The 144,179-nt window shown below is 36.7% G+C and overlaps 6 protein-coding genes, 7 long non-coding RNA genes and 1 pseudogene across 14 annotated transcripts; 12 read left to right on the top strand and 2 right to left on the bottom strand.

Annotated features, from left to right (window-relative positions):
• Nucleotides 1-3,237: 3,237 nt before the first annotated feature.
• LOC110900671 lies at nt 3,238-100,472 on the bottom strand (annotated as a pseudogene).
• Nucleotides 5,861-6,822, top strand: LOC118485559 (putative disease resistance protein RGA1). The gene is made up of 2 exons (XM_035981758.1): nt 5,861-6,660; nt 6,752-6,822. Exon 1 carries the CDS (start codon nt 5,911-5,913, stop codon nt 6,640-6,642), a length of 732 nt encoding a protein of 243 aa, XP_035837651.1. The 5' UTR covers nt 5,861-5,910; the 3' UTR covers nt 6,643-6,660; nt 6,752-6,822.
• On the top strand, nt 15,709-20,319 carry LOC118479387 (putative disease resistance RPP13-like protein 1). Its single transcript, XM_035981788.1, has 2 exons — nt 15,709-19,970; nt 20,283-20,319. The coding sequence occupies exons 1-2, from the start codon at nt 15,793-15,795 to the stop codon at nt 20,317-20,319; spliced, it is 4,215 nt and encodes a 1,404-aa protein (XP_035837681.1). The 5' UTR covers nt 15,709-15,792.
• Nucleotides 20,602-22,093, top strand: LOC110897639. The gene is made up of 3 exons (XR_004876642.1): nt 20,602-20,796; nt 20,883-20,985; nt 21,304-22,093. It is a non-coding gene; the product is annotated as an uncharacterized LOC110897639 (long non-coding RNA).
• Nucleotides 22,716-23,560, top strand: LOC110897655. Its single transcript, XR_002568842.2, has 2 exons — nt 22,716-22,745; nt 23,285-23,560. It is a non-coding gene; the product is annotated as an uncharacterized LOC110897655 (long non-coding RNA).
• LOC118479386 (putative disease resistance RPP13-like protein 1) lies at nt 28,975-33,373 on the top strand. Its single transcript, XM_035981789.1, has 2 exons — nt 28,975-33,047; nt 33,337-33,373. Exons 1-2 carry the CDS (start codon nt 29,056-29,058, stop codon nt 33,371-33,373), a joined length of 4,029 nt encoding a protein of 1,342 aa, XP_035837682.1. The 5' UTR covers nt 28,975-29,055.
• On the top strand, nt 33,713-35,838 carry LOC110897641. Its single transcript, XR_002568829.2, has 5 exons — nt 33,713-33,910; nt 33,997-34,099; nt 34,418-34,655; nt 34,829-34,965; nt 35,121-35,838. It is a non-coding gene; the product is annotated as an uncharacterized LOC110897641 (long non-coding RNA).
• On the bottom strand, nt 40,440-50,764 carry LOC110897644 (polygalacturonate 4-alpha-galacturonosyltransferase). Its single transcript, XM_022144402.2, has 10 exons — nt 50,698-50,764; nt 48,154-48,315; nt 47,642-47,676; nt 47,052-47,111; nt 46,820-46,957; nt 46,625-46,726; nt 45,661-45,995; nt 43,896-44,253; nt 41,936-42,514; nt 40,440-40,949 (listed from the first exon to the last, which is right to left on the bottom strand). Exons 2-10 carry the CDS (start codon nt 48,308-48,310, stop codon nt 40,674-40,676), a joined length of 2,040 nt encoding a protein of 679 aa, XP_022000094.2. The 5' UTR covers nt 48,311-48,315; nt 50,698-50,764; the 3' UTR covers nt 40,440-40,673.
• LOC110897647 lies at nt 58,214-59,896 on the top strand. 2 transcript variants are annotated; one of them, XR_002568833.2, is made up of 3 exons: nt 58,214-58,579; nt 58,645-58,826; nt 59,519-59,896. It is a non-coding gene; the product is annotated as an uncharacterized LOC110897647 (long non-coding RNA). The 2 variants fall into 2 exon arrangements; XR_002568832.2 differs by having other exon boundaries at nt 58,218-58,579; nt 59,534-59,568.
• Nucleotides 67,169-70,128, top strand: LOC110897654. Its single transcript, XR_002568841.2, has 3 exons — nt 67,169-67,361; nt 68,113-68,198; nt 69,774-70,128. It is a non-coding gene; the product is annotated as an uncharacterized LOC110897654 (long non-coding RNA).
• On the top strand, nt 95,217-97,733 carry LOC110935883 (putative disease resistance protein At3g14460). Its single transcript, XM_022178230.2, has one exon. It carries the CDS (start codon nt 95,217-95,219, stop codon nt 97,725-97,727), a length of 2,511 nt encoding a protein of 836 aa, XP_022033922.2. The 3' UTR covers nt 97,728-97,733.
• Nucleotides 100,473-125,485: 25,013 nt separating the features above from the next.
• On the top strand, nt 125,486-128,465 carry LOC110900668 (putative disease resistance RPP13-like protein 1). Its single transcript, XM_022147547.2, has one exon. The coding sequence runs from the start codon at nt 125,494-125,496 to the stop codon at nt 128,095-128,097; it is 2,604 nt and encodes an 867-aa protein (XP_022003239.2). The 5' UTR covers nt 125,486-125,493; the 3' UTR covers nt 128,098-128,465.
• A 1,783-nt stretch (nt 128,466-130,248) lies between these two features.
• On the top strand, nt 130,249-131,150 carry LOC110897651. Its single transcript, XR_002568838.2, has 3 exons — nt 130,249-130,336; nt 130,454-130,593; nt 131,084-131,150. It is a non-coding gene; the product is annotated as an uncharacterized LOC110897651 (long non-coding RNA).
• A 1,401-nt stretch (nt 131,151-132,551) lies between these two features.
• On the top strand, nt 132,552-133,173 carry LOC110897652. Its single transcript, XR_002568839.1, has 2 exons — nt 132,552-132,605; nt 132,756-133,173. It is a non-coding gene; the product is annotated as an uncharacterized LOC110897652 (long non-coding RNA).
• The last annotated feature ends 11,006 nt before the right edge of the window (nt 133,174-144,179 follow it).

Raw genomic sequence — 144,179 nt, forward strand, 5'->3', positions numbered from 1 at the left:
ACTAAGTTGATCTAGGGCCCCGCATTGGAACGAACTTGTCAAACGTAGAATAATAGACGTGTAACGAAACGTAAAACGAAAAACTTGCAAAAGGTGAAAAGTATAGAGAAACAAAGTTGAAAATAGAAAATGTAAAGGTTAAATTGAAAAAGATAAAAAGTTTTATGTTAAAAGTGAAAAACTCAAAAGGGTTTTAATGTAAAAAAGGGTTTTAATGTAAACCGGAGCCCAACTCGAGACCTGAACAGCCGGAACCAAGCCGTCGCCGCCGCGAATGGCGTCGCCCCTTCTCTTGCCACGTCTCCGATTCTCTCTCTCATATCTGAACTGCCGTGCGCCACCACCGATCTGTGGTGGCCGGCCGTTTTATTTCCGCAAAGGGGAGTGAGGTGCCGGTGTGGTAGTTTATGGTAGTTTAAGGCGGAGAGGGAAGGTGAGGGGTGTTGTGGATGTTAGCCGAATTAGATGTCGGAATGTCGGCCGGGACCGACTTTGATCACCAGAGAAGAGAGGGGAAATGGGGTGTTTGGCTGTGGATGTTGTGGTCTTTGTCATTGTAAAGATGAAGTCTCTGATTTCATTTTTGTGGGTAATATAGTCATTTCATACATAGTTAACTGACAAATTTAATTGAGGTTAGGGCTGGGGACCAACCGAGTGCATTTTTGACAAGTTTTGGGACCACACGTGTAATTAGTAAACCACTAGGACCAAGTCTGCAATTTTTGCAAACCACAGGGACCAACCAAGCATTTAACTCATAGATTAAATATTCATTGGGAATAGCCCAATAGTGTTAATGAGTTAGTTAAGATATAGAATAGTAGGAGGTAATGGGTTCAATATCCATAGTATATAAGTTTAGCCATTAAAAAAAAGATTAAATAGATATGTAAATGGAACGGCTAAAACTAATCGAGGGCTAAAAAGAATGGAAGACGTGCCACAAAATTTTATAATATATCTTTATAATTGAGTAAGTATCGTTATGTAAGTTTTAAACATTTAAAAAATTAATTAAAATTTATAGCAAGGTCTTATCCAAAATCTTTAAAAATTTCAAATGAATATTACGTAACCAAGTCTTAATCAAATATTTGTATGGATTATATGCGTATCAATTATTTATGTATCACACTAAAAATAAGATTTTTTGTTCGGATGAAATTTGACAACTTTAAAACTATTATTTTTAGTAAGGAGGTATGAAAAGTAAAAATAGGAGTGCATTTAGGAGTTTTTTCCCATAATGGTGTTGGTGGGTAAATTATTTACCAAAATGGTGTTGGTCGAAAAGTATTTACCAAAATAGTGTTTTTAATAGATTCTTTTGTTTCTCATTCCTAATCTCATTGGATAATTCTAATAATTTGAATACCTATTATTTAATCATGGTATTGTATCTTTCACTTAACTTATGTTTATTAAATCTTAAAAAAAGCTTTTTTTTTTAATCAAGCCTACTTATATAAAAAAAACCTTCGTGTGATCTCATGAACTTTATTTATACACATATACTCGCATAACTATATAATTAATAAAAAACTGAATATTATATTAAAACTCTAGATGATAGGACTTGTTAAAAAGCAATTTAACTCATTTCAGAATATTATTCGTGCTTTTTTTTCTTCTACACAACCTATTGATTTTATTGCATTATTTTTTGTCAAGTTACGATATTACAGGTATCCACATACATATTAGTGGGATAGTTAGCATATCGACTTGATAAAATAACTGTTTCATTGTAAAAAAAAGGGGGTGGCGGCGCAACTTGTTGCCCGACTACCTGCCATTGCTTTGTAATTGCCCTTTCTCGTGTGGAATAATATTATATTTCTCAAAAAAAAAAAAAAAAAAAAAAACTGTTTCATTGTAAAAAAAAATAAATAAAGAAAAACATTTTTTTTACCTTAAAATGTAAATTTTATTTATCTTATTTTAATAGAGGGAATAAATGTCGTGTAACTCAGACATTAAAACTTGATTTAAAAAAAAGTTAACAACAAAACGAGTGACTAAAAAATCTGAACTTGATTTATAAAAAAAGAAAAAAGGCTTTTTTTAAGATTTTTAAAGAAAATAAGTTAGGTGAGAGACATAATACCATGATTAAATTAATAGTTATTCAAAGAATTTGAATTATCCAATAAGGTTAGGAGTGATAAATAAATAAATCTTCAAAAACACTATTTTAGTAAATATTTTTGTAACAATACCATTTTGGTAAATATTTTATCCACAAACACCATTATGGGAAAAAACTCGTGCATTTAGCTAACCCCAGAGAGATTTTAGCAGTGTAAGTTCCTTTCAGTCAACAACATATGACTACTGCATAATACAATGACCTGGTTTTGACTATTCGCATTCATGATATAACACAGGGTTTATTCATGTTGGATTTCATTTTTAAAGTTGCTTTGGGAATTGATATTGACAGCATGCGTGTTTAACTTAAGGAGGCCAAAATTGAAAGAAAGGTGTGGAGGAAGAGGCTCCCACTACTGACCACTTAGACTAAGGGGTATGGAGAGCCTCATCCTCAAGGGATGGGCTGCCACGTCGGCGCCACGTAGGAGTGGTTTGGAGAGGATGGACCTAGAGGGTGGGGGATGAACCCCTTTGTGTATATATATGTATGTATGTATAGGTATATATGAGAGAAGGAAGGAGGGAGGACCGGCTACCCCGGCTGTGGGGTGCCGGTTGTGCCGAGCCGAGCCCCAGGGGGCGGTGTAGAGGACCGACGCCGGTCCTAGCCGGGCCTCAGCCGACCCCCATACCCTTTAGTCTTATCTCTCATGTCCCCGGCATATAATACGATTAGAGGTACATGTTTATTAAATAGCAATTGTTTCTTACATGTTTATTATTGCTAGTGATTGTTTCAAATAAATAACCCTTACATTCTTCTTGTTTCCTCTATAGTCATTGAAAAGCATTTCCTGCCCTGAATACCTTGTCATTGGAAAAACGACATCAAACAATCCAACGTCACAACATTGTGTTCTATTAATTTGAATACCATGAAATGATGCAAAAGTCCAACCAAATGAATTTTGCTCTATTAGTCACGAATCCAACAATAATACTACAACAATAAATTACATTCGCGCTAGTTAACAAGAACACAAAGTTCTCAAATGAAGACCACGATGGACCACAAAAAAACTTGTTCATCATGTGAGATCCCTCTTTCCTCCTTACTTGATGCAGATCATATACCAACAATTGAAAAAAAGATAACTTGTTTTCATAAAGTGCAAGATTAACAAATCAATCATGCGAATATATCAAAACGAACAAGAATTCAAGAACATGTTTACCTCTTTTTGCATCAACGTGTTGCCCCCTGCCTCAATGATCACTCTTTTTCTTCGAACCATAATACTTCTCGTACCATCTAACAAACTCCTTCAACCCTGTTTGAAGATTCCTCATCGGTTTATACCCAAACTCCCTTTGCACCAAACTAATATTCGCATGAGTAAAAGGGACATCACCATTTCTAGGCAACTTCATCACACGTTGTTTCGCTTTCACTTTCAACAACTTAACCAAAATAGTAACAAGATCCGCAACAGGCACAGGCGCGAGTATTCCCTAAATTAATAATTCTAACCTATGCAATCCCTTTTTTCTTCCCACCACTTCCTGTACTCTTTTCAGCAGTGTCCAATGCACCTAAACAACCCTTTACAATATCATCGATATATGTAAAATCACGCGTAACGGTCCCATGATTACTCGACTCAAAAAATGAGAATCGGTTTTCGTTTCAAGATATCGTTAGTGAAGAAAAAATAAGCCATATCCGGTCTACCCCATGGTCCATAAACCGTAAAGAAACGGCTATCTGGGTCACTCGTTCAGGTATATGAAATTTATACATATAAATGTATGATTCTAGGTTTATATCAACATCCATATAACCTGCTATTTACAAACTTTTTTTCATTGAATCAATTAAATTGAAAACCTCGACTTTTAGAAAATCGCATGTTACATAAAAAAACTACAAATCGCATGTTAAAAAAAATACAAATCGCCTGTACATAAAAAAAACTACAAATCACATGTATATAAAAAGATGAAAGTAGCATGTTATAAACCAAATTCGCATGTTGATACTAAATCGCGTACGCAGCGTACGTCTATGTTGTCAAAGACGCAAGGCGCAGGCGAGGCTCATCGGCCTCGCCCGGAGCCTAGGCGCAAGGCACAAAAAAAAGCGTGGGCTTTTTTAAGAAAAGCGCACATAATGAAAAAAAATATAAAAAATATGTTATGCTTTGAAAATAAATAAGATCCCACGTATGAAATAAAAAAAACTGTTATATATGACAGTTAAGATCATGTAGCTAATAGTTAGTAGCACAAGTTTAGGACTTATATATTGGAAGTTTTGGGTGTGTGAATGAAAGTCTCAAAAGGTGGTAAATACTTTGTCCCACATTGGTGTGGGAACAAAGTGAGTGATTGTTTATAAGGTAAAACCTTTACTACTCTATTTTAGCTTTATGAACCCACGCAAAAATCAAAAGATACATAGCTTAATATGATGACAAGTGTCCTCTAAATGGTTTCTTTTTATTATATAGTGTAGATAGATATAGATTAAAAAATAATGTCATATTAAATTTGAATGAATGTAAAAAAATATAAATACAGAATGGTGGACATATGGAAGCTAGTAATCCTTCAATTTCCGTTTTAATTATACAGAATGGTGAGTTGGAAGGCCTACAGACTCTCACCAAGATCATCATTGAAGAAGGTGTTGGCTTTGCAATAAATGAGCTCAAGGGATTAACAAATCTCCGCGGGGAAGTTTCCGTTGAGGGACTGCACAAAGTGCAAAGCGCAAAGCATGCACGGGAGGCGAACTTATCTCTAAAAAAGATTACTCGATTAAAGCTGCAATGGGTTGATGTGTTTGATGGCTCACGAATGGATAAACTTGAAGAGGAAGTTCTCAATGAGCTGAAACCTAATAGTGATACGTTGAAAACGCTTTCAGTCATGTCATACGGGGGAACACAAATTTCAAATTGGGTTGGTGATCGCTCTTTTCATGAGTTGGTTAATGTGTCAATACGTGGTTGTAAAAAATGCACATCTCTACCCCCATTTGGGTTGCTCCCTTCACTTAAGAGGTTGCAGATTCAAGGCATGGATGAGGTTAAAATCATAGGTTTGGAGCTAACCGGAAATGATGTTAACGCCTTCCGTTCACTTGAAGTTCTAACATTTGAAGATATGTCTGGATGGGAGGGATGGTCAACTATAAATGAGAGTTCAGCAGCAGTGTTTCCATGCCTTAAAGAGCTTTCTATAGTCAATTGTCCCCAATTGATTAATGTCTCACTTCAAGCACTACCTTCAGTCAAGGTTCTTGAAATTCACAGATGTGGTGATGGTGTGTTGAGAAGTCTGGTTCAGGTAGCTTCTTCAATCACTGAGTTGAGCATAAGTTCTATCTCAGGGCTTATATATGAGGTGTGGAGAGGAGTTATAAGGTATCTTAAGGAAGTTGAAGGATTAAGGATCTGGGGATGTAATGAAATAAAATACTTGTGGGAATCAGAAACAGATGCAAGTAAGCTTCTTGTGAGATTAAAGGAATTGAGTTTATGGGAATGTTCAGGTTTGGTAAGTTTAGAAGAGAAAGAGGAGGATGACAATTTTGGGAGCAGCACCATGTTATCTCTTAGAAGGTTGTATGTAAAGTATTGTAGTAGCATAAAACGTTTATGTTGTCCAAATAGCATTGAGAGTTTGGATATTGAAGCTTGTTCAGTTATTACAGATGTCTACCTCCCAAAAGGAGGGAATAAGCTCAAATCACTTCGTATAAAAAGATGTGATAAACTTGAGGGAAAAATCAACAACACAAGCATTCCAATGCTTGAAACCTTGTATATTAATGAATGGGAAAATCTAAGATCAATCAGTGAATTGAGTAACTCCACTCACCTCACCAGCCTGGATATAATACGATGCCCACATATTGTGTCACTTCCAGGGCTTCAGCTATCAAACCTCACCCGTTTGGAAATTTTTAAATGTGAAAGTCTGGAGTCATTACCTGAGCTATCGAATCTCACCAGTTTGTCAGTTAGTGATTGTGACAGTCTGGAGTCATTACCTGAGCTAAAGAATCTCTCCTTGTTAAAAGAGCTGGAAATCAGAAGGTGTCCAGGCATTGATGTTTCCATTCATTGTGTGCATTGGCCTCCCAAATTGTGTTCCCTTGAACTAGAAGGGTTGAAGAAGCCCATATCAGAGTGGGGGGATCTGAATTTTCCAACTTCCCTTGTTGACCTAACGTTATATGGTGAACCCCATATGAGGAATTTTAGTCAGTTGTCCCACCTTTTCCCTTCTTCTCTTACATCTCTGGAGATAAACAAATTTGATAATCTGGAATCACTTTCAACCGGACTCCAACACCTCACATCCCTTCAACATCTGGCCATTTTCAGCTGCCCAAAGGTGAACGATCTACCAGAGACGCTGTTACCTTCACTTTTGAGTTTGAGAATACTGGAATGCCCAAAATTGAAAGAAAGGTGTGAAGGAAGAGGCTCCCATTACTGGCCCCTCATCTCTCATATCCCCTGCATCGACAATTGAAGACTAATTGAAAGAAAGGTACATACATGTTAATTAAATATCAGTTAATAATTATTGCTAGACGTTGTTTTAAATAAATAACCCTTACCTTCTTCTTCTTTCTCTGTAGTCACTGAAAAAAGATTTCCTGTCGTGAATACCAAATCACCGGAGACATCGTACCACCATCTTCACACATCATAACCACGCATCAAAACAGATCAACAAGCTGAAATTAGGGATTTGGTTGGTGGATGTGTGTGAAATTGCTCGTAAATGGTGGTGAATGGTGGCTGTTGACGGTGTGAAATAGTGAGGAAGAAAACCGGTGTTGGTGGGTGAGTTTGTTTGAGATCTGAGAGAGAGGGGGGGGGGGGGGAGGGAGAAAAGGAAGGTAGGGTTAGGTCCCACATATTTTTTTTATTTCTTTTAATGTTTTATTTATTATTTTTTAATATAATGGGTAGTTTAGTCATTTCATAGCAACTTAACTAGAAAACTTAACGGACATCTTGATGTCGAAATGGTAATGTTGGGTCAAAACGGTTTGGTTCGAAATGGTTCAAGTCAAAACGGTTCAGGTCAAATGGTACAGGTCATGATAGTTTGGTTCCAAACATTTCCCGTCAAAACGGTTCAGTTCAAAACAGCTCGGTTCCAAACGGTTCTCGTCAAAACGGTTCGAGTAGAAACGGTTCGGGTGGAAACGGTACGGGTCAAAGCGATTCGATTCGAAACGGTTCAGGTCAAAACGGCTCGGTTCCAAACGGTTCGCGTCTAAACAGTTGGAGTCGAAATGGTACGGGTAGAAACCGTTTGGGTTTAAACGGTGCGGGTCGAAATGATTGAAGATTTCAATGAATTTACTTTAATTCCTTCACATATAGGAAGGGTTTTGAATTCCTTTAGTTAAAGAAATTTGAATGAATTCATGCTGAATTCCAATTCCAATTCCCTTGTCAACCAAACACGTGAAGATTGGAATTGAAATTTCAATTACAACAAATTGTGTGAACAAAACATCTTAAGAGATGAAAATTAGATTCCAATTCTCTTAAATTCTATTGAATTCCTGCGAACCAAGCGCACCCTAAATGGATGGATCGTGAGGGAGTTGCTACAAGTCTGTTGGTTGTTGGTAAAACAATAATGTTATCAATAACTCGTATGATGATCGGCTATTTTTCTTGAAGAGTGATCCCTTAAAACCAATTATTTATGGCAATACTTGATTATAAATTAAAGAATAGTGTTTTTGTTTGTCATATTGTGTAATTCTGTGTACGCCTTTGCTTATCACGTTGTTTGTATAGTTTTGTGTAATCTGACGCTCTATTTTATTTCTTTGTGTTCATATTTTCATTCATATTATTACTATATAATACATCAACGAAACCTGTCCACCGGATGAGCATTAAACTAGTTCCTTTTAAAGATTTTTAATGTCAAACAAACTAAAATTGATTACCATTCTTCAATATTATAAGAAGCCTTCATTAAGTTGTTATTTTTGCAACATTCTTGTTGATCTGGATTTGTAAAGCATTGAGCTTGATCACAATACCCTTGTTTTTTTTTTAAATTGCAGTTGAAGAAAGAGGATTGTCTATTAAGATTTCTGCAAATCAACAACACGGGGTCCAAAATACTTGGAGAGATGTAATGCAAATTCAGTTTATCTCAAGCCAGATTTTGACTTTTATGATTATCCTCAAATTTAGTTACTTTGGTTGATTTTGTTTCCATTTCGTTCCCAACATTCATCATAAGCAATGTTGAGAGTTTGCCACAAGAATATTTTCATTCATCCTGTCTTCATAATTTTTACATGCTATTTCTCATTCTCATGTATAGTAAATACACTTCATTTAGCCTTACAGTAACAACTTTCCTATTAATTTCACTCTGTTACAAATTCTTATATTGTTATAAAATTAAAAGTTTGTATGTAAGTTTTTTTTTTTTTTTTTTTTTAAAGAAGTGGATTAACCGAACTTAATTATCCCTTACTTTATTTTTATTTTAATAACTCTATTATCAAATGACCTTTTATGAATGTTACAAGTAATATTAATAAGTTGGGCTAGTTTAAGATATCAAATGACCCTTTTATAATGATACAAGTAATATTAAGTTGGGCTTGTTTAAGAAGGTGGACTGGGCCCAATTAACTTAATCAGCAATATAGCAGCCTATGTGACTCAAAACGTGAATCATTTATCTTCCAATTGCTTTCATTCACCATCACAACACACTTCTTCCCTTCCGGCCACCACAGCAAATAATACTTCCGACGACGTCAAAACGGCGTCGGAGAAGAATATTATTACAGTTTCCATTCACTTCTTCAGCAGAGTTTCACTTCAAATCTGATTTTCATGGGTTCAATGTAAATTCGCTTAATTAAATGTCATTCTGTATTTTTTTTTCTCATCAAGTGTGTTTTACTTTGTGATTTTAGTCAATTATGATGAATATACAATATGTATTTGAACTGCTTAATAATTTAACCTAAATAAATACTACTGTCTGTCCGTGTTACTACAGGTTTGTTGGATTCAAAGTAGAATAGAATGTCTGTTTCTTTTTCACATGAATTTGTAATTCTAATTGCAGCTTCAAGGTCTTCTCTTCTCTTCACTGACACACACTGAGGTGTATGTATGTATCTGTGTGTCTCTGTTTTGATTTTTGAACCTTAGAAGTGATTATTAAATTAAAATTTCAAATTTAGTGACATTATATGACTGGGTTGTTAAATTAATGTTCATTCTTATGCTGTCAGTTTACTGTTTCGTTGTTTCTGATGTTCTATCAAACTCTGCATTCATCACCTTTTTTGAGCTAATTGATTTGGCTGTGTAGGAGGATTCTTGAACTCTGTTATGCATTTTGATCTAGCTCATTGTATGGTTTTGTATAAGATGGACACGCTTGTGTATCCGTTACGTGTATCCATGAGCGGGCCCACCTTATCAAGACTGTGTCACATGCCACTTGTACTTTTTTTTTGTGTTAAAAATGTACGTATATGACATTCGAGTGACAGTGTATAGTTTCAGCAGATTCTAGAGCTTACGGTTTTTAGACGTGCCAAAATGGGTTGGTAGACTGGGTTGAAACTGGAATAACAGGTCAAAATGAGTAAACTTTGTAATGGTCAAACATGTCGTGTATTGGGTTGACCCAAAAGTACTTTATGTCAAACATTTTAAATCTGTTTATATAAAGGATGAGTGTTTTCAAGAATCATATCTGATTACAAAAACTATATTAGTTCGATATTGAACTATTTTTGGAGGTTTAACTCGTAAAGACTACAGTTGACGACTTTAATTTCAAAGTGTTTCATTATGAGTTTCATTTTCGTGATTCAAAATGTAATTGGGACCACAAATTTGAGGTGAGCAATTGTACAAAATACATCTACATCCAAGCCATCATAGATCACTTTTGACCCGTTCAAGCCATTTTCAGTTTAATTACCCATTTGACGTTTGAGAAAATAAAACATAGCCCCAATGTATACCGGTTCTTAAGTAGTGGATTGAAATTGTCATCAAATTCAAATTTTGGTTTGTACCCGCCTTTTCTACAGTATCAAAAGATTCCCATATAAATCAAACCATTTTCGATGGTTCCAACAAACATGGATCCAGGCTCCCGAATTACCTGTTGCAACACAAGCTGGATCCAGGTTTCATGTGGTGACAGCTTCGGTGTCGCATCGAAAGGCCAGTTCACCAAAGAAGATGTTCTTACCAGAGCCTAGAAAAGACGCAATATCTTCATGCAGCTTTAAATGAACAGTTCCAACGGTATGCAATCTCAGATATAGCAATCTCTCATACTTTGTCTTAACCAGGCCTTTGACTAATCAAGATGGTTACTTATTAGAGGTTTAAATTGGAACGGATTGAGTCGATCAAAGCTTCTTTTTTTTTGTCTAAAAAGTTTAGAAAAAATAAAGATTTGGTGGGTCAACAAAAGTTGCATTATTTCATTGATATTCTAATTTATTTTTACTGAAATGATTAGGTTAATACATTTAGCACCCCTAGTCAAATGGATGGATGTCTCATGGAGTAAAAACAGCAATCTTCATCAACATTACAGGAAACAGCAATCTTCATCAACATTGTTGTTTTGCTATTAAGACGCAGGAATATAGATGCTCATTATAAGACCCGCTTCACTAATAAATTGTAAACTTTAAAGCCATATGCCCCCTATATATGTCTGATCAGTTTGAGATAGAAAAGGTGAAAAACAAACCAAATCGACTCATCTTGACATTCATAAGTAAATGGGTTGAAACTGCCCTCCGTCATTCTCACAGTTATTGACAAAATTTTGTGTACAACATAATATAATATGGTATCAAGGCAACAAGCTTTATATGCAGTTTTTGTTCTCTTAGTTTCAATTCTACCTGAAATTCTTTGTTGTATGACTAAACTGCCCTGCTGCTTGTTTTGTATGGTTAGTTGGGCAAAATGCTAAAAATCCTACCTTTTTCATGTTGTAAGGGCAAAATCTGGTAAGAAGCAATCATTAGAAGATATGCTGGTGGCAAAATTGCACATTCTGCAGGAGCTTCAATGAGCTTGCCTTAAATAAGGTGTGTTTTAACATACATACATACATATTCAGTTTTTCTTAGAAAATTTTAAAGTATTCATGTCGGTTCTTATTTTGGAAAATTGCTGTTACTTTTGACCTTTATAGTCAAAGTAGGACAGGTAAAAGAGCAAAGATCACTCAATGGCTAACACTTACGAACCCAGACAGGGTGACATATGCGAGAGATCAGGTGGAGCGATTACTGAATTGAAACCGCATGAATTATGAATCGTTGCTGCCTCACCAGACGAAACAGAAACGATCATTGGTTGTTCTTTTCTCAATCAGTATGTTTTAATATTTGATTTGCGTTTATTTGCTTTTTTTTTCCCAAAATAAAACTGTTTTCTTTTAAGTTCAACTGAATTTTAGTTTTTCAATTAAAATGAATGACTTCTTGTTTCAGGTGCCGTAACGAGTGCGGAATCCCCGTCGCAACATAAACCGAGCGAGAGAGCAAACACACAAACAAAGATTCAACGTTTAAAGCTTAAATGTGTATAGATCTGGAAGAGTTTGGTTACAAGAATGATACAAGAAATAATGCTCTCAAACTCTCAGATATGTGCTCTCTGTGTTCTCTTTACTTCTGTGACAGCAGGCTGTTTAAATAGACAATGCACAACAACAACCACAAACAGTGATATTGGCCACGATTCACGAACCCTCAAGAAAGCCCACGAAGAGTCACTCTTTGTGGCTTGACTCTTCGTGACTCTTCGTCCACCATAAGAAAGAAGCCTTCGTCGCAGGGAGAAGGACGAACCCTTTGAGGGTTCGTCGATTAAACCCTTCGTGAGGAATGATAAAGGTTCGCGATGCATAGAGTGTTCGTCCAATACACTCTTCGTCAACATAAAGTCTTTTATCCAAGATGAGTGTTCGTCCAAGGCATGAAGTCTTCATCACATGAATGAATCAGGCCCAACAGAAACAAATGGCCCAAAATTGTATTAGATATACGTTGTCAATTGTCATGCAAGGCAAATTCAAATTCTTTTACTTTGCATGCACTTGATAAATTATTCACATTACATCATCATGACATGATGATGTCATGGTGGTGATGATGGTTCGTGGTTCTTCGTACTTCGTGTGTCAATCTCTGGGGCGCACGAGGGAGGAATGTCGCAACGACGGGCTTGAGCCGAAACGACCCAAGTCTAACCGAACCTAGTCGCATCCACATAATATGCATCAACACACTTTCAAAATATATTAAAAAAATATAGGAGGTGAACAGTGTCTTCCAAATATACAGATGAACAGTAACATTTTCTCTCTCCTCCACTCATAACCACTCTTTATACTCTTTATATTATAAAAACTCCACACAAAGAATTTAATGGAATGGATGTGAATGCTCTAAAGTGGTGAGCAAATGCCAAGAACCGACCCGATTAGGAAGCGAACCGACCCGATACCCGAAAACAATATAAACTGATACCCGAAAACAATACCCTATCTAATACCTCGGTTCCGTTTCTCCATCAGTTTGGTTCCATGGTTCTCGGGTAGGAGAACCAAACCTGAATTGATGTTTATATCTTTCTCTGTTTCTCAAACCTACAATCACATCATTAATGTTTCATTCGATCAGCTGTAGTTAGATTTCTGCAGTGAATCAAGATGTGCTCCATTGACATTCCACTCTAAAATACGGCTTCACATTGGATGTTAGAAATAAAGGTACGTCATGTGAATCAAGAATGTTTAATTGTTTTCGATTCTTTGTGTTGTGTATAAATTTGGTTACGTTTCTTGATTAATAGGTAGTGTATGATTATTATGAACTGGATGGGTTATGCTTGATTATAATGGTTAGTGTAATATATGATGTCGAAAAGTTTGCACACCAAGTGTTCGATTAAATGTCCAAGTGAAAAGTATTGTAAGAAAAGATTAAAGTTTAATATGAAAAGTATAAGAGCTAAACAAAAACTGAAATTAACGGTATCCAAAAAACAATTCAATGCTTCATGAATAAAAAATCCAAAACATATCCAATAACTAAAACACAAAACCAAACAAATGTAATAATCCAAACGAAACGCGATAAATTCAACAAAGAAACTTAAATCAAAATTAATCTACTTTCTTTCGTCTATTCAATAATCGTATTCAGCTATTGCTTAATCGACCTCAATATTCATGTGATCCGGTTCCACCCGAACTGAAACATTATGAATCCTAAGAACCGATTTCAGAACCTACCAGATACGGTTCGGGTCGGGTCGGGTTGGGTCGGTCTGAGTCTTTTTTCGGTTCAGTTCTCGGGTAATTTCGGTCCGAATCCAATTATGCTCAGCCCTAAGCTCAACTAGGAACATGTATTTAGGAGGTATGGTATAACTATGCAACCGTGTTCGTTTACGCTAAATCAAGTCAAATAATGAATGCCATTTATGTCTTTTGAATTACAGTTGTTATTAAAAACTGAATGAAAATTAAAACAATGTCTAGTTTGTAGTCATTCAAGCACAATAAAACAATTTCTTTTAATCGGACTATGGGTGACACAACAATAAACAACTTTTCTAAGTGTTGATAACTTGACATGAATAATAATAGTCCCTAAAATATTATAAAAAATAAAAAGTACTAACCAAGTTGTTATGTGGCTAACAGCTATAGAGTGTGGTACGGTAAAAAAAGGGGAAAATGGGTACCGGTACTGAATATACCGGTACGGGTACCGGTACTGAATATACCGGTACGGTACCTATTTTGGTTGATTTACCAGTAAATATCGTTATCGGTACCGAAAAATGGAAAAAATGGGTACCGGTACTGAACTTAACGATACGGTACCGGTTCCTAGTATCAAATGCTCATCCCTGGCTATATATACCTACTCCTTACAAAAGAATTGTTAAAATATGTTGACCAAGAGGACCAAGAACATGGAGAGAGAGGTAACCTGAATTAAGTTGCAGAAATCAAAACAAGTCTTCAACAAACGGAAGATTTCAAAGTTTTTTATGCGGATATTGTTTACATTAATGGATTTGCTTCTATTGCTTTGATTATTTTCTTTTCTCTTTTCACCGAGACGTGACAAAAATGTAAAGTGATTATGACTCGACTTCACATAAGAAAAAAAATGTCGGCATGGTTGGTGAAGTAGATTGTTAATGCGCACTTACCAAGTGGTTGATGATGTGGAATACGACACTAAAAAAACTGACGAGTTAGATTGTGGAATAAAAAAATAAAAGAGTAAACTGTCATTTTGGTCCCTGTGGTTTGGTCACTTTTGCCACTTTAGTCCAAAACTCAAACCTTTTGCATCTGGTCCCTGTGGTTTCAGTTTTATAGCATTTTGGTCCAAAAATGAAATCAGATCATATTTTTCTTATAAAATCCTGCTATTTTGTCCTTTTCCTTAGGGCCGAAATGGTCATTTCTTTTTTTTAAATAAATACCAGATTTTATAAGACAAATATGACCTGCTTCGCCCCTGAGGAAAAGGACAAAATTGCATGATTTTATAAGACAAATATGACCTGATTTCATTTTTGGACCAAAATGGCAATAAAACTGAAACCACAGGGACCCAGATGCAAAAGGTTTGAGTTTTGGACTAAAGTGACCAAACCACAGGGACCAAAATGGCAGTTTACTCAAAATAAAAACTAACGTGAATTGTTAAATAAGTATATTGCAAATAAGTAACTTATATTTTGCTAAAACTAACTTTCAATCTTATTAATGTGATAGAAAATGTTTGATTTCTATCATTAGGAAATGCAAGTTTTATGTACCATGTTTTATATTTGCCCTTTGTTTTTATTGTAGCGTTCCATATTAAAAAAAAAAAAAAAAAATCAATTGCAAAGTCTCATATTTGCTCATTAAAAATTGCTGATATTCTTGTAAAAACTTAGAGAAATATTACAATAAATCAGTTTATTACAACAACTTCTTAATTATATGCCAATCAAATCTATTTATTTTTATAATTAAACATTTGAAAACGTATTATTGTGTTTTCTAGTAACAATCATCATGTAAATGTCAAATTAATCTCTGACTTGAAACTAAGGGCTTTCTTTGGGTTTTGGATAAAAAAAAAAAACAGTCAGTTAAGAAAAACTTAACGAACAACCATAAACAGATTATATAACACAACTTTTTGCTCATTTTTCTCGAATCATATATCTTCATTGCAGCTTGAATTTAAGTCGGTTACACCCTCAAGACCACCAATCTCTCCAAAGATGGATGTAACATCATCCGACAACGATCCCTGTTGCCTCTCTCTGTCATGATATTATAAATGTGATGATGCTATTCATAATTGTATCCACAATGCATTGTGAAGGCTCGCTCATGTGCAAGTCAAAGAAATTGGTAAAACTGAATGTCCGCAACTGTACATCATAGAACTTAAAATAATTGCCCACTATGCAAAAGCATCCTTCTTTTCAAAAAGCAAAACAATTAAAAGCAATTAATATAAAGTGATACACGTTCATATGAATAATAATAATCAATTTCTCCATTATGAAAAGTAAGGAATATTAACAATTAAAAGCAATTGGTTGAATGACTAAAAAGAATGCTCTTTCTTATCTCCACTCATTCTTGTCTCCAATCAGACCACTCCCATCTTCTCTCCACTCATCTTATTTACCTACATTCATTCATACCATACAAACCAAACCAAACCAAACCAAACCAAAAACTACTCTCATTCCAATTTCCAGTTTACATCTTCACTCTTACTTAACAATGGCTGAAGCCGCTGCTGCTGCCCTCGTCAAAGTCATTTTTGAGAAGCTAGCCGATGAAGCCTTCAAGAAATATGCTCGCTCTCAGAATATCCACTCAGAGCTCAAGCAATTGGGGAGCACGTTGTCCCAGATCCAAGCTCTGCTTAACGATGCTTCACACAAGGAAATAACTGATGAATCTGTCAGACTATGGCTCACTAGTCTCCAACATCTGGCTTACGATATCGATGACGTACTTGACGAAGTGGCTACTGAAGCTATGCGTCGTGAGCTGACCCCGGAATCAGAAGCAAGCACCAGCATGGTAAGAAAACTCATACCAATTTGCTGCACAAAGTTCTCACTAAGTCATAGGCTGAGTCCCAAGTTAGACAGGATTACCAACCGGTTACAACATCTAGAAAAACAAAATCCTGGTTTGACTGTGAAAGGTGAAAAGCCAAAAATTAATACTAATAGAAGAAACGAAACATCTTTGCCAGAACGTGATGTTGTTGGAAGAGAAGTTGAGACAAAGAAATTGCTCAACCAGTTGTTAGTAGGTGAATCATCTAAGGAAAAGTTTAGTATCTTACCCATAGTTGGTTTGGGTGGAGTGGGAAAGACCACTCTGGCTAGAATATTGTATAACGATACGCGGGTGAAGGATCACTTTGAACTCATGGCTTGGGTTTGTGTTTCCGATGAGTGTGATGTATTCAAAATAAGTGAAACCATCTTTGAATGTGTGGCTACAGAAAACAAACAGTTTAAAGATGTAAATCAGCTTCAAATTGCTCTTAGAGAGCAATTTAAGGACAAACGATTTCTACTAGTACTTGATGATGTGTGGAATCAAAACTATGATGATTGGGAAATACTAGTGCGTCCATTTCATTCTGGGGCTGCTGGAAGTAGGGTAATCATGACAACTCGCCAGCAGGATTTGCTTAAAAAGATAGGTTTTAATCATGTAGACAATCTCGAGAGTTTGTCGCATGAAGATGCTTTGTCTTTGTTAGCTCTACATGCATTAGATGTAGATAACTTTGATTCTCATGAAACACTTAAACCACAAGCTAAAGGTATCGTGAAAAAGTGTGGTGGTTTGCCTTTAGCTTTAAAGGCAATTGGAAGATTACTCAGAACAAAAACCGAGGGAGAAGAATGGGATGACGTGTTGAAAAGTAAGATATGGGATTTAGAAAATGCTGATGCAATTGTTCCAGCCCTAAGGCTAAGCTACCATGATCTTCCTGCTGATTTGAAGCGCTTGTTTGCATACTGCTCTTTGTTCCCAAAGGACTTTATGTTTGACAAGGAGGAGTTGATATTATTATGGATAGCTGAAGGGTATCTGAACGAGTCAACTGCAGACAAATCACCAGAACGGTTGGGCCATGAATATTTTGAGAAATTGCTATCAAGGTCCTTTTTTCAACCCGCACCTAATGGTGAATCGTTTTTTGTGATGCATGATCTCATGAACGATTTGGCCGCATTTGTTGCTGGAGAATATTTTTTAAGGTTTGAAAATCAGACCGAGATGGCAATGGAAGCTTTAGCCAAGTACCGACATATGTCATTTATGCGTGAGCGCTATGTAGGTTTCCAGAAGTTTGAGGCATTTCAAAGAGCAAGAAGTTTGAGAACCCTGTTAGCTGTATATGTTGGGGTAGAACAAAGCTGGAACACGTTTTACATATCCAATAAAATTTTGGTTGACTTACTTCCTCAACTACCACTGTTACGGGTTCTTTCTTTGAGGCGTTTTAACATAAGTGAGGTACCGGATGCCATCTGTAGTTTGAACCACTTGAGGTATCTTAATTTGTCTGAAACAAGAATCTCAAAGTTACCGGAGAATGTTGGTAATCTTTATAATTTACAAACATTGATCGTTTTTGGTTGTAATTGCTTAACTACATTGCCTAAAAGCTTCTTAAAGCTCAAAAAGTTGAGGCATTTTGACATCGGGGAAACTCCGTGTTTGAAGAAGTTGCCCTTGGGAATTGGTGAGTTAAAAAACCTACAAACTCTCCCCAAGGTCATCGTTGGAGGAGACAATGACTTTGCAATAACCAAGCTTAAGGGATTAGAGAATTTACATGGGGAACTTTCAATTGAAGGGTTGCACAAAGTGCAAATTCCAATGCATGCAAGGGAGGCGAACCTATCTCAAAAAAGGCTTACTAAGTTAAAGCTGAAATGGGGTGATGATTCACAGAGAGGATCACTTGAGAAGGAGGTTCTTGCTGAGCTCAAGCCACACACTGATACGTTGAAACATTTTGAAGTTGAGTATTACGGGGGAGTAGAGTTTCCATGTTGGGTCGGGGATCCCACTTTTCATCAATTGGTTCATGTGTCGCTATGGGGTTGTAGAAAATGTACATCTCTACCGCCACTTGGACAGTTACCTTCACTTAAGGAGTTGTTGATTCAAGGAATGGATGATGTTAAAGTCATCAGTTTGGAGTTAAGTAGGACTACTGATGTTACCTTCCCTTCACTTGAAATTCTAAGGTTTGAAGATATGTCTAGTTGGAAGGTATGGTCAACCAATAGCGAGGTAATGTTTCCATGCCTTCGAGAGCTTCAAATAATCGAATGTCCCGATTTGATTGATGTCTCACTAGAAGCATTACCTTCACTAAGAGTTTTAAGGATAGAGGGATGTTGCGAAAGTGTGCTGAGAAGTCTGGTTAAAGCAGCTTCATCTACCACTAAACTGGAAATAAAATCAATTTTAGGGCTTACGGATGAGGTGTGGAGATCTGTCATAGTGAATTTCTGGGCGGTTGAAGAGCTATGCATACGAAAATGTGATGAGATAAGATACCTATGGGAATCAGATGCAGAGGCAAGTAAAGTTCTTGTAAATTTAAAGGAATTGGTTGTATCTGAATGTAAAAAATTGGTGAGTTTAGGAGAGAAAGAGGAGGATGAGGATAACACTGGGAGCGATCTCTTATCATCTCTTAGGATGTTGTATATAGAGTCATGTGAAAGTATGGAGCGTTTGTGTTGTCCAAATAGCATTGAGAGTTTAGCTATCGAATGGTGTAGTTCAGTTAGAGATGTCTCCTTCCCAAGAGCAACAACAACAACAGGTGGAGGAGGGCAGAATCTCAAGTCACTTCATATATCTGATTGTGGGAATCTAAAATCAATAAATCAACTGAGTAACTCCACTCACCTCACCTCTTTGTCAATAAGTGGATGTAGAAACATGGAGTTATTTTCTGATCTTCATCAGCTATCAAATCTCACCTCGTTGTACATACAACGTTGTAAAAGCATAGAGTCATTTTCTGACCTTGAGCTATCAAACCTCACCAGGTTGACAATAGAAGGTTGTCAAAGCATAGAGTCATTTCCTAACCTCCATCTGCCAAATCTCACAGAACTGAGCATAAGATATTGCAACAACATGAAGGCATTTGGTGACCTGCTGCTACCAAATCTAATCAGTTGGTGGTTAAGAGATTGTGAAAAGCTGGAGTCATTTCCTGACCTTCAGCTATCCAATCTCACCATGTTAAAAGATATGACTATTAGAAACTGTCCAATGATTGATGCTTCCTTTCCTCGTGGGCTTTGGCCTCCCAATTTGGTTAGGCTTACAACAGGGGGGTTGAAAAAGCCCATCTCAGAATGGGGCAATCAGAATTTCCCAGCTTCCCTTGTTCACCTAACATTATATAATGAACCTGATGTGAGGAATTTTAGTCAATTGTCCCACCTTTTCCCTTCTACTCTTACATCTCTGGACATAACTGGATTTGATAATCTGGAATCCCTTTCAACCGGACTCCAACACCTCACATCTCTTCAACATCTCTGGATTACGTTTTGCCTTAAGGTGAACGATCTACCAGAGACGCTGTTACCTTCACTTTTGAGTTTGAGAGCATGGGGTTGCCCAAAATTGAAAGAAAGGTGTGAAGGAAGAGGCTCCCACTACTGGCCACTCATCTCTCATATCCCCAAAATCCAAATAGACCACAGGTACTTGTTTATTAATTCATACCCTCTGATTTCCATATGATAAACTGGTATTCTCAGACATCATGTGCGTGTTTTTTTTTTGTTGGAATAGGATTTGTTGCTCAAAACCTAAAATTGAATTTTAATGATGACATTAATTTATATGTTGAAATCAGTTTTCATGAGTTTAAACTATTATGTAGCTGCATCCTACGTTGGAACTCATTTCACCATGTGTAGGTACTAATTTGACTTTCGTGAGTTAAACTTGCCAACTAACTATTATTATTGTTATTGTTTTATTTATGATTTTTGTTGATCTTGCTTTTGTAGGTTGATAGGGTGCGATTTTAAGTTGTTAATCAGTTGATTTGTGTGATTGTACTGTTAATTTTGTTTTTTGGTTGCTAGTTTATCCGATCGATGTGAGTTGACTTTTGTTGACTTCGATTCTCGATTACAAAGTTGAATCTGATTCAGAAGTTGAAGATACAAATTAGGGTTTAGATCTGCATTTGGTTTGATTAATTTAGGCATTTTGTTTACTGTGGAGTTATGATAAAGAAAACAAACATAGCTAATTTGATTAATTGTATTAATACTTGATATGAAGTCTGTGAATAACTTATATATTACAACTAAACTTTTGCAGTGACATATTCTAAAGGATCTTCTGGGTGAATGTTCGGGTGATGGAACATTCACAGTTGACCAGGTCAAATTCAAGAACAGAGAAAAGTCTCAAGGTGTGAAATTTCAGGGAAAATATCCTGAGTAAAGTGCAGTAAAACTCGCACATATAATTACTGAATCAACTAATAACAGACAAAGTGTCGATGCCATAAGTGTAAGTTCCTTTTAAGTCAACAACATTTGACTACACCATAATATAACAAACTGGTTTTGATTAATAGTATTCATGATATAACACAGGATTTATTCATGAAAATCAGTTGGATTCAATATTCAAAGTGAAGGTCTTAAGAAATTGTCAAATATCAGACCAGAGGCTTGATGATGGACAAGATCATTTCTGGTAAGCGTATACTTTTTTCCCATAAAAATGATGGGTGGGTTGGATAACGAGTTAAAACACATTTGGGTTAATAATATTGTTGACTTTTTACTAGGGTTGAACTGAGGCGGGTTGGAGTGTTGGACTCTGGTACAAACATTTTAATTCTCTTTTGACCTTACGGCCAATTAATGTTTTAACTATGATTACAGACCGACTCTTGAGGTCAAACAAATTAAAATTGACTTCAAAATTGATTACTATGATGTTTTGAGAATAGTTTTTTTGGCCATTAATATCAAAGTGTATTGTTTGACCCTTGAAGTTTTTTAATTGCAGTTGAAGAAAGAAGATATTCTGCAAATCAACAACACACATCCAAAATACTTCATAATTGGTGGAAAGGAGGCTGGCTACATCTATTTCCATTATTTGGTTCATTTACATGCTCTGCAAACATCCTGAGATTCAAGATATGGTTGAATAAGAAATCAAAGAAGCAACAAACATGATAAACAAATTCATGTAACTTGGAACAAAACTCTCGTGAGTCTATCCTGCATCTCAGTGGTATGCAACTCAAATATTTAGCAATTTCTCATTCTTTAAATTAACCAAGCCTTTGACTAATCAACACGGTTACTAGTAGTTGTTGGAGTCGTTCAAAATGGATCGGATTGGATCAATCCAAAGAACTTTTTGTGTAACTTTATATAAAAACAATAATTATTATTATTATTAAGTGATAGGGATACGGAGCTAATCCATGATCTAGCAGACTGCAGACTCGGATTTGGTGCAACTAGACAAATTGAAGTTATACGAGGATAAGTAATGGACAAATGTCTCAACAAGCCACACGTGTGGACAAATGCTATAGGTGAGTTTTCCCAACTCTCAGGGACCCAATTTCGTCATCTAGAGCTCCGATTTTGAAGTCAATGTTTTCCCCAATTAAGCATTTTTAATTAATTTCGCTTGGTTGTAAAAAACGGCTGGATTTTTTTAACTAGATATTTATTCGTTGTTTTTTAGGCTGTCAATTTCAAGGCATATTTCAAGGCTGTCAATGTCTGGTATAGAGCAAGTAGTGGTTTGCAAAAAAAAAGAAAAAAAAAAGAAAAAGAAACTGAAATCATTCCCGGTCTTCATAAAATGTCTAAGGTTTGCATCATAGCTTTATTTTTAACACAATGATACAATAAGATATCATAGAACCATCTGAAGATGGTGCTATGTTAGCAAAAAGAAAATCTAAATTTATTAGTGGTTAGTTTCCAAAATGTGACAGCAGAAACTATGTCATTAAACAGTCTGGAAGGTTTTAAGCATTTTTAATAAACATTAAGCAACACTCTACCTGTTTCATTATATACCCTGATGACTACTTTTTTTAACAAAGGGAAAAAGACAGTGAATGAGAAAGGGAATCCAAAATCGGAAAAGCAGAAGATAAGTGATGATGACCTTAGAACAGCAATCTGTGAGATCCTTAAGGAAGTTGACTTCAATACGGTGAGAATCTGTTACCGATAATTTTCAATCATTGCACGAAAACAAGAATAATCACATAGTTTTTTCCCTTGGCATCGAATGATTTCTCAGTTCATACCAATCACCACTTTTTTCTGAGAATTAACTTTGAAAGAAAATTAAAACGTTCATTATATTAGGGTTTGAGTTTGATACATTATGCATAAGATCTGGCATTTTATTTCTTACAAGTTTTGCATTGTTTCTGTTTTGCAGGTAACATTTTACCAATATTCTGAAGCATCTTGGTAAGCATCCTCCATTCCTCCTTAGTTGTCAGTTTATACCAAGTTACCAACTTGTAAAGTTTTTAAAACTGGTTAACAGTAAACAGTTCAAAAGATGCGCAAAGTAATACATGAACCTTCTATATCATTTTATTCAAAAAACTTATATTGTCATTTAAAAATCAGACCCCGGCTGATGGGTAATCCAAGTGAGGCATTGGCTTTGGGCCACGCTTTACAAAGGGCTAGGTAACTACTTGAATTGAAGATCTTTATTCGTATAAGAGAACTATAAAAGTAGACATTTTAATACATGTTACCCACCCAACCTGTCCGGTTTATTTGGTCAGTTATACTGACTTTAGTTTATTATGTTTTTACAAAAAAAGCCCCAACTCTTGAATTTGCTTTAAAGGGTTGAGCCGACTCTGTTAAAAATTATGTTGTCCTTCGATTGATACAGTACACATTTTTACCCACTACTTGAGCTGCCCAGTCATTAGCATTTTTACTTACTTGGGTGTCCAACAGTCTTTCTTTCTGATTATTTTTTTTTTCAGCTAAGCGATTCAATACGGATCTGACATCAAGAAAGGCATCCATAAAGTTCATGATCCAGGAAGAGCTGACTAAGCTAGCTGACAAGGCTGAGGAAGAGGATGAAGAGGAACCAGAGAAGACTGGAAAACAAGCATCCGGGCAAAGGGTCAAGGCTTGGCGGTCTTGCTTTGATTCGAAAAAAAGAACCATTTCTTATGTAGTTTTTGTTTTCTGTTGTTGGTTCTTGTACAAGCATGTAACTTAATGTTAGTTATTTCGTTAAGGTGCCCACTGTAGAGGTAGAAGAAGAGTAGAAGTGCAGTGGTAAATGGTAATGCTACTTGTTATGCATAAAACATGACGTGAGTATAAAGTATAGGAAAATTTGTGTCTGAGCTCATAATTTGACCCATAGATGGTTTCAATATTTAGACTCAGATGCTTGTGCTGTTTTGTGTTCTTGTACAACAGCCAATAAGGCTTACTTTTCATGCAGGGTTGTGTTAATGCTAAAACTGCGTGTTATGGTAAGGGTAATATGAAAGGTGAAAGTGAAAAAAATGTTGCAACGTAGGAGTGGTTTTACCTTTCACTCAAGTATGTATTTTGTTAATTGTTTTTAATAATTAACTAGTATTAAACACCCCGCGTTGCGGCGGAGGCGAGCACTAATGCCACACTATTGTCAGCGACCACCGACACTGAAGTTGCGGTGTTAATGCGAAGAAATTAAACCGAAACATCGAAACGTAAAACATAGAATAAAATAACTAAGTTGATCTAGGACTCGCGCGTTACGATGAACCCGCGTCATTTTTTTCTCGTTTGACAGGTTCATCGTAATCTATATATAATATATATCATTACCACTATACAAACAATAATGCAATACATTACAAAAACCATTGCATCAATATGTTGCAAATTATATTTATACAAGATTTTGGCTAAATTAATTAGATTATTATAAATAATAATAATTTACAAATAAAACAACACAACTTTGCGTGGATCAAACCGAATGAATATGGTAAGATAATGAAACCATTATTTGATTAGGATACAACCATTTAAGTACAATTTACAACCATACATGCATACAGACGGATTGAATTTGGTAACGTAATGAAACCGTTATTATTTGATTAAGATACAACCACTTAAGCACAACTTACAACCTGTATTTGATCAAGATACAACTATTTAAACATAACTTACCACCAAATATGCACTCAAATATTTAAAATTAATAGTATATAAATAAACCAAATTGGCTTAAAATACAACCCACAAATGCATTAATAGATAACAAAGCATAGTGTACAACTATGATTGCACAAATATTTTCTAAATTGATAGTATATAAATTTAAGTTTTTCTAAACAAATATTTATCATTCAAATATATCGATCCAAATACGTGTCAAAACTGCTAATAAGTCCAATAATACATTTCATTCAACAACTACTTACAAGGCCAATAAAACTGTTTTTTGAAGAAGAAAAAGACAATTGTGTACTTGTTTTTTTTTTTAAATTACGGAACACAAGTTTTTTTTTATTGAAAAGTAACAAAAAAAGGCATGGGATATTGGGACTGGTCAAATTGACGAGTGATTTGGTGAATTGGTCAGGGCTACATGACCTCACGCCCACAAAGAAAGCCACAAAAAAGGTACTGCCCCTCTTATGCCCCAAGTTGGCAGTGTTCCGCACCCACAGGTCAAATGTGCCCCTCCACGCTCCATAACACATAACCTAATAAAAGTTTTTACGTTATGCTTGTATTGAAGACCACAAAGTGTGGTGATATAGAGCTCTTGCTTGGGTGTTTCATTTCTCTATAAAAGACGTGGATATAGATATTGATAATTTTTTTTTCCAAAAGTACAAGTCTTTTTATCAATGGTACCATTTAGATGTTAAACAAGAAGGTAGCGAAGGCTTGAAATTTGAATGTTGAGATGACAGTTATATGAGTTTAACGTTTAAGAGGCACAATTATGACCTTTTTGGATTGGCTGCTAAGGTTATCAAGTAGTTTTCCCGACCTTTGACTAACTAAATTCACAAAGTTCAAATTCACTGTCTCACAAACTTAAACTGCGTAAAAACACATATACCGGTGTGGCAACACAAGGATGTGTTTTCTTTTAGCATTAGCCGGGTTTTGAACTTTCAACCAACTTGACACAAAAACAGATATGGTATTTACTTATTAGTTACCTTGTCCACAACATTTTGACAACTTACATGCGCCGCAAGATTAAAAAAATTCTCAAAATTTCAAAAGTAATCATAAATCAACAAAATTAAAAAGAAAATTACATACTAACAATTTAGGACCAGTTGCTGATGAGTGCGGCCCATGTCTGGGCAGGACTAGGTGAGCCGACCACTACCGAGGTGGACACATTTCCTGGGTTTATGAATAGAGATTGTGATGTATGATGTTGGTGACTTAACACACACCACAAATCCCAATAACAACTACGGGACGCCAAAACAGACACATCCGCGGCAACGCACGGGTATTCCCACTAGTATCTATAATAACATGCATTATACATATGCAGGTCTACTTGTCATTGTACACAGCCATTGCGTCTATGGCAGATCAGGTTATTAGTGGTAGGGCCGTTCAAACCGCTCGGCGCTCGACACTCGTTCGGAAATTGCTCGGAAAACGCTCGTTCGATTTGACGCTCGGTTGTAAATGAGCCGCTCTGCTCGGTTCGGTTTGTAAACGAGCCAAGCATGAGCAAAGGTCCGCTCGGCTCGGTTCGGCTCGAATTATTATTATTAGTTAGTATATATATATATACATAAACACATACATATATAAACATGTATATACACACATATAAATTATACATATACACACACCTATATTTATACACACATACATATACTTAAATATAAATTAAATTTATAGTTTTATATATATACTTCTCTATTAGATTTTGGTCAACTACATACAAATTTAGAACTATATCTATACATACTAACCGATCACGCCAATAAAAAAAAAATTAATATCAAATCTAAAAGTTAACCCTAAACAGATAAACGACAGTCTGCTCATGACCTCAATGTTTCATGTCGTTACCCTAAATCAATCGTCTCTTGCTCTCAACGTCATTGATCGTACAATATGATCATCGCCTCGTCGGCCACAACATTGTTATTTATAAGAAAAATATTATGCCATGAAATGTGTTTGTTTATTAAGATTTAAAAACTTGAGACCCTACATTGTCGTGCAATTACCCTTTTTTTAGACCCTACATTGTCACTATCTCTCTGAGCACATTTAAATCGGGTGACACGGTTGTCCAAATCGCTCGAACTTCGCTCGCCGCTCGCTCGAAATATTTCCTGCTCGGAAAATGTTCGCTTGATTTGTGGCTCGGTTTTAAATGAGCCGCTCCGCTCAGTTCGATTTGTAAACGAGCCAAGCACGAGCAAAGGTCCGCTCGGTTCGACTCGGCTCGTGAACAGCCCTAATTAGTGGTACGGCGACTATAAGCGTCCTCAATATCTCCACAGTTTAGAGGCAACATTGACTATAAGCGTCCTCAATTTCTCCACAGTTTAGAGGCAACATTTATTTTCCTTGATCTCTCTTTTGTAAAATTTTAAATTTGAGAACACAATTTAGAGCCATTGCGTCAACACACTTTATTTTAAACGCAACTTCACTAGCTTACAACGAAGCTCTACTAAAGGGACGACTCTCGAGTTCAAGAGGTAGCATTGTTCGGTTGACATTTTTAGTGGTAGTGGTCAGTGACTTTCTATAAAATGTGCTTTTAATAAAGCATTTGTATTGTTTTATGTAATAGTAACTAAAATTATGAAAAATATAACGACATTTTATGAAATTAAGTTTTTAATAAGACTTGTTACAATACAAGCTAATGTATTACATAGCAAAAAAACAATCTTCATCATAGAATACATGTTAATATGGTGTTTGGATTTGCATTTTGATATATTTGGGGTTCTCTTTCTTTTCATCAACAACATTTTATTTTATTCCGGCCTTTTGTCTTAGCTAAACTCCAGTTATCTGCACCGGAAGGATAGCGCGATGTTGTTTGTGCATGGTGGTGGTGAGGGCATGGTTAATGTGATTTTTTTGGTCCGAGTAGACTTTAAATTTAATGACCAAACTCCATCTCACATTAGGAACACATACATGTTCGTTAGTGCTAGAAGAATTTTTAAACACAGTTTCCAACAACCAAGCCAAAAACTTCGTGCCCAAAAAAAACTAAAAAATCCGCAGCAACGCGTGGGCATTCCCACTAGTAATACTATAAAGACTATTTGTATAGTTTACTCGTTTTAATATTCTTTTTATTTACAAAAATAGTAATCTGCTTTCTAACAGCAACACAAGCAATCTGTATATGTATATGATAAAAAGAAAAGGGAATGAACAGTGATTTATTATTATTAAATTAAAATTAGAAATAGAATTATTTAGAATTAACAGTGATTTATTATTAAATTAAAATTAGATGGTATCGAGTATAGGTACCGGTCTCAAATTTACCAAACCGGTGTATTTTTGGTACCGGTTCTGCACAGGTATTCACTCACTGGTTTTTACCCTCAAATACCAGTGATGTACTAGTACCGACTGGTATCGAACCGTACCATACTAGGTATATTCGGTACCGGTACCCACTTTTGGGGATTTCGGTAACGGTATTTTCGGTACCGATTAGTACCGAGCTCATCAAATCCTGTAGTAACGTAGCAATGCAAGTAATTGCACCGTTTAGATTACTTTTCATACACACAGTAAATAAACTGTATTTCGTTTGAATGAGGTTTTATATACACAACAACTTATTTTGCTTTCTTTTTTGTCTTTTTTCTGTAATGAATGAATTGTAGCACGTAAAATTAACTTAGATATTTAGAATATTGATGAGCAAATCGTATCAAATCCTGTAAACGAACCGGTATCGTATCGGTACCAAATTTACTATACCAAATCATTTTCGGTACCAATTTGGTACCCACCTTTTGGGTTTTCAAAATTGTTACTTTCGGTTCGACACTTAAAAAAAAAAACAAGCCGGTCTAGCACCATACCTGTATTTATTGATTTTTACCTTCAAATACCATACCGTATTGTACCGTGCATTTTCGGTGCCGGTACCTAATTTCGATGATTTTCCAGATCGGTACTTTCGCTGGCGTTACCGGTACCGAGCTCATCCATATTTTAACGTGTTAGCACCGTAATAACTGAACTGAAAACAACTGAAATTCCAACGTGTAGGACGTGTGGGTCCTATTATTATATATTAGGTTATTTAAAATTGTTTTTTTATGACGGAGTGACTATATTTACCAAGTCATTTTATTTATGTTTTGATATTCGGTATCTGTTTGCCGTTGCTGACACGCCTTTTGTAGTCATTGGGTACCACCGCAACGCACAGGAAGAAAATAACTAGTAAAAATGAAGCATCTCAAAATATAATTAATAAATCATAACAAAAATGTTCAGGCTCAATAAATAGTGGGAGCTACTCCTTACACAATATATTAAAAAAAAAAAAAAAAAAACTGTTGACCAAGACAATTGGCTCAAATGTTGATAAACGTATCCTTCTTTCTATCCACTCATTTCTTATCTCCACTCAGACCACTCCTATCTTGTCTCCACTCACTCATGATCTCTCATTTACATTCATCGCACATACAGATTACACTACACACCAACTACTCTCATTCCAATTTCCAGCTTACCTCTTCACTGTCTGTTAACAATGGCTGAAGCCGCTGCTGCTGCCCTCGTCAATGTCATTTTTGAGAAGCTAGCCGATGAAGCTTTCAAAAAATATGCTCGTTCCCAGAATATCCACTCAGAACTCAAGCAATTGGAGAGCACGTTGTCCCAGATCCAAGCTCTGCTTAATGATGCCTCTCACAAGGAAATAACTGATGAATCTGTTAGACTATGGCTCAATAGTCTCCAACATCTGGCTTACGATATCGATGACGTACTTGACGAGGTGGCTACTGAAGCTATGCATCGTGAGCTGACTCCAGAATCAGAAGCAAGCACCAGCATGGTAAGAAAACTCATACCAACTTGCTGCACAAAGTTCTCACTAAGTCATAGGCTGAGTCCCAAGTTAGACAGGATTACCACCCGGTTACAACATCTAGAAAAACAAAATCCTGGTTTGAATGTGAAAGGTGAAAAGCCAAAAATTAATACTAATAGAAGAAACGAAACTTCTTTGCCAGAACGTGATGTTGTTGGAAGAGAAGTTGAGAAAAAGAAATTGCTCAACCAGCTGTTAGTAGGTGAATCGTCTAAGGAAAACTTTAGTATCTTACCTATAGTTGGTTTGGGTGGAGTGGGAAAGACCACTCTGGCTAGAATATTGTATAACGATACACGGGTGAAAGATCACTTTGAACTCATGGCTTGGGTTTGTGTTTCCGATGAGTGTGATGTATTCAAAATAAGTGAAACCATCTTTGAATGTGTGGCTACAGAAAACAAACAGTTTAAAGATGTAAATCAGCTTCAAATTGCTCTTAGAGAGCAATTTAAGGACAAACGATTTCTACTAGTACTTGATGATGTGTGGAATCAAAACTATGATGATTGGGAAATACTAGTGCGTCCATTTCATTCTGGGGCTGCTGGAAGTAGGATAATCATGACAACTCGCCAGCAGGATCTGCTTAAAAAGATAGGTTTTAATCATGTAGACAATCTCGAGAGTTTGTCGCATGAAGATGCTTTGTCTTTGTTAGCTCTACATGCATTAGATGTAGATAACTTTGATTCTCATGAAACACTTAAACCACAAGCTAAAGGTATCGTGAAAAAGTGTGGTGGTTTGCCTTTAGCTTTAAAGGCAATTGGAAGATTACTCAGAACAAAAACCGAGGGAGAAGAATGGGATGACGTGTTGAAAAGTAAGATATGGGATTTAGAAAATGCTGATGCAATTGTTCCAGCCCTAAGGCTAAGCTACCATGATCTTCCTGCTGATTTGAAGCGCTTGTTTGCATACTGCTCTTTGTTCCCAAAGGACTTTATGTTTGACAAGGAGGAGTTGATATTATTATGGATAGCTGAAGGGTATCTGAACGAGTCAACTGCAGACAAATCACCAGAACGGTTGGGCCATGAATATTTTGAGAAATTGCTATCAAGGTCCTTTTTTCAACCCGCACCTAATGGTGAATCGTTTTTTGTGATGCATGATCTCATGAACGATTTGGCCGCATTTGTTGCTGGAGAATATTTTTTAAGGTTTGAAAATCAGACCGAGATGGCAATGGAAGCTTTAGCCAAGTACCGACATATGTCATTTATGCGTGAGCGCTATGTAGGTTTCCAGAAGTTTGAGGCATTTCAAAGAGCAAGAAGTTTGAGAACCCTGTTAGCTGTATATGTTGGGGTAGAACAAAGCTGGAACACGTTTTACATATCCAATAAAATTTTGGTTGACTTACTTCCTCAACTACCACTGTTACGGGTTCTTTCTTTGAGGCGTTTTAACATAAGTGAGGTACCGGATGCCATCTGTAGTTTGAACCACTTGAGGTATCTTAATTTGTCTGAAGCAAGAATCTCAAAGTTACCGGAGAATGTTGGTAATCTTTATAATTTACAAACATTGATCGTTTTTGGTTGTAATTGCTTAACTACATTGCCTAAAAGCTTCTTAAAGCTCAAAAAGTTGAGGCATTTTGACATCGGGGAAACTCCGTGTTTGAAGAAGTTGCCCTTGGGAATTGGTGAGTTAAAAAACCTACAAACTCTCCCCAAGGTCATCGTTGGAGGAGACAATGACTTTGCAATAACCAAGCTTAAGGGATTAGAGAATTTACATGGGGAACTTTCAATTGAAGGATTGCACAAAGTGCAAATTCCAATGCATGCAAGGGAGGCGAACCTATCTCAAAAAAGGCTTACTAAGTTAAAGCTGAAATGGGGTGATGATTCACAGAGAGGATCACTTGAGAAGGAGGTTCTTGCTGAGCTCAAGCCACACACTGATACGTTGAAACATTTTGAAGTTGAGTATTACGGGGGAGTAGAGTTTCCATGTTGGGTCGGGGATCCCACTTTTCATCAATTGGTTCATGTGTCGCTATGGGGTTGTAGAAAATGTACATCTCTACCGCCACTTGGACAGTTACCTTCACTTAAGGAGTTGTTGATTCAAGGAATGGATGATGTTAAAGTCATCAGTTTGGAGTTAAGTAGGACTACTGATGTTACCTTCCCTTCACTTGAAATTCTAAGGTTTGAAGATATGTCTAGTTGGAAGGTATGGTCAACCAATAGCGAGGTAATGTTTCCATGCCTTCGAGAGCTTCAAATAATCGAATGTCCCGATTTGATTGATGTCTCACTAGAAGCATTACCTTCACTAAGAGTTTTAAGGATAGAGGGATGTTGCGAAAGTGTGCTGAGAAGTCTGGTTAAAGCAGCTTCATCTACCACTAAACTGGAAATAAAATCAATTTTAGGGCTTACGGATGAGGTGTGGAGATCTGTCATAGTGAATTTCTGGGCGGTTGAAGAGCTATGCATACGAAAATGTGATGAGATAAGATACCTATGGGAATCAGATGCAGAGGCAAGTAAAGTTCTTGTAAATTTAAAGGAATTGGTTGTATCTGAATGTAAAAAATTGGTGAGTTTAGGAGAGAAAGAGGAGGATGAGGATAACACTGGGAGCGATCTCTTATCATCTCTTAGGATGTTGTATATAGAGTCATGTGAAAGTATGGAGCGTTTGTGTTGTCCAAATAGCATTGAGAGTTTAGCTATCGAATGGTGTAGTTCAGTTAGAGATGTCTCCTTCCCAAGAGCAACAACAACAACAGGTGGAGGAGGGCAGAATCTCAAGTCACTTCATATATCTGATTGTGGGAATCTAAAATCAATAAATCAACTGAGTAACTCCACTCACCTCACCTCTTTGTCAATAAGTGGATGTAGAAACATGGAGTTATTTTCTGATCTTCATCAGCTATCAAATCTCACCTCGTTGTACATACAACGTTGTAAAAGCATAGAGTCATTTTCTGACCTTGAGCTATCAAACCTCACCAGGTTGACAATAGAAGGTTGTCAAAGCATAGAGTCATTTCCTAACCTCCATCTGCCAAATCTCACAGAACTGAGCATAAGATATTGCAACAACATGAAGGCATTTGGTGACCTGCTGCTACCAAATCTAATCAGTTGGTGGTTAAGAGATTGTGAAAAGCTGGAGTCATTTCCTGACCTTCAGCTATCCAATCTCACCATGTTAAAAGATATGACTATTAGAAACTGTCCAATGATTGATGCTTCCTTTCCTCGTGGGCTTTGGCCTCCCAATTTGGTTAGGCTTACAACAGGGGGGTTGAAAAAGCCCATCTCAGAATGGGGCAATCAGAATTTCCCAGCTTCCCTTGTTCACCTAACATTATATAATGAACCTGATGTGAGGAATTTTAGTCAATTGTCCCACCTTTTCCCTTCTACTCTTACATCTCTGGACATAACTGGATTTGATAATCTGGAATCCCTTTCAACCGGACTCCAACACCTCACATCTCTTCAACATCTCTGGATTACGTTTTGCCTTAAGGTGAACGATCTACCAGAGACGCTGTTACCTTCACTTTTGAGTTTGAGAGCATGGGGTTGCCCAAAATTGAAAGAAAGGTGTGAAGGAAGAGGCTCCCACTACTGGCCACTCATCTCTCATATCCCCAAAATCCAAATAGACCACAGGTACTTGTTTATTAATTCATACCCTCTGATTTCCATATGATAAACTGGTATTCTCAGACATCATGTGCGTGTTTTTTTTTTGTTGGAATAGGATTTGTTGCTCAAAACCTAAAATTCAATTTTAATGATGACATTAATTTATATGTTGAAATCACTTTTCATGAGTTTAAACTATTATGTAGCTGCCAATGTGTACTAATTTTGACTTTCGTGAGTTAAATTTGCCAATGAATTATTATTATTGTTATTCTTGTTTTGTTTGTGATTTTTGTTGATCTTACTTTTGTAGGTTGATAGGGTGCGATTTTAAGTTGTTAATCAGTTGATTTGTGTGATTGTACGGTTAATTTTGTTTTTTGGTTGCTACTTTATCCGATGGATGTGAGTTGACTTTAGTTAGGGTTTGTGGAATTATTGAAGTATTATAGTAATAGATAATGAAATTTGATTGAAGTTACTTCGAGTCTCGATTACAAAGTTGAATCTTATTCACAAGTTGAAGATACAAATTAGGGTTTAGATCTGCATTTGGTTTGATTAATTAATTAAGCATTTTGTTTACTGTGGAGTTATGATAAAGAAAACATACATAGCTAATTTGATTAATTGTATTAATACTTGATATGAAGTCTGTGAATAACTTATATATTACAACTAAACTTTTGCAGTGACATATTCTAAAGGATCTTCTGGGTGAATGTTCGGGTGATGGAACATTCACAGTTGACCAGGTCAAATTCAAGAACAGAGAAAAGTCTCAAGGTGTGAAATTTCAGGGAAAATATCCTGAGTAAAGTGCAGTAAAACTCGCACATATAATTACTGAATCAACTAATAACAGACAAAGTGTCGATGCCATAAGTGTAAGTTCCTTTTAAGTCAACAACATTTGACTACACCATAATATAACAAACTGGTTTTGATTAATAGTATTCATGATATAACACAGGATTTATTCATGAAAATCAGTTGGATTCAATATTCAAAGTGAAGGTCTTAAGAAATTGTCAAATATCAGACCAGAGGCTTGATGATGGACAAGATCATTTCTGGTAAGCGTATACTTTTTTCCCATGAAAATGATGGGTGGGTTGGATAACGAGTTAAAACACATTTGGGTTAATAATATTGTTGACTTTTTACTAGGGTTGAACTGAGGCGGGTTGGAGTGTTGGACTCTGGTACAAACATTTTAATTCTCTTTTGACCTTACGGCCAATTAATGTTTTAACTATGATTACAGACCGACTCTTGAGGTCAAACAAATTAAAATTGACTTCAAAATTGATTACTATGATGTTTTGAGAATAGTTTTTTTGGCCATTAATATCAAAGTGTATTGTTTGACCCTTGAAGTTTTTTAATTGCAGTTGAAGAAAGAAGATATTCTGCAAATCAACAACACACATCCAAAATACTTCATAATTGGTGGAAAGGAGGCTGGCTACATCTATTGCCATAATTTGGTTCATTTACATGCTCTGCAAACATCCTCATATTCAAGATAAGGTTGAATAAGAAATCAAAGAAGCAACAAACATGAGAAATGATAAGTAGCTTCATGTAACTTGGAACAAAACTCTCACGACTCTATCCTGCATCTCAGTGGTATGCAACTCAAATATTTAGCAATTTGTCATTCTTTAACTTAACCAAGCCTTTGACTAATCAAGACGGTTACTAGTAGTCGTTGGAGTCGTTCAAAATGGATCGGATTGGATCAATCCAAAGAACTTTTTGTCTAAATTTATATAAAAATAATAATTATTATTATTATTAAGTGATAGGGATACGGAGCTAATCCATGATCTAGCAGACTGCAGACTCGTATTTGGTGCAACTAGACAAATTGAAGTTATACGAGGATAAGTAATGGACAAATGTCTCAACAAGCCACACGCGTGGACAAATGCTATAGGTGAGTTTTCCCAACTCTCAGGGACCCAATTTCGTCATCTAGAGCTCCGATTTTGAAGTCAATGTTTTCCCCAATTAAGCATTTTTAATTAATTTCGCTTGGTTGTAAAAAACGGCTGGATTTTTTTAACTAGATATTTATTCGTTGTTTTTTAGGCTGTCAATTTCAAGGCATCTTGGTGGTGGGATAAGACTTTGGGACCAATAGGTCTTGGGTTCGATTCCCACAAAGGGGGTTTTCTCATATTTATTGGGTTTCCTCCTGAATTGGTGTATAGGCATTATGCCTAGTGGAGATGGATATGATCGGGTGGTTCCGCTGGTGGCACGATGATACTCCAGTGGTCCGTCAGTGATCCAAATTTGCCGTTCAAAAAAAAAAATTCAAGGAACTTATAATTGATGAAGAATTACTGGAGATTACCTCTGACGGCAAGTTACCACTAATGAGGATTATGGAACTAGCCTATGATGTCAATTGTCAAGTTACCATCTGATGAAGATTAAGGGAACTTACCACTGAAGTGAGTTACCTCTAGTGAAGATTGATGAAGTCTCGCTAATGAAGAAGAGATGCCACTTGTTAGCCTATCATTTGACGAAGACAATCTGTTGAGAGGATGTTATACATAAATCTCACTTGTCAATTCCGTACGTCTCAACAAGAATATAGATACACGAGATTGCATTGATATTATTATCACTTGACCCCATAGTTTAATGTGTGCAAATTCAGAGAAAATTTGCATGTCACCCTCGTCATAGCTAGAGCGTTAGCTAGAAAACCATCTGTAAATTCAGTTTTAATTTATAACTAGTTTTACATGATGTATTCAAACAATCAATTTTGATTAATACCTTGTGCTTATAGCAATTGTTCTTCTACTCTTGTTTATTGTTTTGCGCATATTGTGAATCAGTTGACGATGAAACAGTGATACCTTACACAATGATTAACTAATATCCCGCTGCAAACTAACTCACATTGAATGTAGGGTATTAGCTAAGTTTTAGCTTGATTGCGATGCACACAAATTTAATCTCTCAACAACATTGTATCCTTGAAAGATCTAATTCTCTTGGTAGTAACTCGGAAGGTATTCATGCAGTTGCAATATGTTATAAATAATGGATAAACAGAGTAGACATGACCTGTAAAGTTTACACACAACTATTGCCCTAGGTTGTTAATAGATTTATGTAACAACTGGTGAATGCGAGTTAGATGGCAAGAATGCACAGCTACTATTATGAGCAACTTCAGTTGACAAATTACAATAAAAAGAAGGCAAATTGAATTTAAATAATTCCAACTTTCTCAATTTAGTCGATAATAATCCCAACTCAGTTATTGGGCGATAATAATCTGAAGTGGTCCACGTCAGGGGCGGACTTAAGCTTGGCCCAAGGTGGGCGGGCGCACCCCCGGGAAAAAAAATTTAGTGCTAAGTTCTGTCGAAAATCTCGTCCGCACCTCATGAAATTTTCTGTCCGCACCCCTTAGGTAAAAAGTGTTATCAATTTATATTTTAAAATTTTTTTAGTAAACTCTTTTTTTTTTAAAATCACTACCTAAATTATATACCTTTTAGGCTAGGAGTTGGCTAGAAAGTCCAAATTTCCTAAACAGTGTAGAAAAGTCATAAAACACCAAATTGTCAACCATAAAACACACCAAAAACCCACAAATAACAAAATAAAGATTAATAAAACATCATATATGTGGGTTGTGTTTTGTGTTTTAGATGATAAGGCTCTGATTATCGAATAACAAATATTATTGTGTTTTATGTTGACTAGCATGTTGTGTTTTATATTCATAGTTCTACGATTGTGTGTTTTAAGTTTTTATGAACTATTATGGTTTGAATATGGTGTTTTAGTAATTTTCACTCTGTTATTTGTGGGTTTTAGGTGTGTTTTATGGCTGAAATTAGAGTGTTTTATGACTTTTTATACTTTTTAGGAAATTTGGACTTTCTAGCCGAACCCCACTCATACCTTTAATACCTAAATAACTAAACCCAAATACCCAATACCTTTAGCTAGCTCACTACTAAGTCTTAGCCCAATAAACAAACCTAACAAATCAACAATATTTCAAACTAAAATAAAATAAACAAGCCCAAAACCCTTGCATATTCTCTCCCGCTCTCTATCCTCCCTGCACGCACGCTAGCGATCAGAACATCAGCGACAACAGTAGCAGCATACCACCGTAATCAGTCATCATATCACTGCCCGATCAAACACGGGTAAGTTTCTTTGTTATTTTTGATGATTTTTTGTTGATCTTTTTTTGATGATTTTTGGTTGATTTTTGGTGGGGTGGGACGGAACCGGTAGCCACCGGAAGTGATTTTTCGATGGCAGGAGACATGTGATTTACACCATTAGTGATGATGATCGTATTTTGTCTTTTTTGTGGTGGGTTATATACGATCAGACCTGATGTTTGGGGTTTTTTATTTTTATTTTTTTAATGGTGTATATGATGTTTAGATGATTTTTAGTGTGATTTACATTATGATTTCTAGGGCTTGAATACTTGATACATTATGTAATATGTTATGGAGCCATGAACTTATAGATCAATTTGTTTGTGATAGCCGATAGGAACCATGAGTAGGGACGTCATGGCACGATTTCTCAAGAGGAAAGTTGATACATCTTCCGAATTCGTTGATGTGGATTTTCAAAATCAAGAATTTGGGAACCGTTTTAATGAGGTAAATTTAGTTTGATGTTCTTTTGTTTTACATGACCCGACCCGACTCGAACCGACCCGATACGAACCAATTTTTTTTACTTATATACCTTGGGGTCTAAAAATTCTAAAAATGTTACGCACCCCCATGAAAAAATTCCTTGGTCCGCCACTGGTCCACAATTGGCCGATAATAGTCTGTGTTAAATATAGCTTAACGGAGTTAAGTTTTTTTCCGAATTACAAACCGATGTTTTAGGGCTTTTGTTTAGAACGAGGATACGTGCTTTATGATGTTCGGTCATACTCTCGGGTGTGCCTAATATTGGCCATTAAGGGCCTTTATGCATAATATTGATAATACAAGAGAGTTTAGAAGTTTAGGGGCTAGAAGTGTCAAAGAACAAAACTAAATTTGCTGACGAGGGTCCCATACAGACCATATGGATTGACCTTTACGGTCCGTAAGCACTTGCCAAGCTCCGAAAAATTACTTGCAGTCCACACCAAGGCTGCCAAATCCCCTAATTCGAATCTATGGGCTTGTTGGCTGTTTATGACACGTTTAGGGACACTTGTTACCATCCCATGAAGCCTCTAAACACCTGGAATGATCAAAATCATCCTCAAAAATTATAAATATGTGTTGGTTTTCATTGTAAACTTGCACCATTTCTTGTTTTCCCTTCTATACTCTCCTCTGGAGGTTCCTGAGCATTTGGGAGCTTTCCTTTGAGTTTTAATAAGTCCCTTGGATCACATGTAAGTGTTCCTTTCTTTGCTTGTTTGTTTATTAGGCTTTTAAAACGAAAGTCAATCGTTTTCGATAAATGCTTTGACTTTCGGTTTAAACCTTAATGGTCCAACCATTGTTCGCAACGAACATGACTTTCGGTTTAAACCTTAGGTAGGTTTTAATCCCTCAAAAGGGCACCTCCTGAAAATCACGTATGCTGGGTCAATTGACGGGTCAAACTTATTGTCTTAAAAAGTCAAACTGAGCAGATTTTGAAATATTCATAATCTGAGTTTAGAAGTGTTCTAAAATATGTTTCAACACTTAAACAACTTGGTAATAATTATTATAACATGTATAAACATGTCCGGCTCGTTAATTCCAGTTTTAGGGTCGGTTCGCAACTGAAAGTCGCGAAGTTTGACTTTTGCTTTGACTTTCGATTCTGACCCGAATTAGATTAGTTTGCTACTGATTTAAGGTTCCGTTATGACTTTAAACGCCTCGGATCAACATCGACCTCCCGCTTTTCAAAACCAGACTCTATGACCTCCCCAGACCATCCTTTGACGAGAAAAATACAAAGACTCGAAAGAACTGCAAGGATGCAACCCAGGAGAACACAAACAAAAGAATCAGAAGAATCGCAGGCCATACGTATGAGAAATCTTTCTATACTAATAAATAAAAAAAAAATTGGACACGTGTCACTACTTCCTACTTCCTGGTGCTTTCTCACCTTATTTTCCTATTTATCTCTCGTGTTAAATAATAATAATAATAATAATAATAATAATAACTTTAAACAAAAATTTTAGATAAGAATAAATATTTAGATAAGGATAAACATTTGTTTTTATTATTATCATAATAAATAATAATACTAAGAGTAAATTGCCAAAATCGTCCCTGAGGTTTGGGCGTGTTTGTCATTTTCATCCAAAACAATTTTTTTGTACAATATAGTCTTTCACTTTTGGGATTTTTTTGTCATTTTCATCCAAACATCTTGCTTTATTTTTTCTATCAAACATTTGGATGAAAATGACAAAAAATCTCAAATCTCAGGGACGATTTTAACAAAAAAAAATCAGACGTTTGGATGAAAATGCCAAAAAATCCCAAAAATAAAGGACCATATGGTACAAAAAAAAAGTTGTTTTGGATGAAAAATGCAAAGATACCCAAACCTCAGGGACGATTTTGGCAATTTACTCTAATAATAATAATAATAATAATAATAATAATAATAATAATAATAATAATAATAATAATAATAATAATAATAATAATAATAATAATAATAATAATAATAATAATAAGTTTAAACAAAAAATTAGATAAGAATATAAACGCTTATCTTTATTATGATCATATTAAATAATAATAATAATAACAATAATGTTAAACAAAAAATTAGTTAAGAATACATATTTTACAAAGTAACATGTTATAATAAGTAAATAGTACATTAAAGTTCATTTTTAAAAGATAAATCTTGACGACTATATGTGTTAACATATGACATTATATTTTATCAAACACGTGCAATATATGAGTTTTTTTTAAGATATATCTTTTTGAGTTAAATGCCATTTTAGTCCTTGTAGTTTGGGTCATTTTGCCAGTTTAGTCCAAATGTTTCATTTCGCATGTGAGTCCACAGAGGTTTCACCGTTGCCATTTTAGTCAACTGGGTTAACTTCATCCATTTTTTTTGTTAACGAAAATGACAATTCGGTCATCTTATATGTAATTCTATGAACTATAAGGGCAATCGGCTATATAAACTTACATTTATGCAAAATAAATCAAAAAGTAAAATGTTATAATAAGTAAATAATACATCAATGTTCATTTTTAAAAGATAAATCTTGATGACTGTTTGTATTAGCATATAACATTATATTTTATTCAACACATGCAATATACGAGTTTTTTTTTAAATATATATTTTTATTATATATTATATAAAATTATATTTATGCAACCGTGTAATACACGGGGTTTTAACCTAGTTAATGAACATAAACAAAAAGAACACGTGATTCTTTCAGAAGAACGAAGGTAGATATACACATCCAAATCCTTTACAATTAAACCTTCCTCCTACGAAAGTAACGAAACCAACACAAGATACATCCAAACTATTATCTTCGACACCTATTCCAAGCAAGTTGCATACACAAATACACGGGAACTATAACACCAATATGAACTATAACAAAGAATAGAATGGAATGACTTTTCGATAATAAAAATCTTCTCATTCGCCTAGTTTGCAACCCCGAACATACGGGTGGTCAAACTTTATGTATTTGACCCAATATGAACGGTACTTTGTCATTGCCAACTCTAGCCACGGTTTCATGTTTCCGTTATAGTGAATCACAGCTGCTTTCTCGATATCCTTTTTATCAATGCTCGGGTTGTACCCGAGACCGAGTACATGCCATGACTTGTCGAGTGGATGTGTTAGCCCGTAGAATGTCATTAGTCCAGGTGGCAACGTCCCGAGCTTCCATAAAACCCGATCTTCATTCTGATAACAACACAATCAGTAAATTATCTAACAGTTAATGAAATATATTGAGCCCAGATTGTATTGATGACAAGCATGTAGGCATGTAAATGAACCTAACGAACACGAAGAGAAGCATGTTCATGTTCGTTCATTTAACTTTAACCAAACATGAACACGAGCATTTAATCTAACACATTTTTTGTTCATGTTCGTTTATCAAGAAAATGGGCATGTTTGTGTTTGTTTATGCTCGTGCGTTTAAAACCTAAACAAACAGTTCAAGAACGTAAACAAACATAATTTAACAAACAATAAACAACACAAATGAACAAACATAAATGAAAACAAATAAACATAATTGACCTAAACATAAACGAACATAAAGTAAGTTTTTATATGAATTAGTGATAAATTACCATAACTTCCATTGAAAAACCCATTTTTATTACTAGAAAACCCAATTACTAATTAATTATACTTATATAAGTAGTAAGAAAGTTCCTTTTATGTTTAATATTCATATAAATATAACTACTTATGAATTTAAACTGAAACAAACATAAATGAATGAACATAAACGGACGTTCATGAACATAAATGAACGAACAAAACGTGTGATCATGTTCATTAAGAGTAAAGTACATGGATGGTCCATGTGGTTATCCAAAATTTTGGATTTAGTCCAAAGTTTTTTAAAGTACACAAACGGTCCTTGTGGTTTGCAATTTGTAACGTATTGGGGCCATCCGTGTACTTTTGGCAAAAGTTGGGGACTAAATGTGTTACAGAGTGCAAACCACAGGGACCATCCGTGTATTTTACTCTTCCTTAAATTAAATCAACACAAAATTGTGTTCATGTTCATTCGTTTATTATATAAACAAACATAAACGAACTTCCTGTCGAACAAGTTCACGAACAGTTCATAAACGTTCGGTTCATTTACAGGCCTACATGTAATAAGAATCTAGAGATAAAAAAAATTATTACTGTAAAAATCTTACCATATTTTGCCATTTGTGGTAAATACCAGTTATATCCTTCTTCTTCCACACATCAAGATCAAACATATTCATCCCGTAAGCCCATCCACACGCATTCGGGTCAAAATTTCTCGCAATATGAGGATTCGAGAAATTCAAATACTTATCAAAACGGTGAAAGCTTTCTCCACACGTTTCAACCGCACCGTTCACTTTCCCGTTCAGATCAACCTTCCATAACCCCGTTAAGTCTTTTTGAACCACAATATCATCATCCAAAAAAAGAATTTTGTTCAATTTGGGATAAACTTGAGGGAGATAAAACCGAAGGTGATTCAACATTGAAAGATACTTCGGGTTTCGATATTTTAAATTTGATGAACCGGTTGTTTGATGATCTGATTTGAAATAGTATTCTTTCATTGCGGCGGATTCGAGTTGTCGAAGAACCGGACAGTAGGATGAGTTTAGCCATTTGAATTCGTCAACGTTTTCCACGTGGATTGTAGCTTTGCCAGGTGGATTAAGTAAAAACCACATGTTCATTGCTCCGAAATTTAATTTATCGGAGACGAGATGAAAAACATGTTTCTCTGGTTCCTGTATTAGATATAAATAAGATCATTAGAACCATTAAAAATCTTACAGCCTCCAAATTAAATTTAAAAAAATTATACTTAACGTAGTTTTTGCAAATGAACAAAAACTAGCGAAATTTACCCGCGCTAGGCAGCGGGAATTAGGCCATTATCGGTTTGGTTCATTACGGTACCGGCACTCGTTATGACAACCGAAAGAGAAAACCAAAAAAATAAAATTGCTATAAGCCCAAAATGATTTCGACACGTATTTTACATTGATCAAAAACCATAAAAATGAACATCGGCACTGGTTCCGTGAGTAAATACCGGTACCGATACTGTTCGGTTGAAATCAGTTTGGTTCGTCGCGTTATCGGCACTCGTATAGCCTGTGCTACGAAAAAAACTATATTTCGAATACAACTGCGTTTTCGAGAAAATTTATATAGCAATGTCGAGAATAAAAAGATGAACACAATTGTATTCAGTTTTTTTTTAAATTAACGAACACGAGTTATTGAAGAAAATCATAATAAATACAAATTAAATGAGTTAAAAGCGTATATTATTAATAGTATAAGGGGAAAACTCAAAATTTAAAAAAAAAATTAAAAAAAAATAAAAAAAAACTCAAGATAAAGCCAAGTGACCAATCAAAGTGAACTCTATTCACAAAACTTGCAAGTCAATGCAACCTGGTTCATACAAAAGGCATGTTTTGACATATGCTTAATGCTTACTTGGACTATAGGCAATCAAAATATTATCGTTCACAATCTGCGAAGTATTTATGTTTGACAGCACGTTCAAGAATCAAGATTAATTGTAAAAACAAGTAACTGATATTGCAAATCTTTGTACTGGTTTATAGACGACAACCCATTGTTAGGTTGAAACAGTTTATTGCTATGCGTAGACACAACGTATGCCATGATATATGATGCTTATAAATTAAAAAAAAAAAGGAGTAAAATGCCATTTTTGTCCCTGAGGTTTGGCCAGTTTAGCGACTTTCGTCCAGAGGTTTGTTTTTCCAAATCTGGATTCAAAAGGTTTGAAATCTTGTCATTTTCATCCGGCTCGTTAACTCTATCCATTTTTCTCCGTTAAGTCAGGGTATTTCCGTCTTTTTTGTTAACTTAAAGAGCAATTCAGTCTTTTTCACTTTATGTACAAGTATTCAAAATACCCTTAACGGAGAAAAAAAGATAAAGATACCTCTGACTTAACGAAGAAAAATGAGTGGAGTTAACAAGCCGGATGAGAATGGCAAGATTTCAAACCTTTTAGATCCAGATGCGAAAAAACAAACCTTTGGACAAAAGTCGCAAAACTGGCCAAACCTCAGGGACGAAATGGCATTTTACTCAAAAGAAAAAAGGATACATAAATATATATACCTTAGCATTCTTGATAGTCGAATTCACAACCACCGATGCAGCCAAGACATTATCAGAGAACAGAGCATAATGATAGAGATCTGGATTCTCAAGATTCTCCCTCCTTGGGAATACGCGTTTCTCCAACGGAAGAAGATAATAATCGATTGTTAGGCGCATGGATAAGCAATGAATACCGTTTGGGATTGTTTTCGCAGCGATTTGACTCAAAAACATGCTCTGTTTCTTCAAGCTACGAACTTGTTCATCTGCTGACTGTAGCATAGCTCTCAGCTTCCCCGTGACTAACTTACAATCATATAGCTGTTCTTTAGCTTTAGACAGTAGTTGACCCATAGCTTTGATTTTCTCCGCAACACTAAGAATATTTTCATCAACAAAACACACTTAAAATTGTGCTACAGATGGCAAAATAGGGGGTCAGATGGGTTGCTATGCAGTTAATATTGGTGATATATCACAGATATATCGGTCAGAATATCGGCACTGGTATTATCGGTGATATTGACCGATACATCACCGATTTTCCCCATATCAGTACCTTTCTTCTTATTGCTGCTATTAGTGTTTTAAGTCTACTTGCTACAATTGTTAGTGTTTTGCAAATTGTAAAAGGTTAATTTGTTAATGGTAGGAGAGTATACTAAATTGTTAGTGTTAAATTGCTATCTATCTATATAAATTCTGCATGAGATTAAAATTACCAATATCCCACCGCAATAACCTATATCTCAAACTATGCAGTTAATATCGGTGAGATATCGGTCCCCAAGTAAAATATCGGTGTCAAATATCGGTCAGAATATCGGTACCGATATTATCGGCGATATTGACCGATATTTGACCGATATAACCGGTATCTCACCGATATTTGACCGATCTAACCGATATATCACCGATATAACCGATATATCACTGAATTATTATTGTTAAATTGCTACATATGTAAATTTTGCATTATATTAAAATTACCGATATCCCACCGATATCTCACCGAGATAACCTATATCTCAAATATCGGTCCTTGACCGATATCCGATATTTTACCGCATTAACTGCATAGATCTCAAATATCGTTCTTTGACCGATTTTAACCGCATTAACTGCATAGGAAAATGGTCAAAATGGATAAAGTAGGACCAACATGCCAACACTTTTCTTTTGGTCAATTTCTATTGTAGTATGATAAAATACTTAATATAATGTTTAAAGTACAGTAGTACACGGAAGGTCCCTGTGGTTTACCAAAATTTTGGATTTGGTCTCTCCTCTCTAGCTTACCAAAAGTACATGGATGGTCCCTGTGGTTGGCATTTTGTAACACATATAGCCCCCAACCAACAAATCTAAAGGTTTTAGTATGTCCAAGTTAGGGACTAAATGTATTACGAAGTGCAAACCACAAGGACCATCCATGTACTTTTGGAAAAAATATGGGGACTAAATGTGTTACAAGTGCAAACCACAGGGACCATCTACATATTTTAAATTTTCGTAAACCACATGGACCATCCGTGTACATTACTAAAACTTATTAAAAATAAAAAAGAGCCAAATTTGTTGATCCAAACATTAAAAACTAACAATTGTGTGAGCTAATAAGTTTAAAAAACGAATCCAAACAACACCGTATAAAATACTGAATCAAATCTGTAAAGAGTATGTATTGAGTAATTTTTGTGTGAGCTAAAAAACTTTATTTTGTTAGTTTGACCAATTATTAATAACATATAACTGAATCCTTGCAATATAGGTACCTACTGACCTGTGATTAAGATCAGCATCAGCAGTAGCATCTCCTAAAGCACGTTGACTTTCTTTAAGCTGACTTTGCAGTTCATGTGCTAATTGTGTCTTGTTTTTCATTGTTGCAATGCTCATATAAACCCTAGCCATAATCATTTGATCCCGGACCAATCGTATAGTTGTGTCAATGTTCTCGTTATCGTTCTCTTTTCTCCAAATACTGTACTTCCCAAGAACAGCAGAGTCAACCGACTTTGACCGCTCGATGGCCGCATTTTCAAGCTTTATGATGACATTGTTGTCGTTTTTCACTAAATCAGCCGCTCGATTTTCGCGTCTTTTATCTCTCAGTTTCTACAATGGTAAAAAAGAGTAAATTTAATCATCTCATAAAGGATATACCGTATATGTTACTATGGGGCTGCAAACAAACCAAACGTTCAGTGAACAGCTCGTGAAACATTCGGTGGGAAGTTCGTTTGTGTTCGTTCCTTTTATTGGACAAACGAACACGAACAAGAAATTTTGTTCGTTTAGTTAAATGAACGGACATGAGCGGAGGCTGCGTTAGTTCATTTATGTTCGTGAACGTGTTCGTTTATGTTCGATTGTATTTGATAGTTAATTAGTGTTTTTAGTTTTTATATTTTATTTAAATACTTCAAAATTCTGACCAATAAAATATTTTAAGTGTCAGTGTATCATATATTTTGTTCATGAACGCTTGTTTGTGTACGTTTGTTTCCATTTGTGTTCATGACCGTCCATTTTCGTTTGTTGCCTAAAATTAACAAATGAACACGAACAAGTTCATTTCCTTAACAAACGAACACGGACATAAAATTCGTTTGGTAAGTGGTCACGAACGAACAGTTCATGAACACATATATTTCTTAACAAACGAACATGAACAGGATCTTCTTCATGTTCGTTCGGTTCGTTTGCAGCCCTAATCCTTTAAGGAATTCAGATTGAAATATTACCCTCCTCGCTAGCTTTTCAGGCGTATCAACCGATTGAGAATGACCATCTAGAATTTTCTCCAGTTTACCTGTTGGGGTCCATTTTCTAGTACCTTCCGTTATCTAGTAGAAAAAACAGGATCAATTTTTTTTTGCACAGTCAAAAAATCATAAGCATTCAAAGCCTATTGTTATAACTTTATAGTTTATACTAACCTCAGCGGGACTGGAAGTACTATTGATCACGTGGTCTTGCTCGGTGAATTTCCAAGAAGCTGATAAGTTGTTTTTTCGAAATGAATCAAGACTCAAAGGTCCTAAATCATCTGTGCTTGCCTTGATGACATCAATAACCTAAATTATATATATCATAACAAAAGAAAATATGAGATTACATTGAATGATTGAATAACAATTGATGGATGAACATTACACTTTAGCAGCGTACCCTTTTCGAAAAAAGAGACCGAATGTGTTGAAAAGCCAGCTTTGCTCTCCAATCTACGTCCTGCACTCTTGCTCAAAGTAAGTATCAAATTATTATCAAGAGTAAAATGCCATTTTCATCCTTGGGGTTTGGCTAGTTTTGCAACTTTTGTCTAAAGGTTTGTTTTTCCGCATCTAGATCCAAAAGGTTTAAAATCTTGCTATTTTCATCCGGCTCGTTGACTCCATCCATTTTTCTAAGTTTAGTCAAAGGTATTTCCGTCCTTTTTGTTAACTTAAATGGCAATTCGGTCTTTTTCACAGGTATTCAGTCTTTTTACATAAAGTGAAAAAGACCGAATTGCCCTTTAAGTTAACAATAAAAGATGCAAATACCTTTGACTTAACGGAGAAAACATGGATGGAGTTAACGAGCCTGATGAAAATGGCAAGATTTCAAACCTTTTGGATCCAGATGCTGAAAATCAAACCTTTGGACGAAAGTCGCAAAACTGGCCAAACCTCAAGGACGAAAACGGCATTTTACTCTTATTATCAAATATAAATAATATAAATGAGAAATGAGAAATGAGAAAGGAAAAAGAATAGTACTTGCTTGCTGATGCTAGTTGATAAATCATTTACATCTGCATAAGAAGAGTAAGATATTGAGAAAGAATAACTAAAGCACACAAAGAGAAATCAAGCAGTCAAATTTATCTCAATACGCATAAAGCTAGTGGGTGTTTGGGATTACTTATCCAAACAGTTACCTTACTAATTGCATATTCTAAAAGCTAACAAGCACTTTTGAGTGTCTGAATAAGTGGATGAATAGAAGTGCTTATGCTTATCGGCTTACTTTATGGTGAAACTAGTCATTTTCAATAAACAGGTTGAGATTGCTTACGTCAAACCAATCATTCTTCATGGATTCAAAACTACAACTTTACCCTTAAGAGCGAAATAAGTTGTTTTCAATGGAAAGCTTACAACCACATCCAAACACCCCCCAAAACCAACTCACCCAACACAAATATAAACCAAACAGGGCTTCATTTACTAAAACCCTAACCATAGGTCCTAACAAGCACATTTCAACAAAATCACATCAAATCACTAACCAATTGAAGTATACATCCCACTCCCAAAGAAGTAACCCGCGGGAGCAAGAACTAAAAGCAACATAATAACCACAATTGACATCCACGATCCACTTCCACCACTGTTCCTCCGGCTACTTGTCATTGAATTCTCCCTCTTAAACGCCATTGTCGCCATATCCCCTACAAAATAATACAAATCATCAAAAATTGTTCTTAAATCAATGCATACATTCAAAACACAACACAACACAACACATCATCATCATCATCATACTCAGTAAATCCCACCAATAGCAAAGCTAAGGTAGGGTCTGAGGAGAGTAAGATGTGACAACCTTGCCTCAACCCTGTAGGAATAGAGAGGCTGCTTCCAGTGAGACCCCCGGCTCGATAGTAGTTTTGCATCAAGCCTTGGACACGAGGCACATAACACTCAGCAACTAAGACAAAGACCGATTAGTGCATGTATTCCCTTGTATTTCGGCTATCAACGCCACCACATGATGCATGATTAACCATCCCCCCTCTTTTAACGTTATTCAAAACACAACACAACACAATTGAATCGAATTTGATCAAATTGAACCAAATTACCCAACAGATAGAGAGATCAAGTAAACCAATATCACTACTCGAACTAAAACCCTAGTATGACCAAATTACATTTGCGAATTGAACACATAAAGTGGAAAAACACTAAAAACATAACAGAAATAATCAAATTGAATACATCTACCAGGATGAGAGGAAGATCAAGTGAAAGAGTTGATTTTATCAAATTACAATGGTGAATTAAACCTACAAAGTTGAAAAACAGTCAAAATACAAAACAATTGAATCAAAGTACCAAAAAAAAAAGTAAGATCAAGCAAACGAGTACCACCTCTCGAACTAAAACCCTAATTTTATCACATTACATAGGCGAACTAAACACAAGATGTTTCAAGTATCGAAACGACGTCGTTTTACTGGAAACTATGAATTGCGAGTGAAAATAGAGATGTAGAAACTGAGATCGGCAACAGTGAACATAACTTTGTTCTTAAAATCAATACATACATTCAAAACACAACACAATTGAGCCAAATTGAATCGAATTGAACTGAATTACAATCGGTTCTCGAACTTAAAACTAATTTTATCACATTGCATTGACGAATTAAAGTTAAGGAAACACAAGATGTTTCAAGTATCAAAACGATGTCGTTTTACTAGACACTGTCAATTGCGAGTGAAATTGAGATGTAGAAACTGAGATCTGCAACAGTGAATATAATTTTGTTCTTAAAATCAATGCATGTATTCAAAACACAACAAAATTGAATCAAATTGAACAAAACTGAATCAAATTATCAGAAAGAGTAGCATTTCTGGAACTAAAACCCTAATTTTATCACATTACATTGACAAATTGAACACATTAAGTTGAAAAACACTCAAAACACGACATAATTGAATCAAATTGAACTGAATTACAATCAGTTCTCGACCTAAAACAACTTATTTCATTACATTGCATTGACGAATTGAAGTTAAAGAAACACAAGATGTTTCAAGTATCAAAACGATGTCGTTTTACTAGAAACTATCAATTGCGAGTGAAATTGAGATGTAGAAACTGAGATCTGCAACAGTGAATACAATTTTGTTCTTAAAATCAATGCATGCATTCAAAACACAACAAAATTGAATCAAATTGAACAAAACCGAATCAAATTATCAGAAAGAGTAGCATTTCTAGAACTAAAACCCTAATTTTATCACATTACACTGACAAATTGAACACATTAAGTTGAAAAACACTCAAAACACGACACAATTGAATCAAATTGAATCAAATTGAAGCAAATTGAACCAAATTACCTGATAGAGTATCAGTTCTCGAACTAAAACCCTAACAATATGACATTGAAGTTAAAGAAACACAAGATGTTTCAAGTACCAAAACGATGTCGTTTTACTAGAAACTATCAATTGCGAGTGAAATTGAGACGCAGAAACTGAGATCTGCAACAGTGAATACAATTTTGTTCTTAAAATCAATGCATGCATTCAAAACACAACAAAATTGAACCAAACTGAACAAAACTCAATCAAATTACCAGAAAGAGTAGCATTTCCGTAACTAAAACCCTAATTTTAATACATTACATTGACAATTTGAACACATTAAGTTGAAAAACACTCAAAACACGACACAATTGAATCAAATTGAACTAAATTACAATCAGTTCTCGACCTAAAACAACTAATTTCATCACATTGCATTGACGAATTGAAGTTAAAGAAACACACGATGTTTCAAGTATCAAAACGATGTCGTTTTACTAGAAATTGTCAATTGCGAGTGAAACTGAGATCTTAAAATCAATGCATGCATTCAAAACACAACAAAATTGAATCAAACTGAACAAAACTGAATCAAATTATCAGAAAGAGTAACATTTCTGAAACTAAAACCCTAATTTTATCACATTACATTGACAAATTGAACACATTAAGTTGAAAACACTCAAAACACGACACAATTCAATCAAATTGAAGCAAATTGAATCGAATTACCTGATAGAGTATCAGTTCTCGAACTAAAACCCTAACAATATCACATTACAATGGAGAATTGAAGTTAAAGAAACACAAGATGTTTCAAGTATCAAAACGATGTCGTTTTACTAGAAACTATCAATTGCGAGTGAAATTGAGATGTAGAAACTGAGATCTGCAACAGTGAATACAATTCTGTTCTTAAAATCAATGCATGCACTCAAAACACAACAAAATTGAATCAAATTGAACAAAACCGAATCAAATTACCAGAAAGAGTAGCATTTCTGGAACTAAAACCCTAATTTTATCACATTACATTGACAAACTGAACACATTAAGTTGAAAAACACTCAAAACACAACACAATTAAATCAAATTGAATCAAATTGAACTGAATTACAATCAGTTCTCGACCTAAAACAACTAATTTCATCACATTGCATTGACGAATTGAAGTTAAAGAAACACAAGATGTTTCAAGTATCAAAACGATGTCGTTTTACTAGAAACCGTCAATTGCGAGTGAAATTGAGATGCAAAAACTGAGATCTGCAACAGTGAATACAATTTTGTTCTTAAAATCAATGCATATATAATCTTAATTACATGATTGTTTTCGTAAATGATACGTAAAACCTTAATTTATAAGAACGGGTGTTACAAGTTGGTATCAGAGACTTGGTTTAAGAGATTCAAGTATGGCGGGAAAGCTATGCTTGGACTTAAACCTTACGCTCTTGATAAAGATTGGTGTTCGGTTCGAGGCTTGATCGCAAATCCGGTAAGTACATGTATGTTAATAGTTAGCATGCTAAAGTGTTGTAAACAGCACATAGGGCTATCGTGTGATTCACGTTACCCCAACTAAAATGGTTGATATGGTTGACGAAAATACGCTCATTGACGCGTATAGTAGAAAAAGCCTTGTATTATAATACGGGCGATTATTGAAGTTGACATGACTAACTCTTGTGAATGTTTTAATTGAAGGACACTCGCGTCTGAAGATGACGAGAGTTGGACGAATTGTGGATATGATGATGGAACGGTCCGAGATATGACAAGAAGAGCATACTCATTAAGGACCTAAATCGCGTAACGATCGCAAATAAGTAATGGCAAGAAAGCCCGTTAGGACAAGCATTTACCAGGTGCACGTTTAAATTATTGCATGAATAGAAATATGCAACAAATACGTTGAAACTGATAGTTGCATATGTAGATCGAAAACTTGGAAAAACCTGAATAGAATACCTATCCAGGATATTATTTCCAAGAGAAATAAATAGAGGTGTTACTTACATGGGGTGTGATGTGAAAGTTATAAAAGGGTCATGTATGTCATGTGTTGATCGCCTACTCTAGCCAAGTAGGTAATGAACACATGATACCATGAACTTTTTATGATGGACATACTTACATCCGATGTAGTAAGGACGGGGTGAGTGGGACAAATTAAAAAGTACCCAAATGAATCAGATAAGCAAAATATTTGATCATAATATAAACGCACAGCCGAGTGACGGAAGCGTATTATATTAGTATAATGAGCCCGAGAGAAAGGACAAAGAAACATGTAAAATGATGTAGACATGTATTGGGAGGGGGTGTACTTACACTCGAACCCGAATAATATAAACATGTAGACATGGAAACATGTAAAATGATGTAGACATGTATTGGGAGGGGATGTGCTTACACTCGAACCCGAAGAATATAAACATGTAGACATGGAAACATGTAAAATGATGTAGACATATATTGGGAGGGGGTGTACTTACACTTGAACCCGAAGAATATAAACATGTAGAATGATCAAGATATGCACTGGGAGGGGGTGTACTTACACTCGAACCCGGAAAATGCGAATATGTCTCTAAATGGGTCGTTTTTGTGAAACGCCAAACTCGAGGATAAAGTCGGAATATAAAGATGAAGCGAGATCTTAACGCATACCGGGAGGGTTGCAATAATAACGACTTCGGTAAAACACTCGTTTGATGGGTATGAATTAAACACATGCGTAGACCGAGAAACAGGAACTCGGATGGAAAGTTAAAAGACTCGGGTTTTAGGGTCATAACTAAAAGATGACAAGATAATGTAAATAGAGTTGTGAATAAATTATGTTCAACTATTTTAAAGTTGAACAGGTCGAATATAATATCATGCCGGACGGCATGAGTAAACACAAGCGGGACAATAGTAACATTAAAAGCAAAAGAATAATGAGCCCGGTAATGGGACATAATCAAATACGAATGTAAGTAAACTGGATAATGGTGAGCATAAGATAAACCGACGCATAAATGACGTGAGAAGTCATAAAGTCGGAAAATGTGTCCGAAAAGAAACGAATGTAGCCTTAGACTACGGTCAAGGTCAAAGATAATATCAAGACGAAAATAAATGATGTTAAACAAAAACATGGTGCCTTGACACCAAACATGAAATTTTAAGAATGTCATGAGCAAGGAATGATCTACGGGATCAATATAACCTTTGGGGTTATAAACAACGGAAAGGTCTATGAGGATAAAACGACCCACGGGTCATGATTAGAAAGAAATTATAAGAACTTCGCCTTAAAGAGGTGAAAGTCTAATCAAAATAGCCCATAAGGCTAAGTGATAAAACCTACGGGTTAATTAGATAAAGCGAGGGAATCAGTTGAGAATCCCCGCATAAAACTAAGACTGTAAAAGAATAAATTTTGGACTGTCAATATCCCGGTATGGATAATTGACAAAGGTTAAAAGGAAGACGCTAAACTAAAACTTCGGTTGGGTAAGAAATAACGTTTCTACGAAAATATTATAGACGTATAAACGGTAAACATGAAAGATATAAGTCTTGACACTGATTGGTGCAAGGCGATATATTCAAAAAGTAACATTTTCGGAAATAAAAAAGTTGATATGAAATTTAGAATGACGTGACATGATCACGGTCAAGAAATGCAATGTGAGGAAGAATCACATTATAACTAAACGAGGGTAAAAAGTAACTGGACTAATAAGTCTAGTTAGTGAGACCGGATGAGGTCATTTAAGTAATTTGGTTGCTTGTAAGCGGTGGATTCGGTATAACTTAACCGAATAAATGAATTTTAAAACAAAAGAAATTGTTGCTAAAAGTGAAAGATTTCACTAAAGACCTTTAAGTGGGTCAAAGTAACGGATTCATAAGGAATTCGATAGTATATGAAAGCGATGGATATCACTAAGTTAACTAAACTAGTAGAAATAACGAGATTATGCTATTTTGAAGTTACACTATGTCGTATGAAATATGTAGACAATTAGTAACCAAAAAGATGTTACCATACTTTCGGGTAATACTAACGATTGGTTAAAAAGTATAAGTAATTTCTTGGATAGAATACATTGAGTTTAAACTCAATGAATTATGTAAGAAAAGGTTTCGAGGACGAAGCCACTTTAAGGGGGGTAGACTTGTAACACCCCGAAAACGGGTTTGGTAATTAAATTCCGTTAATACTAAAGATGGGGAAAGTACCGTTAGTGGTAAAAGAAAATTGGTAAGTATTAGGAATTTATTTAAATAATCCTAATATTTATTTAAAGTAAATAAGAGCATTTCAAGAAAATAGGAAGATATAAGTCCCGATTTAACGTGACTTAAAGTAAAACGGGTTACGACTTTCCGAACCTACTAAGCTAACTAGGATAATTCTAACCTAGTTAGATAGTGACTTATAAGTGGGTTAAAACACTTAAATCATGAACTAAGGAAAATGGAGGGGCCATAGATGTTAAAATTGAAACTTATGTTGCTAATTTTAATTAAAACAAAAACCAAACACCCCATTTGGGGATGTCTGGTCGTACAAAGAAGCAGGAGGCGACCTAGGTTTCTTCAAACCCTAAAATCCTCACCAAAACTCTCAAATTGGAGGTGCAAATCTGGTCCAAAACGAAAATTGAGCATAGATTATTGATCCTCATCACAAGAGGATTACAAGGTATGTAAAATCTGATGAAAACTCTCAACTTGAAATTCTCATGAAATTGGGAAAATCTGAAATTATGGTTGCATGTGTGTCTTATGATGATTTAGGAACAACTATAGTGTCTAGGGACAAACCCTAGACAAATACAAGTTAAAATCATGTGAGATTTTAGTAAAATCCATGATCACCATTGTAGGTGATTAGTGGGTTATGTAGATTTTAATAAACACTAGGCAATTGGGCGATATTCTAGTGTAATTTGATAATTGTGAAGTGACTTCAGAATTATAGAAGTTAACAACTTTGTAAGATGGTTGGTTTATGTGAAATTAGGGCTAAGAGATAAGCTAGAGACTTGATAAATAAACATGTAAAATCCTGCCCTTAAAGTGTTTGTTGAAATGCCTCAAAGAAGGCTCGAAACTAGAATTTTTGTAGTTAAAACACCTAATTGTGATGTTTTGTGATTAAAAAGAGTTCTAAATGTGATAAGCGTGGTTAGAACTTTGGTTAAACGGTGGTCTAAAGATAACGCCTACCGGGTAATTAAAGAACGCTAAAACTAGTTGATGAACTCGATTATGCAATTAGTATACAATCGGGCATTTGACTTTTAGAAAAAGTCAAACTGACCTACGATGTGATGAATGATAATTAGACATAGAAAATAAGTGAGGTGGAATAGTCGTGATTGTTATTGACTAATTTAACCGCCTTGTAAATGATGAATAATAGTTAGCGCTTAAACAAGCCAGGTGAAGCTTGGAGTGAAAACGGGTCAAACGAGTCAAGCGTAGAAGAAAAGCGTAGCTCGGATGCAAGGTAAGTGTAATTTACACACTTATGTAGAATACACGTTTATTCGATACATTGTAAACGTGATAACAATAATATTGGAAATATGGAAATTTGTCAAATATCGTCTAATGTAAATCAAGGTTAAAAGGATACCCATGGCGTAAGCCGAAATGGGTTGAATTTGTAAGAAAAGAGTGTAAAAGAAAAAAAAGGGGTATGGTAAGAAAATCCGGGATGGGATGGATGTATGAATTGGAGATCAAAAACGATGTTTTTGATTAAATAGATAATGTGGGCATATACTCCAAACGGGTCGAATGGTGGTGATAACACCATTTGACAATATCGACTAATTAGTAAGTATTAGGAATTAAATTCCGTTAATACTAAAGATGGGGAAAGGGGGTAGACTTGTAATGTCACACCCCCAAATTACCACATAGGGAGTGTCCCTGTTAGGCGTGTGACATACCAATAACGAGCCACCAATTACATTGAACCCATACAAGTTATAAATAAAATCCCTATTATTAATAAAAACATCTTCAATAAGTTTAAACGAAAACCAATAAGTTCAGCGGAAGCAAATTGTAAACGAAATTAAACTGTTTCAAAACCCAAGTATAGTTTCATGAAATCAAACGCATAAATCCTCCCAGTCGACCCATGACCACTCCAGCTACTCCAGACAGCAAGTTCCCCAAATCCAAGATACCTAACGACCTGCGAGCATGCAACAAGTGTATCAGACAACGCTGGTGAGTCCATAGTTTTACAAAAACGTTGGTTACCAAGTGTTTAGTTAATCCATTGAATTTAATTCCGAAAGTAATATTGAAAACAATGTTGATAATACCCCGATACAAGACGGCTTCTGATTATTTTGCCCTTTCTCCAATGCTCCTATCAAAGCATTGGTCATGACTAGGTCATTAGTTCAACACCCGTCCTCCCAGGTACGGGGTGAGGTTGCCAAACCTAAGTAGCGCTACTAACTAATACCATGTTACCTTCCAGGTAACCAAACAACACGGAGGGACTTTAAAGGTGATAGGAAGAGTGTACTATCCAACATTCCCGTTTTTACCCAAAAGACTTATCCCTCCCAGGAATACCCACTGACTGTCCCAACCACCGGGACGCATGCTCAAGAGATGAACTCACCTGTGGTTTGCTCGGTAAGACTAATTACTTGTTTATCTCTGTGGATTTCCCAACCCTAGTATAATTCCAATGGCAGTCAGTTACGTTTACACGGGAATCACTTATTCTCAGATACAATCCGCAAATGGTAAGCACATATGACATATATCATCTCACAATTTATAACAAGTGTTCGGCCCTAGGTACTTCCATATTACACGTACATATAACACATCGACCATTCACATCTCATGAATTTGCACTTAACCATAATTCATATCATTCAGTATTCACTTACAAAAACTTTGATATTCATAATCACAATCAATACTATATCCTATGTACACAAGTTCCAACTTCCACAAACAAGACATCACCTAATTATTTAATCCACATGATATATTGAAAACATTACCAGGATGTCACATTGTTTGAGAGGATCGATGCTACTTCACATGGCCGCCCTTTTTTTTTCAAGACTATCAATTTTAACCAAACCATTCACCTTTACAACTATTGGCCCGCTAGACTACATCCATATTACAATTAATTATGAATTCCCACATTATTTACATACACACAATTCTGTCAACCAAGTTCACACATAACAATATCAAATAATTATGATCATTTGGCAGCACATGCTTGACAAAAAGAGAATAACAATAATCCATCATCACAAAAACACATGCCTCAATATAATATGATTTATGTATTTATCCTAGGATCATGCTTGCTTGGAGTCTAAACATACAATATTAAATATGAGACTACCATCAGATCACAATAATTACATTAACTTTCATGAATTCCTAACACCCACATATACAAGATTATCACAAACAATTATCATGCATTATTATATTATGATCGGTCAAAACATTTTCGTTCTTTCAATACATGCAAACAACTCTTATTGGACCTCTCAATCATCTCGATTTTCACTAACAGATAACCTACAAAATTCTGTCTATCAAATGGTATTATTGGACCACCATATTTTAAACTATCATCACATGCAAGACAACCATTAATGTTTGATTAGATCAATATTGGAGCACATGGGCCGCCACTTTCAATTCAAGGTTAACAATTCTAGCAGGCCACCTATCTTCAATTGTATTGGACCCCCTTCTAACCTATGCGCCGCCCACTTAGATATCGTATGATCACATTTTTTTTGTTAACTTTATATGCATTAATTAATTGATTAAATTAACATAACTCACAAAAATCGCTGACATCATTTATAGGACAGCCACATGGTTGGTTGTATGGTGCGGCCCAATCAGATGTATATGGGTGGTCTTTTGGTCAAACCTTGATTGCATCAAATTTTATATATATTAAAGAGAAAGGTCGGTGGTAATAAGACAAACACCTGACCTTTCTCTCATTGCTACCTACCATTTTCTTCCTGAACTATCTTCTTCCCACCGAACATTTGTCTTCCAGTCCTTTTCTTCCAGTCCTTTTCATCCCGATCTTTGATTAATCGAACCCACAACGCAAGTAGCAACAAGTTCATCTTCATCCACTCAAATCAAACAAGCGTTGATTCTACGCACTGCCACCGATTCATCAACTACAACACAAGCCGGTGCTCCGGTGGCCGTGAGCGACGGTGACGGGGCCGGTGACAAGGGTTCTCGACGGCGACGGTGGTACCTCAGAGTTCCGGCAGCCGTGACTCCGTCGGTAAGAACATCTGTTCTTTCTTTTCTCTTTGATTTCTGAACGGTAAACAAGTTCCACACTCGAAATTCTTTTTTTTCCGGTGATTATTGATGATTATGGTAACTGATGTTGATAATAATGATGATGGTGTCGACTTCCGGTGAGTCCCGCTAATGTTGACGATGATGAAGATGTGTCTGCTATTGACATGATGATGTTGATGATGAGGAAGACAGTGGTGGTTTTCAGGTCTTGGCTCGATTGCTGAACTCCGGTCCGGCCCTCAAGGAAACAAGCTCAGTGCAGGTTTGATTTTTCTTTGTTTCGTGGGCACAAGTCTAACTCCGGTGACTCGGTTTTTATGATTTTAGTTTTGGTTCAAAGCTTCGGGTTTCGGTTCGGTCAACAACAATCAACTGGTGGTTTGGTTCAGATTACGGTTCGGATCAGTTTCGGGTGATTCGGGTTCGTGACACGGTGAAAGTCAGTCAACGAAAGCCAACTGGTCAACCCCAGTCAACTTTTGGGTCAAACTTAGTCGACGAAAGACCCGGTAAAGATTTAATTGATGCGAAATTCTGAAATTATTCTTATAGATTGTAGATTCTTACACTACGCGAACCGAGCTCGAACCTTTAGCGATTATATACGTTTTATTCTTGACCTTTTTTTTGACGGAAAATATATATATTTGTTAATGGTTTTCAGTAGGGTTTCATAGTTGATTTTGCAGGGTATTACTATTTACTATTAATTCTTGATGTTATGTTGTCTTTGGCCAATCATACATGGGAATTTTTAGTTGATAAATTTTGATTTTTTGCTGTTAAAAAAAGTTTTGAAAACTGTATGTGAGAAAAACTTGAATTTTACAAATTACAACTTTAATGTTGAATTGGAGCAAAATTTGTTAGTTGTAGTAGACTTGAGCTCCGGGTCGGCTGATCAATCGCTGCCTCGAGTTAAATTTTTTTTTCCAAATGACTACTTTACACTTAAAGAACATGTGTTTAAGGTTTGATACTTTTGCATATTGTACGTGAGTATTTGATTATCGCGTTACAAAGTCAGATATAATTTCCAGTGATTTGATGATGTGCAACCGGTTCTTATAGTGGTTAAACAATAAGTTTTGTAGAATCACGTCAGTAGTAGCTGCAATGAAACGAATTCTTATTGTTTGTTTATATGGCGATTTTGGGGAATGACTTGAGAATTATTTTTCCTTTGTATTCTTACACATAGACTATTGATACGTAGAAGAATGCTTCTTCTGGAATGGGTGTTGCTGATCATTGTAAAGGCACCTTCTTGGAACTACAAAGAAAGAAGGCACACCGTTACGTGATTTTCGAAATTGACAAAAAGAAAACTCAAGTTGTTGTGGAGAAGACTGGCAATCCTGCTGAAACTTACGATGATTTTACATCGGCTTTGCCCGAAAATGATTGCAGGTACGCAATCTTTGACTTTGTAACCTCTGAGAACTGTCAAAAGAGCAAGATTTTCTTCATCGCATGGTTAGTTTTCTCTTTTTCCTATATGATCCATTTGCATACCTTAAGAAAAAAATTCTATGTAGTTAATGCCGCAGATATATAGGTTATCGGTCCCCTGGTTAGACATCGGTGCAAAATATCGATAATGATATTATCGGCGATATTGGACCGATATATCACTACTTTACATTGCTGTCTAACGACGTTAATGACATGAACCGAGTCACAAGCGTGACTTTGCCCCGCAACGCGCGGCATGGTCAAAATTCTAGTTTGAATGGTGGCCCATGTGATAGTTGACGGCAAACCATGTGATACATCATTCATTAGATCTAGCAAAAACCCTAAGTCATAATTATCATCCCATATACATCCAACTCTAACAACATGAGTTAATAATTATCCAATATCATGCAAGTCTGATAATTACGAACATTATCACCGATCTATGCATAATCCATTACACGAACATCATATATACATAGAAGTCTGTTAATCGCGTTTACCATTAAACAAAAACAAACAAATAACAAATAATGCAAATACGAATCTACTAACCAAGAAGGTGACCGGTTGGAATGCTAGTTCGAGAGGGGGAAACTTCCTGTTGTTGCACGCACAAAGAATATGGGAGCAGTAGGGTTTGTTTTGTTTTATCATTATACTTATCCTAATTAGAATAAAACTCATAAAGATATAAGATAAGGATTGGTCATGTGGGCGGGCGTAACGGGCTCAAGCCCATGCAGTTTATATAAAGAACACACATACACATAACCATATGTGTACCTGCGCTCCAACAAAGAACCGGCCAGTTTTGGGCTTCCTCTGGGCTCACGCTTTAGGGCCGAGATCCAAAACACTATGCTAAACTATTCCTGATGATTACCAACCATCTAATATCGTAGCCCATTACATGAGCGGCCCAACTCAACCGTAATCCAACTACACACTTCAACCTACTCAAATACGTTTTGCATTCACCACGTTTATCCTAACTAAATTTTATCAAAGCATATGATGAGAAACCAGGATCACGAAACTAAGTGATATTAATCTTGAAAGTTCGGGTTGTCACATGTAACACCCCGAAAACGGGTTTGGTAATTAAATTCCGTTAATACTAAATATGGGGAAAGTACCATTAGTGGTAAAAGTAAATTGGTAAGTATTAGTAATTTATTTAAATAATCCTAATATTTATTTAAAGTAAATAAGAGCATTTCAAGAAAATAGGAAGATATAAGTCCCGATTTAACGTGACTTAAAGTAAAACGGGTTACGACTTTCCGAACCTACTAAGCTAACTAGGATAATTCTAACCTAGTTAGATAGTGACTTATAAGTGGGTTAAAACACTTAAATCATGAACTAAGGAAATGGAGGGGCCATAGATGTTAAAATTGAAACTTATGTTGCTAATTTTAATTAAAACAAAAACCAAACACTCCATTTGGGGATGTCTGGTCGTACAAAGAAGCAGGAGGCGACCTGGGTTTCTTCAAACCCTAAAATCCTCACCAAAACTCTCAAATTGGAGGTGCAAATCTGGTCCAAAACGAAAATTGAGCATAGATTATTGATCCTCATCACAAGAGGATTACAAGGTATGTAAAATCTGATGAAAACTCTCAACTTGAAATTCTCATGAAATTGGGAAAATCTGAAATTATGGTTGCATGCGTGTCTTATGATGATTTAGGAACAACTATAGTGTCTAGGGACAAACCCTAGACAAATACAAGTTAAAATCATGTGAGATTTTAGTAAAATCCATGATCACCATTGTAGGTGATTAGTGGGTTATGTAGACTTTAATAAACACTAGGCAATTGGGCGATATTCTAGTGTAATTTGACAATTGTGAAGTGACTTCAGAATTATAGAAGTTAACAACTTTGTAAGATGGTTGGTTTATGTGAAATTAGGGCTAAGAGATAAGCTAGAGACTTGATAAATAAACATGTAAAATTCAGCCCTTAAAGTGTTTGTTGAAATGCCTCAAAGAAGGCTCGAAACTAGAATTTTTGTAGTTAAAACACCCAATTGTGATGTTTTGTGATTAAAAAGAGTTCTAAATGTGATAAACGTGGTTAGAACTTTGTTTAAACGGTGGTCTAAAGATAACGCCTACCGGGTAATTAAAGAACGCTAAAACTAGTTGATGAACTCGATTATGCAATTAGTATACAAACGGGCATTTGACTTTTAGAAAAAGTCAAACTGACCTACGATGTGATGAATGATAATTAGACATAGAAAATAAGTGAGGTGGAATAGTCGTGATTGTTATTGACTAATTTAACCGCCTTGTAAATGATGAATAATAGTTGGCGCTTAAACAAGCCAGATGAAGTTTGGTGTGAAAGCGGGTCAAACGAGTCAAGCGTAGAAGAAAAGCGTAGCTCGGATGCAAGGTAAGTGTAATTTACACACTTATGTAGAATACCCGTTTATTCGATACATTGTAAACGTGATAACAATAATATTGGAAATATGGAAATTTGTCAAATATCGTCTAATGTAAATCAAGGTTAAAAGGATACCCATGGTGTAAGCCGAAATGGGTTGAATTTGTAAGAAAAGAGTGTAAAAGAAAAAAAGGGGTATGGTAATAAAATCCGGGATGGGATGGATGTATGAATTGGAGATCAAAAACGATGTTTTTTGATTAAATAGATAATGTGGGCATATACTCCAAACGGGTCGAATGGTGGTGATAACACCATTTGACAATATCGACTAATGTGGTTGTCAAGTCTTATGTTAACAGGACCAATTAGCAAATTGGATAATTACGTCACCATTGATGGTGTGATAATGAAAACGAGGTATAAATCGGGTCTACATATTGATCCGGGCCAGGTACACATAATTATGTTGTAGTTAAGAATGCTATTTTGGTCGAATAATTTGAGAGAGAGTCCTTCGTCGCAAAAGGACCAAAATCGACCAAAACGCCCTTGTAGGCTAAGTTGAACAAACAACCCTTAAAGGTTGTTTGGAAGCGAATTTCATGATTAGATAAATACTTGGAATAAGTATAGAAGTTGAAAGATGTAATATGTTAGTCAAAAGGCACTATTTTAGTTTTTGCCGTAAATTAATGAACCAAGAGGTAAAAAAATTTGGTTTATATTGATCACCACATTAAACTCACCTTAATTACAGTTGTGGTGGGAGATTTTAGGATAAGAAATGTGGTGATGGAATGTTAGAAGCAATCGAAAGCGATTTTAGGTTCGAAAGTGCTTAAATACCCTTAACGGGTCAAAATAAGAGTCGAGCAAGAACCGAACACGATTATGAAATAAGCTTCCGCACTATGTATCGTTATTATGTTAAACGACGAACGTACACGTGATATGTTGTATACTTTTAAATTGTAAAAAGTTTTTAACAAACCCGTACTTTCCAATGCATATATAATCTTAATTACATGATTGTTTTCGTAAATGATACGTAAAACCTTAATTTATAAGAACGGGTGTTACAATTATTTACCCTTAGATTTATTTTTTTATGGGTTTCTTTCTTGTGCCAATAATCCAGAATTAAAAAAAAAAAGTAAATTACTTTTTGAGTCCTTGTGTTTTATTGGTTTTAACCATTTGAGTCCAAAATCAAAATATTTTAACACCGTAAATCCCTAGACCTTTTTTTATAACCATTTGAGTCCCTTTGAGTCCAAATTTTAACCTTTTGAGTCCATTTTTTTTTAACAAAATTGGACCTAGAACGTTGTAAAATGAACAAAATTGGACTCAAAACGTTATAAAATAAACGGTTAGGGACTCAAGGCATTAAACCTTTTGATTTTGGACTAAAGTGTTTAAAACCACTAAAACACAGGGACTTAGAAAGTAATTTGCTAAAAAAATATGTTCATAAGTTCAGTGGTGGATCTAGGATTCGCGCCAAGCGGTAACGTTTTATAAATAAGCGGTAACAAAATATAAAAAAACGTCAAGTTTTTCCAAAATTTACACCAATTTTACACTGCCGCCGGAGCGTCAAAGGGTAACTGGCATTACCCCTTGTTATACACTAGATCCGCCCCTACATAACTTAGTGCGATATTACATTTTCATCATATAAAGTCTAGCTTCAATAATACTTTTTTGTTTTCAAATATTCACCGTAGAATATTGATAAGATAAAATTACTTATTTTGATTATTTAATAATCAAAATTTATTAAACTATTAAATTAACAAATTATTGAATATTAAGGGATAATTTATTTTATGTTAGAAAATATTAAAATAGACGCTTCTTTTTAATACATTAAGTATTTTATGAAGTTAAAGATGTTATTTAGTTTTGTCCTTTATTTAAAAAAAAGATTTAACTGTAGACACTTATTTTTTCACTTAAAAACATATAATCAAAAGTGAAAGCCTCTCATCCCCAGATATCCCACCTCTTTTAGCCGTTCCATTGAAGCACTCCAACACTAATGACCCAAGCCCCAACATCAATAAAATATATGTATACAACATTTCAATTTTGGGCACCTTTTAATTTTGGGCCTTGGCATTCGCCCGGGTTGCCCAGCCCAATAGCCGGGCCTGTTTTACACTGTAGGGAATAAAGATTCTATTACTGCTGGGTGCAGACATCAATATGTAAAATGACCGTTCTAACCCGAACCCAATCTGACCCAAATCCATTAACCCAATCTGACCCAAACCAAAATGACTCTTTCCTTAACATGACCCGTTCTGACCCGCACCCATTCTGACCCGAACCCATTTTGATCCGTCACTACACCCAATCTGAACCCGCTCATTTTGTCAGGCATAGGTATAAGCGTTATCATTGTAAAGTATGTTTAAGGTCTATAGTTTATTATGTAAGGGGTTTAGGGTGTCATTTAAGTAAATCGGTATATCTCAATCGTTGCGTCGATTGTTTCACGCCGGTTCAATATGTATAAGTAGGAAACGATTGTCAAGCATGATTCAGTAATCAGAAATTTAGTTTGTGTCATTTGTTAATTCTGTTCTTATTCTTTGAATTCAATCAATTGTGTCTTTGATTACCAACAACCTCGAGCTATAGAATCTCACCTTGTTAAAATGTCTTTTTATCATAGACCGTCCAATTATGGATGGAAACATGTGGATGCCAAAATCTTGAAGAAAGGTGTAATGGAAGAGGCTCCCACTATAGTCAGCAGGCCCATCGTCTCTCATATCTCCTGCATCAACACCAGAGACTACTACTGGTACTTGTTTACAAAATACACTTTTGACTCTTTCAATATGCATAAATTAAATATTTTTTTTTTTGTGTTTTCATCCAGGCACCAAATTTTACGGCTTGACAAATGGTTTGTTTGGAAAAATACGTTATTGATTTAATGCCGTTTTTTTCACTTTCTTTCAGGATATATATATATTGATCTTCTTTTCAAATAAATCACCTTGCAGAAAAAGGAGATTTATTGGGATCTTTATATCATTTACTTCTTTATCTAGAATTTTTAACTGGTGGGCCTGGTGCACTGGTTTTGTTTAGACATTCTCTATCGGACCCAAACCTAGTCATGGTTTCTTTGCTGATGGGCTTGAAGCCAACCTATGAAAAGATATAGAAAAAGGGGTGGCCACGAGAGGTTTGGACTTTAGAGACTACATAGGTTAATGTCCTCTCTTAACAAATTAAATATAATTAAGTTTTAATAATTGATGATTGTTATATTGAAATAAGCAATTGATTTGCATGGTTATTAAACCTAATTATTCAATTTTTTTTATTACAAACCACCTTTTTAGGCCAGTTTGAAACCAATTACAAATAAATCAGTTTTTAATTAGAGTAAATTGCCATTTTCGTCCCTCAGTTTTGTTCAAATTTATCATTTTAGTCCAAATAGTTTTTTTTTGCCTCTGGGTCCCTGACTTTTCCCTTTTGTTGCCATTTTAATCACATACACTAACTCTATCCAAAAACTCCATCTTTAACCAGGGGTATTTTGGAGATTTTAATTTTAAATGTTTTCAATTGCCATTTTGATCCAATTCCAAAAATTCTAAAAACTCAAAAAAATTCTAAAAAATCATAAAAATTCTAAAACATCCAAAAATCCGTTTCGGCGCGAACCGTTTCGAACCCGAACCGTTTCGAGCTGAAGCGTTTCGACCTGTACTGTTTCGACGCGAACTGTTTCGACCCGTACCGTTTCGAAGCCGAACCGTTTTGACCCGAACCGTTTTGAGCTGAGCCGTTTCGACGCGAACAGTTTCGACCCGTACTGTTTCGACCTGTACCATTTTGAAGCCGAACCGTTTCGAAGCCTAACCGTTTTGAAGCCGAACCGTTTCGACGCGAACCGTTTCGACCCGTACCGTTTCGAAGCCGAACCGTTTCAAGCCGAACCGTTTTGACCCGTACCGTTTCGAACCGAACCGTGCCGTATCGAACCGAACCATTTCGAGCTATACCGTTTCGACGCGAACCGTGCCGTATCGAATCGTGTCGTTTCGGCGCGAACCGTTTCTGCGCGTACCGTTTCAGCTCGAAACGGTTCGCGTCGAAACGGTTTGGGTCGGAACGGTTCGGGTCGAAACGGTACGGCTCGAAACGGTTCGCGTCGAAACGGTTCGGGTCGAAGGTTCGGTTCGAAACGGTTCGGGTCGAAACGGTACGGTTCGAAACGGTACGGTTCGAAACGGTTCGGGTCAAAACGGTACGGGTCGAAACGGTTCGCGTCAAAACGGTTCAGCTCGAAATGGTTCGGTTCGAAACGGCTCGGTTCGATCGGCACGGTTCGATACGGCACGTTTCGGTTCGAAACGGTACGGCTTGAAACGGTACGGGTCGAAACGGTACGCGTCGAAAAGGTTCGCGTCGAAACGCTTCGCGTCGAAACGGTACGGGTCGAAATTGTTCGGGTCGAAACGGTACGGGTCGAAACGGTTCGCGTCGAAACAGTACAGCTCGAAACGGTTGGCATTCCAAACGGTTCGCGCTTTTAGAATTTTTATGATTTTTTAGAATTTTTATGATTTTTTAGAATTATTATTATTTTTTTGAATTTTTTGAATTTTTTTTGATTTTTTGGAATTGGATCAAAATAGCAATTGAAAATATTTAAAATGAAAATCCTCAAAATACCCTTGGTTAAAGATGGAGTTTTTGGATGGAGTTAGTGTATATGATCAAAATGGCAACAAAAGGGAAAGTCAGGGACCTTGAGACAAAAAAAACTATTTGGACTAAAATGATAAATTTGGACAAAACTGAAGGACTAAAATGACAATTTACTCTTTTAATTAGCTCCCTAAAGTATGTTAAGTTGGGCTTAAGTGACTTTCTTTAACAAGTTGGACTTGGCCCAACCTAATCATTAATTAATGGCCTATTATGCGACTCAAACCAGTTCCCCTTTCGGAGACGAACGGAGTTCACTTCCGGTAACCCTGCCGCCGTTGCCGATTCAGACGAACATAATAAACCTAAGCCAATAAATATTCGATCTTCGAGCTTCATAGGTTCCTTCCGTTTCATCGAATTGCTTTCAGCATCACAACACACTTCTTCCACCACCGGAACTACTTCCAGCGAAATCGAAACGGCGTTAATGTAAGTTCGCTTTAACCTAACTTAATTAAATGTCGTTCTCTATTTTGTTCATCAAGTGTTGCTGCTGGTTTTACATATTGATTTTAACTATTTATAGAGGCCACTAAACAATGCTGTTTAAATGTGATTGTGTATTTTGTTCATGTAGTACTATCGCTTATTAGTATAATGCCTGTTTCTTTACATGAATTTGTCCTTCATTTCTTTACAGACTCATGGTCACATATCTATATGTGTTCATGTATGTACTAACCGGTTTATTGGTTCAATTTATACGTGCGGGTGCGTGCGTGCGTGCGTAACTTTTAAAAAAAACACATTACTGTAAACAGCAATCTTCATCAACATTGTTGTTTTTGCTATTAAGATGATGGAATATAGATGCTCGTTATAAGACCCGCTTCACTGAAATTAGAATAAACGAATTGAAAGATAATATAATATGGTTACTACTCTAAGTGGTAAACTGACTATCCCAGTGATGTCAAATCACTAATTATTATAAATCATTCATATAATAAAGTTAAAACTTTAAAGCCATATGCCCATCTTGACATTCACAAGTTTCGGACGAAATTTCGTGTACAAGATAATATAATATGGTATCAAGGCAACAGGCTCTTATATGCAATTTTAGTTCTCTTAATTTCACTTCTACTTGAAATTCTTTGTTGTATGACTAAACTGCCCTGCTGCTTGTTTTGTATGGTGAGTTGGGCAAAATGCTAAAAATCCTACCTTTTTCATACAGTAAGGGCAAAATCTGGTACGAAGCAATCATTAGAAGATGCTGGTGGCAAAATTGCACATTCTGCAATGAGCTTGCCTTAAAATAAGGTGTGTTTTAACATGCATACATATTAAGTTTTTCTTAGAAAATTTTAATGTATTCATATTAGTTTTTATTTTGGAAAATTTTGGTTTTGACCATTATAGTCAAAGTAGGAGAGGTAAAAGAGCAAAGATGAAATATATGACTTGGTTCACCTCACCCAGCTGTGGATACAAGATTGTTCGAGTAAAGGGGTATTAGTAGAGCGGGCAATTCTGACCCACATGCATAAAATGGGTCGTTTTGGATCTTTTTTAAATCACCATGGGTTGATTTGGGTTTCTTTTTAGTAATCAATGGGTCTGGCTGGATCACCCTAAAATACAGAAAGATTTTACGGGTCAAATTGGGTTCAGAAGAAAAAAGAAACAGGTGGAACTAGTTAGAAAAAATCTCGGGTTTTTTTTTCTCAAAAGCTTTTCTTTTTCTTCTCTCTAAATCTGAGATTGTTACTCTCACACAAAATTAGTTCTTAGAAAAATCTCACCAAACCACCATATTAGAAGCTTACAGATTCTCCTCTACTCTCGTCTCCTTTACGCACTATCTCTGTTTTCCGGTAAACTAGCGACGCTGACCACCATTAAGTTGGTGACATAGCAAACGACGGTGTTTCTGTCTTCCGGTAAACTAGCGACGCCGACCACCATAAAGTTGGTAACATATTAAACGACGGTGTTTCGATGTTATGTGGAGGTCGTAACGTAACGAATCGATGGTGTAACCGGTGAGTGTGTAAATGATCACTCAATGGCTGACAGTTATGAACCCAAACGGGTTGACATATGCGAGAGATCAGGTGGAGCGATTACTGACTTGAAACTGCATGAATTATGAATCGTTGCTGCCTCACCAGAAGAAACAGAAACGATCATTGGTTGTTCTTTTCTCAATTAGTATGTTTGAATATTTGATTTGTGTTTATTTGCTTTTTTCCCCAAAATAAAACTGTTTTCTTTTAAGTTTAACTGAATTTTAGGTTTTCAATTAAAATGAATTTCTGTTCAACATCTGTTACAATTTCAATTTCTATTTTAGTTAAGAAAGCAAAGGTTTTACCGTAGAGAATAGAGATTCTATTACTTTTCAAATTAAGGAGATTTATTGGGATCCTTATATTATTTATTCCTTATCTAGAATTTTTGAGAATTTATTGCGCTCTTTCTAGTAATCCTTTACTTTTTGCATGAGGAAAGAGAGTGTGGTTTCTATCAATAATCCTTGACTACCACTTGAGACTTGAGAGTGGGACCAAAAAAGGAACTTGTAACACCTTTTGTCTTGTAAGAACTTGTTACATAATCTACTAGTCTTTCGTCGGAATATTCACATCCAACTCACCGTTCGCATCATCGATACCAGTTTTTGAAAATTATGCAAGGCCTGTGCTATAATTGGTTATCAATTTTCAGATAGGGATTGTTAATTGTTTTACCAATTTAGACTTTTAACATGCTTTATGAATTTATATGGTTTTGGCTTTGAATGCTTTAGCATACATTCCCAGATTCCCTAACTGGTTGCCGATTTTATTAATCGGATTTCAGTTTGTTTAATCCCTTTTATGTTAAAATTTGCAGAGATAAATACAAAGCATCAACAAACAAACAGAGTACAGCAAAACAACGAACACTCAACTAGTTTTCTACAAACGAATTTGCAAGTTATACTCCAATAATTCCAAGCCAACGTGCAAATTGTGGTTGGAACTGTGAAAAGGTAAGAGTTAGCTCATATTATACCGTTTTTCTTCTAATTAGTGTAAAGTTCACGATCTGTTCTTATGGTTTTGTCAAAGCTACAAATTTTATTCTCCCATTTTAAAACATACAGAAATACTCCCTTGTTTTCGAAACCTGTAACATCAGTGGTCATTTTATTTATACTAGTGTGATTAATCCCGCACGTTGTGGCAGGTGGGAACTCGATTGGTTTAAATTTGGTTTTTGTTTTGTGCTCTAACTAGGTTTCGTGTTTTTTCCCCTTTTACCTCTGTAATAAAAACTTTTCAAGTTCAAACTGATAACCAGGGGGCAGGGGCCGAACCTGAGAATTCAGGTTCTTTGTCCAAGCCCGGAAAATACGTGCCCCTCAGGCCTTGACGAAATAGATAATGTAAACTTATTTTTCCACTCGTTGATGTTATTATTATTATTATTATTATGATTATTATTAATTTGAAACCAAAATGGATATTGGGCTAATATCTAAGGAGCTTAAGTTATAAATTTTGAGATCCATAGTTTTAAATGGGCGTAAAATACAAGTTTATGTTTTATATAGGTTTTCTATTTTTAAAAAAAAATATATAATTTTTATTTAATGTGCCTTGGCTGGTGGTCATCCCCGCCCACCCCAGGGTCGGCTCTGTTGATAACGAGGTCATTGGATTGATAAACATATTATATACAAAGAAAAGAGGACATGGAATTTAGATTTTGGAGTTACAAATCTCCTCTTAACTACCTTCATTTCACTGAATTTATCATAAAAAAAGTTATTAAGGGAGCTCAAGATACCAGACCAGGCAAACTAAAGCTAGCCCACTGCACTTTAGCATAGTGAAAGTCTCTCTTAATTATGCATTAGCTTGAAGTGAAACTTCCGTCTATGTAAGAAAAGTCTTAACCTCCCTTACTTTGCGGGCGCACTGACCAAAGACCTACTCCTGCTTAGCGCAGGAGACTCACTTTAGCCTTGCTTAAGAGCATTCACATCCATTCCATCATATTTTCATCCTAAATTACACTAAAAACACTACATTTTCTCTCTCCTTTTCAATTATATAATATTTATTTATACCTTTATCATTACCTTTTCTCTCTCCTCCACACACAACCACTTTCAAAATATATTAAAAAATTATAGAGGGTGAACAGTGTCCCCCAAATATACAGATGAACAGTAACATTTTCTCTCTCCTCCATTCACAACCACTCTTTATACTCTTTATATTATAAAAACTCCACACAAAGAATTTAATGGAATGGATGTGAATGCTCTAAAGTTGTGAGCAAATGCCAAGAAGCGACCCGATTAGGAACCGAACCGACCCGATACCCGAAAACAGTATAAACTGATACCCGAAAACAACACCCTATCTAATACCTCCAATAATTCCAAGCCAATGTGCAAATTGTGGTTGGAACTGTGAAAAGGTAAGAGTTGGCTCATATTACACCATTTTTCTTCTAACAGTTCACGATTTGTTCTTATGGTTTTGTCAAAGCTACAAATTTTATTCTCCCATTTTAAAACTTACAGAAATACCCCCTTGTTTTCGAAACCTGTAACATCAGTGGTCATTTTGTTTATACTAGTGTGATTAATCCCGCACGGTGTGGCAGGTGGGAACTCGATTGGTTTAAATTTGGTTTTTGTTTTGTGCTCTAACTAGGTTTCGTGTTTTTCCCCTTTTACCTCCTCTGTAATAAAAACTTTTCAAGTTCAAACTGATAACCAGGGGCCGAACTTGAGAATTCAGGTTCTCTTAAGCCATTTTAAAATGTAAATTCGCTTTACCTAAACTTGGATTAGTAGGAACTTTTAAGTAGTTCTTTTTTGCATGAATATCTAATTCATATATCCATATGTATCCATGTCTCTGTTTTCATTATAAGACCCGCTTCACTAATAAATTGTAAACTTTAAAGCCATATGACCCTGTATATATATATGTCTCATCAGTTTGAGATAGAAAAGGTGAAAAACAAACCAAACCAAACCAAACCTACAATCACATCATTAATGTTTCATTCAATCAGCTGTAGTTAGATTTCTGCAGTGAATCAAGATGTGCTCCATTGACATTCCACTCTAAAATACGGCTTCACGTTGGATGTTAGAAATAAAGGTACGTCATGTGAATCAAGAATGTTTAATTGTTTTCGATTCTTTGTGTTGTGTATAAATTTGGTTAGGTTTCTTGATTAATAGGTAGTGTATGATTATTATGAACTTGATGGGTTATGCTTGATTATAATGGTTAGTATAATATATGATGTCCAAATGTTCGCACGCCAAGTGTTCGATTAAATGTCCAAGTCAAAAGTATTGTAAGAAAAGATTAAAGTTTAATATGAAAAGTATAAGAACTAAATAAAAACTGAAATTAAAATGAAACTTGAGCGTATTTAGGGTCAGACCCAAAAAACTAGTACCGAACCAAAATATTACCGAAACCGACTTTCATGAATGAGTTAATTACTGTTTTCGTCCCTGTGGTTTGTCAAAAATCACTATTTCAGTCCACTAGTTTAAAAATTGCGATTTCAGTCCCTATGGTTTCATTTTCGTAACCATTTCAGTCCCTGTGGTTTCACTTTCGTAACCATTTCAATCCATTATTCTGTTAAGTACAGGGACTGAAATGGTTACGAGGTGGACTGAAATGGTTACGGAAGTGAAACCACAGGGACTGAAATCGCAATTTTTAAACTAATGGACTGAAACAGTGATTTTTGACAAACCACAGGGACGAAAACAGTAGTTAACTCTTCATGAATTATTATAAAAGGTATCCAAAAAATAATTCAATGCTTCATGAATAAAAAATCCAAAACATATCCAATAACTAAAACACAAAACCAAACAAATGTAATAATCCAAACGAAACGCGATAAATTCAACAAAGAAACTTAAATCAAAATTACTTTACTTTCTTTCGTCTATTCAATAATCGTATTCAGCTACTGCTTAATTGACCTCAATATTCATGTGATTCGGTTACACCCGAACCCGAAACATTATGAATCCTAAGAACCGATTTCAGAACCTACCAGATACGGTTCGGGTCGGGTTGGGTTGGTCTGAGTCTTTTTTCGGTTCAGTTCTTGGGTAATTTTGGTCCGAATCCAATTATGCTCAGCCCTAAGCTCAACTAGGAACATGTATTTAGGAGGTATGGTATAACTATGCAACTGTGTTCGTTTACACTAAATCAAGTCAAATAATGAATGCCATTTATGGCTTTTGAATTACAGTTGATATTAAAAACTGAATGAAAATTAAAACAATGTTTAGTTTATAGTCATTCAAGCATAATAAAACAATTTCTTTCAATCGGACTATGGGTGACACAACAATAAACAACTTTTCTAAGTGTTGGTAACTTGAAATGAATAATAATAGTCCCTAAAATATTATAAAAAATTAAAAAGTACCAACCAAGTCCTTATGTGGCTAACATCTATACATAGGAATGAGTGTGGTATCGGATCGGTATCCGTAAAAAAGGGGGAAATGGTTACCGGTAGTGAATATACCGGTACGGTACCTATTTTGGTTGATTTACCGTTAAATGTTAAATATCGGTACCGGTACCGAAAAATGGAAAAAATGGGTACCGGTACTGAACTTAACGATACGGTACCGGTTCCTAGTATCAAATGCTCATCCCTAGCTATATATACCTACTCCTTACAAAAGAATTGTTAAAATATGTTAACCAAGAGGACCAAGAACATGGATAGAGAGGTAACATGAATTAAGTTGTAGAAATCAAAGCAAGTCTTCAACAAATGGAAGATTTCAATTTCAAAGTTTGTTTACATTAATGGATTTGCTTCTATTGCTTTGATTATTTTCTTTTCTCTTTTCACCTAGACGTGACAAAAATATAAAGTGATTATGACTCGACTTCACATAAGAAAAAAAATATCGGCATGGTTGGTGAAGTAGATTGTTAATGCGCACTTACCAAGTGGTTGATGATGTGGAATACGACACTAACAAAACTGACGAGTTAGATTGTGGAATAAAAAAAATAAAAGAGTAAACTGTCATTTTGGTCCCTGTAGTTTGGTCACTTTTGCCACTTTAGTCCAAAACTCAAACCTTTTGCATCTGCTGTGGTTTCAGTTTTATTGCATTTTGGTCCAAAAATGAAATCATATCATATTTTTCTTATAAAATCCTGCTATTTTGTCTTTTTCCTCGGGGCCAAAATGGTCATTTCTTTTTTTTTAAATAAATACCAGATTTTATAAGACAAATATGACCTGCTTCGCCCCTGAGGAAAAGGACAAAATTGGAGGATTTTATAAGACAAATATGACCTGATTTCATTTTTGGACAAAAATGGCAATAAAACTGAAACCCCAGGGATCCAGATGCAAAAGGTTTGAGTTTTGAACTAAAGTGTCAAAAGTGACCAAACCTCAGGGACCAAAATGGCAGTTTACTCAAAATAAAAACTAACGTGAATTGTTAAATAAGTATATTGCAAATAAGTAACTTATATTTTGCTAAAACTAACTTTCAATCTTATTAATGTGATAGAAAATGTTTGATTTCTATCATTAGGAAATGCAAGTTTTATGTACCATGTTTTATATTTGCCCTTTGTTTTTATTGTAGCGTTCCATATTAAAAAAAATCAATTGCAAAGTCTCATATTTGCTCATTAAAAATTGCTGATATTCTTGTAAAAACTTAGAGAAATATTCCAATAAATCAGTTTATTACAACAACTTCTTAATTATATGCCAACCAAATCTATTTATTTTTATTATTAAACATTTGAAAACGTATTATTGTGTTTTCTAGTAACAATCATGTAAATGTCAAATTAATCTCTGACTTGAAACTAAGGGCTCTGGGTTTTGGATTTAAAAAAAAAAGAGTTAAATGCCATTTTAGTCCCTGTAGTTTGGGCCATTTTGCGAGTTTAGTCCAAAGGTTTCATTTTTAACATGTGGGTCCAAAAAGGTTTCACAGTTGCCATTTTAGTCCACTGGGTTAACTTCATTCATTTTTTCTGTTAACCAGAAGGCCAATTCGGTGCTAAATTGCCCTTTTAGTTAACAGAATTACATACAAAATGACCAAATTGGCCTTCTCGTTAACAGAAAAAATGGATGAGGTTAACCAAGTGGACTAAAATGGCAAGTGTGAAACATTTTTGGACCCACAGGTTAAAAATGAAACCTTTGGACTAAACTGGCAAAATGGCCCAAACCACAGGGACTAAAATGGCATTTAACTCAAAAAAAAAGTCACATAAGAAAAAATTAACTAACAACCATAAACAGGTTATATAACACAACTTTTTGCTCATTTTTATCAAATCATATATCTTCATTGCAGCTTGAAATCAACTCGGTTACACCCTAAAGACCACGAGTCCCTCCGGTGATGGATGTAACATCATCCAACGACGATCCCTGTTGCCTCTCTCAGCTCTGTCATGACATTAATCTGATGATGCTGCTGATAATTGTATCGACAATGCATTGCAAAGGCTCATAGAAATCTGCAGGCGATCTTTAACACGGAACTATGTAACAAACTGCATTGCCTGACTAACTTTCAACTCGATACAGGCATTTGAGTAAAGGATTTTGACAGGTAAAGTAACCCATTTTTCTTTCTGCTGCCTATTAATGTCATGAAGAGATACAAAAACAGTTGAGAGTAAAAGAATAGATAGTAAACTGTTTTCTAACAGCAACACAAGTAGTAATTGGTAAAATTGAATGTCGGCTATTGTACATCATAGAACTTAAAATAAGGGAAAATTACGAACATAGCCGCTTGACCAATCTTTTTACCAAAATAGCCATTTGACCAGGCTTTATGCACCTTCCCATCCAAGTGAACCCCCATTGTTATGCACCTTCAATCCAGCCACAACCAAGCGGACACGTGTCCCTATTACCTGACCAGGCTTTATGCACCTTCAATGTCAGCCGAGCCGCTACAAGTACAAGCCGAGCCGCTTCGCCCCCTGCCCCACAAGTACAAGCCGAGCCGCTACAAGTACAAGCCGAGCCGCTTCAGTAGTATTTGTTTTTAAAATATCAAAAAACATCAAAAAAATATCAAAATATATCAAAAAAATATCAAAATACTCTTTTCTCCATACTTTTTTATGAAGGCCGTCTAAGAAAAATATCAAAAAAAATTAGACAAAATTGCAGAAAACAACCTTTATGTATACCCCAAACTGCACTTCATACCTTTCACTATGAAATCCGTCAAAACCAACCTTTACGTTCATGTTTTGCTACACATCACAACCTTTACACCAAACCTAGTCAAAAAAAGTCAGTTAACTTACCTCACATGCTTTGCATGTGAGAGTATTTTAGTCTTTTTAACTCCTTATTTTCTTTTCTATTTATTGTTTCATTAGTCAAACAACATAAGTCAAATATTCTTTGATTTTCTTTTAATCTCTGCACATACACACACCTAAAAATATATATAAAAACACATACACAAATTTAACAAACTCTGCACGAGATCTGGTGTGTATATTTAAAAAAAACCCACAAAACCCACCATATATTTAAAAAAAAAAAACCCACAAAACCCACCATGAGTCTCATCTTCATCTCCAGTAACCCACCATAAAACCCATATCAACCTTTTACCCTTCATCTTCCTCCTGACCTCACTACCTTACGGTCGTTAAGAATGGATGGAGAAGGTGGTTAAGGTGATGGATGGAGAAGGCGGTTGTCGAGTGTGTTGTTTCGTGGTGGTGACGCTGTGACGGGGTGGAAGTTGATGGTGAATATTTGGGGTTTACGGTGGTTGTGAAGTGACCGGAGGTGGTTGGTTGTAGGGTGTGGTGGTGGTGTGGTTTTTCGTGGTGGTGACCCGGTCAACCTGATCGAACAACTCCGACGAACTGGGTTTTATATCTGTTTATTTACAGCGGTGGGTTCAAGCTCTGGTGAACTCGGTTCAAATTCCGTTTATTTACATCTCCATTTAATAATTGAGCTACTACAAACAAACCTAGCTTCCACAAGGCATTAACATAAATTTACCACCATCATTATTTTAAAAAGATTTGAGGGTTGTTTTTAACTAAATGTCTGTTTATTTACAGAGGTAGTCTAATGTGTGTTTCTTTGTTTTTATTTTTATTTTTTATGATTGATGTTTGTTTTTAACTAAATACATTAAGGCATTAACAATTGAGTTTTTGCCGCCGGTGAAAGATTGTTAAACGTCCGTCGCGATGAGCCTTGTTAGGTTTTGGATGATACACGATGAGGTGATGTTTCCTACTTTGTACTCGAAACAGAGCATAGAAGTTTGACTCTACAAATGAATAAATGATATCATTATCAAGGCTACAATTTAAATGAAATTAATTAATGTTGTTTTGGTGTTGTCGATAGAGAGAGAAAGGAGCTGCGTGCTGTTGAATCCAGGGAGACTAAGAGGTGTTGACTTCGGTTTAAATGAAATGGTGAATCAAGTTGTGTTGCTGCTGCTGTAAAGTGGGAAGAAAGAATTTATATAAGTTAAAAAGAATTATTAATTAAAAAGATGGGTGAAAAGACATTAATACCCTCACATGCAAAGCATGTGAGGTAACTTAACCAAGAAATCTAATGGTGTTAGTGGTAAAGGTTGAACTTGTAGCAAAACATGAACGTAAAGGTTGGTTTTGACGGATTTCATAGTGAAAGGTATGAAGTGCAGTTTGGGGTATACATAAAGGTTGTTTTCTGCAATTTTGTCAAAAATTTATACACATACTAGCTTATATCTTTTAACTAAGAAATATCGTTTTTAAATATTGATGTGGACAGTGTTTCTTTTTCTAGCCATATTTTTTTATTGTTTTCAGGCCAAATAAACATTACTCAAAATTACTTATCTTTTTATTAATTTGCAGGTATCAAAATTATTTAATATTGTAATATTTTTAGGATTTATAAGACCGTTTTGTGTAATATTGATATAAGTATAACGTTTATTGTTTCTAATTCATCTCTTATCGAAATAAAGAAATATGTGAACAAATCAATTTGATTGCTATATATGTATAAGTTATGTTAGTGTATATGCAAAAGGTCAAAAAATGGTAGACAACAAATAAGTTCGGTGACTTTTAATATAACATGTACATTTATATGTAAGTTAGATAATATTTTAAAAAATATACATAAATTACCGATAAAAATATATATAAATTTCCGATATAAATTACCGATATATATCATGATTAGTTATTTAAAAAATGATATAAACGATATTTCTTAGTTTTTTTTCCTGAATGTCTTGATATACATTTTATTAAAATTATAAAAAACTCACTTTTTTATAATATAACCTGCACAAGATGTAAAACTATTATTTTTTTATAAAAATGTAATGTCTTGTTCGTAAGTTAAAATTAATATTCATAGGTTTGAAAATAAATATTTTTTTTATTTGTTTCGAAATATATATAGTCTTATGGACGTGTGCATATTTTTTTTAAAGTAATTGTTAGAAAAAAAAAAGAAAAAAAATTAAGCTAAACGTACCAAAGTATGTATTCAAACAAAGATAACGAGAAGACAAAAAACACATTGTGCAAAATCCAGATGTTATATATATACTTACGAAATTATACATAAAAAACACATGTAAAGGCTTGGGCATGTGTTGAAAGCTCATAAATTCAAATGAAACGGCTTGGGGGTAGGTGGCATGCTGAAGCGGCTTAGATCCAGGGTGTAGCGGCTTGGGCATGGGTTGAAAGCTCATAAATTCAAATGTAACGGCTTGGGGGTAGGTGGCATGCTGAAGAGGCTTAGATCCAGGGTGTAGCGGCTCGGCTTGTACTTGTAGCGGCTCGGCTTGTACTTGTAGCGGCTCGGCTGACATTGAAGGTGCATAAAGCCTGGTCAGGTAAGAGGGACACGTGTCCGCTTGGTTGTGGTTGGATTGAAGGTGCATAACAATGGGGGTTCACTTGGATGAGAAGGTGCATAAAGCCTGGTCAAATGGCTATTTTGGTAAAAACCTTGGTCAAGCGGCTATGTTCGTAATTTTCCCAAATAATTGCCCACTATGCAAAAGCATCCTTCTTTTGAAAAAGAGTGAACTGTTTTCTAAAAGCAAAACAATTTAAAAAAAAATAGTGTCGGCAACTTAATATAAAGTGATACACCTTCATATGAATAATAATAATAATAATAATAATAATAATAATAATAATAATAATAATAATAATAATAATAATAATAATAAGAGTAAATTACGTTTTTGGCACCTGTGGTTATATCACTTTTACTATATTAGCCTAAAATAAGATTTTTTAACATATGTGCCCCCATGGTCTGTATAACTAACTATTTTGACCCCTAAGTCTAACTCAACCCCTTACCCTGGTTAATTATTTGTCACACGCAAGGGTATTTTTGTAATATCTCCTCCCCTCTAGATCTGATTTCTATTTCGCTCATTATTTTCAATATTCTGACCCCTTTGCTCATAGCAGACCCTTGATTATCAACCGACCCATGAAGCTCAACAGATGGAGTTGATGTGAAGTTTGATGGACTTTCGAAAACAGTTCGCTTGCACCTTTTGCTTCATGGACCTTTTACGCTCTTTTGGGTCATTTTAGATTCAACCACTTCTGCAACTTTTATCGTGTTTGGATCGTCATTCTCCCTGTTGTGCTCTGTATCAAGCAAAAAACTCGACGAAGATAACGCAGGATCGGAAATTGCATACTCGGGGGATTCTTGAACCGGGAACCACGAAAATAGATTGTTTTGTGATTCTTCAAGCATGTTAAAGTCATACATCCATAAGTTATTCATCATCATATCTGAAAACCCAAAATTAAATGCAGCAGATGCATCTCCCAATTCTCCCAATCTAACATTTGGAACATTTGGCCATCATCATTGTTAGTGCACTTGTGTCTGTACTTTGTCTGTATTCGGTCTGTATGTACGATGTCCTTATCAGTCCTGTAAGTTGACCAAGTCAACCGTCCTCCTGGTTTGACTTAGTCAACATCCGAAAGATATTGAAAGATGTTCTGATCGAAGGATAGACTCGAAGGATACTAGATCCTTCGAGGTGCTCGAAAGATATGGTTCGACCATGGTTCGACCATTAGACCTCGAAGGATGATCCTTCGAGGTCAATGCTGATCATTCGAGTTTGTTGTTGTCGACAGATGATCCTTCGGACCATCTGTCGAATCCTTCGATCTGGCATCATGGGCTGGGTATATATATACCCATGCAGTGTATGTGAGAAAAAGAGTTCTGCCATTCCACACACCCGAGAGATAGAGAGCTTTGAGAGCATTCTGTCCAGAACTCACATACACACACTTAGAGAGTTTATAGAACATTTCTGTAAACATTGAGCTTGTAACCGAACCCTCATTTGTTAGTGCACTTGTGTCTGTACTTTGTCTGTATTCGGTCTGTATGTACGATGTCCTTATCAGTCCTGTAAGTTGACCAAGTCAACCGTCCTCCTGGTTTGACTTAGTCAACATCCGAAAGATATTGAAAGATGTTCTGATCGAAGGATAGACTCGAAGGATACTAGATCCTTCGAGGTGCTCGAAAGATATGGTTCGACCATGGTTCGACCATTAGACCTCGAAGGATGATCCTTCGAGGTCAATGCTGATCATTCGAGTTTGTTGTTGTCGACAGATGATCCTTCGGACCATCTGTCGAATCCTTCGATCTGGCATCATGGGCTGGGTATATATATACCCATGCAGTGTATGTGAGAAAAAGAGTTCTGCCATTCCACACACCCGAGAGATAGAGAGCTTTGAGAGCATTCTGTCCAGAACTCACATACACACACTTAGAGAGTTTATAGAACATTTCTGTAAACATTGAGCTTGTAACCGAACCCTCATTTGTTAGTGCACTTGTGTCTGTACTTTGTCTGTATTCGGTCTGTATGTACGATGTCCTTATCAGTCCTGTAAGTTGACCAAGTCAACCGTCCTCCTGGTTTGACTTAGTCAACATCCGAAAGATATTGAAAGATGTTCTGATCGAAGGATAGACTCGAAGGATACTAGATCCTTCGAGGTGCTCGAAAGATATGGTTCGACCATGGTTCGACCATTAGACCTCGAAGGATGATCCTTCGAGGTCAATGCTGATCATTCGAGTTTGTTGTTGTCGACAGATGATCCTTCGGACCATCTGTCGAATCCTTCGATCTGGCATCATGGGCTGGGTATATATATACCCATGCAGTGTATGTGAGAAAAAGAGTTCTGCCATTCCACACACCCGAGAGATAGAGAGCTTTGAGAGCATTCTGTCCAGAACTCACATACACACACTTAGAGAGTTTATAGAACATTTCTGTAAACATTGAGCTTGTAACCGAACCCTCATTGCATTAATACAACTTGTGTTAATCGGTGAACTTGTGTGTTTGTTTCTCTACTTGCTACTAACTCGGTTTGCTTGCTAGCTTGGATTCCGCACTTGCTAGTAGGTTTGTATAACAAGGTTTGAGGTTTGTCATCACCGGATAGGGACCTACAAGTGGTATCAGAGCTTGGCTCTTTACCTTGTTTAAAACCGGGTTTTTACAAGTTTTGGTGTGTTGAAACACTTGGTTTTGCACCTGTTTTTACCGGGTTTCTTGCATTTTCTTTGAGTAAAAACGTGTCTAAACTAACCGGGAGTGTTTAAAGTGGGGTTGGGTAACTTGAAAAATTGTTTTTGAGTAACTTTGTATTTTCCGGCCAACTTCCGGTGTGTTTCCGGTGACCAGACTTGGTGGATAAGATTTGCCATTTTTGGACACTATTTTCGAAAGTCAAAAAGTTGGTGGGAAATCGAGTGCAGAACATCCCTTCTGCCGAAAGTTGGTACACCAACCTGTCACCTTTTCACCTACCTATCACATCAGATCAGAGTGTCAGAACCTGTCGAAAGATATCTTTCGACATCGAAAGACTATCCTTCGACATCTATCGATCAAGGAAGGCTCGAAAGATTGTTATCCTTCGACCCATCCTTCGAAGTCTGGTTCATATCCTTCGAGAAAGGAATCTAATCGAAAGATAAGTGTCCGAAAGATCAGGATCCTTCGTATTGGTGAATCTTTCGAGAACTGTAGTTCGAAAGATAAGGATTAAGCTCGAAAGATAAGGATCTTTCGAAAAGGGAATCCTTCGAGCTCTTGAATCTTTCGAAATCATTGTTCGAGATACAACAGTGATCTATCGAGCACTGTTGATCCTTCGAACAAGATTTGATCTTTCGATTGTGGTCAGTTTGTTGTTAACAAGTTTCTGTGATTTCAGATCCTTCGACCAGGATCCTTCGACTGTGTATCTTTCGGATCATTCTTACTTAGCATTTATTTTGCTTATCTATCATGAATCCGAGTTGGTGGGGAAATCCGGCTCCAGACAGTGGAAAGTACATGAACACCAGTCAATCTCCATCATGGGCCGAATCTCCGGTATCTACATCCTCACAAACAAATGCCACTCCAGCTGGTCAATGGGCGTTTGTTTCAAATCAAACTCCGAGTATTCAAAGTCTTCTTCTAAGCGAAAGTGAAACTGGAAGTTTAAACAGGCCTCCGAAGTTGATGCATCTTAATGAATATCCGGGATGGGTTGATCGTTTCCATACATACATTCTTGGTCAAAATACAGAGTTGTGGTTACGGTTCACTACGGAATTCGATCAAACTATCGAGGTTGCTGCTTCTTCGACAGCTACATTTGCCGATCTTCCTGATGATCAAAAGAAGACGTATGACTTAGAAAAGAAAGCATACGCTATTCTTACTCAAGCACTGAGCAAGGATATATATCATCAGTTCGTCAGTTTCAAGACTACGAAAAAGCTGTGGGACGCATTGAAGACAAGGGGTGTAGGTAATGAAGCCACACGTCAACTACGACGGGATTTACTGAAGAAAGAATTCGATGGCTTCACATGTATGGATAAGGAGTCCTTGGGAGATATGACAAGCCGTTTTTATCACCTACTGACTGAGCTGACAAACTTTGAAGTCACAACGACTCCAACAGAGGTGGTAAAGAAGTTTGCCGATGCATTGCCTCCTCAATGGAATAACTTTCTGGAAATCTTGAAGTACAACGGAACGTTGAAAACTACAAATATCAACGATTTCGTGCAGCTCCTGGAAAACAAGGATCAGGAAGAAACGTTGAAGGCAAAGAGAGTTGCAGTGCCACAGAATCCAGAGATGTATTATGGCACCTCCACTCCTTCATCAGCAAAAGCCGGTTCACATGCTCCACTTCAAACGGCGTTTGTCACAAGCACGGATGTGTATGGGAATCCAGTGCAAGTTCCTGTAAAGCCGCCTCCAACCACAGATCTGTATGGAAATCCAATACACCCACCTTCTCTTCCTCCTGCTCAACAACCACAACATGCGTGTTATGGTGGAACATCATCTGCTGCAGGTCAACAATCAAAGCCAAATACAGTACAGCTTGACACTTCAAGCTTCTCTAAAGTCAGTGTAGAAGTAGCTAAAGAGCACATGGAGCTACTTAACACTGTAGTAAGCGCGTACTGTGGGTTGATAGAAGGTCAGATTGGAAACATTAATCTGACACAAGAAGATTACAGGCAGATTGATAAGGAAGAGATGGACTTGATGGATATCAAGTGGGCCTTTGCGAGTGCTGTGAGAAGAGCAAAGGATTGGATGGAAAGTACTGGCAGAACCAGCTTGGAAAGTAAGCGAGACACCAAGTATGGGTTCGATAAGCAAGCTGTTAAATGCTTCAACTGTGGTGAACGGGGCCATTTCAAAAGGGAATGTACAAAGCCAGCACAGCACGGGAATCAAAATCCCTTCAGAAACCAAGGCAACCAGCAGAATCAGAACAGAAACACTGAGCGTTCATTGGTGCCTGCAAATAACCAAACCAACCGAGCACTTGCAGTTCAAGTAGATGAAGGTTGTGACTGGTCAATCCAGTTGGGTGGTGATGCTCCCGACAGAACAGCATGTTTTGCTCAGGTTGTGAAGGAGCTAGTTCACACCAGTGGTAGAGAATCTTCTGCCAGTGGTGGTGAATCATCTGAAGATGAAGACTCCTCGGGGTATAGCAGGAGCACTGATGAAGAATCATCCAGTTCTAGTGATGATCATGTGGGCGAGACATCAAATGCAGCAATCGATGCAGATATTGATGAACTCTTGGGAGAAGGTGCAGCAGAAACTGAAAGAAGATCTATTCTGGTGGATCAAGCTGCTTATACCTCGTCTTCTCTCCATTCAGCCTTTATGGCTAATGTCGACAGTTCATCAAGTCAGGTATGTGTCGATGAACCCACTGCTATTAACTGTGATGAATGTGATAGATTGCTTGCTAGGTGTGCAGAGTTAGAAGGAAACATGTCTGAGTTGCAAGCCAAACATGATGCTTTACAAGCTAGTTTGTTTGACTTGCAAGACAAACATAGTTCCTTAAATGCTGAATGGTGTGACTTGCAAAGCGAGCATGAAGCTTTGCAAGAGAAATATGATGTGACATTCATCCACAATCAGAAGTTGACTGTGGATCTTGCAAAATGCACAGAAGCCAACATGTTTTATGCAAACCATGAAAAAGACTTTAAGTCAACAATTGAGACTTTAAAGAAAGATAAATCTGAATTGACTAAAATGGTTTCAAGAAAACAAACGGATATAAATTTGTATATATCTCGTCTTGAGGATATGCAAAAAGAAATGGCCTGTGTGAAAACCGAAAGTGATGCTATCCAACTTAAGCTAGACAGTTATTTGAGCTCTAGTTATGTGCTGGATCACATCATTGAAGTTCAGAAAGCAAAAAGGGATGTCACATGCATAGGCTATCAGAAGTGTCCACCACCAGTGAGACATAATTATGATGCCATGCCAGATGAAGAGTACAGAACTCATTTTGAGCCGTCTGTACCTTTAGATGTGAAGGAGTTTGCTGCAGGAATCGGATACCAAAAGGAAGTATCCTCAGATTCAGATGTGTCAGCAAATACATTTGTAAGTGCTGAACAGAATCAAGATCCTCCAGTTGAGATTGAGGATGTTGATTCTTCTGATGATGAATCTGATGATACTACCCCAGCAAAGTCTGATGCGGTTGTCAAAAATGAGGACATACCTCTTGAGAATCACATTCTATGTGATCCCCCTGTTCAACCTGCTAAGACTGTTGCAACTGAGTCCACATCTGCAGAAGAGCCGGAGAGTGTGAATTTGCTGTACACTCTAGTTGGTGATGATAAAATTTACTCAGACAAAGATTTTCCCATTAAGAATGTTAATCAATCCTTAATCTGCAAAGTCTTTGAAAATTCGACAAGTAAGTTTTTGGGAAAGTCAGGACCACATGTTACTGTTACACAGTGTCCTCCTGTTCCAAAAGCTGAAGTTCGAAAACAATTTGGCAACAAGAAATTACCAACTGTGTCAAAACAGCAAAATCACACCAAGACCAAAGGAAAATCAACGGCTCAAACTCAAAGGAAGCCGAATCAGAAGAAAAACAAGAAAAATGTTAACTTTGTGAAGTCGACGGGAACCGACAAAATGGAAAAGTTTGAAAATCAATCTAACTTGGATTTTGTCAAAAAGGTTACCATTTTGAAAAGAAATGAACAAAGTAGTTCAAAGCCTAGTACCTCGGGTTCACAAAGTTCAACATCATCGGCTAGACGATCACATGATTCTTCGGGGTTTGTAGAACGAAGAACATGTTTTGAGTGTGGAACCATTGGACATATTATTCGTAATTGTCCATATCTTCACAAACTGAAAGAAAAAGTTGATGATCCCCGTGGTAAAACTGACCGTAAGCCATCTGTTTCCACAAAACAAGATCCCAGACTTGTAAAAGAAAGGGAAAAGAAACAGAAGCGCCAGCAGGTCAAAAAGGTTGAAAAGGCAATTAAAACCGATGTGACTCAAAAACAATCTGTTTCTGTAAAACCAGAAAAATTAAAAACTTCAAACAAGAAAGACACTGGTAAAACAAAACAGACTTGGAGACCGAAATCGGTTACTAAATCAGGGGGAACATCACAACTCACCAACCATCAAAGACAAGAGGTTATTGTCATTGATGAAAATGGAAGACCCAAGACCACAATGGCTTGGGTCCCCATCTCCAACTAACTCTTTTGAGTTCGTGTGCAGGGTGCTTCAGGAGGAACTATCAGTAGTCACTGGATTGTTGATAGTGGGGCATCCAGGCACATGACGGGCGACATGAAGCTTCTCTACGACGTTAAATCTATTAGGGGAGGTTATGTTGCTTTTGCTGGAGACAAAGGTGGGTACATTACGGGTGAAGGAATGATATCCAACGGGATTGTCAGTTTTGACAAGATCAATTTTGTGCAACAACTTGATCACAATCTTCTTAGTGTTTCTCAAATCTGTGACAAGCAGTTCTCAGTACACTTTGATGCTAATGGATGTTATGTGCTGAAACCCGGCTTCAAAATTCCGAAAGAATGGATTCTCTTGTCGGCTCCAAGGATAAATGATTTGTACGTCCTTGACATGAGCCAAGCTATTACTACGTCTGCACAAGCAACTTGTTTCGTTTCCAAAGCCACTGAAAAAGACACTATCTCTTGGCATAGACGTATGGGACACATTCACTTACGCAAAATGAATCATTTGGTTTCAAATGAATTAGTGAATGGTGTTCCTCTCAAAAATTTCCATCTTCAAGACGTCTGTGTTTCGTGCCAGAAAGGAAAGCAAACAAAGAAGAAGCACCCTACAAAGAAAATCAACACGGTGGCAGTTCCTCTTGAACGTTTACACATGGATTTATTCGGTCCTGTCAAGCACAAGAGTATTCGGGGTGACCAATACTGTCTCGTGATAACCGATGATTATTCAAGATTTTCTTGGGTTGCATTCATGGCACACAAGAGTGAAACCTTTGGCATTATCAAAAACTTGATCATTCAGATTGAGAATTTGTATAAGTTAAAGGTTAGGCGGATACGTAGCGACAATGGTACTGAATTCAAAAATCATTCCATGACGGAGTTCTGCACTGAAAAAGGTATTCTTCATGAGTTTAGTGCTGCTTATACTCCTCAACAGAATGGTGTCGCTGAACGTAAGAACCGCACATTGATCGAGACTGCTAGGACAATGTTGGTAGAGTCACAGTTGCCCATTCCATTCTGGACTGAAGCTGTGGCCTCTGCATGTTATACTTTGAACCGAGTCCTTACAGTCAAAAGACACAACAAGACCTGCTTTGAGCTTCTTCAAAAACGGAAACCAGATTTGTCTTATCTAGAACCGTTTGGAGCTCCTTGCACAATCATCGATCCTAATGGAAAGTTCGGGGCAAAAGCAATTGATGGATACTTTCTTGGGTATGCCACCCCTAACTTACGAGTCTGGAATCTAGAGACAAAAAGGGTCGAGGAATGGTCTGAGGTCAGAGTACAACGGCACACCTTGCCAGTCAAAAATCCGGGTCAACCTTGGATGTTTGAGTATGATGACTTCTTTAATTCGATCAATGTTGAAGCCGTTGAAGATAATGCTGCGGCTAGGATGTTTTTCGAGAGTGACAATGCAACAGTTTCACCGGTGGTTCGTCCAATTCTTGTTAATCAAGAACCATCTTCTTCGGTGAACAATAATACTCTCAACAATGAGGATTTTCATGATGCAAACGAATTGAACGAATCTTCAGAGGATGACGAATTTGTGGATGCAGATCAAGAAGTTCCAACAACAGCAGTTCATGGTACTTCAGAGGGTACTCCTCCAGTGGATGCCCATAGAACAGCTGAGGCTACTGCATCATCCTCTTCGTCAATTCCTGGTCTTGAATTGGTTGTTGATCTTAATCTCAACAACCTGGGTATAAATGTTCCAGTTCCAGAAAATCCAGAAACAAGGATTCATAATACCCATCCTCAACAAAACATCATTGGAAATGTGCAAAGTGGCGTTCAGACAAGAAACATGTTGCGAAACAACAACAATGCAGGCTTGTATGCAGCTATTCGAGAATCCGGGCAACAAAACGATTGGTCTTTCGCGTGTTATGTCTCACAGGAAGAACCAAGAACGTGGAAAGATGCCTTGAAGGATAATGCTTGGGTTGAAGCAATGCAGGAAGAGCTGCAACAATTCCAGAAGCTGGGTGTCTGGAAACTAGTAGAGAAACCTGCTGGATACAAGAAGATTGGTACTCGTTGGGTCTTCAAATGCAAAAAGGATGACCGTGGAGTTGTTATCCGAAACAAAGCTCGTTTAGTCGTTCAAGGTTTTCGTCAGATTGAAGGGATCGACTATAACGAAGTCTATGCACCTGTTGCACGTCTCGAAGCAATTCGAATCTTTCTAGCCTATGCATCCTTCAAAGGATTCAAGGTCTATCAAATGGACGTGAAAAGTGCATTCTTGCATGGTGTGGTTGAAGAAGAGGTGTACGTCGAACAGCCTCCAGGTTTCGAAGATCCTATCCATCCCGATCGGGTTTGGTTGCTCAACAAAGCTCTTTATGGTCTTCATCAAGCACCGCGAGCTTGGTACGCAACCTTATCTCACTATCTGCTGGAGAATGGTTTTCGTAGAGGTCTTATCGACTGCACTCTTTTCATCAAAGAACAAGATGGAGATCTGCTTCTGGTACAGGTATACGTTGATGATATTATTTTTGGTTCTACTAATGATGCTTTGTGTAGGAATTTCGAGCGGATTATGCAGGAGAAATTCGAGATGAGTGCTATGGGGGAAATGACCTTCTTCTTGGGCCTTCAAGTACAACAAACAGAGTCTGGGATATTCATCCATCAGACTAAATATGTTGGTGACATCTTGAACCGGTTTCAGATGTCTGATGCAACGCCCATTGGGACCCCATTGCCAACTAATCACGGAATTACTCCAGACTTGAAGGGAGAAGCTGTTAGCCCTTCAATCTATCGCGCTATGATCGGATCTCTCATGTACCTCACAGCATCAAGGCCAGACATAATGTATCCAACGTGTCTTCTTGCCAGATATCAAGTTAATCCAAAGGCCTCCCATCTTGCAGCTGTTAAAAGGATTTTTCGTTATTTGAAGGCGTACCCTGACACTGGTCTGTGGTACCCTAGGGATAATAACTTTGAATTGGTAGCGTTCAGTGATTCTGATTTTGGCGGATGTAAAATCGACGGCAAATCCACAACGGCTGGATGTCAGTTTTTAGGAAATCGCCTAGTTACATGGCAGTGCAAGAAGCAGACATGTGTTGCTACCTCAACATGCGAAGCTGAATACATTGCTGCCTCAAGTTGTTGCTCCCAAGTTCTTTGGATCCAGCAACAAATGCGGGACTACGGTTTTGAATTCCTAACTACTCCTATATACGTTGATAATTCTGCTGCTTTAGATATCACTAGAAATCCTGTGCAGCATTCAAAGACCAAACACATCGAAATCAAATATCACTTCATACGTGATTGCTTTGAGAAAAAGCTAATCGATGTTGTTAAGGTCCACACCGATGACCAACGTGCCGACTTATTTACCAAAGCTTTTGACAAATCTAGATTTGACTTCTTATTATTGGTAAACGGCATTAAGGTCAAGCAAGAGTAAAACCAACATCGGAAAATCATTTTTGTAAATATCTTTATGTGTTTTTAAATTTATCTTAGTTTGTTGATTTTAGGGGGAGTAAATCCGAAAATATGAAAATCCAAAAACATCGAAAAATTTCAAAAACACAAAAACAATAGAAAAACAAAAATGAGTTTCCTGGTGAGCAAAAGAGAAAATGATAGTACATCAGTGGTCTATCCAAACCTCTTTAAACCTTAAATGAAAAACGATAAGCAGCTCTATATAAGATGTATCGGTAGGCTCACAATCATTTTAAAGTGTGCAGGGTGATATAAATCTTAATCGACTGAAGACCAGGTGGGAACCATTCATTGGCATATGGTCTTAGTACCGAAATTTCGTTTGATAGATTGCCGAGGTTCTGAGATATTCGGTCTTTATGCTGCTTATCATCTGGGTATCATGGTTGTATCTTTTACCGAAAAATAACGGGGACGCAAGTCTAGATCTTCCATGATACTATACATACGTGTACATATTACATACTGCATTCGACCTCAATAAGTGATAAACAATCACATGTCCAAATCAAATAAGTGATAAAATATCACATTTATCCGGGTGTCAAGTTCGTCTCTCTGCTGTACGAAAGTACTGACCTGTTCACGGACTTGCACCTGTGCCCTCATGCATACGAAAATCAAGTTCCTCATAAATAAGTGATTCTATCACATAGGACTTGTTTTCAAATCAAAATAAGTGAGAATCTCACATCATATACGGTCAAACAGATGATAATCGGTATACTCACCGGTAAGATGAACCCTCGTGCATACCTTGATACGGGAATGTGTCGTGATGTGGATGAACACCGGTCGGTAAGTATAAATCATACCTTAACGTATCCTCTAAACATGATTACATCTGATAAGTTGAGCTTAAGTGGACAACAATACCGATAATTGTTATAGGATGTTTATCTTAATGTTAACTAATAGAACAACAAGAGTGTTTTGACTTGACCGTACACTGATATGATTCTCTTACCCTCGAAACTCACAAAAAGAAGTTTGTATATATTTATTTACTGCTTTCAGTCTTTACATTTGAGAAATACAAAAATACCAAAAAGATTTTATTTCTGCTTTATTTTCGATCGTACGATGTTGGAGCTCAAGTCTTCGTTACCTGAAACCTGAACGAAAACCGAAATGACTAAATCTTCATAAACGGTCGAAATTTGCATGTTTTGAAAGTTAAAAATTAAAATTGATAAATTTTATTAAAACTTTCAAACTGTCGGACGGTGTTTGTTTGTGACATGGTCATACGTGTGTCATTTGTTTATGATTAACTATATTCCAAGCAGTTGTTCTCATTATGCGTTTAGATTTCTTGCATGTGCAGATTCTAAAGGCTAGGAGAACATGGTCGATGACAAAGCTTTGGAATGAAGACACGACGTGAAGGCGCTCAAGTGATGAAGATGATCGAGTTGCCGCAGACCATCATCAACACCTAAAGGATCTCACTTCATAACGATAAAGTTTTTCACGAGCATAACTCAAGGGGGAGCTTATGTTAAGGGGGAGTTTGTCTACACACTTCCTACATGATACGGGTAGTTTGTTGGTACACTCTCTACTTTCAAGACGTGAAGACTTTGAAGATTCTCCGACATTGAAGACTTTAAAGGACATCAGAGTTTTGGAAACTCGAAGACCAAAGACCGTCGAAGTTCAAGACGAGTCTACACCTATAGAAGATAAAGACAAAGCTACAGCCAAGGGGGAGTTTGTTAGTGCACTTGTGTCTGTACTTTGTCTGTATTCGGTCTGTATGTACGATGTCCTTATCAGTCCTGTAAGTTGACCAAGTCAACCGTCCTCCTGGTTTGACTTAGTCAACATCCGAAAGATATTGAAAGATGTTCTGATCGAAGGATAGACTCGAAGGATACTAGATCCTTCGAGGTGCTCGAAAGATATGGTTCGACCATGGTTCGACCATTAGACCTCGAAGGATGATCCTTCGAGGTCAATGCTGATCATTCGAGTTTGTTGTTGTCGACAGATGATCCTTCGGACCATCTGTCGAATCCTTCGATCTGGCATCATGGGCTGGGTATATATATACCCATGCAGTGTATGTGAGAAAAAGAGTTCTGCCATTCCACACACCCGAGAGATAGAGAGCTTTGAGAGCATTCTGTCCAGAACTCACATACACACACTTAGAGAGTTTATAGAACATTTCTGTAAACATTGAGCTTGTAACCGAACCCTCATTGCATTAATACAACTTGTGTTAATCGGTGAACTTGTGTGTTTGTTTCTCTACTTGCTACTAACTCGGTTTGCTTGCTAGCTTGGATTCCGCACTTGCTAGTAGGTTTGTATAACAAGGTTTGAGGTTTGTCATCCACCGGATAGGGACCTACAATCATCATCCCCAAATTTTAAACTAAGTGCTTGCAAAACCCTAAATTGGACAAATAAAATTACAGCATAATCAGAACAATACTCAGTAGTCAAATCAATTCCAACTTGAAAATTGGCTAAAAGATATCATGAATTTAAATAAACAAACAATAAATTATGATTAAAATTAAGAAACAAGCAAAAAAATTCAAGAAATTAATACCGAAAAAACCCCAAATAACAAGAAACATAGAAACAACATGAATTACGAAAAGAAACCCTAAAAATCTAAACTTTGTTACAAGCAAAGAAAAACCCATGTCCGAATTGAAGTAATGAATAAAGGGTATCTGATTTTTAACTGAGATGAAAGATTATAATGAAGCTTTTTATGGTGAAAGATTCTTGATTCTTCTATTTTGAGGACAATACTTTTTATAAAATCTGATTTTGGATATTCTTGAAATCTAGGTTTGTACTTGAAATTTGGGTTAGAAATAAAAATTAGATTTAAAGGAGAGGACAAATTACAAAAATACACTTGCATGTAACAAATAATTAACTAGGGTGAGGGGTTGAGTTAGACTCAGGGGCCGCCAAAGTAGTTAGTTATAGAGACCACGGGGGCACATATGTTAAAAAATCTTATTTTGTGCTAATTATAGTAAAAGTGATATAACCACAGGGGCCAAAAACGTAATTTACTCTAATAATAATAATCAATTACTCCATTATGAAAAGGAAGGAATATTAACATAATCTCCACTCATTCTTGTCTCCAATCAGACAGACCACTCCCATCTTCTCTCCACTCATCTTATTTACCTACGTTCATACCATACAAACCAAAAACTACTCTCATTCCAATTTCCAGCTTTTTCTCAGTTAAAATCTGGTCAGATTTTTTTAAATTGTTATAATAGAACGTTAAAAAATCATTTCGCCCTTCATTAAAAGGGAGAAAAAAGACAAAAAGTTGGATGTTAACTGAAAAAATCTACTCTCATTCCAATTTCCAGTTTACATCTTCACTGTTAGTTAACAATGGCTGAAGCCGCTGCTGCTGCCCTCGTCAAAGTCATTTTTGAGAAGCTAGCTGATGAAGCCTTCAAGAGATATGCTAGCTCTCGGAATATACACTCAGAGCTCAAGCAATGGGGATCACGTTGTCCCAGATCCAATCTATGCTGAATGACGCTACTCAAGGAAACAACTCATGAATCTGTCATTTCCTTAATTAGTTAAATATAGTTTACGTAAATAAATAAATAAATAAATAAATAAAAATTGGGATGGTACTTTGGGTCATGAACACACGGGTGGTGGATTTGAGTGATGGATGAGAGTGGGACGACATGGCGCTAACGTAAAGGGTTATGGTGATCCTGAGGGTTATGACCACACCCTATAGCCTTATTAATGATGACTATTCAATGAGTACTTAGAACTGCGTCAGAATTTAATAATCTAAATACTATATTAACATATTCATTCATAAATCGATGACCATAAATACAGCCACAATACACGGGAAAGCATGTGCATGTAAAGTAACCGTTGGCAACTTGACATTACTTTTATTCCATTAATTATTATAAAAGGTACTAACCAAGAGGTTGTCATGTGGCTGACAGCTATTCCTTACAAAAGAATTGTTAAAAAATGTTCACTAAGCAAGAACTTCCATACAATCACTATAAGCAGCTGTGAGTTCTATCAGTATCTACACTCTTTTCATTCTATCACTATCACACATACCAAATACTCTCCTTTTTCATCTTCACTGTTAGTTAACAATGGCTGAAACTGCTGCCTCTGCCCTCCTCAGTGTCATTTTTGAGAAGCTAGCTGATGAAGCCTTCAAGAAATTTGCTCGCTCTCAGAAAATTGATTCTGAGCTCAATGAACTGCAGAGCACACTGTCCCATATCCAAGATCTGCTTACTGATGCTTCTGAGAAAGAAATAACCGAAAAATCTGTTAAAAAATGGCTCAACAGTCTCCAACATTTGGCTTACGACATCGACGATGTACTAGATGATGTGGCTACGGAAGCTATGCGTCGTGAGCTGACCCAGGAATCTGGAGCAATCACCAGCAAGGTAAGAGACCTCATAGTCCCAACTTGCTGCACAAAATTCTCACTAAGTCAACGTCTGCATCACAAGTTAGATAGCATCAACACCAAGTTACAACATCTAGAGAACCAAAAGGGCGATCTTGGTTTGATTGTGAAAAATGAAAAGCCAAAGAATAACAATAGAGGAAACGAAACCTCCTTGCTAGAATCTGAAGTTGTTGGGCGAGAAAGTGAGAAAGAAAAATTGCTCAACAAGCTGTTGCAGGATGAGCCATGTAAGGAAAACTTCAGCGTCTTACCCATAGTCGGTATGGGTGGGGTTGGTAAGACCACTCTAGCTAAACTTTTGTATAATGATACACAAGTGAAGGGTCGGTTTGAACTCCACGCATGGGTTTGTGTCTCTGATGATTTTGATATCTCTAAGATAACCAAAACCATCTTTCAAGCTGTGTCCAACGAAAACAAGGAATTTGCTGATCTAAATCAGCTTCAAGTGGCTCTTAAAGAGAAACTTAAGGACAAACGGTTTCTACTAGTACTAGATGATGTGTGGAGTGAAAACTTCAACGATTGGGAAAACCTAGTGCTCCCATTTCATTCAGGGGCTCGTGGAAGTAAGGTAATCATGACATCTCGCAAGGAGCAATTGCTTAAGATGCTAGGTTTTGATAATCTAGACCATCTTGAGACTTTGTCATCTGAAGATGCTTTGTCTTTATTTGCTTTACATGCATTGGGTGTAGACAACTTTGATTCACACCCAACACTTAGACCAAAGGGTGAGCGTATTGTGGAAAAGTGTGGTCGTTTGCCTTTGGCTTTAAAGGCAATTGGAAGGCTGTTGAGAGCTAAAACAGATGAAGAAAAATGGGATGAGGTGTTGAATAGTAAGATATGGGATTCAAAAAGTGTTGGTGATTTTTCTGCAGATTGGAAGGTGATTTTTCCTGCCCTTATGTTAAGCTACCATGAACTTTCTGCAAATTTGAAGCGGTTGTTTGCATATTGCTCCTTGTTTCCTAAGGACTTTTTGTTTGACAAAAAAAGAGTTAGTCCTGTTGTGGCTGGCCGAAGGGTTTTTGAACAAATCAAATGCAGCCAAGTCACCAGAACGCATTGGTTATGAATATTTTGAAGAGTTGTTATCAAGGTCATTTTTTCAACAATCACCAAATGAGGAACCGTTATTTGTGATGCATGACCTGATGAATGATTTGGCCACATTTGTTGCCGGAGAGTTCTTTTCAAGGGATGACAATCGGATGGCGACGGAAGATTTAGCAAAGTACCGCCACATGTCATTTATTCGTGATGAATATGTAGCTTACCACAAGTTTGAGGCCTTCAAGAGAGCTAAAGGTTTGAGAACATTGTTACCGGTATATGTTGGGGTGGATCAATGGTGGGACAAGTTCTACTTATCCAGCAAGATTTTGGTTGACTTACTTCCTGAGTTACCGTTATTAAGGGTTCTTAGTTTGAGTCGTTTTAGTATAAGTGAGGTACCGAATTCCATTGGTAGTTTGAAGCACCTAAGGTATCTTAATCTATCTAAAACTGATATCAAAGAGTTGCCGGACAATGTTGGTAATCTTTATAATTTAGAAACGTTGATAGTTTTTGGATGTGAGAGTTTGACCAAGTTGCCTAAAAGCTTTTTAAAGCTAAAAAAGTTGAGGCATTTTGACATGAGAGATACTCCATGTCTGAAAAAGTTGCCCTTGGGGATTGGTGAGTTGAAAAGCCTACAAACTCTCACTAAAATTATCATTGAAGGACACGGTGGCTTTGCACTAACCAAGCTTAAGGTATTAAAGGATCTCCATGGGGAAATTTCCATAGAGGGGTTGGACAAAGTACAAAGCTCAATGCATGTACGAGAGGCAAACTTATCTTTAAAAAGGATTGATAAGTTAGAGTTGAAATGGGATGATGTTTCAGGAAGGGAAACACTTGAGAAGGAGATTCTCAATGAGTTAAAGCCCCATAGTGATAAGTTGAAAATGCTTGAGGTTATGTATTATAAGGGAATAGAGTTTCCGAATTGGGTTGGGGATCCGTCTTATCATCGACTGGTTCAATTGTCGCTACGCGGTTGTAAAAAATGTACATCTCTACCGCCACTTGGGCAGTTACCTTCACTTAAGCAGTTGTTGATTCAAGGAATGGATGATGTTAAAGTCATCAGTTTGGAGTTAAGTAGGAGTACTGATGTTACCTTCCCTTCACTTGAAATTCTAAGGTTTGAAGATATGTCGAGTTGGGAGGTATGGTCAACCAATAGCGAGGCAACGTTTCCATGCCTTCGAGAGCTTCAAATAAAAAATTGTCCCAATTTGATTGATGTCTTACTTGAAGCATTACCTTCACTAAGAGTTTTAAGAATATATAAATGTTGTGAAAGTGTGCTGAGAAGTCTGGTTCAAGCAGCTTCATCAACCACTAAATTGAAAATAAGATCAATTTTTGGGCTTACGGATGAGGTGTGGAGAGGTGTTATAGAGAATTTAGGGGCTGTAGAAGAACTAAGCATACAGGATTGTGATGAAATAAGATACCTGTGGGAATCAAATACAGAGGCAAATAAAGTTCTTGTAAATTTAAAGGAATTGAAGGTATGGGAATGTAAAAATTTGGTGAGTTTAGGAGAGAAAGAGGAGGATGAGGATAACACTGGGAGCGACCTCCTATCATCTCTTAGGATATTGGAAGTACGTCGTTGTGAAAGTATGGAGCGTTTGTGTTGTCCAAATAGCATTGAGAGGTTAGACATCAGAGGGTGTAGTTCAGTTAGAGATGTCTCCTTCCCAAGAGCAACAACAACAGGTGGAGGAGGGCAGAATCTCAAGTCACTTACTATATGTAGTTGTGGAAATCTAAAATCAATAAATCAATTGAGTAACTCCACTCACCTCACCTCTTTGTCAATAAGTTATTGTGAAAACATGGAGTTATTTTCTGATCTTCATCAGCTATCAAATCTCACCGAGTTGAGCATACAAGGTTGTAAAAGCATACAGTCATTTTCTGACCTTGAGCTATCAAAGCTCACCAGGTTGACAATAGCAGGTTGTAAAGGCATAGAGTCATTTCCTAACCTCCATCTGCCAAATCTCACTGATTTGAATATTAGAAGTTGCAAAAACATGAAGGCATTTGGTGACCTGCAGCTACCAAATCTAATCAGTTGGAGTATAGAAGATTGTGAAAATCTGGAGTCATTTCCTGACCTTCAGCTATCCAATCTCCCCATGTTAAAAGTTGTGAAAATCAGTGAGTGTCCAATGATTGATGCTTCCTTTCCTCGTGGTCTTTGGCCTCCCAATTTGTGTTTCCTTGTAACAGGGGGGCTGAAAAAGCCCATCTCAGAATGGGGCTATCAGAATTTCCCTGCTTCACTTGTTGACCTAAGATTATTTTATGAACCTGATGTGAGGAATTTTAGTCAATTGTCCCACCTTTTCCCTTCTTCTCTTACGACTTTGGTAATATTCCAATTTCATAAATTGGAATCACTATCAACGGGACTCCAACACCTCACATCCCTTCAACATCTCAGGATTACCAATTGCCCAAAGTTGAACGATCTACCAGAGACGCTGTTACCTTCACTTTTGAGTTTGATAATATATGGTGAATGCCCAAAATTGAAAGAAAGGTGTGAAGGAAGAGGCTCCCACTACTGGCCACTCATCTCTCATATCCCCAAAATCTAAATAGACTGGAGGTACTTGTTTATTAAATACCCTCTGATTTACATTTGATAAACTGGTATTCTCAGACATGTGCGTGTTTTTTTGTTGGAATAGGATTTGTTGCTCAAAACCTAAAATTGAATTTTAATGATCACATTAATTTATATGTTGAAATCAGTTTTCATGAGTTTAAACTATTATGTAGCTGCATCATACGTTGGAACTCATTTCACAATGTGTAGGTACTAATTTTAACTTTCGTGAGTTAAACTTGCCAACAAATTATTATTATTGTTATTGTTTTGTTTGTGATTTTTGTTGATCTTGCTTTTGTAGGTTGATAGGGTGCGATTTTAAGTTGTTAGACAGTTGATTTGTGTGATTGTTGAAGTGTTATAGTAATAGATAATGAAATTTGATTGAAGTTACTTCGAGTCTCCATTACAAAGTTGAAGATACAAATCAGAGTTTAGATCTGCATTTTGTTTACTGCGGAGTTATGATAAAAAAACATAGCTAATTTGATTAGTTGTATTAATACTTGATATGAAGTCTGTGATTAGCTAATCAGAGTTTAGATCTGCATTTGGTTTGATTAATTTAGGCATTTTGTTTACTGCGGAGTTATTTTGCAGGAACATATCCTAAAGGATCTTCTGGGTGATGGAACATTCACAGTTGACCAGGTCATATTCAAGAACAGAGAAAAGTTCAAGGTGTGAATTTTCAGGGGAAGTATCTTGAGTAAAGTGCAGTAAAACTCTCGCATATAATTACCGAATCAGCTAATAACAGACAAGGTGTCGATGACATAAGTGTAAGTTCCTTTTAAGTCAACAACATTTGACTACCCCATAATATAACAAACTGGTTTTGATTATTAGTATTCACGATATAACACAGGATTTATTCATGAAAATCAGTTGGATTCAATATTCAAAGTGAAGGTCTTAAGAAATTGTCAAATATCGGACCAGAGGCTAAGTTAAAGGAAAGGTTCAAAGTGCTTGATGATGGACAAGATCATTTCTGGTAAGCTTATACTTTTTTCCAATAAAAATTATGGGTGGGTTGGATAACGAGTCAAAACAAGTTCGGCCATTAATATCAAAGTGTATTGTTTGACCCTTAAACTGGCCAATGAAGCAAATCACCTCTACTGAAGAGTAATGAAGAAGTCTCGCCAATGAAAAAGAGATGTCACATGTCAGCCTATCATTCCATGAAGACAATATGCTGAGAAGATGTTATGCGTAACTGTCACTTGTCAATTCCGTACATCTCAACAAGAATATAAACACATGTGTCCACATTAAATTTTTTTATCACTTGACCCCATAGCCTAGTGTGTCAAGCTTTTGAGTGCGAGCTCAGTGTGTGGCCTATATGTGTAAAACCTTCAAATGAAATTTGTAAGTCACCATCTTCATAGCTAGAGTGTTAGCTAGGAAAGTGTATGTAATTATAACTTTAATCTGCAACTAATTTTACATGATGTATTGAAACACTCGATATTGATTAATGCAATAACAGTGGCGTGGTTGGTGCTGGTGACAACAATAATGGTGGAGCCGAATGGTAACAGTGGCGGGCTTGGTGCAGGCACCGATGGTGACAACCGCGGTGGCAAAGGTGGCAGTGGTGACAACGGTAAGGGAGTGGAAGATTTAAATTCCTTTGCTTTATTTCTTCACAATTTGGAAGAAAAACCAACCAAACATACTATCATTCGAATTCATATTCCAGTTACAAAGAATTGAACCAAACAAGTTAGAAAAATAGAACTGATAAATGAATTTACTTTCCATTTTCATTGAATTCGAAAAAGAAAAAATAATGCTATTGCAACTTTAGTTTTACATAAATAAGTTTGAATGCAGGTTCAATAACACCATGGATCCGATATCCAGATAAAGAAAAGGCTAGTAATGAGGTAACAGAACAATAGGAATCATAAAAAGTCAAACCTGAATTAAAAAAAAATTATCATCAAGAGATCACAAAAACCAAACTCATATCAAGAACCTTTTCAGCAGTGTCCAACGCACTTAAACAACCCTTTACAATATCATCAATATATGTAAAATCACACGTAACGGTCCCATGATTACTCGACTCAAAAAAGAGAATCGGTTTTCGTTTTAAGATATCGTTAGTGAAGAAAAAATAAGCCATATCCGGTCTACCCCATGGTCCATAAACCGTAACGAACCTCAAACCCGTTAAAGACAACCCGTAAATCTGATTATACATACGCGCGATTTCTTCTCCCGCTTTCTTCGTTGCAGCATATAGGCTCGCGGGTTGATCAGTTCGGTCTTTTTTCTGAAAAGGGTACTTTTGTATTTAACCCATAAACAAAACCTTGACTTTTAGGTTCAAGAACATTAACAAAACCGGCAATGTTACTATGAATATAAGATTTCGGATTCTGCATTGCGTATCTAACACCAGTTTGAGCAGCAAAATGCATCACATGAGTAAAATGTACAACCTCAAAGAGTTTGTTCAGCAAAACGGTGTCGTTTAATCGTTTATGTCCCCTTCCACAACAAAAATCCCACTTTTTTCCAACAAAACTTGACAAGCCCTTTTGAGGGTAGGATCATAATAATTGTTAAAATTGTCTAACCCTAAAACGCAGTCATCATGGCATTTCAAGATGGGGCTGACGTGGGTTCCAACGAAACCAGCTGCTCCAGTGACCAAACCAGAGTACCCTGTTTTCGATCGGATGTTGACTGATGAATTGACCGTTTTCCCCATCCGGATCCCTATACACACAGCTCCCGGTTTAACCTAATCGAACAGAGAGTGAGTGAGTCATGTAAAAAATAGCGATATTAGAAATGCAACCCATGACACAAACATTGTACACGTTGTATATTAATAAAATAAATAGTAAAAAGTATATCTAATTTAATAAAATGAAAATATCGATATACAAGAACCTATAGGATCTGTATGAATAACAACTAACAACAATGTAGAATATCAAAAATTAGAACATTCCTACTTTTTTAACTACTTTCAAAATGAGCATTAGCAGCCAAAAAGATCCTAATGGATCCAAAAGATACAGTCAAATTAATAGATTAATTAACCATCTTCAATAGCAATATGCATGGTACATATGATGCAACATACAAATTTATACTAAAGTTCTACTTTTATGAACATATAACATACTTAGTTAATAAAAGCTCATAAACTTTCCTGAAAAAGAAACGGGTAAGTGGGTCACTCGTTCAACGGTATATGAAATTTATACATATAAATGTATGATTCTAGGTTTATATCAACATCCATATAACCTGCTATTTACAAACTTATAAATAATGGATAAACAAAGTAGACATGACCTGTAAAGTTTACACAACTATTGCCCTAGGTTGTTAATAGATTTATGTAACAACTGGTGATTGCGATTTAGATGGATTGCGATTTAGATGGCAAGAATGCACAGCTACTATTACCACACGATTGTTTGATAACCCTATACTAACAACTTCAGTTGACAAATTACAATTAAAAGAAAGATTAGTAAAGAGGTAACAAAATAAAGGAAATCATAAAAGTCAAAGCTGAATGTAAAAATGTATCATCAGATCACAAAAACCAAACTCATATCAAGAAATTTATAATAAAAAGAAAAGAAAAAAACACATACACACTGCAAGTCAACCTTCAATCAAGAAACTAAACAAGTAACATCACAACACTTAAACTGACAGCACAGGTGAAGTATTCCCTAAATTAAAAATCCTAAACTGAGCCACCCCTTTTTTCCTCCCACCACTTCCCGTACTCTTTTCAGCGGTGTCTAAAGCACCTAAACAACCCTTCATCAATATAAGTAAAATCACGCGCAGACTCAAAAATTGGAACCGATTTTCGTTTCAAGATATCTTTAGCAAAAAAAAAGCTATATCAGGTCTACCCCATTGTCCATAAACCGTAAAGAACCTCAAACCCGTCAAAGACAACCCATAAATATGATTATACGTATGAACTATTTCTTCACCCGCTTCTTCGTTGCAGCGTATAGGATCCGTTCGATCTTCTTCCGAAAAGGGCACTTCTGTATTCAACCCATAAACAGAACTAGAAGATGCCCAAACAATTGCATGCTGTGGATTTGCATTTTTGCATACTTCAAGAACAATAGCAAAACCAACAACATTACTATGAGTAAAAGATTTTGGGTTTCTGCATTGCATATCTAACACCAGCTTGAGCAGCTAAATAAATAACATGAGTAAAATGAACTACCTCAAAGAGTTCGTTCAGCAAACCGCTGTCGTTTATGTCCCCTTCCACAATGAAAAGCCCACTTTTTTCCATACATGTTGATGAGCCCTTTTGAGGGTAGGATCGTAATAACTGTTAATATTGTCTAACCCTAAAATGTAGTCACCACGGCATCTCAAGGTGGAGCTGATGTGGATTCCGACGAAACCGGCTGCTACGGTGACCAAAACAGAGTACCCTGTTTTCAATCCGATGTTGACTGATGACTTGACCGTTACTCCCATCGGTATCCCTATACACACACACAACTCTCAGTTTAACCTAATCGTATAGAGAGTGAGTGGTCATGTAAAAGATAGCAGTATTAGAAAGGTAACCTAGGACACAAAAATAATTAAGGTGTTGTATATTAATAAAACAAATAGCAAAAAGTAATATAATCTAATAAAATGAAATATGTATTAGACGGAAATAAGTATTAAGCTAGATCATATTATAAGTTTATATGTATTTATATTAGGTATAACATAAGTTCTGTTATGTTTTCTATTATTAATAGGGTTAACCTAAGTTAGGGCGGTTATTCTTGAACCCCTCGGTTGTATATATTAAACGACGTATGTATCATTCAATTTTACCAATTCAATATCTGAACATCATAAACATTCTGATCTATATCAGCGAATTCATTCCAATATAGTGGTATCAGAGCCACCGATCTGCAATCAAGTTTTTTCAATTTCAAATAATTCGTCACATACCCGATCATATCAGACTTCAGATCCACAAAATCTATTCCAACGATTAAACAAACATGACGTCTAATGGCGGATTTCAGACTCAAATCCCTAAATTACTGGGACAAAATTACTATCACTGGCACATACAGATGAAAGTCTTACTGGAGTCGCAGGATTTGTGGACAATTGTGGAGGAAGGCTATGCAGAAATTGCAACAGGAGCACCGGAGAATGAACAGAACGTTTATAAAGAAAAGGTAAAGAAGGATAAGAAGGCACTGCATATTATGTTTCAGGCAGTAAATGAAATGGTGTTTGAACGCATTGCAACATGCAAAACATCCAAAGATGCGTGGGGAGTTCTTCACAAAGCCTACAGGGGCGAGAATAGGGTTAAAACGGTAAGGCTTCAAACCCTAAGATGTGAATTCGATAGTTTAAAGATGAAAGAAACAGAAACCGTAGAAGATTATGTTAACCGAATTACCGTAATAGTCAATCAATTGCGCATGAATGAAGAACGAATAGAAGAACAACGCGTAATTGAAAAGATACTCAGAAGTCTGACTAGGAAATATGAATCGGTTGTAGTAGCGATCGAGGAGTCAAAAGATTTAAACGCAATCTCCACAGAGGAATTGCTAGGAATCCTGCAATCGCACGAATTAAGAATTAAACAATATGATGATGATACCTCAGTCGAACAGGCTTTCCAAGTTCAGGGAAGTGGCTACGATAAATCTAGACTGTCTAGATTTGATTACACCGAAAGAGGCCGAGGAAAGGGAAAGGGCAAATTTAATAGAATGATTCGGTGTTACAACTGCCAAAAATTAGGACATACGGCGAGGTTTTGCAATAAACGGGAAGAAGGTGATCGATCAAATAATGTATTGTTGCATAAAGAAGATGCAGAAGAAGAAATCGAGGATACCATGTTTATGATTTTTAACATGGAAGAAATAGTCAAGAATGATTGCTGGTATCTCGATAGTGGTTGTAGCAATCACATGACAGGTGACAAAAATTTATTTTTAAGCCTGGATGAATCAGAGAGACGAGAAGTTCGAACCGGTGATGATAAAAGACTTGAAGTTCTCGGATGCGGTGATGTAAATGTTAGAATTAAAGGCCACGAGAAGCGAATCCCAAATGTATTTTATGTGGCAGGATTAAAGCACAATCTCTTAAGTGTTGGACAACTTGTGCAAAAGGGCTATGATGTGAGGTTCAATGACAAGGGATGCTTCATCACCGACTCGTCTGGATGCTGTATAGGAGCCGTAAAGATGACAGGAAATAAGATGTTTCCATTGAATCTAAAACATGACATAATTCCGCGAGTATGTAATATGACCACACAAGATAATTCAACCTTGTGGCATCGAAGATATGGACATCTGAACTTCGAAACTTTACAAGACATGGGGGCGAATAATATAGTAAAAGGACTACCTAAGATCACCAAAGTGCAACATGTTTGTGAAGGATGTGTTTTCGGAAAACATGCCAGAAAACCATTTGCAAAAAAGGCTACATGGCGAGCAAGCAAACCATTACAACTTGTTCACTCTGACATATGTGGACCAATGAAAACACCATCCATTGGAGGCTGCAAATATTTCATCACCTTTATAGATGATTACTCAAGAAAGACATGGGTATATTTCTTGAAGCTTAAATCTGAAGCACTTTACTATTTTAAGAACTTCAAGCAACTAGTTGAAAACCAGGCGGAACACAAAATAAAAGGCATAAGAACAGATAGGGGAGGTGAGTACTGTGGACACGAATATCAGAAATTTCTCAAGGATAATGGAATACACCACCAACTCACGACAAGCTATACCCCTCAGCAAAACGGAGTAGCCGAAAGGAAAAATAGGACTCTAATGGAGTTAAGTAGGAGTATGCTCAAAATGAAAGAATTACCAAATATGTATTGGGCCGAGGCAGTAGCCTGTGCTACCTATCTGGTAAATCGTGCAACCACTAAAAGCGTACCGAAGGTAACCCCACAAGAAGTATGGAGTGGAAGGAAACCAAATATAGAACATCTTCGCGTGTTTGGCTGTATCGCCTATGTACATGTTCCCAAGCAGAATCGGTACAAACTGGATGATAAAACTGAACGAGTCATCTTTGTTGGTTATAGCGAACACAGCAAAGCGTACAAATTATTCAACCCAATAACGAACAGAATGATCGTTAGTAGAGACGTAATCTTCAGTGAAAATCAACACTGGGCAACTAGTAAAATAGATAATGGTGAGTTTTGCATCGAGATCGGTAACGCGAGTGAAGATGACAAGCATATTGCAGTGGAAGACATGATTACAGAATCAGAGATAAATGAAGAGGACAACACGCAGTCTGATGACATAAACAACGAGATCGGTGAAAATCATAATGAAAATTCGGGAAACATTGAAGAAACAGTAAACAATGAAGATACTGGCTCTTCATCAGACTCGGAAAACGAAGTCATTAGAACTAAGGCGATAACTCAAGTGTATCAAAACTCCACAAAGTTAACCGATGCACAAGTAAGGGAACTCTATAAGAAGGAGCAAGGAAGCTCAAATGGAGTGGTAAATTTTGTTCTGTACGCGGATACGGATCCTACGACATATGTTGAAGCGAGCAAAGAAGCAATTTGGCAAGAAGCCATGGATAAAGAAATGGAATCAATCACAAAAAATGATACGTGGGAACTAGTAGATCCACCTCCGAATCAAACACCAATAGGTGTTAAATGGATATATAAGACCAAGTATGATGAACATGGGGAAATAAGCAAACACAAAGCGAGGTTGGTCGTAAAAGGTTATAATCAGAAGTATGGAATAGATTATCAAGATGTCTTTGCACCCGTTATCAGGTTTGATACTGTTCGACTTGTACTTGCACTAGCAGCACAACATGGATGGCACTTACATCAAATGGATGTAAAAACTGCCTTTTTAAATGGATATCTAAAAGAACATGTCTTTATCGAACAACCGGAAGGATATGTTGTGAAAGGAAAAGAAAAAAAGGTGTGTAAGTTAAAGAAGGCGTTGTATGGTTTAAAACAAGCTCCAAGGGCATGGTATAGTAGAATAGAAGGGTATTTTACCAAAAATGGTTTTAAGAAGTGCACTTACGAACACACTTTATTTACCAAAATATCCAAGGAAGGAAAATTAATCATTTGTCTGTACGTAGATGACCTTATTATTGCAAGTGACTCATTAACAAGTCTTGAATCTTTCAAAGATTTAATGAAAACCGAGTTTGAAATGACCGATATGGGGATCCTACATTATTTTTTGGGAATGGAAGTCTTATTCGACAACGGGAACATCTTCTTATCTCAACAGCAATATGCAAAAGGTTTATTGGACAAGTTCAATATGTCGAACTGCTCTGGAATTTCAACTCCAATGGAGTATGGATTACGGTTGTCCAAAAATGATCCAGACGATGAAGTAGATCCAAATCTATATAGGAGATTAGTTGGAAGTCTTATGTATTTAACCAACACAAGGCCGGACATAATGTTTGCAGTAAACAAAATAAGTCAATTCATGGAGCAACCCAAACGAAGTCACTGGGAAGCTGGGAAAAGAATACTTAGATATGTCAAAGGAACATTAAATCAAGGGCTTGTATATTCAAAAGGAGGCAAAGGAACACTAATTGGATATAGCGATAGCGATTATGCAGGAAATGTTGATGATAGCAAGAGCACATCAGGATATGTTTTCCAATTGGGAAAAGGAACGATAGCATGGCAATCGAAGAAACAAAAAGTAGTGGCTTTATCATCAACGGAAGCCGAGTACATTGCTCTATCCATGGCTGGTTGCCAAGCACTTTGGCTCAAAGGGATCCTAGATGAACTTCAAGAAGGGATCAAGGATCCAGTCACGATATATTGTGATAACAAATCTACAATTTGCCTAGCTAAGGACCCTGTGTTTCACGGCAAGAGCAAACATATAAGGATCAAATATCACTTTATTCGGGATCTGATCAAGAATAACAATGTTGATGTCTGCTTCTGTTCCACAGGAAATCAAATTGCAGATGTTCTTACTAAAGCTCTGCAATACAAAAGTTTTTCAAGATTAAAGAGTCAACTGCAGATATGTGATGATTATCCGGAAGAGTCACCTACAAGTTGATCTAGCTTACGGGAGGGTATTAGACGGAAATAAGTATTAAGCTAGATCATATTATAAGTTTATATGTATTTATATTAGGTATAACATAAGTTCTGTTATGTTTTCTATTATTAATAGGGTTAACCTAAGTTAGGGCGGTTATTCTTGAACCCCTCGGTTGTATATATTAAACGACGTATGTATCATTCAATTTTACCAATTCAATATCTGAACATCATAAACATTCTGATCTATATCAGCGAATTCATTCCAATAATATGGATATAAAAGAACCTATAGGGTTTGTATGAATAACAGATAACAACTAACTGATGTGGAAAATAAAAAATCAGAACATACCTACTTTTTAAACTACTTTCAAAGTGAGCATTAGCAGCCTAAAAGATCCAAATGAATCCCAAAGATATAGTCCAATTAACAGATTAAGTGACCATTTCCAATAGCAATCTGCATAGTACATATGATGCAACATACAAATCTATACACAGCCATCAAACTAAACTTCCACTTTATGAACAAATAACATAATTAGTTAATAAAAGCTCATAAACTTTCCTGAAAAAGAAACGGGTTAGTGGGTCACTCGTTCAAGTGTATGCGAAATGTATACATATATAAATATGAGTCTAGGTATCCATATAACCTGTTATTTACAAACTTCTTTGTCTTTGAATCAATTAAATGGAAAACCTCGACTTTTAGGTTCAAGAACCCTAATTTAGTACTCATCCCCAATTTAGACATGAAAAACGATCTACTGGATACTACGACATGAATGTCGATCTAATTTACAAAAGAAGCTCAGGAATACACATGATCAATTTTCTGATTTTATTAAAAATCTACACTACATACACACTGAAGTCGATTGAACCAATAGCATGAAAGCAGTAAAACAAGTAGAAAAAAAGTCAAAGTCAGTATAAGAGTTTTTATGCTCCCTCAGTTCAGCAAGAATGTATTGTCTATCAAAATGATGCATAAATTATAAACTAAAAAAAATATTAACTTATAAAAGCTTAGACAGAGTGAACTGGCAAGCATGCATGTTCCCCAAACCCCACAACTGAATCTATATATTATATAAAAGAAACCTATGGGGACGCTTGTCACTCCCATAGAACAAAATACCCAAAGCCAGAATGAAACTAAAATCAAATATATGATCAAATATACTGGTGTGCACTCATTTCACGAAACCTTAGTTATTCCCAACATACAGAAACCAATGGTGTTACTTTCGTCTCTTCATTTATTTTACCAAGTGTTCAGTTACATCTATGATTTAGATATGAATAGAACAAAATACCCAAAGCCATCATCTGATGTTTTAAACAAATTAACAACCTGAGATCCGCTCCAAAACGCCACATAGTTACACACTGAAAACAGAGTCATTTCAAAAATTGCAACAAAAAGAGGCATCTTTCATTGAGGCATTAAACCAAACACCTGGTGTGCATGCAAACTCAATAGCTAAAATCCCTTCCAAAACAAGCAAAACCAAAACCAACAAGAGCGCAACATACATTCCCAATTTCACATCTGCGTAAAAAACCCTACGGACCGAACACAAAAAACCCTCTGGTTCATAAATTAACCGCAAAAAACACGAACAAGAAAACACTAGTCACAAATAGCAGAAATTTACAATAAAAAACAAACCCACAAAGGGGGCAACGATTGAAATCAAAACAGCAACTAAAACGGAGGCATAAATTACTTTTTGGGAGCGTGATTATGGGGAAAAGTGGTGGTTCGAACGCACGCACCTGAGGTGAAGAACAATTGCAAGCGGCCCACTGTGATTGTTTTTAAAAATATGTACTGCATGCATTTGGGCTGCTGGTTTGAGCCCAACAACAACTATCTATCATAGGCAAATGGCCACTTAATTTCCGGTTTTCAGCCCTTGTACGCCCAAATTGTATCAGGTATAGGAGGAGTATATACACGTTGATTAAGTTAACTACATTTTTATAACAAAAATTACAAAACTAACGATTTAAGCACTTTGATATATTAAGAATATATTGTATATATCTATTAATTGATAACATCCGACCGAATGAATAGTGATCATTTGACTTTGTCTTTTTCTTTTTCTGTTTGTTATATTTATAAGAATTTGAAGGGCTCAATTTCAACAGTTTATAACTAATCAAACATCTAATTAAATATTATATACTATATACTATATAATTTGCAACATTTTGTTGCATTAAAACTTGTACATAAAGCTTTGTAGATATTTTGTTGCATTAAAATTTGTACTTCAAGCTTTTTAGATGTATTATGCATCTTATAGTTGTACCCAATGTGGGTTTACAACTTTGAGGCACAAGAAAGTACAAGTGATTATTGCGTATGGTGTCCCATGATAATGTGTGAGTCTGTAGCAAGCATAAGACTATGTGTAGTGGGGGCTTGAACTTCAAGCCCCTTCCATGTGGCTCCTACTATAGATATAATTTGTAACATTTGTATGCATTAAACTACTGTACATCATCATTTAGAGTTTAACCTCACAACTTTTATACTTTCAACTTTGAGCCCCCATACTTTTCATTTTCCGCAAAATTTTCGCTTTACGTTCCGTTCTAAATTTTGCAAGTTAACACGGCGCAATGTGCGTGTGTGGTTAAACATTTTTACATTGTCTATTTTTTTCCGTTTGACAGGTTCATCATAACGCGCGAGTCCTAAATCGACTTAGTTATTCTTTTATATGTTCAACGTTTCAGTTTAATTTCTTCGCATTAACACGCCGCAACTTTAGTATTGGTGGTCGTTGGCAGTAGTGTGACATTGGTGTTCGCCCCCACCGCAACGCGGGGGTGCTTAATCCTAGTTTATATTAGTTAGTGTCATAAATCATTATTAATGGACATTTAAATACCATCATTACTCTCACTTATATTGAACCAATGGATGAGCCTACCTGAAATCATCATTTAATAGAGCAACGTCAATCACCTTACCTGCCTATGTATATATCATTGTTAACTTATTGAGTCATCTTATGACATCCAACCGGTCACCGATTTGAGAATATGCTGTCAAAACATGGAATCAAACTTTCAGCTATCATATCTCACATTGTTAAAACATCCGTAAATCACACCTTGTTCAAGCATTGCTGCTTTGTTTCCTAGTGAGCGTTGGCCTTTCAAATTGGTTACCTTTGTAATATGTATCAAGGGGGTGGTATAACTATACTATTGTGTTCGTTTACGCTAAATTAAATCATCAAAATGAATGGTCAAGTTTTCTAGTCGTACAAACTTCATATTAGTTTATTTTCATTCAAACTCAATAAACAATTTCTTTCATCGGACCATGGGTATGGCAGAGCAATAAAACGATTTCTTTCTGTGTTTTGTAGCATCTCCGTGTTAGTTTCTCGTTAACTGTGGTTGGCCTCTTTGGTTCGTTTTAATGAAAGTTGCCGTTCAAAAAGAAGAAAAAATCGATTTCTTTAACCATTGACAACTTGACATTAATTATAATATAATTCATGAAATTTACAAAGTATAAATTAGCAAGATATTGTTGCTATGTATTGTTGTAACTTATGCATTGGGTGTTTTTCAAAAAAGTTTTGTATTTTTCATTTTGAACCCAAATGTCCTTATTTTTTTCATTTAACCCCTTTAACTCATCTTTTACAATTCAATCCCCACACTTTTTATTTTTAACTTCCGTCCCCCATACTTTTCATGTTTCGCAAGTTTTTTGTTTCGTTCTAAATTTTGTGAGTCAACACGCCACAACGTGCGTGTGTGGTTCAACCGTTTTTCGTCTGTTTTTTCCCGTTTGACAGACCAGTCACAACGCGTCTATTTTTCTTCGTTTAACAAGTTCGTCATAACGTGCGGGTCCTACATCGACTTAGTTATTATTTTCAACGTTTAACGTTTATGGCTAATTTCCTCGCATTAACACGTCGCAACGGGCGGGCGTGTGCGTGCGTGGTTGAACGATTTTACATTTGTTTTTCGTTCGGTGTTGTTTTTTTTACTGTTTTTATTTTATTTTTACGAGCTCTTCTAATGTTGGTGGTCGTTGTTAGTGGTGTAGCATTAGTGCTACTTGTCACGATTTTAAGAATTTAAGAACGTATTTAGTCTATAAAGTTATTACTAATAATTTGTTTCGAGTTTACCACTATACCCCCTTTACTTAAGAAAAAACTAAATTTTTTACGTGCATATTTTTGTGTACGTGTCAACATAAATTCGATTTGCTCTACATTTCGACGTAAACTTTTTCTGGAAACGATTCAGGTTAAATGTAATACATTTTCATTTAAAAAAAACGATTTTTTCGTCCACATTTTTGTTTACATTTCGGTATAAATTCGAGTTGGTGTATGTTTCGACGTAAACTTTTTTGGAGAACGACTCAGGTCAAATATAATATGTTTTCGTAATTATTTTATGAATGCTTTGTAAATTTTGTTTCGATCGGAGTGGAGTCAAATTGTGGTTTCTTTTTTTCCCTTTTTTTAAACGCTCTAATTAATCTCTTTTGATTATACGTGTCAACTTTTTCGTTATACCCGTTACATTTTGTATGTATAACTAGGGTCACATGTAAAACGTTATGATTGTACACTATAAATTTGATTACTTTACGTTTTGATCCAATCACATTGTTTATATAGGTTACATTGAGTTAAATAGATTATGTCAAAACACGTGTTTTCATATGGTTAACGCATCACATAACGTTTGGACTAATTTATTTGATGTTTGCGATGTACCTGCGCTGCAACGCGCGCGGGTGTTATTGCTAGTTTTATAAAAAAGTACAAACCGGCCAATTCATTGTTATGTAGCTAGCTGACAACTATATATACCTACACTTTACCTACTCCCAAACAAAAGAATTGTTAATTTATGTTAACCAAGAGGACAAGAACATCGATAAAATCACTATAAACAAACGTGAATTTAGAACATATATAGAGACACACATATATGCATAACAACTAAGAACGAGAGAGAGGCAACCTGAATTAAACAAGACCCTGTAGCATTAGTGGATTTGCATCTATTGCTTTAACTTTTTTAACCTAGAAAAAAAATGTTAAAGTGATTATCAGTGGATTTGGCATTAGAAAAAAAAATATGTTCACATGGTTAGTGATGTGGATGATCATTGACGATTGACCACTGACCAATTGGTTGACGATGTGGAATGCCACATCAATGAATAATTTGAATGTCATGTACACAAAATGACTAAATAACGTAAGTTGTATATACATGATCAAGATGAGTTATCATCTAACCCTATAAGATCAACAGGGGTTACTTTTAATTTACTAAAACAAGCTTCTAATCTTTGTAATCTTGTAGAATGTTTTTTGGTATGCATCTGTAGGAATTTTGGGTTTTTTTTTTTTTTTTTTTATGTTACAGCGTGCCATTTTTAGAAAATTCAATTGCAAAATCTCATATTTTTGCGATGTTCTTTTGCAAATTATTATAATAAATCACTATTATTACCATAACTTCTTAACCATATGCTTATTAAAATCTGGTTTTTTCAATCCAAAAAAAATAAAAATTAAAATTAAGATAGAGAAAAGAGCATATTATAATCATTACAAAACTTATTATTATGTTTGTTAGTTATTGTGGTCATTTAAATGTCACATTATTCTATCACTTGAAACCAAGTGTTCAGGATATGGATGAATTTTTTTTTAAAGCAATTCATTATGAAAATTTTAACTACAATCATAAACAGATTTTATGACATCTCTTTTTCTCCTTTTTATGTCAAATCATAACACTAGTACGGGTTTTGTTGCTGGAACTCATGTATAAGTCAGAGAAATTAAAACAAAAGCAGAGCGAAATGAAGATACGGGATCAAGAAATATGCCTTGACAATAAGAAGTTTATCTTTTTCAAAGAAAACATAGCAACCACTATATTCAACGGGATCTGCAAATGCTGTTTAACGCGGAACCATGTAACAACCAGTATTGTTAATTGAAAACCGACAAATCTCTGGATATTAGAACCATATGACAATCACTATTGTCCGAGAATTGTCAACTCGATACAGGGATTTAAGTCAAGAATTTTGACATGTTAAGTAACCCAATTTTCTTACTGCTGCTGTGAAGAGATACAAAAACCTTATTCTTAAAAGAAATTCAGATTAAAAAATAGTAAAATGTACATTAAGTGCAACACAAGTGGTAATTAGTAAATTTAATGGCTGCAACTTGACATCATAGAATATCAAATAATTGTGCAATATGCACAAGAATATTTAAAGAATTTGTTGAAATGTAAGCATCCTTGTTTTGTCCACCGCTTTCTTGTCTCCACTCATATCTTGTACCTAATTAACCACTCCACTCATATATCTTATTTACATACATTCATAGCCTACATACCAACTATTCTTATTCCAATTCATAACAGCCATTTCTTTAACTTATATAACCTAGAAAAATATATGTTCGGTGCTTATCACAGGATTTCACATCAGAAAAAAAAAAATAACATGGTTGGTGATGTGGACCATCATTGATCACTGACCAATTGGTTGATGATGTGGAATTCCACATCAACAAATATTAGAATGTCACGTCAACAAAAATACTAACAGAGGTAAACTGGATGAACAGTTATTTAACCCTTAAAACCGATAACGGTCTTTTTAGTTTAACTAAACTAACTTTTAATCTTATGTTGATACATGTTTGTGGACGCGACTCGACTTGACGCATGTCGGCTCGGGCAACGGCATTCCTCCGTCGTTGTGAATCAAGATCAAGAGCAAGCCAAGACACATAAAGGACTTGAACTTGATATTTGGGCTAAGCAGATAAGTGAAACAAGCAAACAACACTTGGGCTTGTAACTGTTTGGCGAATCATCAATTGGGCCCAAGCCCATTATTGACGAAACACAAGGGAGTCGACAAAACAGCCTTATTTCGTCGACCAATACTCCCTTTCGTCGACAATGTTCCACTTTCGTCGTCTGTTTCTCCATTTCGTCAAGTTGTGATTCGCCAAGTTCCATTTCGTGGTGCTGTGACTATAAATAGTCAGTCAGTCTCTGGATAAGATAAGGTTGAACACAGAGAGCACACACACACACACACACGAGAGAACTTTGAGAGTTTACAGAGTATATTTGTAAACATTGAGCTTGTAACTGATCTTTTCATACGTATTAATACAGAGGTGTTAATCGGTGAATCTTGCGTGTTGTGTATTTGCGTGTTTTTATCTCGGTTGGATTCCGCACAACCGGGGTGGTTTGTACACAAGGATTGCGACTAGATCCTCCTAGCCGGACCTACAAGTGGTATCAGAGCCTTGGCTCTTCTCCTTGTTAAAACCGAGGTGTTCTTGTTTGTTTTTCGGGTTTGAGAAGTTTATATTTTTCTGAAAAACATTGTTATTTTGGTTTAAATCTTGTTGTTGGCTGGAAGTTCTTATAAAAACCACTTTATTTTTCATGTTCACATATTAAAAGTTGATTTTTAGTGAAGTTTCGAGCAAAAACGCATTCCGGAAAGTTGTCGGGACACCGGAAAACTCACTAGTTTACCGGAAAACATAAATATTCTGGGTTTGTTCTTGATATCTTCATAAAAACTTCAAAGTGTTCTTGGTATTTTTCAACTTTTTAATCTTTGAGATTGAAACTTGAAAGTTGTTTGTGAATTGGAAATTTTGTTTAGATTAAAATATTAGGAACCTTACTTGTTTGGTGAAAAACATCATGCCTTAGCCGAAAGCAGTTCCTGTTGTGTCAGTAGAAGATAAAGTCAAAAAGTTTACCAACCCCTGACATCGTTTTCGACGAAACACAGGTCGACGAAACACATTTCAGAAATCTTTTGACGAAACAAAAATCTTTTTCGCCGAAGTATAGTTGACGAAACAAAAGTCTTAGTTTCGTCGAAATTCAAAGATTGGGCCTGTTCGTCGAGGAGCCCAAAAGCGTTAAGTTCTGTTTCGTTAAGCGTTTTGGGCCGTTTGTGATCTTGGGTTTTTGTTTCGTCAGGCCCAAAACTTACAAATTTATTTCGTCATTTTACAAAATACAAATCTGTTTCGTCGTTTGAGCCCAGAATTTCGTTTCGTCGAGTAGTGTTGGGCTACCAATTTGGGCTTTATGTTTCGTAAATTATCAAACTCAATGTTATAAAACTGTTTCGTCGAGGCCCAAAGAAACAAATACATCAATCTGTTTCGTAAAGATAACCAAGCCTGTTTCGTGGAATTTTGGTTTCGTCGAAACACTTGGAATTTTTAAACAGAAAGTTTGCATTTGTGATTTAACTGTTTGATTTAAGTGTGTTTCTCAGGTTATCATTCATAAATATCAACGATGAATCCGAGTTGGTGGGGAACTCCGTCTCTGGATGAGGGAAAGTACAGAAATACTAGTTTATCTCCCTCATGGGCCGAATCACTCGTATCCACTTCTTCGCAAACAAATGCTATAACAACCGGTCAATGGGCTTTCGTATCAAATCAGACGCCCAGTATTCAAAGCATTTTATTGAGCGAGAGCGAAACCGGAAGCTTGAATCGGCCTCCAAAGTTGATGCATTTAAATGAATATCCGGGATGGGTTGATCGGTTCTACACATACGTGCTGGGTCAAAATACAGAATTGTGGTTACGTTTCACCACAGATTTCGATCAAACAATAGAGGTTGCCGCTTCATCTGCTGCTACGTTTGCCGATCTTCCAGAAGATCAGAAGAAGACGTATGATCTGGAAAAGAAAGCATACGCCATTCTTACTCAGGCGTTAAGCAAATATATTTACCATCAGTTTGTCAGTTTTAAGACAACGAAGAAACTGTGGGATGCGTTGAAGACCAGAGGGGTAGGTAATGAAGCAACACGTCAATTGCGACACGATCTACTCAAGAAAGAATTCGATGGCTTCACGTGTATGGATAAGGAATCGTTGGGAGACATGACAAGTCGGTTCTATCACTTGCTTACAGAGTTAGGTAATTTTGGGGTTGTGACAACTCCAGTTGAGGTAGTGAAGAAGTTTGCTGATGCGTTGCTACCCCAGTGGAATAGTTTCTTGGAGATTTTGAAATACAACGAGGTTTTGGCTACAACAAACATCAAAGACTTCGTGCAGCTTTTGGAGAATAAAGATCAGGAAGAAACTTTAAAGGCAAAGAAGGTTCCAGTTCCACAGAATCCAGAGATGTATTATGGAACCTCCAGCACCTCTTCTGCAAGACGAGTTTCTCATGCTCCTCTTCAGACAGCTTTTGTCACGAGCACAGATCTTTATGGCAATCAGATACAAGTTCCTGTCAAGCCAGCTCCAACTACAGACTTGTATGGAAATCCTCAACAGCAAGCCTATCGGCCATCTACTGTAGCAACTGATCTATATGGGAATCCACTTCCTGCTCAACAACAAGCTTGTTATGGAAGCACGTCATCTGCAGGTCAGCAATCAAAGCCAAATACAGTACGGCTCGACACCTCAAGCTTTTCTAAAGTCAGTGTGGAAGTAGCTAAGGAACATATGGAGCTGCTAAACACTTTGGTGAGCGTGTATTGTGGGTTAGTGGAAGGTCAGATTGGCAACATTAATCTGACACAAGAAGACTATCAGCAAATTGACAAGGAAGAGATGGATTTGATGGATATCAAATGGGCCTTTGCAAGTGCTGTAAGGAGGGCAAAGGATTTCATGGAAAGAACTGGCAGGACCAGCTTGGAAAGCAAGAAAGACACCAAGTATGGGTTCGATAAGCAGGTTGTAAAGTGTTTTAACTGTGGTGAACGGGGTCACTTCAAAAGGGAATGTACAAAGCCAGCACAACATGGGAACCAGAATCCCTTCAGAAATCAAGGTAACCAGCAAAATCAAAACAGGAACAATGAGAGTACGTTGATACCTGTCAACAACCAAGGTCAAGCGGGACCATCAAATGCCAACCAGGCACTTGTGGTTCAAGTAGATGAAGGTTGTGATTGGTCGATCCAGCTGAGTGGTGATGCTCCGGATGGAACAGCGTGTTTTGCTGAGGTTGTCAAGGCTTTAAATCATGCCAGTGGTGGAGAATCTTCCGCCAATGGTGGTGAATCTTCCTAGGATGAAGACTCTTCTGGTTACAGTAGAAGTTCAGATGAAGAATCCTCGAGTTCAGGCGATGATCAGGTGGATGACACATCAAGTGCGCCAGTCGATGCAGATATTGATGAGCTTTTGGAGGAAGCTGCAGCAGGAACTGATAGAAGATCTATTCTGGTGGATCAAGCAGCTTATTCTTCATCTTCTCTCCATTCAGCCTTTATGGCTAATGTCGACAGTTCATCAAGTCAGGTATGTGTCGATGAACCCACTGCTGTTATCTGTGATAATTGTGATAGTTTGAATGTTAAATGTGCTGATTTAGAGGCAGACATGTCTAAGTTGCAAGGCAAACATGATGCTTTACAAGCTAGTTTGTTTGATTTGCAAGACAAACATGTTACATTGAATGATAAGTGGTGTGAGTTACAAAGCAAACACGAGACTTTGCAAGAGAAATATGATGTGACGTTTATCCACAACCAGAAGTTGACCGTGGATTTTTCAAAGTGCACTGAAGCCAACATGTTTTATGAAAACCATGAAAAGGAGTTTAAATCGGTAATTGAGAAATTAAAGAAAGATAAAACCGAATTAACTAAAATAGTTTCCAGAAAACAAACTGACATTAATTTGTATATAACTCGCCTTGAGATTATGCAAAAAGAAATGGCTTGTGTGAAAACTGAAAGTGAGGCGATCCAACTTAAGCTAGACAGTTATTTGAGCTCTAGCTATGTGTTGGATCACATCATCGACGTTCAGAAAGAGAAACGGGATGTCACATGCATAGGTTACAAGAAATGTCCACCACATGTGAGACACAATTATGATGCCATGCCTGATGAGGAGGATAGAACTTTCTTTGAACCGTCTGTTCCTCTAGATGTTAAGGAATTTGCAACAGGACTCAGATACAAGAAAGAAGTATCATCCGATTCAGATGTATCAGCAGATACATGTGTGTCTTCTGCTGAACCGTATCAGGATCCTCCAGTTATTATTGAGGATGCTGATTCTTCTGATGATGAATCCGATGATATTGACGCAGCAAAGTCTGATGCGGAAATCAAAGAAGAGGACATACCTCTTGAGAATCATATTCTATGTGATCCTCCTACAAAACCCGCTAAGACTATTGCAATCGAGTCCTCGTCTGCAAAAGAGTCAGAGAGTGTGAATTTGTTGTACACTCTTGTTGGCGATGATAGAATTTATTCCGACAAAGATTTTCCTATTAAGAATGTAAATCAATCTTTAATCAGTAAAGTCTTTGAAAATTCGACAAGTAAGTTTTTGGGAAAGACAGGACCACATGTTACAGTTACACAGTGTCCTCCTATTCCAAAGGCCGAAGTTCGAAAACAATATGGCAATAAGAAATTACCAACAGAGAAAAGGCAACAAAATCATACCAAAGCAAAAGGAAAATCACTGACTCAGGGTCAGAGGAAACAAACCCAAAAGAAGAACAAGCAGGTGGACTTTGTGAATCAAAGGGAACGGACAAAATCGAAACATTTGAAAACAAATCTAACTTAGATTTTGTTAAACAAGCAACAATGTTGAAAAGAAATGAACCAAACTGTTCAAAACCTAGTACCTCGGGATCACAAAGTTCATCATCATCAGCAAGACGATCACATGATACTTCGGGGTTTGTTGAACGAAGATCATGTTTTAAATGTGGTACAATTGGACATGTAATTCGAAATTGTCCATATCTTCATAAACAAAAAGGCAAAGTTGATGATCCCCGTGACAAAACTGACCGCAAGCGATCTGTTTCTGTAAAACAAGATCCCCGTCTTGTAAAAGAAAGAGAAAAGAAACAGAAACGTCAACAGGTCAAGAAAATTGAAAAGGCAATTAAAGCCGATGTGGTTAACAAAACATCTGTTTCTGTCAAACCAGAAAATTCAAAAACTTCTGACAACCATGAAGTTAAGATTTTAAAGAATGACACTGGTAAAACAAAACAGACATGGAAACCAAAAACGGTTAAAGAATCAGGGGGATCATCACAATTTACAAATCATCAAAGAATAGAAGTTATTGTTGTTGATGAAAATGGAAGACCCAAGACCACAATGGCTTGGGTCCCCATCTCCAACTAATCAAGTGAGTTCATGTGCAGGGTGTTCCAAGAGGAACTATCAGTAGTCATTGGATTGTTGATAGTGGGGCATCCAAGCACATGACAGGCGACATGAAGCTTCTCTACGACGTCAAATCTATTAGAGGAGGTTATGTTGCTTTTGCTGGAGATAAAGGCGGATATATTATGGGTGAAGGAATGATATCCAACGGGATTGTCAGCTTTGATAAGATCAACTTTGTGCAATAACTTGATCACAATCTTCTCAGCGTTTCACAAATCTGTGATAAGCAGTTCTCAGTACACTTTGATGCTAATGGATGTTATGTGCTGAAACCCGGCTTCAAAATTCCAAAAGAATGGATTCTCTTGTCTGCTCCAAGGATAAATGATCTGTATGTCCTTGATATGAGTCAAGCTATTACTACGTCTGCACAAGCAACATGTTTCGTTTCCAAAGCCACAGAAAAAGACTCAATCTCTTGGCACAGACGAATGGGTCATATTCACTTACGCAAAATGAATCATTTGGTATCAAATGAATTGGTGAATGGTGTTCCTCTTAAAAATCTCCATCTTCAAGACGTCTGTGTTTCGTGCCAAAAGGGAAAACAAACGAAGAAGCGACAACCTACAAAGAAGATCAACACGATGGCCGTTCCTCTTAAACGTTTGCACATGGACTTGTTCGGTCCTGTGAAGCACAAAAGCATCAGAAACGATCAATATTGCCTCGTGATAACTGATGATTATTCAAGATTTTCTTGGGTGGCATTCATGGCACACAAGAGTGAAACCTTTGGCATTATCAAAAACTTGATCATTCAGATTGAGAATTTGTATAAGTTGAAGGTTAGGCGTATACGTAGCGACAATGGTACTGAATTCAAAAATCATGCCATGGCAGAGTTTTGCACTTCAAAAGGTATTCTCCACGAATTTAGTGCAGCTTATACTCCTCAACAGAATGGCGTCACTGAACGTAAGAACCGCACATTGATCGAGACTGCTAGGACTATGTTGGTAGAGTCGCAGTTGCCCATTCCATTCTGGAGTGAAGCTGGGGCTTCTGCATGTTATACGTTGAACCGAGTCCTTACAGTCAAAAGGCACAACAAGACCTATTATGAGCTTCTTCACAAACGGAAACCGGATTTGTCGTATCTTGAACCGTTTGGAGCTCCGTGGACAATCATCGATCCTAATGGAAAGTTTGGGGCAAAAGCAATTGAAGGATACTTTCTTGGGTATGCCACCCCGAACTTAAGAGTCTGGAATCTAGAGGCTAAAAGGGTTGAGGAATGGTCTGAGATCAGAGTACAAAGGCACACTTTACCAGTAAAATGTCCTGGTCAGCCTTGGATGTTTGAGTACGATGACTTTTTCAATTCAATCAATGTTGAAGCCGTTGAAGAAAATGCTGCGGCAAGGATGTTTTTCGAGAGTGACAATGCAACAGTTTCACCGGTGGTTCGTCCAATTCTTGTCAATCAAGAACCATCTTCAGTGAACAACAATGCTCTCGACAATGAGGATTTTCACGATGCAACCGAATTGAACGAATCTTCAGAGGATGATGAATTTCTAGATGCAGATCAAGAAGCTCCAACAACAGCAGTTCATGGTACTTCAGAGGGTACTCCTCCAGTGGATGCCCCTAGAACAGCTGAAGCTACTGCATCATCCTCTTCATCAATTCCGGGCATTGATTTGGTTGTTGATCTCAATCTCAACAACCTGGGTACAAATATTCCAGTTCGAGATAATTCTGAAACAAGGATTCATAATACCCATCCTCAACAAAACATCATCGGAAATGTGCAAAGTGGCATTCAAACAAGAAACATGTTGCAGAACAACAACAATGCAGGCCTGTATGCAGCTATTCGAGAATCTGGTCAACAAAACGATTGGTCTTTCGCGTGTTATGTCTCACAGGAAGAGCCAAGAACTTGGAAAGAAGCTATGAAAGATAACTCTTGGGTTGAAGTGATGCAGGAAGAACTGCAACAATTACAGAAGCTTGGTGTATGGAAACTGGTAGAGAAACCTGCTGGTTACAAGAAGATTGGTACCCGTTGGGGGTTCAAATGCAAAAAGGATGACCGTGGAGTTGTTATCCAGAACAAAGCACGTTTAGTCGTTCAAGGTTTTCGTCAGATTGAAGGGATCGACTACAACGAAGTTTATGCACCTGTTGCACGTCTGGAAGCAATTCGAATCTTTCTGGCTTATGCGTCATTCAAAGGATTCAAGGTTTACCAGATGGACATCAAAAGTGCATTCTTACATGGTGTGGTTGAAGAAGAAGTGTACGTCGAACAGCCTCCAGGTTTTGAAGATCCTATCCATCCCGATCGGGTTTGGTTGCTCAACAAAGCTCTCTATGGTCTACATCAAGCACCACGAGCTTGGTACGCAACCTTATCAAATTATCTGCTGGAGAATGGATTTCGCAGAGGTCTAATCGATTGTACTCTTTTCATCAAAAAACAAGATGGGGATCTTCTTCTGGTACAGGTATACGTTGATGATATTATTTTTGGTTCTACTAATGATGTTTTGTGTAGGAATTTCGAGCGCATTATGCAGGATAAATTCGAGATGAGTGCTATGGGGGAATGACTTTCTTTTTGGGCCTACAAGTGCAACAAACTGAGTCTGGGATATTCATCCATCAGACTAAATATGTTGGTGACATCTTGAGCCGGTTCCAAATGTCTGATGCAACACCCATCGGTACCCCATTGCCACAAAATCACGGAATTACTCCGGACTTGAAGGGTGAAGTTGTTAGCCCCTCATACTACCGCGCGATGATCGGATCTCTTATGTACCTCACAACATCAAGACCAGATATAATGTACCCAACGTGCCTACTTGCCAGATATCAAGTCAACCCGAAGGCCTCACATCTTGCAGCTGTAAAAAGGATTTTTCGTTATTTGAAGGGTTGCCCTGACACCGGTCTATGGTACCCTAGGGATAATAACTTCGACTTGATCGCTTTCAGTGATTCTGATTTTGGCGGATGCAAAATCGACGGCAAATCCACAACGGCTGGATGTCAGTTTTTGGGAAATCGCCTAGTCACATGGCAGTGCAAGAAGCAGACTTGTGTCGCTACATCAACATGCGAAGCTGAATACATTGCTGCCTCAAGTTGTTGCTCCCAAGTCCTTTGGATTCAACAACAATTACGCGACTACGGTTTTGAATTCCTAACTACTCCTGTTTACGTTGATAATTCTGCTGCTTTATAGATCACTAGAAATCCTGTACAGCACTCAAAGACCAAACACATCGAAATCAAATATCACTTCATACGTGATTGCTTTGATAAAAGGCTAATCGATGTTGTTAAGGTCCACACCGATGACCAACGTGCCAACCTTTTTACCAAAGCATTTGACAAATCAAGATTTGACTTCTTATTATTGGTAAACGGCATTAAGGTCAAGCAAGAGTAAACCAACATCGGAAAATCATTTTTGTAAATACCTTTGTGTCTTCTAAATTTTATCTCAGTTTGTTGATTTTAGGGGGAGTAAATCCAAAAATCTGAAAATCCAAAAACATCGAAAAATTTCAAAAACACAAAAACAATAGAAAAACAAAAATGAGTTTCCTGGCGAGCAAAAGAGAAAATGATAGTACATCAGTGGTCTATCCAAACCTCTTTAAACCTTAAATGAAAAACGATAAGCAGCTCTATATAAGATGTATCGGTAGGCTCACAATCATTTTAAAGTGTGCAGGGTGATATAAACTTAAATCGACTGAAGACCAGGTGGGAACCATTCATTGGCATATGGTCTTAGTAACGAAATTTCGTTTGATATATTGCCGAGGTTCTGAGATATTCGGTCTTTATGCTGCTTATCATCTGGGTATCATGGTTGTATCTTTTACCGAAAAATAATGGGGACGCAAGTCTAGATCTTCCATGATACTATACATACGTGTACATACTGCATGCGACCTCAATAAGTGATAAACAATCACATGTCCAAACAAATAAGTGATAAAATATCACATTTATCTGGGAGTCAAGTTCGTCTCTCTGCTGTACGGAAGTACTGACCTGTTCACGGACTTGCTCCTGTGCCCTCATGCATCGAAAATCAAGTTCCTCATCAATAAGTGATTCTATCACATAGGGCTTGTTTTCAATCAAAATAAGTGAGTTTCTCACATCATATACGGTCAAACAGATGATAATCGGTATACTCACCGGTAAGATGAACCCTCGTGCATACCTTGATACGGGAATGTGTCGTGATGTGGATGTGGATGAACACCGGTCGGTAAGTATAAATCATACCTTAACGTATCCCTTCGCCATGATTACATCTGATAAGTTGAGCTTACGTGGACAACAATACCGATAATTGTTATAGGATGCTTATCTTAATGTTAATTAATTGAACAAAGACAGCGTTTTGGCATGATCGTACACTGATATGATTCTCTTACCCTCGAAACTCACAAAAAGAATGTCTGTAAATATTTATTTACTGCTTTCAGTCTTTACATTTGAAATATTCAAAAATTCCAAAAAGATTTTAGGTGTGTTTTAATATAAACTTTATAAAAGCCAAAAAGATTTTATTTCTGTCTTATTTTCGATTGTACGATGTTGGATCTCGAGTCTTCATTACCAGAAACCTACCTGATTGAAAACCAAATCGACTAAATCTTCATAAACGGTCGAAATTTGCAAGTTTTGAAAGTTAAAATCTAAAATTGATAAATTTGTTAAACTTTCAAACTGTCGGACGGTAGTTGATTGAAAATATGGTCACATTTGTGTCGTTTGTTTATGTTAACTATATTCCAAGCAGTTGTTCTCATTATGCGTTTAGATTTCTTGCATGTGCAGATGCTAAAGGCAAGGAGAACATGGTCAATGACAAGCTTCGGAATGAAGACACGACGTGAAGGCACTCAAATGATAAAGATGATCGAGTTGTCGTTGCCCATCATCAACACCACAAGGATCTCAAGTTATAAAGATCAAGTCTTTCACGAGCATAACTCAAGGGGGAGCTTATGTTAAGGGGGAGTTTGTCAACACACTTCCTACATGAAACGGGTAGTTTGTTGATACACTTTCTGCTTTCAAGACGTGAAGACTTTGAAGATCCTCCGACATAGAAGACATGAAAGGCGAATCTCGCGAGTAGCGTCCAAGGGGGAGTTTGTTGATACATGTTTGTGGACGCGACTCGACTTGACGCATGTCAGCTCGGGCAACGGCATTCCTCCGTCGTTGTGAATCAAGATCAAGAGCAAGCCAAGACACATAAAGGAATTGAACTTGATATTTGGGCTAAGCAGATAAGTGAAACAAGCAAACAACACTTGGGCTTGTAACTGTTTGGCGAATCATCAATTGGGCCCAAGCCCATTATTGACGAAACACAAGGGAGTCGACGAAACATCCCTTTCGTCGACAATGTTCCACTTTCGTCGTCTGTTTCTCAATTTCGTCAAGTTGTGATTCGCCAAGTTCCGTTTGGTGGTGCTGTGACTATAAATAGTCAGTCAGTCTCTGGATAAGATAAGGTTGAACACAGAAAGCAAAAACACACACCCACGAGAGAATTTAGAGAGTTTATAGAATATATCTGTAAACATTGAGCTTGTAATTGATCTTTTCATACGTATTAATACAGAGGTGTTAATCGGTGAATCTTGTGTGTCGTGTATTTGCGTGTTCTATCTCGGTTGGATTCCGCACAACCGAGGTGGTCTGTACACAAGGATTAGGCGACTAGATCCTCCTAGCCGGACCTACATCTTATTATTGTTGTAATAGAAAGTCTTTGGTTTCCATCACTAAGACGTGCTGTTTTTATGTCACCTTCTTTGATATTTGCCCTTTGTTTTTGGTGCAGCGTTCCATTTTTAGCAAACTCAATTGCAAAATCTTATATTTGCTCATCAAAGGTTACTGCGATTATTGTAAAATTAAGAGTGATGTTTAGGGGGTTTATGATGATTACTGAGACATCAAAGGTTGAGATACTTGAAGTTAACCATTATTGAGTACAATATATAAGCATATGCAAGTACAGGATATTGACAAATGAAAGTAACCAAATTTTTAAATTAAATAAAAGAACTCAATTTTGAAAAATAGTAAACTGTTTTCTGAGAGAAACACAATTATTAAAAATTAGTGCTGGCACCATAATATAAAATGATACACGGTCATTTGATAATAATAAATTCTCCATTATGAATAGGAATTATAAAATAATTCGTTAAAAAGACTTCTTTCTTGTCTCCATTCCTATCTTGTCTAAAATAAACCACTCCAAATTATCTCGATTCATGTTATCTTATTTACCTACATACATTCATACCGTACAAACCAAAAACTACTCTCATTCTAATTTCCAGTTTACGTTTTCACTGTTAACAATGGCTGAAGCTGCTGCTGCTGCCCTCGTCAAAGTCATTTTTGACAAGCTAGCCGATGAAGCCTTCAAGAAATATGCCCGCTCTCAGAATATTCACTCGGAGCTCAAGGAATTGGGGATCACGCTGTCCCAGATCCAAGCTCTGCTTAATGATGCTTCAAACAAGGAAATAACTGATGAGTCTGTCAGACTATGGCTCAACCGTCTCCAACATCTGGCTTACGATATCGATGACATGCTCGATGATGTGGCTACTGAAGCTATGCATCGTGAGCTGACCCTGGAATCAGAAGCAAGCACCAGCATGGTAAGAAAGTTCATCCCAACTTGCTGCACAAAGTTCTCACTAAGCCATAGGCTGAGTCCCAAGTTAGACAGTATTACCACTCAGTTGCAACATCTAGAAAAACAAAATCCTGGTTTGATTGTGAAAGGTGAAAAGCCAAAAATTAATACTAATAGAAGAAACGAAACCTCTTTGCCAGAACGTGATGTTGTTGGAAGAGAAGTTGAGACAAAGAAATTGCTCAACCAGTTGTTAGTAGGTGAATCATCTAAGGAAAACTTTAGTATCTTACCCATAGTTGGTTTGGGTGGAGTGGGAAAGACCACTCTGGCTAGAATATTGTATAACGATACGCGGGTGAAGGATCACTTTGAACTCATGGCTTGGGTTTGTGTTTCCGATGAGTTTGATGTATTCAAAATAAGTGAAACCATCTTTGAATGTGTGGCTACAGAAAACAAACAGTTCAAAGATGTAAATCAGCTTCAAATTGCTCTTAGAGAGCAATTTAAGGACAAACGATTTCTGCTAGTACTTGATGATGTGTGGAATCAAAACTATGATGATTGGGAAATACTAGTGCGTCCATTTCATTCTGGGGCTGCTGGAAGTAGGGTAATCATGACAACGCGCCAGCAGGATCTGCTTAAAAAGATAGGTTTTAATCATGTAGACAATCTCGAGAGTTTGTCGCATGAAGATGCTTTGTCTTTGTTAGCTCTACATGCATTAGATGTAGATAACTTTGATTCGCATGAAACACTTAAACCACAAGCTAAAGGTATCGTGAAAAAGTGTGGTGGTTTGCCTTTAGCTTTAAAGGCAATTGGAAGATTACTCAGAACAAAAACCGAGGGAGAAGAATGGGATGACGTGTTGAAAAGTAAGATATGGGATTTAGAAAATGCTGATGCAATTGTTCCAGCCCTAAGGCTAAGCTACCATGATCTTCCTGCTGATTTGAAGCGCTTGTTTGCATACTGCTCTTTGTTCCCAAAGGACTTTATGTTTGACAAGGAGGAGTTGATATTACTATGGATAGCTGAAGGGTATCTGAACGAGTCAACTGCAAACAAATCACCAGAACGCTTGGGCCATGAATATTTTGAGAAATTGCTATCAAGGTCCTTTTTTCAACCCGCACCTAGTGGCGAACCCTTTTTTGTGATGCATGATCTCATGAATGACTTGGCCACATTTGTTGCTGGAGAATATTTTTTGAGGTTTGACAGTCAGACGGAGACGGCAGAGGAAGCTTTAGGCAAGTACCGACATATGTCATTTATGCGTGAGCACCATGTGGGTTTCCAGAAGTTTGAGGCATTTCAAAGAGCAAGAAGTTTGAGAACCCTGTTAGCTGTATATGTTGGGGTAGAGCAAAGCTGGAACAAGTTTTACATATCCAATAAAATTTTGGTTGACTTATTTCCTCAGCTAACACTGTTACGGGTTCTTTCTTTGAGTCGTTTTGATATAAGTGAGGTACCGGATTCCATTTGTAGTTTGGACCATGTGAGGTATCTTAATTTGTCTCGAACAAATATCTCAAAGTTACCAGAGAATGTTGGTAATCTTTACAATTTACAAACATTGATCGTTTTTGGTTGTAAGAGGTTGAGTACATTGCCTAAAAGCTTCCTAAAGCTCAAAAAGTTGAGGCATTTTGACATCAGGGATACTCCACTTTTAGAGAAGCTACCCTTGGGGATTGGTGAGTTAAGAAACCTTCAAACTCTCACCAAGATTATCATTGGAGGTGATGGTGAATTTGCAATAACCGAGCTTAAGGGATTAAAGAATCTCCATGGAGAAATTTCCATCGAGGGGTTGAACAAAGTGCAAAGCTCAATGCATGCACGAGAGGCAAACTTATTATTAAAAGGGATTAATAAGTTGGAGTTGAAATGGGATGATGGTTCTATAAGAGAAATACTTGAGAAGGAGGTTCTCAATGAGTTGAAGCCCAATAGTGACAAGTTAGAAATGCTTGTAGTTGAGTGTTATAAGGGAATAGAGTTTCCAAGTTGGGTTGGGGATTCGTCTTTTCATCGACTGGTTCAAGTGTCGCTACGCGGTTGTAAAAAATGTACATCTCTACCGCCACTTGGGCAGTTACCTTCACTTAAGGAGTTGTTGATTCAAGGAATGGATGATGTTAAAGTCATAAGTTTGGAGTTAAGTGGGAGTACTGATGTTACCTTCCCTTCACTTGAAATTCTAAGGTTTGAAGATATGTCGAGTTGGGAGGTATGGTCAGCCAATAGCGAGGAAATGTTTCCATGCCTTCGAGAGCTTCAAATAGAAATTGTCCCAATTTGATTGATGTCTCACTTGAAGCATTACCTTCACTAAGGGCTTTAAGAATATATAAATGTTGTGAAAGTGTGCTGAGAAGTCTGGTTCGAGCAGCTTCATCAACCACAGAGATAGAAATCGGATCTATTTTAGGGCTTACGGATGAGGTGTGGAGAGTTGCTATAGAGAATTTTGGGGTGATGGAAACAGTAAAAATCATGGATTGTGATGAAATAAGATACATGTGGGAATCAGATGCAGAGGCAAGTAAAGTTCTTGTAAATTTAAAGGAACTGAAGGTATGGGATTGTAAAAGATTGGTGAGTTTAGGAGAGAAAGAGGAGGATGAGGATAAGATTGGGAGCAACCTCCTATCATCTCTTAGGACTTTGGATGTACAACATTGCCCTAGTATGGAGCGTTTGTGTTGTCCAAATAGCATGGAGAGTTTAGACATCGGTTGGTGTAGGTCAGTTAGACATGTCTCCTTCCCAAGAGCAACAACAACAGGTGGAGGAGGGCAGAATCTCAAGTCACTTACTATAAAAGGTGTTGATCACATGCACATGGAAAAGATTATCAACACAAGCATGCCAATGCTTCAAGTTATAAATATAGAGGGCTGGAAAAATTTGAAATCAATAAGTCAGTTGAGTAACTCCATTCACCTCACCTCTTTGTCCATACGTGACTGTCAAAGCATGGAATCATTTTCCGATCTTCAGCTATCAAGCCTCACCAGATTGATAATAGAAGGTTGTGAAAGCATAGAGTCATTTCCTAACCTCCATCTTCCAAATCTCACAGATCTGGAGATATTACATTGCAAAAACTTGAAGGCATTTGGTGACCTGCAGCTACCAAATCTAATCAGTTGGATAATATGGAATTGTGAAAATCTGGAATCATTTCCTGACCTTCAGCTATCCAATCTCACCATGTTAAAAGATATGGATATCATCAGTTGTCCAATGATTGATGCTTCCTTCCCTCGTGGGCTTTGGCCTCCCAAATTGGATTCCCTTGTAATAGGGGGGTTGAAAAAGCCCATCTCAGAATGGGGCTATCAGAATTTCCCAGCTTCCCTTGTTCACCTAAGATTATCGGATGAACCACATGTGAGGAATTTTAGTCAATTGTCCCAATTTTTCCCTTCTTCTCTTACATCTTTGGAAATATTCGAATGTGATAATCTCGAAACAGTTTCAACGGGACTCCAACACCTCACATCTCTTCAACATATTGGAATTTGGGGATGTCCAAAGCTGAACGATCTACCAGAGACGCTATTACCTTCACTTTTGAGTTTGAGAATCATTCAATGCCCAAAATTGAAAGAAAGGTGTGAAGGAAGAGGCTCCCTCTACTGGCCACTCATCTCTCATATCCCCTGCCCTGAAATAGACTTCAGGTACTTTAATTTATACGTTGGAACTGATTTCACAATGTGTACTAATTTTGATTTTTGTGAGTTAAACATGCCAATTAATTATTATTATTATTGTTTGTTGATCTTGCTTTTGTAGGTTGATAGGGTGCGGATTTAAGTTGTTAATCAGTTGATTTGTGTGATAGCACGGTTAATTTTGTTTTTTGGATGTGAGTTGACTTTAGTTAGGGTTTTGGTGTGGTTTGTGGAATTATTGAAGTGTTATAGTAATAGATAATGAAATTTGATTGAAGTTACTTCGAGTCTCCATTACAAAGTTGAATCTGATTCACAAGTTGAAGATACAAATTAGGGTTTAGATCTGCATTTGTTTTGATTAGTTTAGGCATTTTGTTTGCTGCGGAGTTATGTTAAAGAAAACAAACTTAGCTAATTTGATTAGTTGTATTAATACTTGATATGAAGTCTGTGAATAACTTATATATTACAACTAAACTTTTGCAGGAACATTCACAGTTGACCAGGTCAAATTCAAGAACAGAGAAAAGTCTCAAGGTGTGAATTTTCAGGGAAAGTATCTTGAGTAAAGTGCGGTAAAACTGCACACATAATTACTGAATCAGCTAATAACAGACAAAGTGTCGATGACATAAGTGTAAGTTCCTTTTAAGTCAACAACATTTGACTACCCCATAATATAACAAACTGGTTTTGATTATTAGTATTGATGATATAACACAGGATTTATTCATGAAAATCAGTTGGATTCAATATTCAAAGTGATCAAGGTCTTAAGGAATTGTCAAATATCGGACCAGAGGCAAAGTTAAAGGAAAGGGTCAAAGTGCTTGATGATGGACAAGATCATTTCTGGTAAGCTTATACTTTTTTTCCCATAAAAATTATGGGTGGGTTGGATAACGAGTCAAAACAGGTTCGGCCATTAATATCAAAGGGTATTGTTTGACCCTTGAAGTTTTTTAATTGCAGTTGAAGAAAGAAGACATTCTGCAAATCAACAACACACATCCAAAATAACTTCATAATTGGTGGAAAGGAGGCTGGCTACATCTATTGGCATAATTTGGTTCATTTACATGCTCTGCAAACATCCTGAGATTCAAGATAAGGTTCAATAATAAATCAAAGAAGCAACAAAAATTATTTTGATTTATGACTTTTTAAAAAGTAGTTTTAAAAAAAAATGTTTGGATTAGCTTATGGGGTGGGAAAAGCCAATAAGTTAATAAGTTATTTTAAAAAAGAAATGTTTGGATTAGCTTATGAGTGGATTAGCTTAGGGCAGGGGGTAATTCTGTAATTGTGTTTTGAAAAGTTATAAAAAGTTCCAAAAAGTCACAAAATAGTAACTTTTCAAAACTGACTTTTCCTTCTGTACAAAAAAGTTATTTAATAAAGTCATTTTTAATTACCCAAACATTATTTTGACTTATTGGCTTTTTGAAAAAGCCAATAAGTCAATAAGTTGTTTCAAAAAGCTTAGCCAAACATCCCCTAAATCGCTGGCAACATAGTGTCTAGAGGTGCAGAGGTGCACAAAATGGTTTCATTATCATTATGACAACCCATAATCTTATACATTACAACTAAATGTTGCAGGGACATGTAACCATTACATCCTAAAGGTTCTTCAAGGTGATGGAACATTCACAGTTGACTGGGACAATATGTGAGAACAGAGAGATTTTAGCGGTGTAAGTTCCTTTCAATCAACCAGGTTTTGATTATTGGTATTAATTATATAACACAGGATTCATTCATGAAAGCATGTTGGATTTGACATTCAAAATTGCTTTGTGAATTGATCTTGAAAGCAATCAGCATAACCAGGAAATTTAAGGAATTTTTAAATATCACACCAGAGGCTAAGCTAAATGCATCAAGATCAAAGTGGTTGATGAGTTTGTTTATTAGCTGATCTATACCAAGACTGAACAAATGAACAGGGGACAAGATGATTTCTAGTAAGCGGATACTTTTTTTTCCCATAAAATCATTGGTGGGTTGGGTAACGAGTCGAAAGAGGTCTGGGGTTTTGAAAAATGGTTACCTTTTTAGTAGGGTTGAAATGGGTCGGGTCAGGTTGGACTGTTTGACTGAGATGAAAACATTTTAATTTTCTTTAAACCTTATATCTAGTTAATGTTTTAAGTATGATTACACAAAACAAACCATTTTTAATAATAGTCTAACTTTCTTTTAATAGTGTTTAGAATGTGATGATTATAATCTTGTTATTTTTAATTTGAAAGCGATGGGTTTGCCTACTAATGTCAAATTGTGTTGTTTGACTGTTGACTGCAGTTGAAGAAAGAAGACATTCTATCAAGGTTTCTGCATAGCAACAACACACATCCAATGTCACAGATATTGAAGAATTGCAGTTCCCATGGTATGCAATCTCAAATCTTTATCAATTTTTCATACTTTGGCTTAACTGGCCGGGTCTTTGACTAATCAACATGGTTACTACTAGTATTTATTGGAGTAAGAGGTTCAAAATGGATCTCATTGGGTCAACCCAAAGCTCTTTTTGTAAAAAATTTAAAAAAAAAAGTTATTGATAATTAGTTTTAAAGAAGTATTATTTCAATTATAGCCTAATTTTGTTTATTAAAATATTTTCAGGGGATTTATGTTTCAAAAAAACACATTGGATAACTTTACATCCTAAAAAGGTAATAAAAAAGAGAAGTAAAACAGATGTTGCAATTTTTCATATGTTGTTGTCTACTAGGATAAAACAATACCATCATATGCCCAATTTTACAGATATGGATGATGCATGATGTATCTGATGGTAATGTTGTGAAGAAAGAGGATACTGCAGCTTTATCAGAAAAATGGTTTCGTCAAATTGTTATTTCTCTGAAAGCTTCTTCAAGTTTAAGGATTTTAAGGTCAGTACAATACAACCCATATCGACCATTTCCTTTTCATTTGGATCATGTAACTGAACTCTTGATTTGTAAAATTTATATGCTTCGCAGATGATGATGATGATGCATGATGTATGTATCTGGTGGTTATGTTGTGAATGAAGGGGATATTATTGCAGCTTATCAGAAAAATTGTTGTTTTCATCCAGAAAGCTGATCCCTTTAAGATTAAGGCTTCTAAGGTTAGTACAATACAAACCATATTGACTATGTGCTCTAGTTTAAAAGTCAACCTTCAAGCTATGTCATTTGACCAATGCAAAAGTACCTAGATTATCATAAAAGTATATTGTCCCAGTACGATTTTGACATGATTTCCTGTTTTGATGTAGAAAGCACACGCAGGACAAAGAATTTGTTTGGGCCTGAGAATTCGCTTATAGGCAGATGAAGATCTTTACTTCCATTTTGCTAAGTTGCTATATTTTCAAGCTGAACAATGAAAACAAAACTGCAAAGCACAGAATGACGCTTAATCTTCACACAGATGGTGATACCGAGTTGATCATGATTTTGCAGACCCTCATATATGGAGCAAATAGACATATTGCAACTGGGCTAAAAAGGGTTCAACCTAAAGATTCCATTACTTTCGTGACTTTTTCAGTTATTGTTATACAGGGCATAGGTAATGGACATACATAAGCGTCTCAATGAGCCACACGCTTGGACAAACTTTAATCTTCTGTATTCTTGTATAATACACTAGAAAAGGATAAACTTTAATCTTCAGACTTACTTTAACCGGTAGGAAATATCCAGTTACAATTGGGTTTAACCGTTATGACGTGTTACCTAACCCGACCATCTTATCAATTGTTTCTAGTTGTAAGGTCTTTTCATCTATATTTATTCCAAATAAGAGTTTTGTATTAGGATAAATGACCTTGTGATACCAAACCAAAATAAAGATGGATAACCAAAATCCAAAAATCAAAAATCAATTACAGAACTCGATTGCATAATCAATTACCTCAAAGCAAAAATCAATAGAACTATAGTCTATAACTTAAAAAATTTGGTGATGATAACCTTAAAAGACGATTACTTTAAGACTTGATGGGTTAATTTGAATTAAAGAAAATTATAATTTATATAAAGCTATGACTTATGTCGAGTAAAATAAATACAAAAAATATTTCAAATTCAGCTTATTAGTTTTAAGCCCAATTTGATATCAAGGTAATACAAAGAAAAATGATTAGTTTTCCTTTTTCGACCTTTTCTCTTCGGTCATTAGTTTCAAGCCCAGTTTGATAGGCTCACAACAATTAATAGAACATAACTAGGGGTGTTCATGAGCCGAACCGAACCGAACGGAGGTCTGCTCGTGCTCGGTTCGGTTTGAAACCGAGCCGCTCGGTTCGGTTCGGATTTAGGAAATCGAGCGGAAATCTTATGCTCGTGCTCGGTTCGGTTTAGAACCGAGCCGCTCGGTTCGGTTCGCTTTTGCTCAGTTTTATTTAGAATTCCTACATAGCCATTCATTTACCAAAATTTACCAACTTGTATGTCTCACACACACTTAACAATTTAAAAAAATACCAACATAAAAAGTCCCACAAAAATAAACACAAAATGTCATCCAAATGTTTAATGTTTAAGAACATCTAGTTTTGACATCGGTACATAAAGACCTATGAGTGTATACCAAACCTCAACAAACGACCAGGAGATTTCCTTAGATACTTGACACTTTCTCTTATTTTTAAAAGGCATGCTTCAATAGTCCCTAAACCATCTTGTACCACCAAGTTTAAATGGCCGGTTGATGGCCGGCGGACGAGGGATGTGGCCGGTGGAACTGGATGGCCGGTCGACGGTGATACTTGCAGACGAGGGATCTGTATGGATGTCGGCTGGTGACTTGAGAGTTGAGAGAGATTAGGGTTTTTTTTTTTTGAACTGAAGATATATGAAGATATGAGGATTCTAGGGGCTGGATATGTTACATGTTTATTATATTTAATAAATATAATATATATATATTTAATAAATATAATATATATAATAATAATAAAAATAAATTCGATCGAAACCGAACGAGCGACGAGCGAGCGTACCTATGCTCGTGCTCGGTTCGTTTTTAAACCGAATCTAGCTGCTCGGCTCGGTTTTAACCGAGCAAGGAATCAAACGAGCAAATTTCCGAGCTTTTTCGAACGATCGTCGAACGATCTTCGAGCGCCGAGCAGTTTGGACACCCCTAAACATAACTGAGCCAAAAAAAAAAGAACGAAAAAAAAATCAGTTTACAGTTTCCAAATTGTATTTCGCAGCCCGTTCAAAATTAATTGATTTAATTAATCGCTGCAAACAAACTTGCAATCGACTCTTCCTGCAATCGTCAATCAGGAGCGTGTAATTGTTTTTAAGTCTGCTATTATATATGTATTTAACAGTTCTGGTACAGGGTATTTTAGGGTTAACAAATTAACCCAATTGTGTTGAAGGGCTAGTGCTCAAACTCCTAAAGTTTCATTTTTCTTCTTCTTAACGAGAATCTTGAACAATTAGGGTGAGCAATGGAGTTGAATTATAAGGAGTGTGGTTAATGCACACCACCTGTTCGATAAAAGGTCTGTGTGAGTTTTTAGCTTATTTTCTATAGCAGATTAACAATGGTGTAACCATAATTGACTTGGGTACTGTAGTTAAAGACTCAAGTTATGAAAAACTTAGATATAAGAAATTAAGAATGAAATGGGAATTATTCTTGGAATAAGGTTACACTCCAATACTCCATTAACAAATTCTATCTTTTTATACGTTAATCATAATCTTATATAAGAAATTAAATTCTATCTTTTCATACATTAATCATAATCTTATATAAGAAATGAGGTCTCTTTCAATTAGCTTCTTAAAGCATGTGTAATGGGGCTGTATATGGCGCCCTTTTCCTTCATAACGCCCCCATAGCGCCCCGAACACCACTACGGGGGGCGTTATGGGGTAAAAATTTTCTCCTCCCGTTATATATTTCGCGGCGCCATGCTTGTTGTTTCTTTTCTCTCCACTCACACAGACATATATATATATATACATATAGAGAAAGTATAATGTACATCAGGGCTTAACCTACATTAACATACATGACAAAAAATATAACGTGCGTTATTATCATAGAACGTGCGTGATTATAGTCCCATGCGTGATTATGTGGTCCCATGCGTGATTATGTGGTCCCATGTGTGATTATGTGGTCCCATGCGTGATTATACCCCTGATCCAACGGTTACCATTGTCTCTTACGTGATGTATGATAAGGCTTTTTGTATGTTAACCTTACTCTATACATATATATGTATAGTTTAAGGGTTTATTAATTAATTGGGTAATGATTAGGCGGGGGCTTTATGACTACGGGCTTAAATGCATAAGTCCCCATAACGCCCACACGCTGACGTGGCGCGCCACGTGTCGCATAACGCCCACAAAGGGGCGTTATGACTACGGATGGCCTTAGTATGAAGTGTTGGGTTGTAGGGTGTCTTGGAATTGAGAATGGAAGAAAGATGTGGGGCAGTGGAATGATGCTGAAAAGGCGGATCTTATTAAACCAACGGGTGATTCTTGGAATCGGGTAAATGATAAAGGAGGCTCGTGGTATAGTAAGGATAACTTGTAAATATAGATGGAATAATTGGGTCCAGCCTAGCTAACGTTCGTTACTTCGCCTGGAGAACGAATGAAAAATAGCGACCCTTCTCTCTTTACAGGCTAGAGGAATCCCCCTACATTCCCTGTTGTGCAGTAACTGTGGAATTCATAATGAAGATCCGGACCACCTCCTTGTCTCTTGTTTGTACACAAAAGCGGTGTGGTGGTCGGTTTGCACATGGTGTAAAATCTCTGTAAGAGGCATGCTGGAGGCATTAGAGGGATAGCGAATATCGGGTGCAAGGAAAAAGCTCACTCGTGTGATTTTCCTTGCTTCTTTTTGGAAAATTTGGCTAGTGCGAAATGAAAAAAGATTCGAAAATAAAGTTACCTCAATTCACAAATCTGTGGAAGATATAAAGGAGCTTTCCTTCATGTGAGTGATAAACAGACCCAAACACAACCTGTGGACGTGGACTGTTGGCGTCTTTGTCTAGTTTTTCCTCAGGGTTCATCACAGAAATCAGACGTTTCTCAAGGAAAAGCTATTGGCATATCTTTTAGTAAGGGTTGCATATGAATGAAGTGTTACATCACAGAATCTAGTCCTTTGAAGGCATCAGGTGTTTCTCAAGGAAACGTTTTTGGCATATCTTTTAGTCAGGGGTCTCCAATCATCCTGTTTCTAGCTATTAGTCATTAAGATTCATATGAATATCCTAATCTCGTCCATTTGGTTGGTTTTCCACAGCTGCTGCTATAAATTCTTGTCTTCAGCTGTCTTGGTGCAAATAAAATGGTTGGGTCACATAATGCTAAGGGTCGGTTCCAAGATTTTATTCACACGAGTTCGTGTATAATTCGTATAACTTAATTATGTATTCATTTTGGTACATAAAAATAAGATTAAAACATGTTGCTTTGGAATAGGCCATCAATTTCAAAGTATTGGGTTAACTATTAAATGCATTTCCAGGTGGACCAACCCGGCCCAATATATAACTTTGTCATTAAGTATTGGGTTAATAGGCTCACAGTTGTGTTGAAGGGCTAGTGCTCAAACTCCAAAAGTTTCATTTTTGTTCTTTTTAAGCAGGAATCTAGAACAAGTAGGGTGAGGAGTTCCCGCATTAACAGCCTTCCCATGATTTGGTAACGGATGAAAATGAACATTGGATTCTAAGGCAATGGTGCGTGGCTAAACAAAAATGCAATAGAGTTGAATTGTAAGGAGTGCAATGAATGCACACCACCTGTTTGATAAGATGTTTGTGTGAGTTTTTACCTTGTTTTCTATAGGAAATTTGCAATGGTGTGCTCCAAATTGTAAATTGAAATTAAGCAATGAGGTCTCTTTTAACTGGTTGGTTAATTTACTAGATGATTCCTGGATCAGCTGAATGAGTATCAGCTAGTTTAATAAACGAAAGAAACGAAGAGAAATAATTTAAGGAGAGAAAACCTGAGTTAGAAGGAAATGAAAAGAGAAGTTAGGATTTAATGTATTACAAATCATTTTCTTTCAAATCTCTCCAATTTGAAAGGATTTACAATGAATGAAATAAAAATAAGTTTTTCTTTCATTGTTCTCCATTTCCTTCCTTAAAAAATTATGTAACATGACTTTCTTTTGACATTTTCAAAAACTCGGGAACACAACGTAAGAGTACAATAATTCATGCATGTTTAGCTCTTAACACATCAGTTCGGGATGGTGTTATTTCACTAGCAATGTGATATTTTAACTACAACTAATTTGAAGGCTTTGTCCTTCAAAAGATATAAATTTGGCCACTTTGAACCATATGACGTGTTTATTTATAACTACTTTGTTATATTATGGTTAAAAATACAATACAATACAAATTGGCCTACCCATAAGTAATGTGAAATTGACCCTTTTTCCAAGTTGGCGTCTTAATTTTTTAGTCACCAATGGATATTATAAAAATTATGTACAGCAAAATACAATTTAAATTTTAACCTTATTATTAATAGGATATGATAAAATATTTCCATCTTCATTGTAATAATGCAATCCATCAAATATTATGAAAATATACAAGTGGCATTCTTTTAATGACTACCTACTCTTTTTTTCTAATAGCTACCGCCAGAACATGCAAAATAATACACAAAAAAAAAGGGATTTGACATGGCAATTGCAGCAATCACTAAAAACAAGTTGTAGTCTTATTTAGCTTCATTTTGTATTATGGTAATTATATGGTGGTTTTTGTGAAGTTTAAAGAAAAGTTAATTTTATAAGTGCTTGATCTATATTTTTATATGGTGTTTTACCCGTCCGTTTTAAACCCAGACAAAAAGATATTATAGTTTCAGCTTTTACCCAAAATCCATTATGATCATGTCTTATTTTCCTATGGGTCCTACACCATATACACCGGGTGATGTTATCATATGGGCGGTGTGTGAGGGAAAAAATGTCTATACGGGCCCTATGACTTTCGTAGTGGTCAATGTCAATTACTTTTATGTCACAGCACCACATCATACAATCTATATGACTCTCTCTCAGTCACTATTGTTTAAGTGAACCACATCACACAGGAAAATGGTTATATTTGTCGTATGATTTTGTCAATGATTACATTAGTCATCTGGTGTCATTTAATACGACCCATACGACCAACTTTCCCTTCTGATACGACCCATGCGACCATTTTTGCCTTCTCATATGGCTCATATGACATGTTAGTGGTGTCGTGTCGGTGTGTTTAGACCGACCTTTTTTCTTAATCAACAAAGTCTTAAGTTGTTGTATATAACCAATTTATAACGATAAATCCAAATATTGCCTTAGCCACTGTCATCAATGTGGATTTTTTTTATGACTACCAACTCCTCTTGGCTGCCGCCCTATATTATTTAAATGAAAGGAACATTGACCATAACAATTGCAGAAATTATTGTTTAGTTTTTGGCTGTGTTGGTCATCTTTTGGCAACATGTGAATAAGAAAAGCTTCAAATTTTGAATTCCCTTTTTGCCCTTCTTCCATGGTGGTATATACCGACTGCATTTAAAAATGATTTCCACCCATTTAGTTACAAATAAACTCATTTTGTATTGTCTTTTACCATAAATGAGTCGTTCCTGAAAGTAAAGATAAAAAGGTTAATGGGTAAACTAGCATGAAAGCCGTCCAAAGTTCATTTCCAATGCATACAATCCTCTAAATTTAGTGATATCGAAATATTCACATTACTAGTCTAGACCTTTAGAACCACCACAAGTGGCCTAGTGGTGGAGTGACTTGGGTTCTCCAACGGAGACCCAAGTTCAATTCCTATTAGTGCCACTTTGGTGGCCACCGACGCCCCCTTTAAAGCCGGACCGAGGACACTCGAGGTCTCGGGTTTGAAACATGTTTCTTACCCCTCTTTGATGGCTATGGGTATTTGCCGCCAGGGATCCTTGTCGGGTGGTGAACTGGGAAGGGAGATCCCTTCCGCGATCAGGGGTATCGTGCAACTACCCTTTTTTCAGTCTAGACCTTTAGTCTTTTGTATTCCTGATTGACGCATTGTCTAAACCTTAGTCTTTTGTATTCCTGCTTAACGCATTATATTATTAATAAAAGTTTTTTAAAAATGGACAAAATAGTTTTTTTCGAGTCAATGCAACCTGATCTGCTCTGTTCTAACCATACCAGAACTAGTAGTAAACCTGTCCGGTGGACGGATCTTTTAGCGTCATAATGACAAGTACTATGGACTTATAAAACATAAAAACATAGATAATCCGTTGAAGTAAAACACCAAGTAACAGTTAAGTTATGTATGAGAGGCAACCACGTAATGTTGGCTATGTGTAAACATAATTGAATATTTGATTTGTGTTTATTTGCTTTTTTTTTCCAGTATAAAACTGTTTTCTTTTAAGTTTCCAATGCTATTCACATAATGTTTCTCTTTTCTTGCATTCGTTTTTGTTAATCGTGAATCGTTGTAGGTCCCGAAATCGGAGGATCGATAACAACAACCTAATCTTTGTTTATAACAAACAATGTTACGGGTGCGGAATCCCCGTAACTATGCCAAATCAAACACAGTTATATAAGAGCAAAGTTTAACCAATGATACACACTCTATTGATTAAACGGATGAGAACAAGATCAAACTGATACACACATAATTTGACAGAGTAACTTTAAGGGTATTCTCTCATCTCTGAGTTCTAAACGAAACAGAGGGTGTCTATTTATAGCAGCCTGGGCCAGAGAGATCGGTGAAACACAAAGTGCGCCGACGAAACACAAGGGTCCATATACTTGGGCCTGAAGAAGCCCAAAGTCTGATGAAACAAGTTTGTTTCATCGCAGACCACGACGAAACACAGTGAAATGGACAAGAGCCTGTTTCGTCGTCCTGTGTTCGACGAAACATCCTGTTTCATCAAAGGCTGCAATAGTTCAGTTGTTTGCTGCAAACAGACAGCAAACAACAGTTAACAAATAAACACCTACAATGACAGAACTACCCTTTACATGGAACATGCATTGTTCATAGAGCATTACAAACCAAAAGGAGACAAACAAGTCGGACACAAGCGGATAGGAGGATATTCGACTTGGTCGACGACAAATACATACTAGATAAACGATAAAAGACCGTACAAAATACATTGTAAATTACAAGGCTAGTGACATACACAAAAATGCATCAACAAACTCCCCCTTGTCTGTTACTCGTCTTCGGTCTTTGAATCTTCCTTCTTCAGTGTCGTTCGAACCACGAACTGCCCGAATGTATTCCCCTGTAGTAGCAGAAGCAAGCGACGTGCTGAAACTTCAACGCCTGATGCGCGTCCTTGTCTTCATAGAATATGTCATGCCGGTATAACTTGTTAATGTCGGATGCGGACATGTTGACGATCCACATCGGATCCAGCATCCTGAAATTTTCTTGATCGCCATTAAAAACGATCACTGCCTCGTGTGTGTCGGAATCATAACACCATAATCGCATTTCACCAAGAAAGTCTTGCCTCATTGGCATCAAGGGTATCTTGTCCACCACTTTCGCTGGCTCATAAACAAGCTTGTATCTGCTAGTGTTGGTTGCCGGATCAAGCGTAAACTTGATTTGTTGATAGATGGGAAACTGAAGTTTGTATGACTTGTCCTTCCACCCAGACTTCTTGTTCAACTTAATCAGTCGCTCGAATAACGTTGCACCATCATATTTTGAGTGATTTATGAGCTCTATCTTTGTCAATGCGGCCACGTCATAGAATGGCAAAGATAGAATGGTCAGCAAAGACCGAAAGTACTGGATTCCAAACTCCCGCTTAATGGCAACACAATGTATTTCCTTCACAAACATCCAACATAGAATTCTTCCACTAGGCTTCGCTTTCTCAAAACGTAAGTAGTCAACTTGAGCAGCCTCCGGCACAGGCTTGGAAACCTTTGAAAAGAATCGTTGGCGCCACGCAGAGAACGCATCGGTGGCATTTACTGATGTATCGCGGTTCTTCAGATGCTCATCAATGTCTTCTACATTGTCTTTTAACCAATCCTCATCCAACAGGGCGAACTCAGTTCCGTCTTGTCGAACATACGAAGACTTCTTCACATTTCCCTCGAAGACAATTTCTTCAGTGTTCTCAACATTAGTAGATTCCGGCTCACTAGGCATCTTCTCAATGTCATCGTCATCAATATCTCTCATTGCTTTTAGAGTAATCAACTGCTGATGTGAGAGATCTTCAACAATTTCACCTTCTTCAAGAAGTTCTCTGGTAACTGGATGAATAACCTGCAATGCCAGATCAGCTGAACTAGGAACAGAGGATATACCAGTCAAAGCTTCAAGCAGTTGTTCTTCAGCAACTGTTCCACTGGAGGTTCCTTGAGAAGATCCAATCACTGAAGGCTGAAAGACGACCATTGCAGAGGATGTAGTGGCTGGTGGCTGCTGAGATGTAGCAGAAGGATCAAGATTTCCTTGATCTTCAGGATCATCGTCCCTTCTCTGCATAACTTCTTGCTGCTTACATCTATCATCCCATAGTGTAGCAACCCGTTTTCGAAGAAACTCATATCCAGCAATTATCTTCTTCACTCCCTCAGCTATAGTTGTATTTCGTGACTCGTACCAATCTTTCATGAAGTCATATCTACCTTTCAGATCTTCAGCCAACTTTTGAAGTACAGAACTCCTTCTCTCCCTTTTTGGGTCTGCAGCTTTCAAACGGACGTTTCAGCCTTAAGTTGATCAATCTCAGCTTGTTGGCGTTGTATTACAGCTTGTTGTTCACCAACTGTAGACTTCAAGTGATCTATGTCCACCTGATGACTGGTCTGATCATTCTTCGTGATTCTAATGAAATCAATCTGTCTTTGAATACGATCTGCAGCCGCTTCAAGTTGCATGAATAGGAAGTTATTCTTCTCGTCTTGAGTCATTTCCGAGAAAATCCTTTGACGCTCACCACTAGGCTGAGAAGTAGTTGCTCTAATTGCTTCAACCATTGATCTTTGTGGAATAGCCTGAGGAGATACTGTTTGAGTTTCAGGAGCTGAAGATACTACATGTGGTTCTTGAACTGGTGCTTGAGGAACAGATTCCCGAGTAGAGGTACTCAAGTATCTTCGAGCTTTCTTCTTCTTCTGATGTTTTGCAGATTTTTCTGCTTTTCTTTTCTTTAAACGTTCCACTTCAGAATCAGAAGGAACGTATTCTGGATCATCTTCCTGTCGAATCTTCCTGAATCTTTTAACTCCACGTTCATCGAGATACATTTCGTATCCATGCTCGATTAGATGATCATCATCAGAATCAGAATCAGCCTCGTCATCCCCACCGGCTGATGTATCACCTGCCGATGCACCACCCGCTGATGTACCACCTGCTGATGTACCACCAATAGTTCCAACACTAGATGCACCAATGGTACCAGTATCGCCACCATCATCACCTTCATCATCACTATCACTCTCCGAATCAACTGGATCTGGACCAAACTTTTCACTCATTTTTCTTTTCAACTCCGGCTCTTCGTCATCGGATTGACTATCATCGTGACGCCATTTATTTTCATCAGGAGCAACGTAGGCAGTATTTCCTAGCGCACCGATCAACTTTCTTGGATGATCGCTTTCTTTGTATCTTTTGTGTGCCAGATTCTTGATTATCCTCAAGGAATTGAAGTTCATTGCCTCTATCTTCAGAATATCATTGTCAGCTTTAGGAAGACCAGGATGTTGAATATTCATAATCATTTGAAGAAACCGCGGATACATCCAGAACTTGTTCCCGGGTATTCTACTTCCAGTTCTCGTCATGTTTTCTTTCATGTTGCCGAAGATGTACTTTGAGATGCTAAACGGTTTGGTTAGCACCAACGCCACCATAAAACCAACTAGATCATTGCCATCCATGTCATATCCGGCACGTCTATCGCTAAGGCACTGAATGAGAACATGTAGCAGAAACTTGTAGCGTAACGACAGATCACCCTTGTTGATTTGAGTGCTGAAGATGTCTCCGGTACACTTCATACGTATCAAGCAGCCTCGCGTACACATGATTGGAATAGAATCTGGAGCGTCCGGATGGTCTTGTAGTTATAAAACTTCGTTCAGAATATCCGGAGATACTATCACATCCAAATTGTTCACACGGCCTCTGATAACATCCTTTCCATCCACTTGCACAACGCTTGCGGAATCCCAGAACGCTTTGATAAGAAACTTGTAAACCTACGTCGAGAAAGTGACAGCATAGTTTATCCGCGACTCCCTGATCCATTTCGTGATATCTTTCAGTTCAACAAGTTTTTCTTCCAGATCCAAATAGGCAATTTGATTATGACGCTTTTCAGACATAATCTCCTCTTTTGTCTTGTTCTCTTTCTTTGTCGCGGGTTTCCGTTTGCCTTCTTTCGGTGCCATCTGTATATGAAAAACGTCCACAATAAGTCACTATGTCATAATAAGTGTATTAGACTTATATACAAACATGTTCAAACATCAAATGGACATTAAGCACATAATTACACACTTTCTGTGAACAAGCACCACACAGAAAATTTCACTAAGGCATGGACGACGAAACAAATATCACTCGACGAAATAGAATTAGCTTCGACGAAACAGAATATGACAGTTGACCAGCTCAGTTTCG

This window comes from Helianthus annuus, chromosome 13 (assembly GCF_002127325.2).
Source record: "Helianthus annuus cultivar XRQ/B chromosome 13, HanXRQr2.0-SUNRISE, whole genome shotgun sequence".
NCBI classification, from domain to species: domain Eukaryota; kingdom Viridiplantae; phylum Streptophyta; class Magnoliopsida; order Asterales; family Asteraceae; genus Helianthus; species Helianthus annuus.

Coding starts and splice junctions, on each gene's coding strand:
- LOC118485559 (XM_035981758.1), top strand. CDS start 5,911: ATGCTTGAAACCTTGTATATTAATGAATGGGAAAATCTAAGATCAATC.
- LOC118479387 (XM_035981788.1), top strand. CDS start 15,793: ATGACTAAAAAGAATGCTCTTTCTTATCTCCACTCATTCTTGTCTCCA. Junction 19,971..20,282: donor AAAATCCAAATAGACCACAG/GTACTTGTTTAT, acceptor TTGCTTTTGTAG/GTTGATAGGGTGCGATTTTA.
- LOC118479386 (XM_035981789.1), top strand. CDS start 29,056: ATGGCTGAAGCCGCTGCTGCTGCCCTCGTCAATGTCATTTTTGAGAAG. Junction 33,048..33,336: donor AAAATCCAAATAGACCACAG/GTACTTGTTTAT, acceptor TTACTTTTGTAG/GTTGATAGGGTGCGATTTTA.
- LOC110897644 (XM_022144402.2), bottom strand. CDS start 48,310: ATGGCGACAATGGCGTTTAAGAGGGAGAATTCAATGACAAGTAGCCGG. Junction 45,996..46,624: donor CTGAAAAGCTAGCGAGGAGG/GTAATATTTCAA, acceptor TTACCATTGTAG/AAACTGAGAGATAAAAGACG. Junction 40,950..41,935: donor ACCACAAATGGCAAAATATG/GTAAGATTTTTA, acceptor TGTTGTTATCAG/AATGAAGATCGGGTTTTATG.
- LOC110935883 (XM_022178230.2), top strand. CDS start 95,217: ATGAATGATTTGGCCACATTTGTTGCCGGAGAGTTCTTTTCAAGGGAT.
- LOC110900668 (XM_022147547.2), top strand. CDS start 125,494: ATGGCTGAAGCTGCTGCTGCTGCCCTCGTCAAAGTCATTTTTGACAAG.